Source organism: Budorcas taxicolor, chromosome 23 (assembly GCF_023091745.1).
Source record: "Budorcas taxicolor isolate Tak-1 chromosome 23, Takin1.1, whole genome shotgun sequence".
In the NCBI taxonomy this organism is placed as follows: Eukaryota; Metazoa; Chordata; class Mammalia; order Artiodactyla; family Bovidae; genus Budorcas; species Budorcas taxicolor.
The window spans coordinates 12,997,145-13,141,323 of record NC_068932.1 but is presented as its reverse complement, the minus strand read 5'-3'; the positions used below and the strand labels follow the sequence as shown (position 1 = coordinate 13,141,323).

Below are 144,179 nucleotides of genomic sequence, written 5' to 3'. Positions count from 1 at the left end.
CTAGGTGTTCAAGCTGGATTTAGAAGAGGTAGAGGAACAAGAGATCAAATTGCCAACATCTGTTGGATCATCAAAGAGCAAGAGAGTTCCAGAAAAACATCTGCTTCTGCTTTATTGACTACACCAAAGCCTTTGACTGTATATATCACAACAAACTGTGGAAAACTCTTCAAGAGATGAGAATACCAGACTACCTGACCTGCCTTCTGAGAAATCTGCATGCAGATCAAGAAGCAACAGTTAGAACTGGACATGGAACAACAAACTGGTTCCAAATTGAGAAAGGAGTACATCAAGGTTGTATATTGTTACCCTGCTTATTTAACTTATATGCAGGGTGCATTAAGAGAAATGCTGAGCTGAATGAAGCACAAGTTAGAATCAAGATTGCCAGGAAAAATATCAATAAACTCAGATACATAGATGTTACCATCCTTGTGGCAGAAAGTGAAGAGGAACTAAAAGGCCTCTTGATGAAAGTGAAAGAGGAGAGTGAAAAAGTTGGCTTAAAACTCAACATTCAGAAAACTAAGATCATGGCATCCAGTCCCCTGACTTCATGGCAAATAGATGGAGAAACAATGGAAACAATGACAGACTTTATTTTGGGGGGCTCCAAAATCACTGCAGATGGTGACTGCAGCCATGCAATTAAAAGATGCTTGCTCCAGAAGATGTGAGAGTTGGACTACACAGAAAGCTGAGTGCCACAGAATTGATGCTTTTGAACTTTGGTGTTGAAGAAGACTCTTGAGAGTCCCTTGGACTGCAAGAAGACCCAACCAGTCCATCCTACAGGATATCAGTCCTGAACATTCTTTGGAAGGACTGATGCTGAAGCTGAAACACCAATACTTTGGCCACCTGATGTGAAGAACTGACTCATTGGAAAAGACCCTGATGCTGGGAAAGATTGAAGGCAGGAGGAGAAGGGGACGACAGAGGTTGAGATGATTGGATGGCATCACCAACTCAATGGACATGAGTTTGAGCAAGCTCCAGGAGTTGGTGATGGACAGGGAAGCCTGGCGTGCTGCAGTCAATGGAGTTGCAAAGAACCGGACACGACTGAGAGACTGAACTGAGTAACATAGTGTTGAACGTAGGCTCACATGAACCTTCTTACAGGTTGTGCTGTGTTCTGCACAACTCCAGGCGTCGCTGTTCACAAGGATCATACATGGCAGCCCTAGCTTAGAAGGCAGTTGTGTTGGGATTGCATCGCCTTGTTTCAAATCTGTTTACCTCACCTCCAGCTGTGTGATCTTGACTAGACCCTTCACATCTCTTTGACTGAGCGACTTCATATGTAAAGTTAGGATACCATCTGCCTCAAGGGGTGTTGTGAGGATTAAATGCAAATATATCTTCAGTACTCTGAACAGTTTAGACAGGCTTGTAATGATCTGCTCCTAAAGGATTGGTAGAATTCTCTTGGGAAGCTGTCTGGGTCTGGAGTTTTTGGTGTGTCTATATGTGTTTTACAAGACACTTAAAAAGCAAATCCCAGACAACATGTTATTTCACAATAAAGATCGTATGTGCCTGTAACAGAAGACGATGAAAGCAAAAAGCAAATAACAATGACAACTCACTTATTTACAAGGCCATTATTGCATAAACATAGTTATTAATACTCCTAATATCCCATTCATATTGAAATTTCTCTGTCTCAATTTTTTTTTAAATTTTTATATTATCCAAAATGTGTTTAGCAGGCTGGTTTCCCCTTCATCCTGGGGCATTTAGCACTGCTTCCATCTGAAGGAGCACCCTTCAGTCAGCCTTGCCCTGCCTCCTGCAGCAGCCAACACACTTAACTGCCATTTGTGCTTGCTCACGTGCCGTGGCCGTGCAACAGCATCTGGGCATTTTGAATCCACGAAGTAGGGTTTGAGGCTCTGAACCAGCAATTCTTGTGTTTCCTCTCCTGTCTTTGAGAGTGATGAAGAGACAGAGATCCTTTGAGAGACATGGTCATGTAGGAAGCTTGTTCCTGCAGGAAAGCTCATACTTTTTACAGATGGTTTTCAAATCAGAATCCAGACACAGTTCACAAATAGTATTCATCTGATATTTTACCTGACTGGTGTGACTTGTGTGTAGAAATGCCTCAAACTCCTTCCCACTCTTTCCCTGGATGGGCACCCTTGTTCCGTCTCCCACATTGTGAAGGGTCTATATCCACAGTCCCAGGCTTCTTGCTCTTCTCCTTCCCGCACCCATGCTGACATGGATGGTGGCCCATTTTCCTTCCTTTTCTCAAAACACTGCTTGCATGGATTGCAGCTGTCAGGGGCCTCAGAGGGGACTGGAAGCAGAGGTGGTATGAGAGATGAACTGGCAAAATGGTAGCAACACACAGCACAAAACTCAGGTCCTGCTTCTTAAATGAACCCCTGCTCTCTCCGTCACCTGAGAATTCTCTCTCGTCTTTGCTTCTCTCCGGAATCCTGGCCTCTGGCCGTCTTGCTGGGCCCTCACTCAGTTCCCGTCAATGCACTATCTCTCCATCTCTGAGCTTCCTCATCCCTTCCTCTGAGATTGCCAATAGTGACCTCAGTTTCTTCTCACATTATTGGGCCAGGTACAGAGTCCCCTTGGTCTAACTCCCTCTCTTTCTCTCTTTTTAGTCGCTAAGTCATGTCTGACTCTTGCGACCCCATGGACTGTAGCCCACCAGGCTCCTCTGTCTGTGGGATTCTCTAGGCAAGAATACTGGAGTGGGCTACCATTTCTTTCTCCAGGGGATCTTCCCAACCCAGGAATCGAACTGAGATCTCTTGCATTGCCTCTGAGCAAACCCTCAAACCCCTTACTACAATGAGAAGCCCATCGGAGTGCTTTGTTAAACAAAAGCTGGAGTTTTCAGCTTCCCAACTCCCATCCCTAAATCCTCTACAGCCTCTGGCACTGTGTTCATCCAGACTAGCACAGTTGTTCACCAGGACCATCACAGTAGCTTTTTATCTGGCCTCTGTGATGTCATCCTTGGTTCTCCCCAATGCATGCTTTATACTAAAGCTAGAGTGATCTTCCAAAAACACTGATGTGCTCACATAGTTGTCCTGTTTAAAGTACATCAGCAGTTGCCATATTTAAGATGGATAATCAACAAGGGCCTACTGTATAGCACAGGGAACTCTGTTCAATGTTATGTGGCAGCTGGATGGGGGAGGAGTTTGGAGGAGAATGGATACACGTATATGTATGACTGGAGAATGGATACACGTATATGTATGACTGAGTGCCTTTGCTGTCTACCTGAAGCTATCACAACATTGTTAATTGACTTTACTCCAATATAAAATAAAAAGATTAAAACATAAATCATTGGTGTTCCATTTGCTTCAGACAACACTCCAAATCTCCCGCATGCTCAGTCCCTGCCTGAGTCCAATGCCCTCCCCACCCTCACCTCTCATTTTCTCCATCCACTGGCTTTCCTTCAGTTCTGCCCTTCAAATATCTGTGGTTATCTCTAGTGGCCAGACTGTGGTCATGCTTTTTTCTTCATCAGTTCTGCTCTCCTTCCTCCTTTCACCTGGTACCTCCCACTCCTCCTTTGAGTGTTTGCTTATAGAGAAATTTCCTGGCCTTCGGTTGCACCTTCCTCTGCTTTTGTTGTAGAGGACAAATGTCACAGGATTGTTTGTCTAAAGTCTGCTGTCCCTTCTACAGTGTGAGATATGAAAGGCAGGAGCCATGACTGTCTAATTCATACCCCATTGCCAACTCCTGACACAATATCAGGCACAGATATTCAATGAGTAATTGTACATTCAATTGAGCATCTAGAAGGATACCAGTGGTGGTGGCCTCTGGTGATAATGAAAAAGCTCCAGTAACTCTGAAGCAGACTCATCACTCTTTTAAGGAAATCAACAACACTGCATTAGGCTCGTACACAGGTGCCAAGATTCTGCCATTTCAAAAGGGAAAATGACAAAAAAAGTGCATCCAAAGCTGCCCAGCTGGTGCTTACAGAAACACTGCTCTGCAATGTTGCTTTCTTCACCCAGGAGAGAGTACTTTTTAAACCACATTTCCAGAATTACACAGTTGCATGAGAAATGCCTCAGCTCCTGCTGATGAAGTGATTTCTGCAGAAAACTGACTGCCTTCCAAGAGGAAGGAAGGGCCCCGGAGATGTCTCTGAAAAAGATGAAAGAATTTCTAAAATAGCAGCTTAATGTTGTATCACATATGGGATTTTCAAATTCACAGCTGGTTGGAAAACCATTTCCGGCTTCAAGTCACTGACTTACTGTCTCTGTGGCTGGAAGCACCCAGAGCTTTTATTTACCTCCTGGTTACCCAGGGGGTTTCTCTGCCTTTTTCCTCCCCTGGTCCCTCTTTCCTGTTGAGTATGTCCAGTTGTCTGACATTAGCATTTGACTAAGTGTTCACATAGAACAGAAACTCCGCGGAGGCTGTACCACTTTTGCGCCTTGTCCTTTTGATCCTGCATATGGCTGTATCTTAACATGTCGTTGTTGTTCAGTTCAGTCGTGTCTAACTCTTTGCAAGCCCGTGGACTGCAGCATGCCCAGCTTCCCTGTCCTTCACTTTCTCCCAGAGCTTGCTCAAACTCGTGCCCATTGAACTGGTGATGCCATCCAACCATCTCATTCTTAGTCGTCCCCTTCTCCTCCTGCCTTCAATCTTTCCCAGATCAGGGTCTTTTCTAATGAGTCAGCTCTTTGCACCTGGTGGGCAAAGTATTGGCGCTTCAGCTTCAGCATCAGTCCTTCCAGTCAAAAAAGCATCCTGAAGAGAATCCTTTATGGATATAAAACAGAATATTGATACCAAGCTAAACCCTCAACTTAAATGCACTCACTCATGCCTTATGCACACTTCAGTTCCTATTGCTACCTAACAAACTACTCCAAAACATACTGGCTCAAAACAACTACCATTTTTATTTTGCTCACAGACTCTTTGGGTCAAGAATTTGGACAGGGCCAAAGGGAATGGCTGGTTACTACTCTGTGATTTCTGGGACCTCAGCTGGAAAGACTCAAAAGTTGGGGGTGACTCACCAGGGGCGTCCCTGGTGGCTCAGACGGTAAAGCATCTGCCTGCAATGCGGGAGACCTGGGTTCGATTCCTGGGTCGGGAAGGTCGTCCCCTGGAGAAGGAAATTCACTCCAGCACTCGTACCTGGAAAATCCCATGGACGGAGGAGCCTGATAGGCTACACCCCATGGGGTCGAAAAGAGTCGGACACGACTGAGAGATTTCACTTCACTTCACTTCACTTCAACAGATGGGAACGGTTGATTGGAAAAAAAAAAAAAAAGCACAACCTAAAAGTTGAGAATTATGTTTTACTTAGTGGACATACTGAGGATGTAAGCCCAGGATACAGCCTCTCAGATAGCTCTGAGGGACTGTTCTGAAGAGGTAAGGGAGGAACCAGGATATATAGGAGTTTTTGCAAAAAAAAAAAAACAACACGTGTAGTTGAAACATTGTAAGATTACTGTTAATTAAAGAAAAACACATCTAAAGTTAATAATGGTGGCTCAGACGGTAAAGCGTCTGCCTACAATGCGGGAGACCTCAGTTCAATTCCTGGGTCGGAAAAATCTCCTGGAGAAGGAAATGGTAACCCACCCCAGTATTCTTGCCTGGAAAATCCCATGGACGGAGGAGCCTGGTGGGCTACAGTTCATGGGGTTGCAAAGAGTCGGACACGACTGAGCGACACTCACTCAAAGTTGAGAAATTTAGTGTTTTTCCACTATTTACAATATTCAGGACATGGAGGCAACCTAGATGTCTGTTGACAGATGAATGGATAAAGAAATTCTGGTATACATAGTCATAAAAAGAGTGAATTTGAGTCAGTTCTGGTGAGGTGGATGAACCTAGAGCCTGCTATACAGAGTGAAGTAAGTTAGAAAGAGAAAAACAAATATTGTATATTAATGCATATATTTGGAATCTAGAAAAATGGTACTGATGAATCTATTTGCAGGGCAGGAATAGAGACTCAGACATAGAAAACAGACTTATGGACATAGTGGGGGCAGGGGAATTGAAAGAGTAACATTGAAATATATACATTACCATATGTAAAATAGACAGCTAATGGGAAGTTGCTGTATAACATGGGGAGCTCAACCTGGTATCCTGTGACAACCTAGAGAGTGGGATATAGGAGGGAGGTTCAAGAGGGAGGGAACATATGTATACCTATGACTGATTCGTGTTGATATATAGCAGAAACCAATACAACATCGTAAAGCAATTATCCTCCAATTAAAAATGGGTAAATTTTGAAAAAATTTAGTGCTTTCCTATGTATGGGGAGATGCAATGGTTTCTAGGCTCACTGAAATCATTCCTTAGCTATCCAGGGCCAGTACCCTGCTGATCTCCATCCTGACTCCCCGCCAGGGTACACAGTCAGGGGTGGGTGTAGTGACTGATGACTTGATGACCACAGCATCGTTTGTTTACTGGAAAAGACATTCTTCATCCACTTGCTGTAATCACCTGCAGATCCCTCACTCACAGCTGGTGCCTGGGCTGATATGACTTCAAGGTCAGTACTGAAGACCAGAGCACCTACCTGTGGCCTCTCCATGGGGCCTGAGCTGCTTCACAGAGTGGCAACCTCAGGATAGTTGGACTTCTTACATGGCTGTGAATTTCCAGTGAGTGAGGTACAATCTGCATCACTTTTAATTAATTAATTTATTTATATTAAGTCTGCATTGTAGAAAGGAATGTGAGACAGGAGAGATTTTTGCAGTCACCTTTGAAAGATTCAGTCTGGCACATTCCTCCAGGCTTTCCCTGCTGATGGATGGGTAACCAAGTTCCAGGGTATTGGAAGGAAAGACCTGGAGACAATGTCATCTCATGTTCATACTGAATCTCTCTTGGGATTGTTTTTTCTTTTCAAGAAGAGATAAATGTCTTTTTTTATCCATATCTTTTTAAAACAAATTTTTTCAATGATAGTTGATTTACAATGCTGTGCCAATCTCTGCTGTACAGCAAAGTGACTCAGTTATACACATATAGACATTCTATTTTAAAATATTCTTTTCCACTATGATTTATCACGGGATATTGAATATAGTTCCTTGTTCTTTACAGTAGGACCTTGTTGTTTATCTGTCCTATATATCATAACTTACATCTGCTAATCCCAAACTCCCAGTCCTTCCCTCCCCATCCTTTTCCTCCTTGGCAAACAGGAGTCTGTTTGAAGGGATCTGTCTTTATCTTCTTAATCAGGATTGATTTTTGGCTTAGGAAATGATTATTTTTAGATACAAATAGATAGGCAAGATGAGACCAACCTCTGTTATTTATCAAGGCATTAATAAGTGTTTGTTGTGTAAGAAAGGACTTACAGTTTGAAAAAAGGTTAAAAATGATTTTGCTCTTAGAAATTAATGCACATGATATAAATACTGAGAAGCCCTGCCATAAAGAAACCTTTTACATTTCAGTGGTCAACAAAATGGTTAATTTTGGGGGACCAGAGTCTGGTCCACAGTGCTTCACTGACTATCTCATGAAGTTTATTCCCTTCTTTGAGTCTCAACTTACTCCATTTATAAAATGAAGAAGTTAAATTAGACGCTATGGAAGGTCTGGTGGTCTCGAGGGGCAGATATCAGTTCCCCAAACCACCTACAAGTCAACTCACAACAGTGTGTTTCCATGCACACCAAATTTCAAGATAATCCCCTGTCCAGGTCGCTGACCCAAAGAAATGACAATTCAGAACACCTAGCACACGTGTGTGCGTTCTAAGCCGCTTCAGTCACGTCCAACTCTTTGCAACCCTATGGGCTGCAGCCCGCCAGGCTCCTTTGTACATGGGATTCTCCAGGCAAGAATACTGGAGTGGGTTGCCATGCCCTCCTCCAGGGGATCTTCCCGACCGATGGACAGAACCCGCATCTCTTACATCTCCTGCATTGGCAGGTGGGTTCTTTACCACTAGTGCCACCTGGGGAAGCCCTGAGAAAACCTAGGGCAGATGCCAAAGGTCCACTGTGCTCTTAACCTGCTGGGCCAGCCTGGCCCTTCAGCCTCATGGGGTTGTGGTGAGCTTTGTGGGGTAGTGTGTAGCAAAGATGCTGCATATGCTATGTAATTCATCTTTGTAAATAACATTTATCATTTATCATTATAAGTATCATTGAAATTCATCATTGTAAATAACATCATAACCGCTCAGAGGTGAGATCAAAGTCCAACCTGACTGGGTCTTTAGAGTGACCAAAGTGAGGACTGGTAGATGATACACAGGGCTTCCCAGGGGGCCCTACTGGTAAACAACTCGCCTGCCAGTGCAGGAGGCATAAGAGATACAGGTTCAATCCCTGGGTCAGGAAGATCCCCTGGAGAAGGGCAGGCAACCCACTCCAGCATTCTTGCCTGGGAAATCCCATGGACAGAGGAGCCTAGTGGGCTACAGTCCATAGGGTTGCACAGAGTTGGACACAACTGAAGCAACTTGGCACACATGCATAGATGATACATACCACTGACTACTTGAATTTATAAACCATTTGTTAGGAGGAAAATTTTAGATTAGATTAGGTTAGGATTCACGGTTTAGTAGAAGGGCTAACAGACGGGGTGGTGAAATCAGTTGAGCAAACAGAAGTTTCCATAAAGTCTTTGCGAGATTGGGCGGAGTGGTCTCTAGGTGGAAGAACCAATCAGAAGCTTGTGGTTGTGGCTTCTCTCTCCGTGACCCCTGAGAGACCCTTACCCTATGTCCCCACTATAGGCCATTGAGGGATTTGTGTTGGGGAGTGATATGTACCAGTCAGCCTGGACTGCATGATCCATGAGCTGTAACAGCTGTAACAGTAGCCAACATTTATCAAGTGCTAAATAAATGCCAGGCCCTGAGCTAATGTTCTTACAAACTCATTGCATTTAGTTTTCCCAACAACCTTCTGAGCTGGGTCCTGTTACTATTCCCATTTTGTGGATGAGGAAACTGAAGTTCTAGAAGGCCACATCCTTTAGCAGGATTCAAACCCAGGTTTTCTAATTCCACAGACATGTCCTAAACACTGCTTTGACCCTTGGCATCAGAGTTTCCACTGTTTGCTCCTTGAAGAGGTGAAAATGCCTTTTGAGCATCCACAAAGAGGGTAGCACCAGGTACATAGTCTTCAGTAAGTCTTCAGTAGCCCTGCAAGGAGGGTGTTATTATTTCCACTTTACAGGTAAGACTGAGCATGGAGATTTAACATGGACAAAGTGACACAGCAGGAAGCGGAAGATTTACACCTGCCCTGCCCGGCTCTTCATCCTTCTCTGCTCCTGACCCTCCCTGAGCTGTCCCAGATCCACTCACAGAAATGATTGCTCCCTTTCAGGGATTCTGTGATGATTCTCTCTCACAGTACACCCCACCACACCAGTGTATGACACCAGTGTATAGAGATCCCATCTCTACCAGGTGGAGAGCTCTCATCTCTGCTATCTGTGCCCTGAGGCCAAAGGAAAACATGGTCCTGAGTGCGACTGCAGAGAAGCTTGGTGGTAGAGTCTTTGGGCAGAGCTTTGGGAGCTCAGACTAGCAGGAAGCATCCTGAGATCTTAAGGCAGGGGATGGTGAGTTGGGACAAAGTTCCCATTAATGGAGGGCAGAGGGGTAGAGCAGTGCTTTGGGGATTAAAGGCCTGGACAAGGATTTAGGGTGGAATGCGGAGGTCATCGAGGTGGTAAGAGAGATAAGAGGCTCTGAGAGCTGATGCCAACCAACAGGCCAGTCTCCAGGGCTTTATGTGCACACATTCCCCCAAGGTCCTTGTTGGGAATGCCCTTTAAAAATGCCACAGGGAGCATCGCATCGCCCCCACTGTCAGCCCTTGGTCCACACAGTGCTTCATCAGCGCCCCGCAGTCCCTTGTTTAGAGGCATCAGGCACAGCAAGCAGAGGCAGAAGGGGCCAGGGAGCTGGTGAGGGCTCCCTGTCACGTGCCTCAGCACTGGGCCAGCCATATCGAGGAGCCAGGGGTACCAAACACTCTTGCAAACCGTCTGGGGCCAGAACTGATGCAACCACAGGCCCTGCTGCAAGCTGATATGGCCATCAGACCTCCAGGAAATCTTGAAAAGAGGAAGAGCGGCTCCATAAAGGCTGAGTCACCAGGAGAGCCCAGGCAGGGCTCTGCCAGCACTGTGAAACGATGGGACGGTTCCCCCTCCCCGCCCCCTACCTCCGGGTCCTCCCGTAGCTACACCCCGAGGAGCTGGATTGGATGGGTGATGTTTTCTATTTAGGGTTTTGGGAGCCCTGGGGTTCTGCAAAGAAGCCTGGGGGAAACTACCAGATGGAAGCCAGGTGGTCTGAACCCTGAGTCCCTCACCCCCTGTTAAACAAGGCTGCTCCTCTGATTTCTGTTCGTGGTTACAAGCGTCTCTCCTCCTGCCTGTGTTGGCCAGTGCTCTGCCCCGCTCCCTGGCCTCTGCTGAAGAGCCAACGTGCACATACATGCCCACAAGCTACGATGAAAGTCCACTTAGTTCCGTATCGCACGTTCACAATGATGCCGTCATAATTCAGACTACAGGAGTGGGTGAGGAGGTGGCCTGAACTTAGCTGCTCCATCTGTGCGGGGCCTTTCTCCAGCCCTCGGAGGTGTCCCAAAGGAACTGCAGAGCACGGCTCCCTCGGCACTTCTCACCACCCTTCTCTGCTCCTACCCTGAACCCTGGCTCCTTCCACAGTCCACTCCCCTAGATGGGGAAGTCTGCAAGCCTTGAATATGGAAGGGGGCCCTGTGATGAGTCATTTTGCCTGGGAGTGGAAGAGGGAGGGAAGATTGCCGAGGTGGTTGGGGGCTGGGGTAGGGTGTCAAGGTATAACGGGACCCGCGTGCCTTTTCTTGCTTTCTGACACACCCTGGAGAGTGAAGCTGAAAATCTGATGTGAAAAGGTAGTTTACTCGTGAGATGATTCCCGGAGCTCTGGGGCCTTGCTGTTTACACCATTCATCTCCTTTGTGGTCTTGGGTACAAAGCCTGGGATGCTGTGACTATGTTCCCTCCTAGGTGGTCTCTGAGTTCCGACCCAGTGTGTGAAGTTTCTGGTTCTGTGGGTGCTGACGTCCCTTACAACCAGGTTGCTATACTGGCCACAGTAAGGAGGCAAGAAAGAAGCAGGCCTTCAACAAATCAACCCATAGTGATGCAGAAAGGACTTTAGCATGGGCCCCAGGCATTTGAACAGAGGAACTCAGAAGCAACAAAACCCTCCCCTGGGAGTCAGAGCTCCCTGCTGTCCGAGATCTTGTCTAACATCCACTCTACATGCCCATACCGGCTGTGCTGAGTAGGATCCCAGGTGCAAGACTTAGGGGTGGGGTGCTTTCTGCTTATCAACACAGGCTTACAAGCAGTGTATGTACGTGTGCTGGGGGTAAGGGTGGGAGGGATAATGGCTCCTTTTCCAGGGCCCTCTCTGGCTCTTGGGTGGGATAGAAGGACCACCTCCCTGGCATGGAGCACAGCTTGTTGCCTTTCCCCACTGGTGAGTCCTTAAAAACTGGGATTAATGAGAACAAAACCATAGGTGGTTCTGGAGGAGATTCTCAGTGGTAAAAGGATGCTGAGTCAGGGTGGACCCTTCAGCTCTTATCTATCTCACTCCCACAGAATAAAGCACATATTTCTAGCTTTCAAAGGATGGAGCCGGGCAGTGGTTGGACTCAGATAGTGTGGGATCCAAGTTCCTTAGAGACAAAGCTTGGTGACTTCCTGGGATCAGGCTTTGCTCATAGGTGGTGACACTATGGGGGTGTCACACAGAAGCTGCTCTACCCTCCTCACCAATGGTATGTGTCCCCAACATCTGCCATGGCATGGCCCGTCCTCGTTGCATGAGGGTATCGTGGCCACATCAATACTAGAAAAGAGTCTGGGAAGAAAACGCTAGGTAGCTTTTCTAAGCTGGTTGCCAGCTGGGCCTTTCTGTCTAGATTGCTGCCGACTTGAAAGCCCTGGGACAAGTGCTGCTGTGTCCTGAGACCTCCAGTCCTGACCCTCTGCGCGGATCTCAGGCCTTTCCGCATCAGGGAAGTCTTCCAGCTCTTTTGATGCTTGGTAGGTGATATAAACAGCCCCCAGTGACTCTTAGAAGCTGCTTCCTCTTGTCTGCATTGATAGCGTCACTAGCCAGAACCAGCCTGGGATCTGCGAGTCATGTCACGTTTAGTGCAGTCAAATGTGGTTGTAAACTGGGTGTAAAACTCCACACTTAAGGAGCCAAGAGCTCCCAAAGAGACCATCGAGATGGCAGTGTTAACTCAGATGGCGCTGGTTTGCGGGAGGAGCAGCCCAGCCATTTGTGATGTGTGCCTCTCTGACTGTTTGGGTGACACATGCTCCCAGTGTCACTCCCTATGGTCACCAGTGTCTAGGCCTAGGGTGAGTGGGGCATGAGGGGACCATGACTGCACAACTGGGCTCTGCCCGTCTATGGAGCCCCAGGGGGGAGCCCCAGGGAGGACCATGTTCTGTGGTTGACCAGGGGCAGTCAAGGGGAAGGAACATGGCTTCAGGGGTGCAGCACTGCTGCTTACTAGCTGGCGACCCAGCTCTGGGCCCCAGGGTACAAAGGGGGCCCTGGAGTTCTGTGACCTCAGCACCCCTCCCCTTGAGAAAGCTCTCGGATTCCGCCCTCAGGAATGGGAACTGGCCTATTTTGCCCGAATGTACTGTTTTCCAAACAAAATAAGCCCTAGTTACTAATTACCTGACCTACATTTCCTGTGATTGTAATGGTGGGGGGCAGAGCTAAGATTTCTAAGGGAAAGTTGGAAAGAAGGGAACAGATAGTACTCAGAGGTGAGGCTGAAGGCTCACAACAATTGGACAGAATCCTGAAATTCTGGTTGATGTCATTCTCCAGAAAAAACTCTGTTTTATTTTATTTTTTAATTATTATTATTTTTTAAAAGCTCTGTTTTAGAAGAGCCCCTTAGTCTTCAAACACAAATAAGAACTGTCCTATTGTTTATAGTTACAAAAATTAAGATGAGTTTATTATATTTATCACATTATATAATTATGTTATTTATGATATATTATGTTACTATTCTGTCAATATTACATATATTCTATATATATGTTGCTATATGATATTAATATATATACATAGTAAGTTATATAATGTATACAAAATAATTATTATGTATAATTCATATAATACACATATGTGTATGTTAGTTGCTCAGTGGTGTCCAACTCTTTGTGACCCACTGCCAGTCTCCTCTGTCCCTGGGATTCTCCAGGCAAGAATACTGGACTGGGTAGTCATTCCCTTCTCCAGGGGATCTTCCCAACCCAGGGAATGAACCCAGGTTGCCTGCATTGCAGGCAGAATAATACACATAACTAAAATCAAACACTATAGACACGATGATTTAGAAAGATAAAATCTCCTGGAATTCTATGGCTATTTCCTAGCTGTTCCCAACCAAGTTAACAGTTTGGTTTATATTCTCATGTGTATTTTCAACATAAAACCAAAAATAATTCTATGACTTTTATGGAAATTGGATGACGCTGAACATGCTGCTCTGAAGGTTGTTTTTCATACTTAACCCATTTGGATGTCTGTCCACGTTAGCATGTGTCGATTTGTTTCATTTAACAGGAAGAGGTCTTCCTAAAGCACTGGGGAATTAAAAAAAAGGGGGGGTTTGAATTATATAAAGTTTTTTTTCCAGTTTCAATATTGTTTCTGCTGTATTTAGGAAATGGAGACTATCCGAAATTAGTTTTTAAATGCTTTAGATATAGTTGAAAAAACCATCACAGGAATGATAGTTGGATTGGTGTAGGAAATCAGTGAATAAATGGAAGATGCACTTGCCAGGGGCTTCCCTATTCTGACCATTCCTTATCATTTTGTTTGTGTCCATTTTTGCCTTCAACTGGACTGTTGGACAATGGAAACCTGTCTGTGGTATGCAGAATAGTGGCTTCCAAAGATGTCCACCTCTGAACCCACGGACCTGTGCCTGTGTTACCTCACCTGGCCAGTGGGACTTTGCATATTAAATAGGGATGTTGAGATGAGGTAGATTACCCTGGGTTATCTAGGTGGGCCTGAGGTAACCACAGACGCTCTCATAGTGAAAGAGGAAGCAGGAGGGTCAGAGTGCTACTCTGGTGGCTCTGACGATGGAGAAGGAAGGAACCTTGAGCCAAAGGAACATGGGCAACCTCCAGGTGCTTAACAAGCCAAACAAATGGATTCTCCTCCAGAGCCTCTGGAAGGAAGGCAGCCCTGTTGATACCTCAGTTTCAGCTGAGTAAGACCCACTTCACACATTCAGTTCAGTTCAGTTCAGTTCAGTCACTCAGTTGTGTCCGACTCTTTGCAACCCCATGAATTGCAGCACTCCAGGGCTCCCTGTTCATCACCATCTCCCGGAGTTCACTCAGACTCATGTCCATCGAGTCCGTGATGCCATCCAGCCATCTCATCCTCGGTCGTCCCTTTCTCCTCCTGCCCCCAATCCCTCCCAGCATCAGAGTCTTTTCCAATGAGTCAACTCTTCTCATGAGGTGGCCAAAGTACTGGAGTTTCAGCTTTAGCATCATTCCTTCCAAAGAAATCCAAGGGTTGATCTTCAGAATGGACTGGTTGGATCTCCTTGCAGTCCAAGGGACTCTCAAGAGTCTTCTCCAACACCACAGTTCAAAAACATCAATTCTTCGGCACTCAGCCTTCTTCACAGTCCAACTCTCACATCCATACATGACCACAGGAAAAACCATAGTCTTGACTAGACGGACCTTAGTCGGCAAAGTAATGTCTCTGCTTTTGAATATGCTGTCTAGCTTGGTCATGACTTTTCTTCCAAGGAGTAAGCGTCTTTTAATTTCATGGCTGCAGTCACCATCTGCAGTGATTTTGGAGCCCCAAAAAATAAAGTCTGACACTGTTTCCACTGTTTCCCCATCTATTTCCCATGAAGTGATGGGACCGGATGCCATGATCTTCGTTTTCTGAATGTTGAGCTTTAAGCCAACTTTTTCGCTCTCCTCTTTCACTTTCATCAAGAGGCTTTTTAGCTCCTCTTCACTTTCTGCCATAAGGGTGGTGTCATCTGCAAATCTGAGGTTATTGAGATTTCTCCCGGCAATCTAGATTCCAGCTTATGCTTCTTCCAGTCCAGCATTTCTCATGATGTACTCTGCATGTAAGTTAAATAAGCAGGGTTACAATATACAGCCTTGACGTACTCCTTTTCCTATTTGGAAACATTCTGTTGTTCCATGTCCAGTTCTAACTGTTGCTTCCTGACCTGCATACAGATTTCTCAAGAGGCAGGTCAGGTGGTCTGGTATTCCCATCTCTTTCAGAATTTTCCACAGTTTATTGTGATCCACACAGTCAAAGGCTTTGGCATAGTCAATAAAGCAGAAATATATATTTTTCTGGAACTCTCTTGCTTTTTCCATGATCCAGCGGATGTTGGCAATTTGATCTCTGGTTCCTCTGCCTTTTCTAAAACCAGCTTGAACATCAGGGAGTTCACGGTTCACGTATTGCTGAAGCCTGGCTTGGAGAATTTTGAGCATGACTTTACTAGTATGTGAGATGAGTGCAACTGTGCAGTAGTTTGAGCACTCTTTGGCATTGCCTTTCTTTGGGATTGGAATGAAAACTGACCTGTTCTAGTCCTGTGGCCACTGCTGAGTTTTCCAAATTTGCTGGCATATTGAGTGCGCACTTTCATAGCATCATCTTTCAGGATTTGAAACAGCTCACCTGGAATTCCATCACCCCCACTAGCTTGGTTCATAGTGATGCTTTCTAAGGCCCACTTGACTTCACATTCCAAGAGGTCTGGCTCTAGATTAGTGATCACATCATCATGATTATCTGGGTCGTGAAGATCTTTTTTGTATAGTTCTTCTGTGTATTCTTGCCACCTCTTCTTAATATCTTCTGCTTCTGTTAGGTCCATACCATTTCTGTCCTTTATCGAGCCCATCTTTGCATGAAATGTTCCCTTGGTATCTCTAATTTTCTTGAAGAGATCTCTAGTCTTTCCCATTCTGTTGTTTTCCTCTATTTCTTTGCATTGATCACTGAAGAAGGCTTTCTTATCTCTTCTTGCTGTTCTTTGGAACTCTGCATTCAGATGCTTGTATCTTTCCTTTTCTTCTTTGCTTTTTGCCTCTCTCCTTTTCACAGCTATTTGTAAGGCCTCCCCACACAGCCATTTTGGTTTTTTGCATTTCTTTTCCATGGGGATGGTCTTGATCCCTGTCTCCTGTACAATGTCACGAACCTCATTCCATAGCTCATCAGGCACTCTATCTATCAGATCTAGGCCCTTAAATCTATTTCTCACTTCCACTGTATAATCATAAGGGGGTTGATTTAGGTCATACCTGAATGGTCTAGCGGTTTTCCCTACTTTCTTCAATTTGAGTCTGAATTTGGTAATAAGGAGTTCATGATCTGAGCCACAGTCAGCTCCTGGTCTTGTTTTTGTTGACTGTATACAACTTCTCCATCTTTGGCTGCAAAGAATATAATCAATCTGATTTCGGTGTTGACCATCTGGTGATGTCCATGTGTAGAGTCTTCTCTTGTGTTGTTGGAAGAGGGTGTTTGCTATGACCAGTGCATTTTCTTGGCAAAACTCTATTAGTCTTTGCCCTGCTTCATTCCGCATTCCAAGGCCAAATTTGCCTGTTACTCCAGGTGTTTCCTGACTTCCTACTTTTGCATTCCAGTCTCCTATAATGCAAAGGACATCTTTTGTGGGTGTTAGTTCTAAAAGATCTTGTAGGTCTTCATAAAACCATTCAACTACAGCTTCTTCAGCATTACTGGTTGGGGCATAGACTTGGATAACTGTGATATTGAATGGTTTGCCTTGGAGATGAACAGAGATCATTCTGTTATTTTTGAGATTGCATCCAAGTACTGCATTTCGGACTCTTTCGTTGACCATGATGGCTACTCCATTTCTTCTGAGTGATTCCTGCCCGCAGTAGTAGATATAATGGTCATCTGAGTTAAATTCACCCACTCCAGTCCATTTTAGTTCGCTGATTCCTAGAATGTCGACGTTCACCCTTGCCATCTCTTGTTTGACCACTTCCAATTTGCCTTGATTCATGGACCTGACATTCCAGGTTCCTATGCAATATTGCTCTTTACAGCATCGGATCTTACTTCTATCACCAGTCACATGCACAACTGGGCATTGTTTTTGTTTTGGCTCCATCCCTTCATTCTTTCTGGAGTTACTTCTCCACTGATCTCCAGTAGCATATTGGGCACCTAATGACCTGGGGAGTTCCTCTTTCAGTATCCTATCATTTTGCCTTTTCATACTGTTGATGGAGTTCTCAAGGCAAGAATACTGCAGTAGCTTGCCATTCCCTTCTCCAGTGGACCACATTCTGTCAGACCTCTCCACCATGACCCGCCTGTCTTGGGTTGCCCCGCAGGCATGGCTTGGTTTCATTGAGTTAGACGAGGCTGTGGTCCTAGTGTGATTAGATTGACTAGTTTTCTGTGAGTATGATTTCAGTGCGTCTGCCTTCTGATGCCCTCTTGCAACACCTACCATCTTACTTGGGTTTCTTTTACCTTGGGCGTGGGGTATCTCTTCACAGCTGCTCCAGCAAAGCACAGCCGCTGCTCCTTACCTTTGGACGAGGGGTATCTCCTTACCGCCCTGGTTCCTGACCTTCAACGTGGGATAGCGCCTCTAGGCCTTCCTGCGCCTGCGCAGCCACCGCTCCCCGGTTGGCCCTGGCCTCGGGCGTGGGTGGCTCCTCCCGGCCACCCCAGACCTCTGACGCGTGGCAGCTCCTCTTGGGCCGTTACTGCGCCGTCACAGCCTGGCACTCTAGGCCGCTGCCCCTGATCGGACGCAGGGTAGCTCCTCCCGGCCGCCCCGACCTCGGACGCGGCGTGCGTGTCTCCTCCCGGCCGCCACTGGCCTCGGACGCGGGGTGTCTCCTCCCTGCCGCCCCGACCTCGGGCGCGGGGTCGCTCCTCCTGGCCGCCACTGGCCTCGGGCGCGCGGGGTAGCTCCTCTTGGCCGTTACTGCGCCGTCGCAGCCTGGCGCTCTAGGCCGCTGCCCCTGACCTCGGACGTGGGGTAGCTCCTGTAAAGTAATGCTCAAAATTCTCCAAGCCAGGCTTCAGCAATATGTGGACCGTGAGCTTCCTGATGTTCAAGCTGTGTTGCTATTTTCAGGAGAAGTTTTAGATCTCTCCTCTATATTGAGAAATCAGTTGGCGAAAGTTGTTCATTTTGTCCCTGTCGTTCAGCTCATTCTCTTCAAGCAACAGAACGTAGTTGACTTTGGCTACACTGCCTACGCTGGCAGCTTTGTGTATTCTTCCAAGCCCCCTGTCTCGGATGTGGTACCAGGGCTGGAAGTCGGTTCTGTGATGACCTCTGTCTCTCGGCTGGCTGATGGAGGAGCCTAAGGGCCACTCGCCCTTCTTACAAATCTTCTTCAGAGCCTATGGGCTCCAAACACACCTCACCTCCCCCTAGGCTCTTCACAGTCCCCTAAACCCAACACAAACACTACAGGTAAGCCAGAGCCGTCCAGCCACAACCTCCCAACTGTGAAGCTCAACGGTTTGGCTTCACACATTGGAGCCCCAGAACTGTTAAGACGATAAGTCCATGTTGTTTTAAGCCTCTGGGCCTGTGGTAGTTTGTTAGAGCAGCAATAGGAACTGAGTACACCTCCATTCATCAGTTTGTCTGCATGCTGAGATGACATTTGGTCCTCTCTTGGATCCAACCATACAGCCTGTGTCCTAAATGATGACACTGAAGCTCCAATACTTTGGCCACCTGATGTGAGGAGCCAACTCATTGGAAAAGACCCTGATGCTGGGAAAGATCGAGGGAAAGAGGAGAAGGAGGTGGCAGAGGATGAGATGGTTAGATAGCATCACCAAGTCAATGGACATGAATTTCAGCAAACTCCAGGAGATAGTGAAGGACAGGGAAGCCTGGTGTGCTGCAGTCCATGTGGTCACAAAGAATTGGACACGACTTAGCAACTGAACACCACCACCAAAATCATGACCCATCTGTGATCCCAGGTGACCAGAAATCAACCAGAATTGGCCTGTGGGAAGCATTTTAGGTTATTAAAATGAAAAGAAGTATGACAGAGGAGAGCCCACTGGTCTCCAAGAGGATGCGCAGGATCTCCTGGTTTAAAGGCCATCAGAGAGACAGGGGGACTTCATATTCTGGCTCCATTTAGTGGCTGGATCATGAGGCTCTGTGAGGTTACTTCCAAAGGTCACAGAGTAGGCTAGGGCTTGAGCAGGTCTGAGATGATCTCCTCCCCCGGGTTCTGTGATGGTTCCCCAGCTCCCTAAAGGGAACCCCAGCTTTGGGCACCACTGAGGCGTGGCAGGGGGAGGGGTGGGCCTACATTTGCCTGTGCAGCCAGGCCCACCCCTCACTTACCCCAGCTGGCAGCCCAAAGGGAATCACCCAATTCTAGTTCCAGGTGATTAGGAACTCACCCAGGCAGCCTCCCTGGCTGGTCAGAACTTGTGTTTGGCTGGAATTTCCCAATGCTTTCATGCAAGAGGCCAAAGAGGAGGGCTGGGCAGTTGTGACCAACACAGAGACCTGCCCAACTCTTCCTCTGACCATGGGAACCTCAGACCTGACAGTCAAAAGGAAAAAGTGGGTCACTTGGTACAAAGTGGGGGACTTACTCTAGGTCTTGATTTCTCTCTTGGACCTGAAGGTGACTGAAGGCCCTCAGCACCGTGGAGGTCAGAGCTGACAGGCCAGTACATAAACAAGGGCAGTTGTGTAACCCATTTCCATCTCTCCCTTTTACTTAATACTTCACACTGAGTCGTGATGAGAGGGACTCCAGCGGGGCTGGGCACACTGTCAAAGAGGTCAGATCCAGCCATGAGGGCTGAGACAGAAGCCACACGGATTGGGCACCTCCTGTCCAGGCACTTTACAGACGCTATTGCTAGGGTTAGGTCCCTGTGTCTGCTCCCCTCAGGGTTCTGGCAGGTGTGGTAAACCCGAGGCCAAACACAGTTCAGACTGGCTGCCGAGTCAGTTCCCTCCCGAGTGCAGGCTCCTCTGTAAAGTTGGAGAGCGTGCTGAGGCCTTGTCTGACTGTCAGCTGCCACCACACCGGGCTCTCCCTCCTCTCAGGCAGCTGGTCCACATTTCTCTGACTCCCTGGCGGTTAGGTGTGGCTGCGAGTGGGACTGCAGGCCTCCGGAGCCCCCAGGGAATGGCTTGCTGCCCAGGGGCGGACAGTTGCCGGCTGTCAGCGGCTTCACGGGTAGCCTCAGCTGCAGAGAGCTGCCTGCCTGCCGTCACACCCTTCCCGGGGCCGCCTGACTGCCCGACGCCTGACAGATGGCCATTTTGGCCGACTAAGGACGACTCTGAGTGGCAGCATTGGCTCCATGACTCTGCCAGGACTGGGTTTTACCTCAGTGGACCTCTCTCTTTGCCCGATGGGGCTTCCTCTTCTTTTCCTTTCACAGGCATTGATTCCCAATAGCCTTTGCGAACCCCACGATTTCACGTCAGCATCTGCATCCCGTGAGCCCAGCCTGCGACTGTGTGTGCCTGCTCTCCAGGGCGCTGTGGGCAGAGCGGAGGTCAGAGGAGAGGTTGGGGTGAGGGATGGAGCAGCCCTGGAAGGGGGCCCTGAGTGTGCTGAATGCCTACTGAGCAGGATCAAGCGGCCCTGGGGCTCACCCCTGCTTATCTGCCACGGTTTCTTGTTTCTAATCTAGTGTGGTTTTCCTTTTTATCTGATTATAACTTGCCAGAAATTTATTGATTTTATAAAGTTCAAATCTCCTTTTGAGTTTATGCCTCGATTATGCTGCTTTTATATTTTCTAATTGAACTATTTATTGATACTTTTTTCTTTATTCCCTGTTGTCTCCTTCCCTGGAATTTTATTTATTGAATTCATTCCTTTTATCTTGTAGGGTTCCCTGATCGCTCAGCAGGTAAAACATTTGCCTGCCAGTGTGGGAGACTCAGGAGACGTGGGTTCAATCCCTGGGTCAGGAAGATTCCCCAGAGGAGGAATGGCAATCCACTCGTTTTCTTGCCTCGAGAATCCCACAGACCAAGGAGCTTGATGGGCTACAGTCCATAGGGTCACAAAGGGTCAGATACAATTGAGCAACTAAGCACGCACAATTTTATCTTTTAGTAAGTAAAATATTTAGGGCTATAGATTTCCTCACAAATACTCTTTGTCTATATCCCATGAGATCAAATATACAGTCTGTTGTTACTGTCATGGATTTCCAAGTAGTCCTTATTATAGACTTGATTTCTTCCTTGACCCAGAGCAAGCTGTAATCTGTACTATATTTTAAAAGTCTAAGGATATCTGTCACTTTTTTGGAAGACAAAAAGAGAAGCAAAAAAATCATTTAAGGTTATATAGCAATTGAGTGTCAGACTTAGGGCTAGAACTCAGATTGACTCTGACTCCTTGTCCAAACAGGGAGAGCAAGTTTCATCCATTTCTATCAGAACAGTTCAAGCTTGGGAGTTTCTGGGAAGCCTAACTAGTTGAGGAAGCATATGAAATGGGATATAGTGATATTTAGAGCCAGAGAGACATGAATTCAAATTCTTATTTGCCTGTGTGACCTTGGGCAAGCTTCCAGGCCTGAGTTCCCATTTCTTATCTTTAGCATGGGGACAATAACATCAATTTTATGCTGTTGTAAAGATTAAATGAAACGTGAAATGGCGCACCTCATGCATCTTAGATGATCAATAAACATCCATTTCTGCTCCTTCAATTTATATTCTATAGATACTTAGGATACTGGATGTTTTGTTTAGTCAGCGATTCGTGTCCAACTCTCTTGTGAACCTATGGACTGTAGTCTGCCAGGCTCCTCTATCCATGGGATTCCAGGCAAGGATACTGGAGTGGGTTGCCATTTCCTTCTCCAGGGGATCTTCGTGACCCAGGGATTGGACCCACGTCTTCTGCACTGGCAGGTGGAATCTTTACCACTGAGCCACCAGGGAAGACCTGGGGTACTGGATAACTGGCTTAAAAAGTTAAACGAAGGGTTTTTTCTCTTATTACCAAGTGTGCATTGCAAGGAAACTTTTTAAGAAGCATGACAAAGCAAAAAAAGGTAAAATCATGCATAATCCCACTGGTGATTACATTAACTGTGATAAAATTTTTCAGAACATAAACGCACATATACACACACATTCATATACACTCACAGTCACTCACATACACACCCTCAGAAGCTGGCTGATAACACAGAGCTGCTCTACAACCATCTTTTCCCCCCTTTCATAGCTGACCAGCGAAGGCACCACTGCTCACTGGTTTTGTGCCACTTGGTCACTGGCGGTGGGCAGGCTAACGGCTCTGTGTAGGAGTGAAAGGCTGCCTAGACTGACAGGAACGTGGCAGTACGTTTGGGGTGCCGGGTTTCCCTGAGGCTGCCTCTCCCAAGTCGTGACAGCCAGGCTAATGGCGGGTCTGTGAGTCAGGGCAAGAGGTAACAAATTATAGACGAGACTATTTACCCATGAGGGTTTTTGGTTCATTCCACTAATTTGATGAGTGTTTCACCTGCCCAGTCAAGTCAACAAGTCAGGTAGGATTTTATCTGAGTTGACTGACCCTGCTCTGGGCTGGATGAGGACACAGGAGACGCCTCTGTTCTCAAGTGGCTAATGTGCACACAATGAATCACAGCAAGTCTGAAAATATTAAGAGCCACCTGAGCAATGAAGACAGTGGGATGGGTGTGCAAAAGAGGGAGAGATGCCTTCCAGCCAGCTTTATTCTTTGTGGGGGGGGGAGGGGTGGTGATGGTGGTAGTTCAGCACAAGGTTTGGCAGGGGAGGAGAGAAAACCCTAGTCTGGGGAGGTTTAGAGGGCAGGAGGTCTGAGCTGGACTGGGGCTGAGGGAGGAGCTGATTAGAAAGCAGGAAGAGGACCTCAGAAGCACTGGGCTGAGCAGTGATGCCACTGCGCAGGGTGTCCACAGGACACAGGAAAGGAGCGATCTTTTTGGAAGATGGTCCTGGGGAATATGCAAAATAAAAGTGGAACACAGGCTAGGCTTTGGAGTTAGGAGGTGGTCAGATAAGCATGGTAAGAACAGAATTTGATAAAGATTAATAGTGGGGACCTTATGATAAATGGGGGAAGAGTAAGTCTATAGTCAGAGAAGCCAGTCAGCTATTGAGGGTCTAAACCAAGGAGGGGTCTGTGGGAATGGAGTAGAAAGAAGGGTCAAATCTGAGAAACAGCATAAAGATGAGGCTTGCAGACATGAGGTTAAAGAGAATGAAAAGTCAACATGAGACCAATGTTTATGAGCCAAGCTAATCAGGAGAATTAAGATTGCCAGCGACAGCAGTAAGGAAGGCATACTGAAGGTCTTGTAAGCAGAGGTGACCTACATGCAGGTGGAAACAGCACAAGATTATGCTCCTTGAGAAACACTGCTGAAATAATTCTATGCTTTTTCTATTGAAATTTGTGTGTGTGTGTGTTTGCACACACAGAAAAAGTCAAGTTGTGATGCTGAAAAAAATCTACCAATTTAACTCAGTGGTGACTAATGCTTCTATGGTGCATATATCTTGAGTTGTAAAATTTATATGGTGTGAAAACTTTGGGTTGTACAATTATCATGAAAGCCCTAGAGAAGTTTTCTTGCTATGATACACATTAATGCTTTGCAAGGTAAGTACTCAGAACCACATTTGCTTATGTTTGTAAAGAATAAGCAAATGATGTATGGAACTGAAGATCAGCCTCTAACTGAAATATAATAGGCATGCAATACACAAATGGTAAATTAACACATAAATAAATTTGTGTATACCATCTATAGGAAACAATGCATTTAAAAGTTTTATGCACTGAATGGGGTAAAAAAAACCAAGGGGCAGGGCATGTATAGGCTGAGCTGAAATGGAAGAGGCCAGTTATGACCATAAACTTATAATTTTGGGGCAAAATATAGCTACAAAAGTCTTAAAATATAAATGTCCAAGATTAAAAGGAAGGGGAGAAGAGAAATCATCAGTAATGGGAAATGAGGAAGAAATGCATAAATAAAAAGCAAGATTAGGTGACTCATGTGGGTCATGAACTCTCTAATGGATATTAATACCCATATGAATTCAACAGACATTCCTTAAACCCTATTCAAGGTGAGGAGCCAAAACTGATTCCACCTCATAAAGCCCAGAATTTAAAAGGGCTGCTATATCTATGAAAATGGGATAGAAAAACTTTGCTCATAAACCCCAACCTGTGCCACTATAGGGGAGGGGCCCAAACATACACAAGTGGGAAAGGAGCCCTAATCTGAGGAGGTCACATACAAATTGGTATAGAAACCTGTAGGGTCTTTGTTGACAACAATATGAAATTACTCTACTAGGACACTTGCATTTCTTAGGGCCCAAAATTAAATTAAAAGCAAAATTATAAGTGACACAAGGAAATAAATTACTATGAGAGCCAGGAGATGAACAAATACAAGAATCAGTATTTCAAGAACTGGGGACAGTAAAACCATAATATAAAATAGAATATCAAACAAGTACACTGAAAATTATTTTTTAAAAAACCACAGGAAAGAAACAACATTATGAAATAAGAGCGTGTGGATTTGAAAAGGAACTGAAAGAATTTCTAGAAATGAAAAATACAGCTATTGAAATACACCTTGGTTAAACAGCATATTAGGCATTGAGAGGGATTTAATGATTGAGATGGTCCTACATATGTTTAATAAGAGCCAGACATCTTGGAATGTGAAGTCAAGTGGGCCTTAGAAAGCATCACTACAAACAAAGGTAGTGGAGGTGATGGCATTCCAGTTGAGCTATTTCAAACCCTGGAAGATGAGGCTGTGAAAGTGCTGCACTCAGTATGCCAGCAAATTTGGAAAACTCAGCAGTGGCCACAGGACTGGAAAAGGTCAGTTTTCATTCCAATCCCAAAGAAAGGCAATGCCAAAGAATGCTCAAACTACTGAACAATTGCACTCATCTCACACGCTAGTAAAGTAATGCTCCAAATTCTCCAAGCCAGGCTTCAGCTATGTGAACCATGAACTTCCAGATGTTCAAGCTGGTTTTAGAAAAGGCAGAGGAACCAGAGATCAAATTGCCAACATCCGCTGGATCATCGAAAAGGCAAGAGAGTTCCAGAAAAACATCTATTTCTGCTTTATTGACTATGCCAAAGCCTTTGACTATGTGGATTACAATAAACTGTGGAAAACTCTTTGAAAGAGATGGGAATACCAGACCACCTGACTTGCCTCTTGAGAAACCTATATGCAGGTCAGGAAGCAACAGTTAGAACTGGACATGGAACAACAGACTGGTTGCAAATAGGAAAAGGAGTACGTCAAGGCTGTATATTGTCACCCAATTTAACTTATGTGCAGAGTACATCATGTGGAGAAAGCAATGGCACCCAACTCCAGTACTCTTGCCTGGAAAATCCCATGGATGGAGAAGCCTGGTAGGCTGCAGTCCATGCGGTTGCTGAGGGTCGGACACGACTGAGCGACTTCACTTTGACTTTTCACTTTTGTGCACTGTAGAAGGAAATGGCAACCCACTCAAGTGTTCTTTCCTGGAGAATCCCAGGGACGGGGGGAGCCTGGTGGGCTGCCATCCAGGGGGTCGCACAGTCGGACACGACTGAAGTGACTTAGCAGCAGCAGCAGAGTACATCATGAGAAACGCTGGGCTGGAAGAAGTATAGCTGGAATCAAGATTGCCGGGAGAAATATCAATAACCTCAGATATGCAGATGATACCACCTTTATGGCAGAAAGTGAAGAGGAACTAAAAAGCCTCTTGATGAAAGTGAAAGAGGAGAGTGAAAAAGTTGGCTTAAAGCTCAACATTCAGAAAACGAAGATCATGGCATCTGGTCCCATCACTTCATGGCAAATAGATGGGGAAAGGGTGGAAACAGTGTCAGACTTTATTTTTTTGGGCTCCAAAATCACTGCAGATGGTGACTGCAGCCATGAAATTAAAATATGCTTACTCCTTGGAAGGAAAGTTATGACCAACCTAGACAGCATATTCAAAAGTAGAGACATTACTTTGCCAACAAAGGTCCATCTAGTCAAGGCTATGGTTTTTCCAGTGGTCATGTATGGATGTGAAAGTTGAACTGTGAAGAAAGCTGAGCACCGAAGAATTGATGCTTTTGAACTGTGGTGTTGGAGAAGACTCTTGAGAGTCCCTTGGACTGCAAGGAGATCCAACCAGTCCATTCTAAAGGAGATCAGTCCTGGGTGTTCACTGGAAGGACTGATGCTAAAGCTGAAACTCCAATACTTTGGCCACCTGCTGCAAAGAGTTGACTCATTGGAAAAGACTGATGCTGGGAGGGATTGCGGGCAGGAGGAGAAGGGGACGACAGAGGATGCGATGGCTGGATAGCATCACCAACTCAATGGACACGAGTTTGGGTGAACTCCTGGAGTTGGTGATGGACAGAGAGGCCTGGCATGCTGCGATTCATGGGGCTGCAAAGAGTCAGACACGACTGAGTGACTGAACTGAACTGAACTGAAGAGAGATTAGAGAGAAGAGGGAAGAGCAGTGTTCAAAGAGGAAGTGGCTGAAGAATTTTCTAAAACTGAAAGACAGAAATTCCTCGTTTCAAGAACGACAACAAATCCTAAAAGAGATTAAAAAAATATACAATATACATATTGTCTGTGACGTTTGGCAGTTTCACAAGGAAAAAACAATATCTTAAAAGTGGCCAGAGTAAAAGACATTATCTACCAAGGAATGACAATTATACTGACAACTAACTTCCCATCAACACTACCAATACTTAAAATGGACAACCAAGAATGTCCTACTGAATAGCAAAGAGAACTCTGACCAATATTATGTATCAACCTAATTGGGGAAAGAATTTGAAGAACAATAGACACGTGTACAACTAAATCACTTTGTTGTACAACCAAAACTAATACAACATTGTTAATTAAAGGTGGGGCTATTGGTAAAGAACTGGCCTGCCAATGCAGAAAACATAAAAGATATGAGTTCAATCCCTGGGTCAGGAAGATCCCCTCGAGGAGGGCATGACAACCCACTCCAGTATTCTTGCCTGGAGAATCCCATAGACAGAGGAGCCTGGCAGGCTACAGGTCACAGGGTCACAAAGAGTTGGACATGACTGAAGTGACTTAGCACACATGCACACAGTATAAAAAGTTAAAAACAAACAACCACCCTCTTAAAAAAAACAATGAAATGCAAAGATAGTGGATTATACATTAAAAGTCCTAAGGGAACAGTCAAGTATCACAATAGAGATGCATGCTTGATGAATTTATCTTTCACGAATAGAGGTGAAAGAAAGTCATTTTCAGACAAATGGAAAAAGAACTTACTAATCTTAAACCCAGAACTGAGTGTGAAGAACATTAAAAGAAACTGTAACTATGTGGTTAAATTTAAACAAACTATATAAAATAATATGTTATGGGCTATATTTAAAATTTTTTAATTCATATTATAAAAGAAGTCAGGCTACAAATAGATCTCTGCAATACATGAGCTGTAACAATAAGGTAATGGTAATAATATCAAACATATAAGGCTTATTAAAGGTTAGGCATGACATAAGTACTTATTTATTTATATATACTAACTACATTTTATATGTGTGTGTGTATGTATATATATATATATATATATATATATATATATATATATATATATATATATAATGTGTAAGCATATATCTATATGAGTAACCCTAGTGGCTCAGCAGTAAAGAATCTGCCTGCCAATGCAGGAGACATGGGTTCGATCCCTGGATGAGGAAGGTGCCCTGAAGAAGCAAAGTGCAACCCACTCCAGTATTTCTGCCTGGGAAATCCCACTGGACAGAGAAGCCCAGCAGGCTGCAGTCCATGGGGTCACAAAGAGTCAGACACGCCTTAGTGACTAAACAACAATATACATCTAATACATATATTTACAATAAGATATACACACACATATAGAAGTATATAGGTGTGTGTATAGGTTTATTTAACAACTCTATGAATTATGTATTATCAGAAGCAGTGGTTATAAGAGGTAATCCAACTGGAACCACGATTCCTTTGGTGTCACTTTATATTGCTTACTATATGCCAGGGACTGTATAAGTGCTTTACACATACTAATTCATTTATTTTGCCCCGGAACTCTGTCATTGAGATAGGGTTATTTTCATGTCACAAATTATTATCGTTTGATAATTACGGCATAAACAGATTAACCTGCCCAAGGAAACACAAGTATTGAACAGTAAACTCAAACCCAGGCAGTTTCAAAGCTCAGTTCTTAACCACTCACCAGGCCCTCTGGGTGAACCGATCTTGTACCCTCCCCTGTGAAAACTCACCTCAGTCTTCCACTCAGCCACCTATTTTCTCCCATCTATCACCCATGACATTCTCTCCTACATTCTTAGAATCTCCACTCTTTGTTCATTAATGAAGGAAGATGTGGTAAGGGAAAACACGGCCAAACTAATGGTTTTGGTAGGGGATAACAGATCGGAAGTTGTTGATTGATGGCCAATGAAATGTCATACTTAGTTCATTTCCAGGTGACCTCCATGGTGATATAATGTTCATTTGGTGGGATATTTGTGTGATCATCCAGTTATTGCCTATACGTTGTTTCATACCGAAAAATGCTGCTAGAGGTTAGCTGCATTTGGTGTCAACACCACACATCTCTTGAAGGAGTATGTGTTAATTTTCCAAAGCACCAGTTTAAAAGACAGTGTAGCAAACAGAGTAGTTTGCCTTTGTATTTTAAACTTTTAATTCACTGCCTAATGTTCAAAAATATGAATTGAAGTGTAATTGATTATATAACTTTAATATTTGAAAAAATTTATCCAGAAATTAACAATATAATACAATACACATTTGTACAAAAAAGAGGGGCAGTTAAAAACTTCTGATCATACAGACAAAAATATGATTAATTAAACAAAGATTAAAAAAGGACAGAACATTTTGTAAATACTGATAAATACTGTGCAATGCTTTAATTTACTGTGGCAGATACAAAAATCAAGAATTCATGAACAGATTATATAAAAAGAAAGCAACTACATGAATTTTCTAGCTGTTTAAATTAACGAAATATAACAGCAGTGGTTCTTTTAAAAAATGAGGTATTAATTACACTGTAAACCAAAACCAGAGCATAAATAAATAAAGGCAATGTGCAATTTAGTGATAAATGATTATAAATTTCAACAACAGACAACAAAGATTTTCCAGTTATTTATGGACTCTGCCATTTAAAAATTTGGCTTGCTTGTATACTTCTTATTTAAAAATGACATAGCTATTGATATACAAGCACATCATAGACATGCAGACCAAGCCAACACAGTTTTCCATCTCTACCAAACAGAAGTTTTGTCTACATTTTATTTAGAACACTTAAATCTGGTTTCTTATACATGATTCTTTTGTGCTTATTAGTTAGCAGTGACCTACATTAAACACCTTACTTTCTAGTTCAAGCAGTGTGAGAGAGAAGCAGTTTTATTTGCACATGGATTACAAACAGAGCAAACAAAACAAAACCAACATGCCCTTAAATCTCTTAGGTGTTCCAAGAATTTTAAGAAGAAAAATCCTTTAAATAGTATGTCCAAGTGGAAAAGTGGAACCACTTCTGTCTCAAGCAGAATAGTAAATGAACTAACTCCTTTCCTCCAAGATTCACAAGTTGGCTCTGGAAATGCAGAACAAGCTGATTAGTTCCTCCACCCTAGAAGACTTCTGCTGGTGGGGGTGTAGGAATCATAGCAATAAGATAGTAGTGTAACTTGGAAATCGGGAAAGTGTTATTTGCATGTGAACCATGTGCTGGTACTAAATGCTGGCTTCGTTATTATTGCAAATACACCTTCAGAGTTTTCTGAAGGAAAGCTATCAAAGTATAATACAGAAGTCGATTTGGAAATACTGTAATGTGCTAATAAAACTGCTTCATTTGCTGTAAATTAAAACCATTTACTGTCTGACTTAAAATGCAGTTTCTTTTTACATGCTACTTTATTAAGAAACTCCAAAAAGGGTACTTTTAAATTTGCTATATTCAGAATCCAGTGAAAAACAAACATTTGGGCCAAAATGTTAAACCTTATCTTTACATCAAGCTATGTCACTGAGTGTCTTTTGCTTTGCTTCATGTCATTTTGACACAAATGTTATCGTATTCACTTTTGTCAAATATCTTACCCTACTTGTTTTCAAAAATTAGTGTTTCAGTACAACAGGTGATCAAAAAATACTATAAATAAGTCTTGTAAGTCAATCAAAGTATATATAAATCAGATCTCTCTTTTTGTGCTTGTAACTGACTTAATTTATCAGTGACTAGTCAGATCTAGTTCCTTTCTAATATTCTGACCCTTAAGAAGAAAGGATTATACAAACATTACAGAGTGTTCAAAGTAACTAGTTTACTGTGCACGTGCATGCAGACTGACGATACTTAAAAGAATATAACCTTGAGTCCAATTAGTCTGAAAATAGTTACACTCTTGTACAATCATCTTTATTGATTTGTAAAAGCTGTACACACGTCTAAAACCCTGAATTTACTTTGTAAAAATAAATCTTTAGCAATAAATGGCACTATCAAAATCCCATTATTCTCAGGCTATTATGTATTTACATGCTGATTTTCAGGAACGGTTGAAAAGACTCTTTAGAGGACCAAAGCCAGTATATCAAAAAAAACCCTGTAAATTGCATTTGCAATTATACTGTTGTTTAACCGCTATATGAAAATATGGCTACATGCCCCACATTAATGATAATGTAGCTATCCATGTTGCTACTGTGTGTGAGCAGCACACACTTTGCCACTGGGCTCCACTCACTCGGTCATCGCCGCGTTCTTTACTGCATGATGCTTCCCCAGTGGAACACCTGTGACACACTGCTTATGGAGGGTGATACAGTGCTATAAAAAGAGGGACTGGACCCACCTGTCTCTGCCATCTGGTCTTTTCCACACTCAAACTGTGCTGTGTTTTTAGAAAACCATGCCTCTACTGAACACACTTCATATTTGATTTTTTTTAAAAAATGTCAGTCTTTTAAAGTTGGTGAGCTTTTTCAAGGTATTTTGAGACAGAAAACATGAAAAGGTTAAAGGCACAATAAGAGGGAAGTGAATGCTACATATAAATGTATTTCAAGTCTTCTTGGTTACTCCAGTCCAAAACCTTCTGAATTTGAAATTCCAATGATCAATTTCTGTTTCAGGTCCTTTTTGCTCTTGTAGGGGGGAAGGCAAAGTTGATTGAAGCAGGTGTGGGCCACAGGCAACCTAGGGGAAACATTTTCTTCAAAGATACCAAGTCTTAAAACACAGAATGACTGCTAAGCAACTTTCAAAGTACCTGCACACACATACTCAAATCTATTTTACTAGACTGAGACGACTCATCCATTCCTTTACTGAACAAATACTTCTCGAGCACCTGCTGTGTATGAGGCACCATGCCACACCCTGTGGCTGGGTTTACCAAGACAATGGCCCTGCTCTCACAACCCTTACATTCTAGAAGCATTATTTTTAGTCAGACAAATCAACCTGAATACCATCTCCCTTACTTTCTGGCTGTGAGATCTTGTTCAAGTGGCTTCATGTCTCCAAATCTCAATTGCCTCATCACATAAGGCAAACTATCCGAATGGGTGGAAAAGGCCCAGTAGAAGAGTAGGGAAAATAACTTATTATTGTAGCCTTGACTGTCGAAAAATCATAAGAACATTTCTGAGACACTTGATACCCACACTTCTCCTGTTGCTGCCCTCAAGGTACATGCAAGCTTCATCCTCTGAATCTCTCTGATTAGATCTCCCAACCCTGTACCCGATGACACTTTTATCTAGATCCAAGATTCCAGCAGAATTCTTAGACCCTTTCCCTCAGTCTATAGGAACTGCACAGAATCAGAACAGCTGTTGGTGGCAGCAGTGATAAAGGAAAGGACAGATTTCATTCTAATTGATGAAAGAAGGAACTGACAGAACTCAGGGAATATTTAGGGCAGGAGAAAAAAATATTTATAATCAAAGTAGTATCTACTCAAATTAGCTTTAGAAATTACAATGAGATTGGGAAAAGAAATAAGTAGATCAACATTACCCCACCGACACTCTAGAAAATAATTTAAAGCCATCATCAGCATCACTTTCATATGCAAAGAGCACTAGATTAAGGAAAAAAGACAAAGACCAGCACTAGAGGTATGGGGTCGCTGAGAGTTGGACACGACTCAGTGACTTCACTTTCGCTTTTCACTTTCATGCATTGGAGAAGGAAATGGCAACCCACTCCAGTGTTCTTGCCTGGAGAATCCCAGGGATGAGGAGAGCCTGGTGGGCTGCCATCTATGGGGTCGCACAGAGTCGGACACGACTGGAGCGACTTAGCAGCAGCAGCAGAGGTGTTCCAGTACAACAGGACTTCTGTAACTAATTATAATAATAGCCAAAAAAACTCACCTGGCATCTTAAATAAAGACTTTCAAGCAAAAATGAAGGTCAGACAATCTAAATACCATGCAAAGCAAGCTAGATTCTGGAAGTGATGATAAAGTAATTGACTTAGCAAAGTAAAAAGTTGATGGAAAGGAATTATTATCAGTTAGTATTGGTATGTCTCAAAATTAATAAAGAACCTTAAGCCATAGTCTATCTTACTTCAAAGCCATGTTTACTTCGAGGATTTTTCTAAGAAAACAACTTCATATTGAAAGAATCTTCTAATTCCAAGCATACTATTATTAGCAAAACCTACAGATTGAAAAAAAAATGAATGACAATCTGGAAACTTACCAGTTCGTAGAAGTTTCATTCTTTGAGATTTTAAAGTTTAAATCAGCCATTCCTCCTACAGGAACTCTGTCACTTCCTGTAGTAAAATGTAACAACTTCTTTTGAAGATCAAGAGGAAATCCAAGCACAACATCCCAAAAGTATCTAGAGAACACCAAAGGAAATTTATATAAAATGTATATAAAATGACAGAAGTCCTGCAGATGAGAATAAAATAATATAAAGTAAGCTCTAGGGAAACAACTTCCCTTAAAGGTACATACTACTCTCAAACTGAAATGGAGGGACGACAGGCTTCTATATATAAATTAGATTTTTGACTAACATCATTATAAAAATAGTCCAACAATGGAGAGTACATAAGCCATTTTTCTTCTATATAATTTTCTGTATTTTTCAACACAGTGCTATTAAAAGGCTTTTTATAAGCATGGCATCCCTGCAATTCTAGGACCAAAGTTATTTTTTAAAAGAAGTCAACTCTCTGGACTTCTGTAGAAACTTACCTTTATCACTTTCTCCCAAGGGGACTGCTAAGTGACTTCATATTGAATATTCTCACATTACTTTCAAAGGATAAAAGAAGGCAGTGTGGGCTGTACAAGATTTCTGGTGACTTAACTTGATTCAAAGATTGTAAGCTACACAAATAAACCAACCACATTCTCTTTCATTCCCTCTTCAGCAGCCTCGCTCTCAGAAGCATTAAGAGCTCACCGGATAGTCAAGTCAGTTTTTGCGTAACCATCGTACTGTGTACTTCTCTGGAGGGCATGCATATCCAGTTCAGGACTTCCACAGACCAGAATTTCAACCTCTTCTGGGCGAAGCAGCTGCCAATAATTATTTATCAAAAATGATGAGAAGTGATGATCAAAAAAAGTGAAACTGGAACTGTTTTCACTGAATCAAGCAACAAAAATCATGACCTTCTTAGAGTAAATCAAACCATTTTTTAAGGAAAAATATTCTCCATTTATATTTTTCCTACTGAGATATGTTTGCTTCTGAAAGTTTATAAATTTTGTCCGACTCTTAGATCCCCCTTTTGCAAATAACAGCAACTAGCTAGAAAAACAAGCAGATGACTTAGCATAAATCCAAATTACAGCTCTTCCCCAAAACCCAGCTTGAAACTCTTTCAGCTACTCTAGCATCTACTGACATGCCTGGATCCAACATCCATGAAGCCTCCTGTGCACAATGTGGCGTCTGAGAAGCAGCTTAGTCTCCTACATAGCTTGTCTCCCACCCAAAGAGATTAGAATTTAAAAATGAAGACTTGCTACACTACTTATTTCCCCTCCTTCCACCTCTATAAATACAATGCATCGCAGACAAAACTTAATTAGAAATCAACAAGTGCTCCATATTCAAAGGTACTTTCAATAAACATGTGATAAAGACCATCACATACTGAGAGTTGGACTATAAACAAAGCTGAGTGCCGAAGAACTGATGCTTTTGAACTGTGGTGTTGAAGAAGACTCTTGAGAGTCTCTTGGACTGCAAGGAGATCCAACCAGTCCATTCTAAAGGAGATCAGTCCTGAATATGCATTGGAAGGACTGATATGGAAGCTGAAACTCCAAAACTCTGGCTACGTGATGCAAAGAACTGACTCATTTGAAAATACCCTCATGCTGGGAAAAGACTTGAAGCCGGGAGGAGAAGGGGACAACAGAGGATGAGATGTTTGGATGGCATCACTGACTCAATGGACATGAGTTTGAGGAAACTCTGGGAGTTGGTGATGGACAGGGAGGCCTGGTGTGCTGCAGTCCATGGGGTCACAAAGAGTTGGACACGACTGAGTGACTGAACTGAACTAAACTGAAAGACCGTCACTCTAAAGCAAGTTCTCTCCTACGCAAAATAATTCACATGGACACCTCACTCCAAACCCTCCTTATAAAACTGAGTGGTGATGGCTTGATGGAGTGTCCCCAGAGGAGCAGGGATGAAGAGACACTTTTATGACATTTCTGATACGGTGTTCTCAACAGCAGCTGACCCATACTCACATGGCTAAGAAAAAGTCAGACCGACCAGAGCCCACCATGACTCTGGAGACAAACTACTTCCTGTGGGTAAAAGGCCACTCAGAGTTGCTGGGGGACCCCTGAAGAGGAATGAAGCAGCTATAAAAACCTGTTCCTTAAACAGTGAGAAGTTGTAGCTTTTGCCTGGAGCTTATGTGTTAACCACTTCCCATGCTTTACGCCTCAGTTTTAAAGATCTGGAGCCCTTGGGGATCTCTTCATCCACTCTGCTTGGGGAAATTTTTTAAAGCTTAGAAGACATAGTTTAAGACATAGAATGATGGGTGGGGGGGAGGCAGGATGGAGTTGACTGGTCTTTTTTCCCTTTAGAGAATTAAGGCTGAAATGAGAGAACTATTTTTATTTCTAGCTCTGTTTTAAAAACTAGAAAACAAATTTTTTTTTTAATTTAAAAGCTAAAAAAAATTTTTTTTAATTTAAAATGTTTTAAAGAATTACTTGTCAATATCATAGTATTACAAACCCTAACTGAAAGCATGAAGCTTTAAACTCACCATTAGGGCATTTGAAGCACACACACTATGAAATCCGTAATAAAATGCAGCAAACTGCTTATAGATGGATTTGTTGAGAAGAAAGTCAATATAAAGCTGTACATATTCTGAAAAGCAATTTTACATCTGTTAAATAATAAAAGTAAACAGCAAACACTAATGCACTTTAATTAAGAAATGGTGTTTTAACTTACCTTTCCTATTTTGATTGGTAACTGGAATTTTATCACCACCTGGCTTTAAATTATAGGACTTAATTATTCCAAATTCTTCTTGAAACACCTGATGGGAGATACCGACACACCACATTTATTGGTATATGTTAACAAACTTCAGTGAACAGGTTTGTAACATTTAAAAAGAAAAGTTTTCCCCCCTTTTCTAAATTACAAAATACAGAAAGGTTAGGCTCTTGTGATATTTGTATTAAGAATGGTGTCAGAAAGCATTTTGGAATAAAAAAGTGAGGTCTTAACCCTCTTGAATACAGCTAAACACTTTACTGACGTTTAAAAAAATTTATGTGACCTTTTGGGTAGCACTCAGGCCTCTGGAACTATGTGGATTACTATCATTTCCACCTTCCGATTATTTTTAGGCGAGTGGAAATGAGAGAATTTTTGTCTGATCGATTAACTTCTGCTCCTTCTTGTACTGAACCAACAGAAGAGGCTTGTTTTTAGAAGGTGAAAAGCTCTGAGAAAGTAACTGCGTCCAGGATATAGGCCAGGTGCCTTGCAGAGTACCCTCACCCTTGCTGGCTTTCTTTGATTGCTTACTTATACATGTCTGCTTCAATGTCTTTGGGCTTCCCTGGTGGCTCAGACGGTGAGGAATCTGCCTGCAGTACAGGTGACTTGGGTCTGATCCCTGTGTCAGGAAGATCCCCTAGAGTAGGAATGGCAACCCACTCCAGTATTCTTGCCTGGAGAATTCCATGGACAGAGGAGCCATGGGGGTCAAAAAGAGCTGGATGCAACTGAGCAACTAACACTTACTTTTTCACTGTTTTTATCAGGTTAAGATCGTTTAAGACAGGGAGTGGTATGTACAGATCAATCCTTGTTCCTCTTTTCTAACGATGGGTATATGGTAACAAAAGGTATTTTTCATATATAAAATACCTGGTTAACAGAAAGCTATTTGCCCTTAATGGTACCTGAAATGTGGAATAGAAATCTTCTTCAACGTTGCCTTCATATGACAGGAGTTCACTTAATCCATGGGCCAACTCCTGTAAAGAGAAACCTGTTATTTGTGTTTTTAAATCAAATAGTACTACCCAAAACAGTAAACCAGATCTACTATAGCTCACTTACATGTGAGATAAACTCAGATTTTGAAATAAAGATAATATTGGGACATATTTTCCAGGGTAAAAAATACTGGTTAATGATTTCTACCATGTAAAAGGTTTGGAAAAATTTATTGGAAAGGTCACATGAAGGAAAATATCCAGTTATACCCATAAAGGCATAACTCTGGGGTCTATTCTTATGCAATAAGCTAAGAGTATAGTTTCTATCATAATTCACTGCTATCTGCAATATCACTGTTTATGAATTTGTAGTATTTCTCATTCTCAGTTTATAGTCTTAAAAAATCTGTTAATATTTTATAATTCCTCTTTTAAACATAAAAATACACAGTTTATATGTGTTAAGTGGTTTTTACATTTCAGTTAAGGGCTCTCTCCTCCCAATAAAAAGTTGAAAACACTGGAAGAAATGTATCCCTACATTGTAACTCATGTTTCCCCTCAACAGAGATTTATAAATAGAAAAAGTAAGCCAGTATTTTTTAAAATTTCTGGTTATTTTAAATTTCATTTAAAATAAAAATGTTTTATTTTAAATATTAGCAGAAAGATAAAGAACAGCATGTTTAGAATGATGTTATACACTTTACATATTAAGTTTTCCATTTCACTAAAATAAATTTAAAAACAAATCTAGGGTGACATAGGTTTTAGTATGATTCTTATCATTTGTTTCAATTACTAATAAAGTTATGGCTGCTAAAAATTATAATTAGGAGATCTGAATTTTTTAAAAGAATTCAAGGAACTAGTAGATGAATCCAATTGACAGAATTTACCATATTCTTTTAAAGATCAAATTTTTAGTGATAAAATACAAAGTGAATTAGGTAATGAAGTATATACTCAGATCTGCATTATTCGACTGTAGGGACTTTTATTCCCAGCCTTTGTATTTTCAAAACTCAATTTTTAATTTTTTTATCTATAGTTAAGATTCTTAAATGTAAAAATATTATTAGTTAGCCCATAGTTCAGCATTTTTATGATTTTTATAAATATAAAATTAAAAGTGCATGAAGATATAGGTTTTATACACTATTTGAATACCCTGGTATTATTTAACAGACCATATTGGAGAGTGACTCAAAACAGAAAAGAGAAAAGCTACTACAGTTGCTGATTCAAGGTTATACTTAGCCTCTCCATTCTCAACTGAAACCCTTAAGGGTAATTTTCACAAGGCTGCGTGGGGAAGATTTGTTGTTGCCATGGGACAGTTCTGATGCTTTGAGTCATGGATCCCTTCTCTACAAAAGCAATGGAATTTCCATTAACATGGTCACGGAGACGCACTGGCCTATTAACGCTATACTGAAGGCTCCGTCATTGAATATTTTGCTTATTTGCTGAGTTTTTCTTTTTTAAATTCTTATTCATAAATACTGTGTTTAAATTAAGAAATGTATCAAAAAAAGAGAAATGTATCACTATAGGTTTCTCTTTGCTTGCCTGCTTACTCTTCTTGAAATACATATTGTACAGATACAAATGGTAAACAAAGCACTGAATAAAAAAAGCACTTAAAACTTTTTTCTAGATATATTTTGCCATATATGAAATGGGAATTAGGTGCTAATTTTAATAGATGCCATTAAAAATTGATATTCCATTTTAAAAATTAAAAAAAAATTCCCTGCATTCTACTATCCTAACACAGTAGTTTTCTTGCTTCCTTTCTATCTTCATTCATGCCTGCACAGACACTCAGTTTTTTTCAGCTGATCTCATAGTTTATACACAATCTTGATTCATCATTAAAGAGGCAATATAGGAATACGAAATTAACTCAGTATCATCTTCAGCTCATAATATGAAAAAACATATTGGTATAGTCATTCATAAAATATCCATTATTATTAACTAAAAACTTGGATCCGAATGACTCAAGTTCAAATAGCTTTAATCCTAAAATCAGACAATTTATTGGTAAAAAGCAGTAATAACATTAGGAAATTGGTTGGTAAAAATTTGACAAAAACTGCATATATAAGACAAAAAGAAAATCACAGAAATCTAAATTGAGAAGTTAGTTCAGCCGTTAGTATATATAGTATTAATATGTTTTATACACCAGTATATATGAGTGTATAGTTGTGACAATAACTCCCATTGTTATACAAATAGGCAAATTCAGTAAATTGTCCAGGGTCATAGGTAGTATGTGGCCAAAATACAAGACTATACAGGGCAAATCTTTCTTAAGTAGAATTTACTCTATTACCTTTTCCAACTACTGAGTCTTGTAAAAATATGGATTTAGGCTCTTCAAAAGAATCCAAACTTACTTTCAAAAATGTGTTTGATATCACATGAAGAATGGTTTTCTAATTGGTCACATGTTCTGGAGAGGTTTTTCAACTTTGCTAGGAAGGTTCCAATCCTACACCAAAGTGATCTGACCATTAACTAAAACACAACAATATTGAAATAGGCCCTTAATGAACAAAGAGGATGTCCACATTTGGCTACTTACTAATAATAAGGGGAATTCTCTGCTGACCAATGGCTATCGAAATTCAGCTGGGAAAAGTATTATTATTGTAGGGGATTGTCAGGATGATGAGCATACTATCCATTCTTCTACTAAATTTTAACACTGGATTAAATCTGATGATTGGAAATCTAGTCTCTGAATAGCAGAATATCAGAGACAGGTCTGTGAAATTCATTAATTTTATTAAGGGTGTTGTTGCAGACATTGTTAACGATATTGCATAGTGACACACTGATAAGAATCCACAGAAGCAATCAAGTATTGAATATTGAGTACTTTATCATCTCATGTAATCTTCCCAATATGTAAGTTTTACTATTCCATTGTTCACATAAGGAAACTAGAGTTCAGAAACATAAACAGCTTATTCAAATTCACAGAGCTAGTAAGTTGTAGAGGCCAGATTCAAATCTCTGCCTCTCACTCAAAGCTTGTTCCACTGTGCTGGGAGAACTAAGTGCTGCAAAGTGGGTTATGTATCTCTACAAGGAAGGAGAAAATTAGACAAAAGAGGAGATGGGTTACAAATGTAGAGGGAAACCATATCTAAACATAAAAACAGTTATCAGGAGAGAGACTGTAGTAGAAGAAAGATGATTCAGCAGTTAAGGGATAAGATACTAAACAACTGTATACTTACAGGCATAATTTGACACAAGTCGTCAGTGGTAACACTGCAGATGCCTACTGGCGTATTTTGATCACTAGGAACGATGGGAGGGCTCAATAATTTCTTATAGCAGCAGGGGGGGAAACGAATATCCAGAGTAATGCTGTTATAAACAGCTAGTCCCATAAGCTATGCATACTAAATGTTAAGCATTAACATAAAATCCATGACAACAAATGAGTTTTGAATTATGTATCTATTTCTTGCATACTTCTTTCAGATCTAACACTGATTTTGTAATTAATCCCACATACTAACTCTTTCCTTTATTTTCCCTTTATTTTACATAATATAATTCCCTGATTACCAAAAATCATGTAAAAAGGAGAGGTTCAGGTAATAGTATTTAATGATTTCCCTAGAAAATTGCATATCTAAGATCACAATAGCAAGTTCACACATTTCTATAAAGTATTTAACATATAAGAAAACTTCTAAATTTAAACAAAGATGGTGGTGATTTTATTAGCAGCAACTTATTCAGAACTCGCTGCAGAACATGCCATTGATTTTGGTGACCATTCTGGCTAAATACAGTCTACGCAGAGAGAGCTGTATTGAACAGGCATATGGAAACACACACACAGATGTCTGCACACACACACACACACACACACTACTGATCAGACACAATCTCCCACAGTAATACCTGAAAGACTTATTACTTGGAGTTTACTCAAAGTGTTAAGTTAAAAAGCTACAGATGGTATACTTATAAACTTTGCCCAACTATACATTTTTTTTATCAGTTATACAGTAGAATGTAACTTCATCCATTTGATAAACGAGGGGTTTTAGAGCAAATTTTATGACATTTCAACTGTCAAAGATTATAACAACAAGTTCTTAAGGAAGTCATTACTTTTACTGACTTGAAATCTAAACATATGGTCTGGACAAATCATTAAAAACAATTTAAAAGATTAGAAAATAGCCAATATTTTAATTTGCTAGGGCAGAAAAAGGCTAATAATCATCTAAGGAACAGTTCTGTTATTTTATAGGTAACCATACCGACAGAGATGGAGCAGCGTGTTCTAGAGGAAAGAAATTGAAAATAAGCTCTAATATACTCCTATAACTATGATAATAGCAATAACAGAAGCAAGCACCATACTACTGTAGTTACCATTCATGACCATTTACTGTAGTGGTAAGTCCTAAGCATTTTTCTTTACAATTAAAAAGAATTATAATCCTGAAGGAAGGTTTTTAACAGGTAAGAAAGTAGGTTCACAGGCTCTGCTCTAGGGCACCTTCATGCAGGAGCAGCACACTGCCTCTCACACTAAAGCTGCTCTGGTTGAAGCAGGGGTAGGGGTGTGGGACTTCTGCTGGAGACGCCATGCGGTGCAAACGGGGCGGAGTTGGAAGCCCCCGCACTGCATTATATTGCCCCATCCTTAGTCCCAATGCCTTTCTGGTAATTCTGCTTCTAAAAAACCATTAGATTATGGCTCTTCGTGTGATCTTCAAAACATTTTATAGTTATTACTATAGGTTTCATTATAATATTGCTTGTAAACACCAAGGCCTTAATATTTAAAAATAACTGTATTAGAAATACAATACTGTGAGAACTGATAGCCCAATAAATCTTTGGTTCTGAAATTTTAGTGAATGCTTTTGTGTGTGTGTGCTCAGTTATGTCCACCTCTTTACAACCTCATGCACTGTAGCCCACCAGGCTTCCTCTGTCTATGGGACTTCCCAGGCAAGAATATTGGAGTGGGTTGCCATTTCCTTCTCCAGGGGATAGAACCAACCCAGGGATCAAACCCATGTCTCCTGCATTGGCAGGCAGATTCTTTTACCACTGAGCCACCTAAGAAGCCCCTCTGAAATTTTAAAACTGGAATTATGTATGGAGCCAATTATATTTTCTTAATCACCACACATGGCACCCCACTCCAGTACTCTTGCCTGGAAAGTCCCATGGACTGAAGAGCCTGGTGGGCTGCAGTCCATGGGGTCGCGAAGAGTCGGACACGACTGAGCGACTTCAATTTCATGCATTGGAGAAGGAAATGGCAACCCACTCCAGTGTTCTTGCCTGGAGAATCCCAGGGATGGGGGAGCCTGGTGGGCTGCTGTCTATGGGGTCGCATAGAGTCGGACATGACTGAAGCGACTTAGCAGCAGCAGCAATCACCACACCTATTACTTCTAAACGTTTTGTTCTCTTCACCTTTGGCAGATTTTTCACCCACTTATGTGACCACAGTCCACCGTCATCACACATTTTTCATATACAATATCCTGCTTTTCAGGGCAGCAACCTTTCTATAGTTTGTGTGTGAGATCAATACACATAATAATGAGATAGTGGTGGTTTTAAGTTAATTTTAGATATAACTATTCAACTTGTAATATACAACATCTAAATACATTTAATATGCTATTTTGGGCAATGACGGAATGGAAACTAATGCCTATTGCCAAAAAAAAAAAAAAAATCCAGTAAGCAAGTTCACGATATCACATATACCACTCTAAAAATGTAGTGTAAGAGCTAATACGTTATTACAAACACTAGAAAGTCAAAATAAGCCAAACCTAAGCCATGATAAGAATGTAAAGTATGACAAACATATTTATCAGGAAATTCAAAAGACTCCTAGTGTAGGGAGAAGCGTTAATAACGCAGGCCTTCAATGAAGTTAAAACATGCAACAAATGACTACTGTAAATAACAGAATGAAAATATGACTGTAGGAGTTGTTACACGTTCCTTGCTGTGGGCTTGGCACTTTGGACCTTTAGATACAACACACAATCAAATTTCAGATTAAGTTTACTATCACAGCCTGTGGTTTTCCCTACTCCTTTGTCTTCCATGCAGTCTCTTGATTTCCATGTACATTCTTCGGGATGTATTCCAACAAATACCACAAAGTCAGATGATACTCAAAGCCCTCCATCAGATGGCTCTCAATCTTTTTTGCCTGAATATTCATTGGAAGGATTGATGCTGAAGCTGAAACTCTAATACTTTGGCTAGCTGATGCAAAGAACTGACTCGTTGGAAAAGACCCTGATACTGGGAAAGACTGAAGGCAGGAGGAGAAGGGGACGACAGAGGATGAGGTGGCTGGATGGCACCACCGACTCAACGGACATGAGTTTGAGTAAACTCCGGGAGTTGGTGATGGACAGGGAGGCCTGGCGTGCTACAGTCCATGGGGTCGCAAAGGGTCGGACATGAGTGAGCGACTGAACTGAACTGAATCTTTTTCGCCAGCACCATCTATAGCTCTCAGAGAGCCCCCTGCTCCCATCAAGTGGACCTACACATAGCTCTGTGACAGCCAGCAGTGTGGACTCTTTCCCAGCCCTTCTCCTAGGCCGGGTCCCACTCTCTCCAGTCCTGGTTTAATAAAATATATTGGTTCCATTTAAAAACTCTACCTTCTCTGGGAGGACTACAATGAATTGTTTCCTTCTCAGAATTCTTCAGCACTTAATGCCAAACGGTCATTTGACTCTGAGAACAAACTACCTGCACGGGTGGTCATCTGTCCATCTAGATGATAAGCTTCTTAAAGTAGATATTTTTTCTTTTTTTAACCTATGTATCCCTAGGGTTTGCTCATTTATTTATTCTTCTCTTTCCTCCACAGATACTTATATTTTTCAGAATTTAAAAATGAATGCAGAAGGTATCCTGTCCAATCTCCCACCCAAAGCAGGAACACGCTCTCCAACAAACCTGAAAGAATCAGAGGATGGTGTAGGAATTTATATCATTTTAAAAAACACTATAAAATAATGCTGTATGCTTCAAATGTTCCCATTCCATTCAATTTTTAATTCTTATGACCGTCTCAGGATTTGAGGCCACATTAGATTTAATCTTCATAATTTCAATTTAGAAAACTGAGTGAAGTAAGCACAAAGTGAAAGAACTACCAGAATAGTTCATTATGAAAAGGAAAGGTACTGTGACTTTAAAAAATGTCTTAAATTTCTGATAATTTAGGTTGTAAATGAAATAGCAAATGCTACTTGAGATAAGGTTTTCAGAGAAATATGTTAACAGTTCAGTCACTCCTTCCAGTTAACTAAATCTGCTGATAACTACATAGCTGTGATATTACAAAATAATAAAGACTACTGAAAGATCTACTAGTAAATTTAATAAGAATCTTTAATCTGAATAAAATAATGAGAACAGTTTTCCAAAATGCAGATAAAATTCTTAAAAATCTCTAATCTACTAGCACCTCCTAGTGGAAAGTTCAAAGGATACAATTCCAACCAATCGGAATTCAGAATAGTTATCACATTTAAAGCTGCTAAACCAATGGCAGTATGAATCCTTATGATACGTAAACATGCCTGGAAAGTAGAAGCATAATTTCATCAATATGATTGATATAAAAAATCAGAATGGTAAACATGCACATGATATCTTATCTATTAGAAGCAAAACAGTTCAGCAATAGTTATGTTACAGAACAATTTTCATGTTAAAATATATCAAATATGGGTCCAGAGTGTGCAAGAGCCTTTTATTCTTCACTGGTATACTGAACCAAGGGTTGAAATGGTAAAAAGACAGAAACTAATCAGTTGATTTATAGAAACTATAGTTTTATACTTTTTAAGTTATCAAAATTAATTCTGAGGATTATCTGGAGACTTCATCACTGTCATCTCTATTTCCCATTACCAGAGAAATATTATATAAACATATATACAAAGTTAATAAAAAATAAAGAATAAAAAAACACTTAAAACTCTTTTGAAGAAAACGCTTAACAATACTCAGGATTATATAGGTGTTTTCTCTAAATCAAATGAAACCAAATTAAAGTTCAAAGGTTTATTTAATGCTTCCTATTTATTAAAATGGCTCATTATTTTATGAAAGAGACTTTGAATATTAGTGAAGAGCAAACTATAGCTCTGATCTTAAAAATTTTAATGTTCTTTTTATTTCAATGACAAATGTTTACATATTTGGCTTAGTCAGAAAACATGTGAATGCTTCTATGCTAATACATTTCGTGTAGGATTCCCAGTAAGATAATAAGTATTATAATCATCAATTTGGTCAATTTAAAAAATGCAACTAACAGTCTTTAAAAAATTATTCAACATTTATGATTGACAAAAAAATCTGTAAAATCATAGATTAAAATTGAGTGACTACTTACATCTAATGATCAGGAAGAAAACACTTTCATTGAAATTAACTACTCACCATAATCTGGATGAAAAATCTGGCGAATGAGGAGGAGGAACCATTCTTTAGTCAAGCCACCCATATCCAAACCAGCTTCCCCTACAAATGTAACTTTCAACTTCTTTTTCAGATCTGCTCTTTTCCGAGTTAACTGTTTGAGGAAATTATAAGATAGAGGAGAACAAAAGGCAGTAAAAAGGAAATTAGCCTTTTAAATTCTGGGAAATGTATTATCATATTTACAATGTCACGAAACTTCATCCATCCATCCATCGAATAAATCTGCCCAACCCTATTGTACTGTTTGTTGTATGGATCAAGCAACAGAATTAGGAAAGTCAGGTACTTTGCTCAAGGTTACTGCCTACTGGCATCATACTGACTCCAAGATTTTAATTTATACAATACAAAGTAATTCATTTAAACTTGGCTTCAACACTAAAGTTTAAAAAAATCACATAACTAAATCAAATATTGTAATAGTCACATGAAAATCTGGCTGAAGAACTGTACATGCTTGAAGCTTAATAATACATGTATATACAATCAAAGTATCAATATGTTTGACCCTAAATATACCCAATATATCCTTGTAGATAAGACTTCTAATTTTACAGATGAGTAATCTGAGGCCTGGAGGAATTAAAATGACTTGTTAGGCACCCAACCAGTCAACAAAGGTGGTCTAGAATCTACATTATATATTCAGAAATATGAATTACTCACATAAGTGTTCTATATGAAATCTTTTCCTGAATATCTAACAACAAACCACTAAAAAACATTAAAAAAAAATGAACATAAGGCTTAACTGTGAATACAGAACTGTTTTTAACCATTGTATCAAAATAAAAGGAAGCACACCACTGGCATACAGAAATAAAGAAGGCTTACTAAGACTTTAGTAATAAGCCATATTATCAAATTATTTAAAGCTTTAATCAATTAATACTATTCTGGAATAAATAATCTATACCTCATCAAGAGAGTCGCTCACCAGATGTGTCCGCCTTACTTTCATATTTAGAAATAACATATTCATATCAGGTCTCTGTCTTCGAGATACTTTATCCACCAGACTTTGCTGATTGAAAAAGAAAGCAAACATTTTCATTTTTACTTGAACTATAATCTCATTTAACACATTTAAACACAGGTAAAAATAACTTATATTGTTCTCTTTACCATCTCTCACATAAACAATTTCATAAACTCAATTATGCAATTTTTTTATGAAAATGCCTTATTATTTCATTTTGGGACATTGATAACAGAAGGGGATATAAAATGGAGGACCCCAAAATAATTCAACTTCTACAGTAAAAGAATATTGCATTACTGCTTCTATATGTCTCACCTCTTACATAGCAAAGTTTTCTGTTTAATAGACACAAACAAGGTGGGAACATTGGGAACAAGGTACATACTTCTGATGATTAGCTTGGCTTATGCTTTTTAAGATACTGGATTTACTCTAAAATCTACTTTTAGAAAGTAATTTTCAACATATTTCAGAAACCATCAACAATGTTCACATCCTTTGTCCCAATATTAAACAGAGGAAATATTTTATACGGTGACATTCATCACAGCACCATCTATGAGAGCAAAACTTTAGAAATATACAAAGTATGAATCTCTAGTGGAATTATAACACAGTTATCAAAAATGATGGTCATAAAATTATGTAAATAACATGGAAAATGTTTCAGGAATGTACAACTAAAAAAAGCGAGGAAACAAAATTGTATACACAATATTGTTTCAACTCTGATGCCTTTTAAAGATAATATAGGTAAAGACTATCAAAAGCAAATTCCCTACAATGTTAACAATATTTATGCCTGAGTGTTGGAAATCAGGGGATGTTTTACAAAAATATAAGAAATAGATGAATGTCATTTATCATATAAAGTCTACATGCTTTTATATGTATAATATATTTATCTAAACTCTTTTTCAGACTACCTCATCCTCTTTGGTAGTAAAGAAAATGAATTATTGCACAGCTTAAAGATAAACATTCCAACGTTTTAAATACATGCAGCAATTTGCTTTAGTAGGTAAAATTTTAATATCCCAAATCTATATAGTAAGGCTACTCTCATGATTTTGTAGACTACTATAATAATACACTAATTCAGAGCCCTTATTCATCTCTCCAAGTATTCAATTCTAAAGGCTTGCAGTAGTTTTTTTTTTTTTTCTTTCCTCTTCTCTGGGTCCTGTCTTTTGTGCTCAAACAGATCTATATTCCTAGTGTAGTATGCAGTGTCACGGACCTGTTTTTCCAACCCTTTCTTATCTTCTGTTCCCAGTCGAGCTCCTGGGAAGCCGTCACACTAGAAGTATCCAACACACAAATTTAAACTAGGATGCTAACGGAAGACAAAGCTTAGTGGCTGCTCCTCCCATCAGAAATTCATACTGCATCGAAAGTGCTTCAGATGAAAGAAATAACCCAACAGTGGTAGAATTTTAGACACAGACTGATGAGGAAGTTATTTTTAATCTGGGAAATCACTTTGACAACTTTAAATTATACTATATAAGTTCTTGCTTATATTAACCATCTATAATGTTATCCTGTGTCAAAATAGTCACCAGTCATTAATTCCAAATGGTATGGCAGTTTACAAGCTAAAATGCTGGGAAATACCCATAACTGAGAACACCACTGGACTCTTCAATTGCTACTCATTTGCGCCCATGCTCTGAGGAAGACAGCCCAGGATACACTCTACAGCTGCCACTCTCCTTTTAATTGGAAGGAAATTTAAAAGAAGATATTTAAAATCTTAAGTGTGAGCGGCACAGCAGAAAACTGCTCAGAGGAACTTAAACTTCTAGCTCTTTAGATTTTTTTCTTATAAATAGAAAAAAATCATAGCCCAAGGCTTAAAAAAAAAAACAAACTAAAAAGGCACATGAAGTGGCATAAATGCTAATCATCAAAATGACTAGCTATATAGACTAATCTTTGAGCCAATATCTAACCAGGATTAATAATTCTGGTGCTAAATATGCCTGTTGAAACCTACTTTTCAGCAGGGTAATATGGCTATGTCACTCCTTTGGTTCCCAGAAGCGATATCATTTCTTCTAATACTCCAATAGTCAGGGTAAACTGACTCTGGGATGTCACTAGTCACTCAAATCTTTTGTCCTGCTCTGTGATAGCAAGCAATACTCACCTTCTGGTAAACTACTGAAGAATCAACAATTCTTACTTCTACAGTATTTGAAGTATTATAATTTATGCCTTAGAATTCTTTTTATATCCTCGAACGAGATACAGAAATCATTCCTTTTACTCTACAGGTCTCTCTCGGAGTCTATTTTAAGAAGACTATAGCCAACCTCTCTAAGCTTTAAAGCTGGAAGTAATCGTGTCGCAAAAGCAGAAACTCAGAAACTTTTGAGAATAAAAACGTGTGGTCTAGAGCTCTAACTGGGTTTTAAAAAAGCACAATCAAAGCAATTATGTACTTCATCTAGAACTTTGCTGTGCTAGGCAGAAATCATAGTAGGCAGTGGGCAGGACAGGCCCAGAGGTGAACTTCATCCTACCTAAAGCTGGCCTGACTGCTACCCATTTCAATGGGCCTGCAGGCATTTTGGTCCCCTAAGAATCAATAAAACACCTCTCACCATCTATGGACATATTTCCCAGTTTTCTAAGGCTACACTTTTGGTTACATTTTCTAATTTTTCAGCTGTTTCTATTTGACTTCCATAAAATTTAGAAAACGTGTTGGTGGTTTGAGTGGTTTGCTCTTAAGGACACCCCTTCTCTTGTCCTCCCTGTAGTTCTTTCTCACCAATGCCCTGCCAGTGACCCTGGAGGATGGTGTCTACAAAATGATGTCCAAGTTCCCACTACTTTGGATCTGGGAGAGGCATTTAACCTTCCTACTATATTTATAAAACAATGAGAAGTTGATGAGGAGCATTTTTTTCCCTGTATCATGAATAGGTTTAAGTATTTTTTGAGGGAGTATGATATGAATTTTACTTTTGACATTTCCTGATTATGCTAGAACAATTCACATGACATTTGACTTATTTGTTAAATTATTTACTATATATTGATTATAGTCAGCATAAATGTTTTCATAGCTGGCTTACCCTTGCGATGCTTATCATCTGTTGTTCTGAGTCTCTTTGAATAATGATTTTTTTTGCGGCTATAGAAATAACGAATGGGTACTGACAGAAGGAAAACCTGCTCAACAAGTGAAAACAGAAAAAGCAAAATGGTGTATTTTTAGCAAAATTATACTAAGGGAATCTAAGGTACCGCTTCCAACAATATTAAACCATTACTTTCGTACTGTGTTTTACCATTCACAAAATGATTTTATGTGCATAATTTCTTTGAATCCCACAGCCTTGTGACCTATACATCATTATCTGATGTGCAGTGGCTTTATTCCCTACAGGAAGCTACATCCAATGTTCTGAAATATGTGCTGACAGCTTACACTGTTTATACAAATAATCTCAGTTTATGCAGCCACTTGTACATCATTACCTGGGCAAAATATGGCCAACATCAGAAACAGGAGGCAGGAGTGCTGATGAAGGATTAGGACAGAAAATCATGTGCAGAAATTAATATAAGAATGCATTACTCTGTGAGTATGCATATGCATCAGAAATGCTTATACATCAGAAATGAGGAAATCTAGCAAGAACTATGGTAGGAAAAGTAACACATTTAAGAGTAATAAAAGAAAAGAAAAAGTGTTGCTTTAGCACTGTTATTTAATGATGCAGTAATATGAAATGGTATGTATTTGTAAACACACATGATCGAAAGTTATGATAACTTCTTTCCTGGGTCAGAGCTCACTGTTATATAAAAGAGCCATAAAGCACACAGATAAAGTGCATTCAGAGAGAACTAGTAAGGCAGCAACGACCCTTAGGGAGCTAGACGCCCACACAAGTGGCGGTAATGAATCCATCAGCCGTAGTTGGAACACATCAAAGGACAGTTGATCAGCACGTGTGTGACCACTGGTCACACTGTGATGCAGGCATTAGGAGGAAAAAGGAGATAGCCCTGGAATGACCTGAAAATGAAATGGTTTTCCTCTTGGAATGAAACTGTTAGAAAGCAGTAAGAAAATTGTTCAGTATTAATGTGTAATAATTTCGAATCACAAAGTGCTAACTAAAAATTTGGAAACAAAAAGAAGTGCAATGAACTTAGTAGGATAATGCTGGTCTAATCGTGTACTTTAAAATAGTGTTCTTAGCCCTTCTCTAGTCACAGCACATAGACAAATGATACCATGTGTATGACACACTGAGATAAACACAAGAGGCTAGCCTTGGCCAGACAGTGACTTGCCCTGGGGCTCTGATCCCCTTCTAGGTCCCAAGGGCTGAAGGGATCATAGGATCAAACCTCTATAACTCATTCTTGGTATACCAATGTTACCGTACAGTGTTTAGAGGAGCTTTGCATTAAAAGATGTCACTGAAATATGCACAGTAACTCTTGGCATTGTATTGTAGATTTGTCTAAAACATTACAAATACATTACAGTGGGACAAAAAATATCTTTGTAGAATAAGCTCTGTCAAGAAAAAAATCCATCAGACTGGCCACGGTCCCCCAGAAATGGAATTCTTACCCAGTTCAGGTGTGGAATGAAATATATCCAGGATTCTAGTCTATACTACTACTACTACTAAGTCACTTCAGTTGTGTCCGACTCTGTGCGACCCCAGAGACAGCAGCCCACTAGGCTCCCCCGTCCCTGGGATTCTCCAGGCAAGAACACTGGAGTGGGTTGCCATCTCCTTCTCCAATGCATGAAAGTGAAAAGTGAAAGTGAAGTCGCTCAGTCGTATCCGACCCTCAGCGACCCCACGGACTGCAGCCTTCTAGGCTCCTCCATCCATGGGATTTTCCAGGCAAGAGTTCTGGAGTGGGGTGCCATTGCCTTCTCCAATTCTAGTCTATGTTTTAGGTCAATTCTGGTGGAAAGGGTCCCTGGAAGCTTGAACCCATTCTGGGGTTTTGGGTTACTTATATCCATATCATCTCTCTCAGTCTCTCTTAGAATAATGCATTCTGTAGGACATCTCAGAGTCTAGGAATAAATTATGTCTGGGATAGTCTTGCTGGTTTAATCCAAACTGTGACTATAAGGTGCAGGGTCATGAAGAATTTGGCCAAGTGTTTTGAAAATCTATTACACTAATGTAACAAACCGTTTCTGGTGATGCCCTCTCTCTGTCCCAACCATTCTTTTAATGCTAGGTATAAAGAACAAACACTTCATCTACAGGAAAAGGGAGAAAAGGAGTGAATTCACGTGTGTATGTGCACACATGTGTGATCACTGTGTGAGATCAGACACCAGCATACCATGGTCCATGGGACCAACATGGCCTACAACCCAGGCTTGTGAGTAAAGCTCTGGAACACAGACACACCCTTTCAGTTACATGTTTTCTAAGGCTGTTCTGTGCTATAATGGTAGACCAGAGACTGCATAGCCCGAAGAGCCAGACACATTTATAATCCTGTACTTTCCAGAAAACGTTTGTTGACCTCCGTGTTGGGTGATGGCACACAGAATAAGAAAATTTATAAGAAACTGTATACTAAGAACTTTTCCCTTCTTAAAAAGATGTTACTAACCAAACAAAAATCAATATATTAACATAAAACATAAATTCAGATGAAATAGGAAAAGATGATGCTTTAGGAAATATAATGATATAATGATTTCAAGGCTGGATATCTAAAATACACTTAAAAGTGTATATGTTAAGGTATGTGTACATGTAAACTTACTTACACAAACTTAAAAGCCAGTCATTATTTTGAATAGTATTTTATTCAGGTGAATGCTCAAATGAACTTTTGATCATACCTGTGAGAGTTTCCAAAGCTCTGCCAGGTGTGGTATTCTTCCATGAGGTCAATGTGATCCAATGTAGAATTATAGAAATCAGTATAAGGAATAAGGGGAGGGTGAACCAAATTGTTTGCAGTATCTGTAAAGATAAATTCTAACATAATGATCTTTCCCAATACATACATGATTCACTCTAGTAGGAAGAATATTTTAATGCCCACCGGAAAGCCTCTATCTAGAAATTCCTATTTTCAGCAATTGTAGTGCTGAATGAAGAAGGTAGCTTTAAAATTAAGGTCAAAATGCAGCCGATAATTACTTGCTTTAAAAGAGAACCTGAATGGTGAGGATTATAACGGCATAGTAAAGGGAGTAAGCGACTGGCACACTCAGGAGTGGATACAAGTTCGTGTATTCTTAGGAACCGCTACTTAGGAGGCCATATGCGGTTGGCAGCCATAAAACAGAATTCTGCTCCATAAAATGGATAAAGCTTTCTCACGCTTACACATTAATTGTGAAATCCATTAGCAAAACAGAAAATACTTTACTACAACTCTCCTCCTCAAAGGAATGATTGAAGATGTATGTCATGCCTCTATAGTATTTTGAGATCCTTATGGAAATATCCTTATATTTAATAAAAGAAAAGTAAAGATGATTGAATAATAGAACCTACTAAGTAAAGCCAATACTTTAGATGCTGATGGGATCCACCACGAACACTTTGATATAGGTGGAAATTCTTCAGGTTTTGCAGGAAACAGGCGTAAAGAAATAAACTGCAGCAATCTCTCTACCAATGGTTTGAACCTCTTCTGGGATAATCTGGTAAAGATTTTGAAATAATTCCAATCAAAATTCACATTTTCTATTTTGGCAATATATTTGTTAGAGATCAAAGTTCATCCTTTATGCATAAAACTTTATAGACTATTCCCCCAAATTCTATTTCTTTAATTGCCCCAAATTTGAAAAGATGCAAAATTTTACCTCAAATATCATTTCTTAATTAAATAAGAAATAAACACCAAGATTACTATAAAGTTAGCATTAAGCATTTCACTTTTAAGGCTTTTAGTATTCAGTCACTCCTCATTCATAGACTGTATTTGCAAATTCACCCATTTCCTACTATTTAATTCGAAACCCCAAGTAAATGATTGTGGCGCTTTTGTGGTCATTTCATAGCAGTGCAAAGAGTGACCAAAAACGGGAGTTGCTTATGCTGAGGATGAATAAGGTGATGCTCTGCCTCCTTGTTTTAGCTCTCATACTGCAAATAAGTATTCTTTATGCAATCTACTCGGGTCATGGTTTTCAAATTCTTATGCTTTTCATTTGTGATTTTGCCCCTAACTCTAGTGCTAGTTCTAAAGTTCTGACTCGTGTTCCTAAGAAGGATGTGATGTGCCTTACGGAGAAGGTACTTGTGTCCAATAACCTTTGCTTAGACATGAGTTATGATGCTGTTGGTGGTGTGTTAGCTGCTCAGTTGTGTCTGACTCTTTTTGTGACCCCATGGACTGTAGCCTGCCAGGCTCCTTGGTCCACGGAATTTTCCAGGCAAGAATACTGGAGTGGGTTGCCATTCTCTTCTAGAGGGGATCTTCCCAACCCAGGGATTGAATCTGGGTCTCCTGCATTGCAGGCAGATTCTTCACCTTTTGTTGGCTGTGAGTTGAATGTTAATAAAATAATGATTTTATCAAATAAGGTGTCTTTAAAATGAAACACAGATAAAGTAAGGCTATGTACTGATATGCTGATAGAAATGTTGTGAGCAAAGGCTTGTAGGAATCTAACCCTTCTGAGTGGGAATAATAGTTCACTATTCACCAATTCAGTACTCACAGTAGCTTTATAGAATGTAACTGTTGCTAATAATGAGAAATGATTGTATTTAACATTAATTTTGGGACGATTTAGCTTTTTTAGCTTGTATTAGTCATAGGGAAAAGTAATTGTTAATGTAAGTACAGTACTGTGAAAAAAATACTGTACTTTTATAAATTGATGGCTAATATGCTCAACGATAGGAATGTGCTGTACAAAATACAAAAGCGGTGGACAGAAATCTCAACAACATCTGGTACAAGCAAAATGGTTGCTTACACACAAAACAGATCTTAAATGTATCCTCTATGTAGTACTAAATGAAACACTTGTAATTGGCTTCTGAAGCACTGTGTCATTTCTAAAGACCTGAAAACATTTAACGTCATTATAAAATTAAAAGTTCTTAATATCATAGAGTAATTTACTTTTTAAACCAGTGAGCTAGGAAATGATGGTCAGCTTCCACTAAGCTGGCTGTCTGTCGTAGCAAGTGGGCATAGATGACATACGTAGATGTGTTATTAAACTGAGGATTCTGAAAAAGATATTGAAGATAATTGTGTTAAAATTGTGTTAACATGTAAAAGGAAAGACACTAAGCTTAATGAGCTAAGTGGCAAATTCAGAAAACTAAATTTGAGACTATGAAATACTAGGTGAAATCCTTTAAAATAAGAATCTATTTGTTGCATTATTTAATTAGCAGAGACTTGGATTTCCACAATGGTCCAGGGGCTTTGAATTAAGAAAGATTTAGGTCTGAGGGCTAATTCTACCACTTACTACTATACGCCCTTAAGAATGTTCCTTAAACTTTGATGCTCAACTTCTTCATCTAGAAAATGGGAATGATAATATCTTTTGGAGACTGTTTTGGGTATTAAAAAAAACTATAACACAAAGCACCTAGCTCACTGCCTAGTATAAATGGAGGGAATCACTCCTTTCCAATTAAGCAAAAACCTGGTTCTCTCTTGATTTAAAAAAAAGGGGAGGGACAGAGAATGCTAGAAAAATAAAAGCTGGTAATGAAACTTTTGCAATGTGAAAGGAATCACCTAACAGCTCCTGAGAACTTTTAAATGTTACAGGAGAGCTTGTAAACCAAGCACAAACTCTAGTTACATTTCCAAAATCTAAAACTCACAACGTACATTTCAGAACTTGATGGTAAAAATAAGTATTACTGAACAATAAACTGAAATTGTAAAAAAGAAAAAAGCACCATGTTTTTCAAAACCATCCTGACTTATGGTCAGGATGGTTCAAAATGAGGGAGTGACCCCAAGCCGATAATCTCATTTAAGTGATAGCTCTTATGCGTAGAGTTTACTGAGGATCAAATACACTCTCCTAAAAATCTGAGCTTCATGTTGTCACTTTCTAGCTTTTACTATCTTCACATGTATTTCCTTTATTGTTTTTTTTCCAGTTTTGTCTTTCTCTTCTTACCTTTTTACCTCCCCTTCCTCTCCTTACATCTCTCAACTGCCTTTTATCTGTTTCCCCCTATTTCCCCCTACTTTTTCTTCTTTTTCTTTTTTCCTCTCTCCTCCTCCTTCTACCCATATCTTCCATATTTTTTATTGGACATAATATTAAATTAAACATTATATCTTATTTAACATAATTTTTCTTATCTTTAAATGAGATAATAATCTATACAACCACCTTTGGTAAACTGTGAAGAATAATACAAATAAAGTATGCTAGCTATGGGAATACCATACTTCTCAAAAAATTATAAAAGTTAAAATTACTTTTCATTTGTTTGGACCTTATTTATTTATTTATATCAATGAATCTGTATCTCTTGAGAGGAAAAAGTTCATCATCTTTGCTTTAGCAAACATAAACAACCACTTTGATTTTTCCATTAGAATTCTAGCTTAAATATTTATTGAAAAGTTAGAAACCTACTAATTGGGAAACAAAAAAGAGTTTTGAAGCCCCCTTAAAAAACTAGTTACAAGAAAGGAAGTTGACTCGAGGGGGAAGAAGTGCTTCTATTCTCTTTGTTCCAGAATTCAACAGCAGGAAGGCAAGAGCAAAATTAAAATATTAATTCTGGAGATCATTTAGCTTCCCACTGTTTGTTATAGCTTCAATTCTCTGATTAAAAGTAATTATAATCTAAAAAGTATCAGAAACGCTGCTCAAAATAATACTTAGTAGTGGATGTCTTTTTACTTACATGTGTACAGATTGAAATATGAATTATACAATTTCAACTAAGTTCTTGCTTTCTTACCTGTAAAAGTATAAAATATGCTCTTAGATCATCTTTTGTTCGTGGACTGAAAAAGAAAGAAGTGTAACTGATGAGAGATGCTTAATCTTACACCATCTAATAAAAATTATCAATGTTTCTGTGGGAATTAACTTGATAAAAGCTAAAACCTAGACTTAAATCTGAAAACATAAAAGTAAATCATTGCCTAAAGTGTACTAGATGCCCTTTATAAATGTAAAGCCACATCATCTGACATATAAATAAATGTGTATTAAATTTTGAAATTTATATGTATGTATATTATATATATAATTTTAAAATTAGTAGTAATATTCCTCTATAGAAGAATTATCTGACTGAATAATGATTTAAATTATTTGGGTTTAAATAAAATCTAAACTATTTCTTTCTATAGTAGTCTATATAATTTTCAGATTATTTTCTCAATGGGACTATTGTTTTATTTTAGAAATTATATTTGAAAATATTTTAATAAGATCAAAGCAATTCATAAACATTAAAATTCCTGGTGATAAGAGTCCTGTTTTTTTTTTTTCCATTTTATAGCTGTACCATTAAAATGTCCATCTTCCTGTCCTATGCACCAGTATTTTAGTACAGTGTACAACTTTGGGCACAGAAATGGTGGTTAAGATCATAGGCTCTTCTGCCAGACAGCCTGGGTTCTAACTATGACTAAAGCACTTATTGTGTTAACCTAGGCAGTTTACTTCTCTGTAAATTAATTTCCTCAAGTGTGAAGTGAAAATAATCCTATTACCTATTTCACAGGATTGCAGTGAAGATTCAATATGAGAAATACATGCAAAATCATTTGAAAGGTGATTAGCCCATAGTAAATAGTCAATAAGATCTTGTTGTTGTTACTATAAGTCCAAAATAAAACACAATTTTGGGGGTAGAGACCACATGATCCTTTCATAAGTTAGTTGCATTAAATTATTTTAATCTGTCTCAGGTACACATTTGAGGAGCAGGGGTTAGAAAGCTGTGGGAGGGTGCTCAGAGGGGACTAAGGTCCTGCAGTTTCAAACCACTGGACTTCCTCACTCTCCTAAGCATTCTTTGGACATTCTAATTTTTCCTCTTCATCTCCAATGAGGCATTATATATTCAACCAGAAACATAAAATTCAAGGAAAATGCAAAAGTATTACTAGAACAATAAACTAGGAAAATATTAAGATAAAAATCACATGCAAAATATAATGTGATTTCAATTATTTTAAAAAGACAACTAGAAAAAAACTGCACAGTTACATTTTTACTTTTTTAATACTATTCTGCCTTTTCTCAATGTTCTATAAAAACCATAAATTTCTTTGAAAATTGGAACAATGTTAAAATATATACAGTATATTTAACATATTTAAGAACTGTGGTTTGGTATTTTCAAACCAGGCTTAATATAAACATTTAAATTATAAGCTAATGGCATTGCTCGGCTTTAACAGCACCTATTATTTAAATTGTTATTTAAGTAATATCAATTTAAATATGTACTTTTAAAACTGTATTTTTGTGTTCTGCATATTCCAAACACTATTAATTACATTGTCCATTCTTTATATAACAATTCAATATTTAGTTCCAGAAAAAAATATTTTAGTGGCTAAATTTATGTTTGCTTATATTAGAAATAAGGAAATGTCTACTCTGCTACCTGGAAGCCCAAGTATATATTTAATGTTCATATTATTTCATTCTAGGTTACTGATTTAACCACTCATCCTATTTTTGTAAAGCACATATATCTCTACACAACAAATTTTATATAGTTTTAAAGAATTCACAGATCCTCTGAGGCTTACATGTGGATCCTCCTAATAAGTCATAAGTCTCGAGTTAAAAAGCTTTGTTATAAATGGTTTACAATTTCATTCTATGTTTTTACTGTATCAACTAAAATCTTTTCTGAGTAAAACACACACATATATATTAAAGTTGGATGAGGTGAACAGATTAACCATCTATACTGATGAGCTACAACTACAATATTGGTCGCAATTACCCTTTCCATTCTTGTAACAGGCTGTTAATGATTCCCTTTAATACTGTCTTCTGAATGTCTTGAGGCTGTAGGCAAAAGAAAATCATGAAATAATTACAATTAGATATTTAGGTGACTTTTATATGTTACTTATATTTTCAGATGTCTCAGTGGTTAAAATTGGACTTGATGACCGATTACTGCCATTTATGGTGGTCTCAATTGCACTTCTGAAAGATTACAATGAAAATGTTCCCTGGGATGTGCACTGTACAACCTGCACAAACATACGTGGTGGCTGTTTGATGATTACCATCAGTTTTATGTAACAGTGAAAAACAGAAAAAGAAAAATAATTTCACCGTCTCTGGATCAACAAGATTAAATCATCAACACAAACTGAAGAATAGCATGTTTAACAATATAAAATGATGGCATACATTTTATACATATTTATATATTATAATTAGCAGTTAAGTCCACAGTTCATTATAAAGTACAACCAAATTATGTTAAAAAAAAGATAAAAAAATTTTCTTACAGAATTCGAAAAACTTTTTAATTAAAAAAATATAAGAATTAAAAAATAACCTAACTTTCTGAGAATTTCAACCAAATTTACCAAAAAAGTTTCTTATGTAATTATGTTAAAAGGTGAGTTTTACAACATTTGTGTGGCTGATTTCAAAGTACAGTATAGACTCAAACAATTGTATGATTTGCATGTGTTCATAAATGATACTTACAGTATTAAGTAAGGCATCATATACAGCATTCACAAATTTAGCATTAATCCCAGAGTCTTCAATAGTATTAAACGAGGCAGAGGCATCTTTCTGAAAATTCAATTAAAGAACTAAGTGTATACAACATTTTAAGAACTATTCTAAGTAATATCTGAATCATAACTATTCCTTCATAATTTGTAATATTCTTAATATGATGATAAAAAAGAAATGTTACGGCTAAATTGCTAAAAAGGAAAATAAATACACAAGGATTATTTTAATAATTTCTTTTTCAAAAACTTAAAGAATGGAGTCAAACGTTGTTGTTATTTGCTAAGTCATGTTTGACTCTTTGTGATTTCATGGACTGCAGCACGCCAGGCTTCCCTGTTCTCTGCTATCTCCTGGGGTTTGCTCAAATTCATGTCCATAGCATCAATGAGGTTATCTAACCATCTCAAGCATTACATTAGTACAAATAAAAACAATTTTTAAGATATCACTTAAGTAATTATTGTGATACCTATAATTTCAGAATTAATACATATTTATATTTGCTTAAGTAGCTGCTTAAGCCAATACTGGGTAGAAAAAGAGGTAAATTCAGTGTCTTTTTTGGGAGAAAATTTAAAAAGTGAAAAATGTGCTTTACGTGTTATTACCTTAAATGCAGCACTTAGTTCTGGAAAAGAATCAAATGTTGTAAGATAAAAATCATATACTGTTTTCCAATCTCCTGATGACTTAGCTTTTTCTACATCTTCCCTAAAATAAAAGCATTTATTAGCCACAACAGATAAAAACATTATTCAGGTAATACAGCACTGATTCTTTACAGATAAATGTTACCCAACATGCAACTTGAAATAATGAAGCTGAATATAGGAATGTGTTCCAGTTAATGTAAATACGTGGTTTCTGAATTTATAATTCTTAATTGGATTAAGATATTAATCCAGCTTCAACTTTCCCATTTATTTGCTTTTTTAAAAGTTCACTTTTGGGCTTCCCTGGTGGTCCACGGGTTGTGAATCCACCTTGCAATGCAGGGGACGCCAGTTAGACTCCTGGCCTGGGAGGATCCCACGTGCCACGGAACAACTAAGCCCAAGCACCACAACCACTGAGCCCGTGTGCCTAGAGCCTGGGCTCTGCAACAAGGGGCGCCACTGCAATAAGGAGCCCATGCACCACAACCAGGAGGCAGCCCCCACTTGCCGCACTAGAGAAAGTCCATGCACAACAGCAAAGACCCAGCGCAGGCAAAATAAAGACACAAATAGTTTTTAAAAGTTCATTTTTACATGCTCCTTATCATTATTTCTCTTTCCTTTCCAGCCAAATTTCTTGACAGATTTTGTTTACATTCTATCCCTACTTTCTCTTTCTCACTTAGTCCTTTGAGTATCCATTTGGTTTTTATTATTAGGTTGGTGCAAAAAGTAAATGTGGTTTTGCATTGTTGAACTTTGCCCTTTGACATGGGAATACACTCTTAAATAAATGTGGTTATGTTATGATACATCATTTTAATGCACATTTCTTGCTTTATGTTTTTTTGCTAATGACTTATTACTAGCTGTTTATTTTATACTTTAGACTACAGAAATGATGTTAGACAAAAAGCTAATTTGAGCAATTTTTGTATTTGAGTTCAAAATGGGTCATAAAGCAGTGGAGACAATTAACAACATCAACAACACATTTGGCCCAGGAACTGCTAACCAATGTACAGTGCAGTGGTGATTCAAGAAGTTTTGCAAAGGAAATGAGAGCCTTCAAGATGAGGAGCATAGTGGCTGGCTATTGGAAGTTAACTATGACCAACTGAGAGCCATTATTGAAGCTGTTCTTCTTATAACTACATGAGAAGTTGCCAAAAAACTCAACGTTGACCATTCTAAGGTCATTCGGCATTTGAAGCAAACTGGAAAGGTGAAAAAGCTCGATAAATGGATGCCTCATGAGCTGACTGCAAATCAAAAAAGCCATCGTTTTGAAATGTCATCTTCTCTTATTCTATGCAACCAACCATCTCTTGATTGAACTGTGACCTGTGACGAAAGGTGGACGTTATACGACAACCAGTTCTATGGCTGGACAGAGAAGACGCTCCAAAGTACATCCGAAAGCCAAACTTGCACCAAAAAAGGATCATAGTCACTGTTTGGTGGCCTCCTGCCTGTCTGATCCACTACAGCTTTTGGAATCCCAGCGAAATCATGACATCTGAGAAGTCTGCTGAGCAAATCAATGAGATGCACAGAAAACTGCCACATTTGCAGCTGGTACTGGTCAACAGAAGGGATCCAATTCTCCATGACAACCCCCGACCACACAGCACACAGCAAATGTTTCAGAACTTGAACCAATTAGGCCATGAAGTTTTGCCTCGTCTGCCATATTCACCTGACCTCTTACCAACTGACTGCCATTTGTTCAAGCATCTTGACAACTTTTTGCAGGGAAAACACCTCCACAACCACCAGGAGGGAGAAAATGCTTTCCAAGAGTTCATTGAGTTCTCAAGCATGGACTTTTATGCTACAGGAATGAAAGAAGTTATTTCTTATTGGGAAAAATGTATCAACTGTAATAGTTCCTATTTTGATTATTAACGATGTGTTTGAGCCTAGTTATGATTTAAAATTCATGGCCGAAAACCAGTATTACTTTTGTACCAACTTAATAGCAGCAAGGTAGCTTCCATGGTCTGTGTGTCACTTAGTAAGTGAAATCTTCTTTTTTAAAAAGGACACATTGCTTCATCTCTGCTTGCTTGTTTGGACTCATTTTCTCTTATTTAGTGTTTCTTTTGTTGCAACATTATATATTTGTTCTCACCTTCAACTTAAGACATCCAGTCTTTGGTGCCTTCACTCTTATAATACCTTATGAGCCATAAGTTCAATTAATATCCCACACAAAAATATTAAATTATGTGAAATGCTGACATGCAGTTGATTATATGTCTACATGTAACAATGAGCCAAAACTTACAGAAAGTCTTTCATAGTTTTGGGCTGAACTGGAAGGATGGGTTCTGGAAGAACTGGGGCTTTTATTTCAGACGATAATGGATCTGTGGAGATGCGCTGTTTTTGTCTAACATCAAGGGAAATTGGTGGTAGGTCTCTCACTGTGAAGGATAAAGTAGTAAATGCAATTAATCATAAACTTTTCCAAATTATAAAAATGCCATGCTAAGTCAACATGAACAGAAAACGAATGGATTATTTTCTATTGCATTCACTTTGGGACAATATAATAGAAAAACCTACCACATTGAAGGGCACTTACTGGGAGAGTCTGTTGTCACCCTACCCAATTTCACCCATGATAGAAAAATTATATGACATTAAAAGTTATCTACAGATATAATATGGGGCTTCCCAGGTGGTTCAGTGGTAAAGAATCTGCCTGCTAAGCAGGAGATGCAGGTTCAATCCCTGCACCTCCAGAGGGCTGGGAAGATCCCTTGGAGAAGGAAATGACAACCCACTCCAGTATTCTTGTCTGGAAAATCCCATGGACAGAGGAGCCTGGTGGGCTACAGTCCATGGGGTCACAAAGAGTCAGACACAACGTAGGGAATGAACAACAAAAACAGATATAATGTAGAATTTTTCTTTCACCACCTCCCTTCCTATAAATTGTCTTTTAGAGATTATTTCAGTGGATATTTTTAGTGATTATTAGCTTTCTGAATATAGTTTCTCCTTGAATGGTGCAGAACTTGGGCACCAACCCCTCACATAATTTTACAGTTGGCCTTCTGCACCCTCGGTTCAGCATCTGCAGATTCAACCAAACACAGATTCTGTAGTAGTACAGTACTTCTATACTGAAATTTATTGGAAAAAAAAATCAGCCTGTAAGTGGACTCACACAGTTCAAAACCATGTTGTTCAAGGGTCAATCGTATAGGTAGGTCACTTATTTATATTCTCTGCAATTTCTGTTGGAGTTTCAGCACTTTGTTATCAATTTTCATGAACAGTTTATGTACTTTTCTTTTCCCCCAAATACCTACTGGTTCAATGACTGGCCTTTTTGTTGCATTTCATAACCTTATAATGGTCAAATAAACCAAGTACAGAAATAGCTCATAAAACAAATGTATGGCTTAAAGAATTACTGCAAGGCAAACACCTGTGAAACGCTAACCAGTCAAGAAATAGAGTGCTACCAGCCCCTCCCTGCTCTGTCTATTCCAATGTTAGTTAATTTCTCTCAATTTCTTTATAACTCTTTTCTCATTTCTTTTTTTTAAAATTAATTTATTTTTTTAATTAGTTTTTTATTTTTTTAATTTTGAAATCTTTAATTCTTACACGCGTTCCCAAACATGATCTCATTTTTTAGGTCTCATAAGGTGCTTTTACATTTGTTTGCTTTTATGCTCCTTCCAGTTTATTTCTAAGATTAAATTCTAATTATTTCCTTCACTGTCACTTCAGCTTTCCTTTTTTGCGATTCTAATTTATGGCATTCTTTCAGGTGTCATGTCATTTTCTTAATGAATTTTAGCTCATTTTGAAATAGAATTTTATCTTTTTTTGTGGGCATGTGTTTCTGATGTGCTCTCATTGATCAAGTGGCTATTATTTTATTACAAAAAAATTTTGTAACAAAAAATTATAAATTTTGTAGCCAATTTGACTTGAAATTATTTTCCCCAAATTTTCAGAAGGAGGTGTAGCTCTCCTTTTTTTTGTTTTTATGTAGAACTCAAATATATGGTAACTTGCTTTCTGGGATTCCAGGCCCTGCCTCCCTGCTCCACTTTTATTCTGGTTTTCTCTGTCCTTAATCACTATTGTCCCAGAGCTGCTCAAATTTGATTCTAATCTCAGGATGCCCTCCACACCTACCCCCAGCCTGGAAGGAAGCACTAGTTGGGAGAATCACAAGGGTTACCTGCTCCCTTCAGACCTCTCGTGGGCCACCTGCATGCACCTGCTCTTGGCAAAACCCTCCCAATTTCAGTTTCTGTTCTCCAATTGGCCTCCTGAGCTTTCCAATGAATAGCCAGTCCCTTCTTCAGAGGATCTTCCTGACCCAGGGATCAAACCCCTGTCTCCCGCATTGCAGACAGATCCTCTACCATCTCAGCCACCAGGAAAGCCCTTATCCAGTGAATACCTGCTGCTTATTTGGAAGCTCTCTTGGTCTCAAGTCCGTCAAACAGCCCAGATGCTTCCTTCTGCTTACATCTGATTCTGGTGGTTTGTCCTGGTATCTTTTGGGGTTTACAGGGACATTTTATGAGCTAATTCTGTAGTAAATGATGTCCAAGGTGTTTAATTTTGCTATAGAGGTGGTGTGTGTGTTTTACTAGGGACTCAGATTAAAAAACAATGCTGCTTCTGCTGTTTCCTTCTTTAAAATCTGTTTGCCTTTTAATTTTATTTCTGAAAACAGAAGAGTAATTTTTCTTATTTTATTCATTTTTAATTGGAGGATAATTGCTTTACAATATTGTGCTGGTTTCTGCCATACATCAACATGAAACAGTCACAGGTATACATATGTCCCCTCACTCTTAAACCTCCCTCCCGCCTCCCACCTCATCCCACCTCTCTAGGTTGTCACAGAGCACCAGGTTTGAGCTCCCTGCGTCATATAGCAAATTCCCACTGGCTATCTGTTTTACATATGGCAGAGTCTGTTTTTCAAAGCTACTCTCTCAATTCATCACACCTTCTCCTTCCCCAACTGTGTCCACAAGTCTTGGAAACAGGAAAAGTATTTAAATAATACTTCTATTACTTAATCAACGTATTCCTTTAGTAATTTTTAATGATTAGTAATCCAAGCCTTCCCTCCCAAGAGACCTAGAGAGCAGATGACCATGTATCTCTTCCAATCGGTGCTTCTTTTTCCACTGCAGTACCTGTGAAGGATATACTTACCACATTGCCTAGCAAATAGTAAATGCTCAATAAATTTTATCATTTCTAGAACTTATGAGGCAATGCAATATAAAATGTATTTTTTTCCTAAATGGCCCATTTCAGAATACCATGTATAAAAGTATGTCACTGCACAGTTTTTTGATACTTTTATCATATATTAAGTTCTTGTATATTCTGGAGCCTATTATTGGGCTAATGCATATGACTCTACTGACCTGTTAATTTTTGTACGAAATAATTTCAGTTACTATAGCTTAATATCTATCAATACCTGGTAGGGCAATAGGCTTGGTGAGAGATAGCTGGTGGCTTGGGCCTGAGTGGCACTAGTAAACTGATGAGAGATGGTAGCATTTGTGACATATTCTGAATATAGAATGATAGGAAGATGTGTCGGCAGACAGGTAGAAATGCCAGGATTTGTTAAAAGAAAGATGAGCCAAAGATGACTTTGATAATTTAGCTTGACCATTAACTGGGACCATTTACTGAAATGGAGAACACTAGACCACTCAGTTCAGTTCAGTCGCTCAGTTGTGTCCAACTCTTTGTGACCCCATGAACCGCAGCAAGCCAGGCCTCCCTGTCCATCACCAATGCCTGGAGTTCACCCAAACCCATGCCCATTGAGTCAGTGATGCCATCCAACCATCTCATCCTCTGTTGTCCCCTTCTTCTCCTGCCCTCAGTCTTTCCCAGCATCAGGGTCTTTTCCAATGAGTCACCTCTCCGTATCAGGTGGCCCAAGGATTGGAGTTTCAGCTTCAACATCAGTCCTTCCAATAAACACCCAGGACTGATCTCCTTTAGGATGGACTGGTTGGATCTCCTTGCAGTCCAAGGGACTCTCAAGAGTCTTCTCCAACACCACAGTTCAAAAGCATCAATTCTTCAGCACTCAGCTTTTTTTCTAGTCCAACTCTCACATCCATACATGACCACAGGAAAAACCATAGCCTTGACTAGAGGGACCTTTGTTGGCAAAGTAGTGTCTCTGCTTTTTAATATGCTGTCTAGGTTGGTCATAACTTCCCTTCCAAAGAGTAAGCATCTTTTAATTTCATGGCTGCAATCACCATCTGCAGTGATTTTGGAGCCCAGGAAAATAAAGTCAGCCACTATTTCCACTGTTTCCCCATCTATTTGCCATGAAGTGATGGGACCGGATGCCAGACCACGAGAGGAAGTTTTGTTTTTTTTCAGGGGTTGGGGTGGGTGGGAGTCAGAAAGTTTTCTTTTGGCCATATTAAAGGTAAGATGTTTATGAGACATCCAAATGCAGATGTTGAATAGATATGACTCTTGAGTGCAGGGGAGCTGTGAAGGTTTATAGCTCATAGTAAAAATGCTCGATTAACGAGATCCCTAAGGAGAGGGTAAACAGAGAAGAAGCCTGAGAATTGAGCTCTGGGGACTGTGTCCTGGAGCAGTCCAACACTGGAAGCCGATTAACTCTCTCTCTTCTATTTCACAGTGAAAATACTGAAGGACTGACTTTTATTTTGAATGTAACTCTAGTCTTCTCTTATAATTTATGATGCAGTACTTTCATTTTCAAATGATTTAATTATAAACATGGACAAATCCAAATATCACCAATAATCCAAAATAGAAAAACTAAGAGTTTAGCAAGGTGCATGGATTTTTAAAAAACCAATATATAACAGTCAACTTCATTTATAAAGACCAGCAATAAACTACAAAATACAGTTTTTAGAATTTGTAAAACTATTAAAAAATAATGATAAATTGTAAAATCTCCGTAGAGAAAGTACTGAAAGTTTGTTTACAGATTGAAAAAAAGATCTAAATAAATAGAAAGCAATACCATATTTGTGGGTGATGATCCTAAAGAAGACAATTTTCCCTAACTGGTCATCAGATTCAAAACAGTTCAATAACATCCCAGGCTTCCCTGGGGATTCAGACACAAAGAATCCACCTGCCAGGGAGGAAGACGCAGGTTCAGTCCCGGGTCCGGGAAGATCCCATTTGCCACGGAGCAACAGACTGGGCACCACAACTACTGAGCCTGTGCTTTAGAGCCAGGGAACCACAACTACTGAAGGCCTCGAGCTCTAGAGCCCGTGCTCCGAAACAAGGGAGGCCACCACAATGAGAAGCAGCTCATGAACCAGGGCTAGAGAGCAGCCCCCGCTCGCTGTACCTAGGGAAAGCCTGCACAGCAACGAAGACCTGGCACAGCCATAAATGAATAAATGAAATTATTATTTTTTAAATCCCAGCAATATTTTGGACTTTATTTATTCTAAAAGTCATATGGGAGACCAAATGCACAAGAATAGCTACAGCATTTCCAAAGAAACAGGAGTAAGAAGAGGGGACCTTGCTCCACCCTCAAACGTTTTTTGAAGTTATAGTAACCAAAACAGTGTTTTACTAACATAGGATTAGATAAGTTAACCAATGGAATAGAGAACCCAGAATCATATCCATCCATACATAAAAGTTCAATATATGAAATATATGGTAGATCGTTGGAAGAAACAAAGACTTTGAAAATATGATTGACCACATGGGGAAAACAGGAAGTTGAATTCCTATCACACGCTGTATAAATTAGGGATAGGAGAATCCTTCTGCTTTTGGGACAAAGAAGTTTCTTTTTTTTATAGGTGTAACCAAAAAGTACAACTGTAAGCAAATTGATACTTTTGACTATGTTAAAATTAAAAACTTCTGATCACCAAAGATACCGTGCATTTAAAAAATGTAAGTTAGAAGTTGGAGGGAAAATCTGAAATACATACAACAAAAGATGAGCACCTAGAGATATTTCCCAAAAATCACTGAGAAAAAGAAAAATAATCCAAACAGAAAGCCTGTTGTGATTTTGCTTATCATGTTCCTTCTTGAGTTCAACACTGCTTCTTTCATTGTGTTCCTTCTGTTCAGGGAACCTTGTCATACATTCTTTTAGACCATCTACTGGCAACAAATTCTGTTTTTTTTTTTTCCTTCATCTGGGAATGTCCTAATATCCTCTCCATTCCTGACCATAGGATTCTGGGTATAGGATGTATGATTCTGGGTTGGCAGTTCTCTCAGCCACTTCCTTCTGGCCTCTATGGTTACTGATAAGTTGTTATTTGAAAGATTTCCCCCGATCAGTATAGGTATCATGTTTCTATGGCCACTTTCTAATATTTTGTTGCTGTTGTCTTTAGTTCTTAGAAGTCTAATTATGCTATGACTTGATGAGGAGCTCTTTGGGCTTATCCTGTATGAGATTTGCTCAGCTTCCTGAACCTAGAGGTTCATGTCTCTTGCCAAGTGTGGGAAGTTCTCAACTATTTTTTGAGTACTTTTTCAGCCTACCCTCTTCTTTCTCTCCTAAGACTCCAATGACAAGAATGTACTATCTTTTGTTACAGTCCCACAGGTCTCTGAGACGATTCATTTTTTTCTATCCAATCTATTTTCTCTTTATTGTTCAGACTGGGTGATTTCCGCTGTTCTATATTGGGCTCCCCTGGTGGCTCAGACGGTAAAGCGTCTGCCTGCAATGCCGGAGACCCGGGTTCGATTCCCGGGTTGGGAAGATCCCCTGGAGATGGAAACGGCAATCCACTCCAGCACTCTTGCCTGGAAAATCCCATGGATGGAGGAGCCTGACAGGCTACAGTCCATGGGGTCACAAAGAGTCGGACACAACTGAGCGACTTCATTATAGTCCAGCTCATTAATTCCTGTCCCTTCCATTCTGCTGCTGAATCCACCTACTAAGCATTTTACTTTGGTTACTATATTTTGTCAAGCATTAATACTTACAAACCAATAGATCAATATTCTGTAGATTCTAAATTCTACAATAATGAAATGTAATTCCATTACTGTAACGTAATCAGAATATATTTCAACTAAGAGAACACAATCATCACAACAGTAACATAGCTATAAGGTTCTTCCTTCCTTCCTTCCTTCCTTAGTCACTCTCCCAACCAAGCATTATCTTTGGATATCTCACTGACTTCAAATTTAGAATATCTTTTAAAATAAACTTTTCACATTAGAAGACAGCACAGAACTGCTTATTTCTTATACTCAAGAGGAATAATTTTTGAACTTTACTGTACATCAGAATCACCTGAAGACCCCGTTGAACTAAAACAAAAATTACTGGGCCCCCTCACAGTTTGTGATTCAGTAGGTCTGGGTTAGGGCCCAAGAATCTGCATTTCTAACACGCAAGTCTGAGGATCACATTGAGGAACACAGTTCAGTGATTTAGAGAGAACAAAGACAGTGATAATATAGTGAATAAAACAGATGATTAACCTTCTTTAATTCAATTCTACAATTTAGTTTTATACCCTTTATTAAATATGGAAATATCTAATTTCTAACAATTTGTACTTTAAGCACAAATCAGACAGCAGTTCATCAGTTAGTAAAATCAGATAGCTCTGTAAATGATTTGTTAGGTGTTATGTTTGGCAATCATTATTACGGGGAAAGAAAGCTGCAGAAAAGAACCTCTCTCCAACACCAGTCTTGTTTTATTATTACTTTTTGAGGCTCCTCTCCAGTTTCTCTTCCTCTTCACCAGGCTTACCCTTTCCTATCCCTTCCCACATACCTTTCTCAACCTGGCTATAAACACCCACTATTAGATACAAACAGGCTCATTCACATATAAATTAACTTATTCACTCACAGAGCATATATACACATTTTTATACCCACTCATTTTTATTAATATCACGCTGAGGTGGAAGAGAGAAATTTTAGTTAGTAAGAGAACTCGATTTTGGCAAAGATTGAGAGTGGGGAGATTCTTACATAAGAGAAATCGTAATGCCAAAGCCGAGAGGATTAGAGGATGAGGTTAGAACCAGAGGCCCAGATGGAATTTATTTTTAGTTTGGAAGGTAACTTGGGCTGAAGAGTAGTGCAGAATGCTAACGTACTATGTTAATGGGACTTGAGTCACAAAGAAAGGCAGAGTCCTTTGCTCACATTAGTGAATGAAAGCCAAACTACAGGATGTGACATTCAGCTATTAGGAAAGGGAGGATAACAGCTCACAGCTGCTCTCATGTCCCTGAATATCAAGGCATTGTTTCCAGAGACAGGCTTCCAGCCTGCTCTCGCAGATGGTTATTAAAACCTAACTCAAAAGAGAAAATCAATAACGGTGGTGAAGAAGGATTAATTAAACCTCAAACTGATATTATAAATAGAACAGCAAATCTTGTTCTATCATCTACAGCTTTCTCTGCAATATAGGATATCATAATACACAGAAAAAAGTCACAATATACACTTATCAGTGAACCTGTCCTTTAGGTTTCATTCAGCCAATACATGGGAACACTCTGTGCTAAACTGATAGGCAGTAATCATTTTCCCTTTCTTTTAATACACTGTTGCCAATTTTAGTTGGTTGCTTAGAAACATTAAGTAAAATACTTGATGCCATGTGAGAAGAGTAAGGGTTATGGTGGGGGTTGGTAGTGTATTTTTAAAAATGTGAGGATCATAATATAACCACATATAAGGGCATGAGATTATTAGCCAAAATTTACTAGCTCACTGTTTTGAAGAAGCTATCATGGGCTGACTCTGGCTGGAGACCAGCAATATGTAGCTTTCCACGGCCCCATCACCGAGGTGATGACTGACACTGTAAACTGGCCACATGGTTAGGAGACTGAAGGTAGCTTCTAGTCAGGCAGCACAGGTAACAAGAACAGCATCGAAAGCAACAGGAGTCTCTATGCAGGTTAGGCATTCAACAAGAGAACCGGGTCTCCGATCCTTATCCCCCAGTTGCAGGAAAGCAAACGATGATGTACCGGTGTGCTGCTGGTGACACACTGATGCACAACACTATACCCTAAATTATCCGAAATAATTTGCAATTAAGTAAGTAATAAGTAATGGAAAAAGCACCAGTCTTGGAAACAAGAGCCTAGGTCCTGTTGCTGGCTGGGTTACTAGCTTTCATAACCTTAGACAAATCATTTAAACTCCTTGGGCCTTGGGTGTGACCTTATAAAATGAAAGAGATGGCCTAAGCTGATCATTCCCAAGGCTCCTAAGAAGAACTTTAAGGGCCACCTCAGGGGAATGGTGCTGTGTCCACTCAGGGAAACTAAGCTTTTCTCAGCTTAATACACTGATGCTCTAAGAAAGATTGTTTTTCAAAAGGTGTTTACTCTGAAAATTAAAAACAAAAAAGGTCTGAAAAGCACTGGTTCAATAATTTCTAATTCCCATCTCTAAAACTTTTAAGAACAAAATGGACAGGACTTATAAACCAACTGAAAAAATTCTCTATTATAGAACATAATGTAATGACCTATAAAAGAAAAATTGAAGGAGCCTGGAAATTTAACATTCATATGTCATCTAAACACCTGATTTTAGTTATAAGTTTCTGTCTTACAACAGGGTAAAGGAGAAAGTTCTGAAATAAGCCTCGAAAGACCTGTCCCTGCCCCCCAGATACACACCTTATGTTCACATGATGTGGTAGTTCTAAAATAGGTCCATAAATTCTTTGATATTCCTCCCATCAAAGGATGGAGTCTAATTCTCCCTTTGAATACAGCCCAGACTTAGGGGCTCCCTGCTGATGAAAAATGACATTACAGAATAAAGCCAATCTTTCTATCATGTATAAAGACAAGTGGCAAAAATGAAGCCTAAATTTACATGGAAGTATGGAGAAGGCAATGGCACCCCACTCCAGTACTCTTGCCTGGAAAATCTCATGGACAGAGGAGCCTGGAAAGCTGCAGTCCATGGGTTTGCTGAGGGTCGGACACGACTGAGTGACTTCACTTTCACTTTTCACTTTCATGCATTGGAGAAGGAAATGGCAACCCACTCCAGTGTTCTTGCCTGGAGAATCCCAGGGACGGGGGAGCCTGGTGGGTTGCCGTCTATGGGGTCGCACAGAGTCAGACACGACTGAAGCGACTTAGCAGCAGCAGCAGCAGCAGCAGCAGCAGGAGCTAGTAAACCATGAAATGTCAAAAACAAAACTCAACAAGGATCAAACAAGATCAGTATCTTGGAAAACTAACCCTTTAAATAAAAAACCTCAGGTGTAGCAGATATTCTGCCACTCATAATGCCCCATTTCCTCAGCCTATAGACGAGCCAATGAAGGGCCATCAGGTCGAGGTTTAATGTCTAAGGTCCCAAATGACAAGTCATTCCCTGGTAGCTCATCTGGTAAAGCATCCACCTGCAATGCACGAAACCCTGGTTCGATTCCTGGGTCGGGAAGATCCCCTGGAGAAGAGCATGGCAATCCACTCCAGTATTCTTGCTTGGAGAATCCTCATGCACAGAGGAGTCTGGCAGGCTACGGTCCATGGTGTTGCAAAGAGTTGGACACAACTGAACGGCCAACCACAGCAATAGCAAACTCAAAGACTCAGTTCATACTTAATATCCTAATTGACCACGTGCGAGTGCTGGGCAGGTAACAAGTGAGTTACATCCTGAAGGCTCCCTCTACTGGTTCAGTACTCTGCACTGCTTCAGACTACTTCAGTAGTGGCAAGCCGTGGAAACAGGGAGAGACCAGAGTGAATTAGTCATAACAGGTGGTGTTTACATCTTTGTCTATAGGATGACTTTTCTGAACATTTGGCAGAAAATAAAACTGAAGGCAGGAGAGAGAAAAGAAGAAAGACGGGGAAAAGAACCCACTCTGACTCAGAGAGTCATCAGAGCCAAATAAAAGTGACATATTCATTGGTGTTCAGAGATGTACTTTCTTACTAAGTTCAATAGTGTGTGTGTTTGTAAAGCTTCAGCAGAAGCATACATAAAACATTCTTTTTTGGGTCTAGGCATAAATTATTCAAAAGTGAAGTTGCTCAGTTGTGTCCAACTCTTTGCGACCCCATCGACTATAGCCTACCACGCTCCTCCATCCATGGGATTTTCCAGGCAAGAGTATTGGAGTGGGTTGCCATTTCCTTCTCCAGAGGATCTTCCCAACCCAGGGATTGAATCCGGGTCTCCTTCATTGTGGGCAGACGCTTTACCATTTGAGCCACCCAGGCTGCTTGTAAAATATTCAAAAGCTCTTTTTATACAAGGTTACCTCTAATAGAATAAATGTCTTACCCTGGACATACATTAGAGAACTGTAGCTGAGACAGATTTCAGGATGAACTGGCCAGAAACCTAGAAAAAGTTCTTCCCACATATTTCCTCAAATTATTTGTTGAGTAAAGACTCTGAGTACCATGGACACTGGATCCTGGGGATATACAGAAACTGTAAATGAGTTTACTCCTGAACCCAACAATTTCACTTCTAAGAATATCCTACAGATAAGCCACATGGGAACAAATGACACATGTTCAGAGCCATTCACACAAGAGACAAAATAAATAATTTACTGATTTTAATAGCATCTCGGTAAGTTCAATATAAAGGAATATAAAAAAAGAGTAAGGAAGCTCTTTATGCACTGATACAGAAAGATATCCAGGATACATTAACAACAACAAAAATAACAAGTGCTAGGTAATATGTAGGCAGTTACTTTTTGAGATAAAGTGGAAAATCGGCATGTATATTTATATTTGCTTTCATTTGCATAAAAACACAGGCAAGAATACAAAGGTGAAAGTGAGACATCTAAAACACACCTATTTTTATAATTTTGATTTTTGAAACACATAAGTGTGCTGGCCATTCAAAAAATTAACTATAATTTTAAAAATTAGATGAGCCCTTTCCCTCTCCCCACAAAAAAAGCTTAAAGAGTTTATAGACTGGTCAAGAGACAGATGAATCAATAATTCAATGCAGCAAGGTACTCTAAGTTCTTGACAGATAAATTGCTCCCACAGGCGTGGTTAAGAATAAGTAGGTCCAAGGTGAGTCACTCTGACCTAGAAAAGGATCTTGGAGATTTAGCCCCAAATCAATTCATTCTCCCAGGAATCCTGGACATGCGGTCACCTGAGCCCCTGAAAGTGAAAGTGAAGTCGCTCAGTCATGTCCGACTCTTTGCGACCCCATGGACTGTACCCTACCAGGATCCTCCGTCCACCAGGATCCTCCATCCAAGGGATTTTCCAGGCAAGAGTACTGGAGTGGGTTGCCATTTCCTTCTCCAGGGGATCCTCCCGACCCAGGAATTGATCCTGGGTTTCCTGCATTGGAGGCAGACGCTTTGCCGTCTGAGCCACCAGGGAAGTACTTGGAGATACTTTTTTCAAGGCAGAAATCTTACAGCAGCTATTGTGAGCCCTTTTCTCTCCCCAGATGCCAAGTCCTGTGCTGGGTTTCTTCTCACAGTGTGTTTCCCTGTCTGCCTCTAAAGCTGCTCCGGGAGAGGCTGTGAAAACTCTGTGGCACCCACCTGCACACAGCTCACAGCACCCCACCACTCACAGACCCAGCACCCTCTGAGCTGAGACCACTCTGCCCTTCCCTGGGCTCCTGGAGCAGCATGGACCATGGGACACACTTCTCCAGGTAAAGACCACACAGTTCACTGTGGCACCTCATGGCTCATCTAGAGCCAACTCAGAAAGCGGACTGAGCGGGGAAAGGCCCAGCGCCCCTGGGCGCCGTCAGGGTTCATATCAACTTTTCCTGAAATAACCGAGAGTGCAAAGGCATTTGAAAAGGCATGGAGAGGAATTACTTCCCTTCTTTCAGAGATGGCCTGTGCTGTTTAAAGATGTCTTAAAATAATCTGACAGGAGCATAATCACGGTAGAAAAGAAGGTATGAAAGAGTAAGAGAGGACGTAGTGCTCACCCTGTCCCCCGTTACTTGCCATTTATATTGTTTCTCTGAAGATGTATCATCCCCGGCAGCTGTTATAGTAGGTAAAACTCCCACACTGCTCTGATCTTTAAAAGGACAGCCAACTCGAAAGGCATACCTGGTCACGTGACCCGCAGGGAAGCGAGGCATCCCTGGGCTGTTAGGTAAACCCACGCTGGGCTTTTGCAGCTTCTCTAATACCACTCGAAGATCAGACGGGGAGACAAGCTGTTAAGAGAATACCCAGCATGGGTCCCGCGAGAGAGAGGAAACCTGGAATAACTGCCAAGAATGAGGCATCTTTGAGGAAACAATCTTATTGGCAAGAGAGGCTTTGCAAAAGATCAAGGAATTATAAACATGCTTACATTTGGAAGACTCGGTCTAACTTCCCACTCAATAAAAGAGTTCTTCTGCAGCAGCCCTGACATATGAACTTCACGTCACGCCTGAATTCAAGCGGCACCCAGACAGAACAGTTACGAGAAGTCAGCGCTAGCAGTTCCAACACAGAAGAGGAAGTCCGCTAAGAGGTCTATTCCCGCAGGGTGATATATACATAAAGATATATATACACTTCAAGATCAGGGTGGGGCTGAGTGCAGATTCCACGAGAATGGAACAGACGAGAGGGCCAAGTGGTGGGAGCCCAGATATGTGGACCACATTCTGAATCAATACATGCACCCAGGGAGGAGGCAGGCAGGTGTGGGCACCACGTTGGCAAGCGGGGTTCAGAGGTCAGGATAGTAGTGGTATAGAAAGAATGGAATAGAGGAATCAGTGGGAATCAAAAGCAAAGGAATTTGAACAAACAGTCCAAAGAAAGTCATGGCTATGCGTTGCTTCTTTTTGACTCCGTCATTCTCCTTAGCAGGTAATTCAGTGTTTATAAGGTTCCTAACCCTCTGTTGTGGGCTGAACTGTGTCTGCCAAATAGATATGGTGAGGTCCTAACCCCCCGGGAGCTGTTAATGTGACTTTGTTTGGAAATAAGGTCTTTGCAGATATAATCCAATTAAGATGAGGTCGTATTGGATTGGGGTGGGCCCTAATCCAGTGACTGATGCCTTTGCAAGAAGAGAGAAACCCGGGCACAGAAAGATACACAGGGGAGAAGGCCACGTGAAGACAGAGGCAGAGGTCAGCGCGAAGACACGTGCAAGTCAAGGCGTATCAAGAATTGCTGACAAGCGGCAGAAGGTACGAGAGAGGCGCGGGACAGTTTCTTCCTCAGAACCTTCAAAATGAACCAGTGCAGCCAACACGTGGGTTTTAGACCCCTAGCCCCCAGAACCAGGAGAGAATGAATTTCTGTTGCTGTAAGCCACCATGTATGTGGTGCTTTGTTACAGCAGCCTTAGAAGACTAACACGTTTTCCAAGAAGATGACTGAATTCAGGGCAAGAGCGAGCGAGTTTCCTGCTTGCTCCTCCTACCTCCTCCCTTCCTTCAAGTCCACAGTCTGAGCAGGAAGTGCCCTTCTCTCCTTGCTGGAGCCAACCCCTGAAACCTTCTGCCTGCCTCTTCCTCGAGCCTGTCCTTTTACCACTGCTCTGTTCTCTGTGCATTTTATTAGCTTGTGTTTCTACTGAAACTTCACCCTCTCCCTGCATCACATCTTTTTGTTTGATCACACTATCCTGCAAGATTCCACTGTTCTTTCTTCGTTTCGGTTCAAGCTACTCTAAAGGCTGTCTACACTGCCCCTAGATCCTTACTGTTAGAGGTGAAGTGAAGTTGCTCAGTCGCGTCCGACTCTTTGCGACCCCACAGATTGTAGCCTACCAGGCTCCTCCGTCCATGGGATTTTCCAGGCAAGAGTACTGGAGTGGGTTGCCATTTCCTTTTCCAGAGGATCTTCCCAACCGAGGGATCGAACCCGGGTCTCCCACATTGTAGGCAGACGCTTTACCGTCTGAGCCACCAGGGAAGCCTCCTTAGTGTTAACCTATACCTTACTGTTAACCTATACCTTAATTTTTTACAACCTGAATTCTCCGGCTAACTATCCAACTGAAATGGTTCTCAGAGTCACCAAAAAGCACACTGACCAACAAATCCTTAGCTCTGCCTCAGCACTCACTCATCTTGTGCTCTCTCAACAGTGGCACCACTGACTAAATCCTCTCCTTTAAATTCTCTTTTCCCTTGAATTTTCAAGTCAGGGCACAACCTGGTTCTTTGACTTCCTTCAGGGCTTATTTCCTTTTACCAACTCTCCTTTTAAACTCACTTCTCCTTTTCTGTCTCTTTCATTAGTTATAAAAAGTCACACAGGGCAAGGCACTTACAACTCCCTGTGGCTGAAATTTCCCTACCCTTGGCCTGGGAAAATAATTCCAATCTCAGGCTGGAGACTCGGATGGTAAAAAACCTGCTGACAGTGCAGGAGACCTGGGTTCGATCCCTGGGTCGGGAAGATCCCCTGGAGAAGGGAATGTCTACCCATTCCAGTATTCTTGCCTAGAGAATTCCAAGAACAGAAGAGCCTGGTGGGCTACAGTCCATGGGGTGGCAAACAGTCAGACGTGACTGACTGACTGATACATAAGAGGCTGCTGCAGGAACTACATGTGTCTGTGTATGTTCAGTGCTGAGAACTGCGTCCAACATGCAAGAGGCACTCAGTAAAGCTGCTGGCGTGGCTCCTGTTGTTACTGCTTGAGTGCACCCACTTTCCCATCCCAAGCTGTCTCTTGTTTCACTCCATGCAATAAATACTTGCTAAGACCCCCTGATGGACAAGGGAACTGCCCTTAGGCTCTGCAGGGGTTACAAAGGTATTTATTCCCTCATGAAACATACAGTCTAGGAGATTAAAGTACACAAATGATTACTACACAAGATTGAGACTAAAATAGGGAAGAAAAAAGAAACACCTATATTGTAAGAAGGGAAGAATGACAACGGTTAGGGAGAATCAGCAAGGGTTCAGTAAAAAGGTAGCACTGAAGAACAGACAGGATCTGCCAGCTGGAGAGGAGGGAAGAGTGCATTCCAAGGCAGCAGGAACAAACTGCAAAAACTCTGCAGTGAGCAGGTATGAGGCATCCAGGAGAACAGATGAAATGTAAGTTGTATGGAGGAGAAAGGAGGGAGATCACGTTGAAAAGCTGTCATATTATGAATATCCTTGCGTGTCAAGGTAAAAAACTTGTATTTAATTTTGGAAGCTTTAGGGAGTATTAGAGATGATGTAATTAGAGTTGTGTGATTAATGTCATATGATTAATCAGACAAGAGAAACAAGTCAATCAGGAGTTTCCTCTATCTGTCAGAACAAGAGTTTTGTTGTCAGAAAATGTGGGATCGAACTGCAGTTCTGTCACTTAGCAGCCTGACCATGGCCAAGTCACTTACCCTGTCTGAGCTCCTGTTTTTACTTATTAAATGTATGTTATAAGCAGAGATTTAAGAGGGCCTCAGGATTCTCAGCCACCTGGTGGATCACATTTCATGACCAAAGGGAGTGTGCAGACCTAATTAAGACTACTAACTGTGTTGTTGTTCAGTTACTAAGTCATGTTTGACCCTGTGACCCCAAGAAGTACAGCACACCAGGCTTTCCTGTCCTTCACTATCTCCTGGAGTTTGCTCAAACTTACGTCCATCGAGTCAGTGATGTCATCCAACCGTCTGATGCTCTGTTGCCCCTCAGGTGGCCAAAGACTTGGAGCTTCAGGTTCAGCAGAAGTCCTTCAGTGAATATTCAGAGTTGATTTCCTGTAGGATGGACTGGTTCGACCTCCCTGCTGTCCAAGAGATGCTCAAGAGTCTTTTCCAGCACCACAGTTCAAAAGCATCAATTCTTCAGTGCTCAGCCTTCTTTAGGGTCCAACTCTCACATCCATAGATGACTACTGGAAAAACCACAGCTTTGACAATACAGACCTTTGTTGGCAAAGTGATGTCTCTGCCTTTTAATACACTGTCTAGGTTTGTCATAGCATTTCTTCCACAGAGCAAGTGTCTTTTAATTTCACGGCTGCAACCACCAACTGCAGTGATTTTGGGAGCCCAAGAAAATAAAATCTGTCACTGTTTCCACTTTTTCCCCTTCTATTTGCCATGAGGTGATGAGACCAGATGCCGTGATCTTAGTGTTTTGAATGTTGAGTTTTAAACCAGATTTTTCACTCTCCTCATTCACTTTCATCAAGAGGCTCTTTAATTTTTCTTCACTCTCTACCATTAAAATGGTATCATCTACATATGTGATGTTGTTGATATTTCTCCCGACAATCTTGATTCCAGCTTGTGATTAATCCAGCCCAGCATTTCACATGATGCACTCTGCATATAAGTTAAATTATCAGGGTGACAATATATGGCCTTGATGTACTCCTTTCCCCATTTAGAACCAGTCCACTGCTTCATGTCTGGTTCTAACCGTTGCATCTTGTCCTGCATACAGGCTTCTCAGGAAACAGGTAAGGTGGTTTGGTATTCCTATCTCTTTGAGACTTTTCCAGTTTGTTGTGATCCACACAGTCAAAGGCTTTAGTGTAATCAATGAAGCAGGACTAGATGATTTTTTTGAATTCCCTTGCTTTTTTCCTATGATCCAACAGATGCTGGCAATTTGATCTCTGGTTCCTCTGTCTTTTCCTAATCCAGGGAGATTCATCCAGGAAGGCAAAACCTTATAACATGAGACCTTTACAAGCAGAGGGTTTTCTCCCACTGGTTGCAGAAGACAAAGTCAGAGACACTGAAAACATGAATGGGATTTGACACAAGGGATCCTCCTGCCAGCCCTGAAAAAGAAGGCTGGGAGACAGCCAGGGAGCCCATGAGCAGCCTCTGGGAGCTGAGAGCAGCCCTGGGTGACAGTCAGTGAGGAGATGGGACCTCAGTCTTATAACTGCAAATAAGTTCTGCCAGCAACCTGAGGATTCTTGCCCAGAATCCAGCCCAGCCTCCACGCTGAGACCGTGAGTAGAAAACTCAGCCACACTCACCAAGATCTGACTTAAAAGAGCTGTGAGCTAATACATGGTGGTGTTTTTAAGTCATTGTTATTGTTGTTTAATCGCTAAGTCATGTCCAACTCTTTTGCAACCCCATGGACTGGACTGTAGCCCACCAGGCTCCTCTGGCCATGGGATTTCCCAGGCAAGAATCCTGGAGTGGGTTGCCACTTTCTTCTCCAGGGCATCTTTCTGACCCAGGGGTTGAATCTGGGTCTCCTGCATTGGCAGGCAGACTCTTTACCGTTGAGTCGTGAAGGAAGTACCCTTTTGAGTCTTTAGGTTTGTGATAATTTGTTAAGCATCAACAGAAAACTACATCGTAGCAATTCTAGTATATATCTTACGTGATTGCTGTGATGCTCAAAAAAAAATCACATGAAAGTTTTCCCTAAATCATAAATATTACTCAAATAAGTTACAGTTACTATCTAGCTAAGGTCTAAAATAGAAATCATCTCTCTCAATGTCTCTCCCCCATCGAATAGGCTCATTTTCTTTATTTCTATAATTTTATCTATAATGGAATCACAATTATAAATTTGTTTTGTTGTGGGACTGTGACATATGAGCACTGGTGCCTCCTTAGAGTAAGACTGAGGTGGTGAAATGTTTGTGTGTATATATATATATAAATAAAAGAAGAGCGCAGTTATCAGGGACAAAGGTTGATAAATGAGATAATATAAATACTAACTGGTAAGAGTGCAGAAGAGGTCTAGCAATCCCTTGGAGTGTCAACAGAAAATATGTCCAAGAATAATTTCTGCCATGTGCAGCTTATCAGTTCAGTTTAGTTCAGTCGCTCAGTTGTGTCTGACTCTTTGTGACCCCATGGACTGCAGCTTACGGGCACAGGCAATTTACCAGGAACAAGGTCCTAAAACATTTTGAGGTTTGTTTTGTTTTGTTCAGGTGTGAGGGACATTTAAACCTTTGCCGATTTGTTTCGTTAAGGGGCGCTTAAAATTGTGCAAGTAATGTATGATTCCTGGGATAAAAAAATATATAGAGTTATATAAAGAAACAGAACATATTAGTAATATCCAGCCAATCCTACTTTTCTGAGGAAACCACAGACAGGTTGGTGGTCATCCTTCCATACCTCTGTATCTGCTCAAAGAAGCCTAAAAGGATTACCCACACTTAAAAAAACTGGAGTCATATTCTACCAACTAAGGTGTAACTTGCATTTTTCATTTGACAATGTATTGTATCTCTCCTAGAAAATTTATACACATGTCATATTTCTCTTAATAGATGCATGGTATTTATAATATGGATTATCACAATTTAGTCAACCAGTTTATTCAGATAGCTTTCAAATATATCTATTGTAAACATTCTTTCCATGTATCTTTCAACACATATTATTTCCTTAGAATAAATTCCTAGAAATGGAATACTGGGTCAGTAAGTATATGAATATTTTAAAATTTGAATATATGTCAAATAATTTGCTCTCCAGAAAAGCTGTATCAATTTCTAAGCCTTCTACTCAATAAAAGTGCCAATTTTCACACTCCACAGACAAGACCACAGATACATATGCCTTTTTTCTCTGCCACTAGGTAGGGACATGTTAACTCCTTGTTTTAATCTGTACTTCTTTAATACTAGTGAGACTGAGCCTCCTTTCACACGTGTATTAATTGTTCATATTTCCTTTTTGGATTGGTCTGTTCATACCCTTTACCTTTTTTTTTTTCCCCCCTCCTGGAATGTTCATTTTTCTGATCTATTAATGATCTCAATGACACAAGAATTTATTTTTCACTGACTATGACATCTTAGTTCATGATCTTACAAAATTTCTACAGAAGTTTTAAATTTTCTTATCCTGCAAACATTGATTTTGTTTGTTTGTTTTATGGCTGTTGGCGTTGTCATCGTGCCAAAAATTTACTATAAAAACAACTTCCTGTGCTTTCTTCTAGTACGTTTGTAGTTTTAAAAAATCTAAAGTTACTATTTTCCAAAAGTTGGAAAGTTTCCATAAATCTATTTTTTAAAGTAATTTAGCATCCTGTATATACGATATGTTTTACTGATCCATTTCCACCTATTTGACTATCTCGGTAGTATCACTGGTGCAGCTTTATAATATATGTTACGACAAAGGAATGGGCTCCTTGGTTACTTTTTCTTATATCCTCCTCTTTATTCATAGAGATCAAATAGAGCATGCATCATTTTCTTAAGTTTTCCCCCCAAAAAACTGTTGAAAAATTCATCAAATGTTAGAGAACAAATTGGTGTAGCTGATATCTCTACGATATTTCAGATTTCCCATCAAAATCCTCTTTTAGTCTTTTGATCAAACTTTACAGGTTTACTTCGTATAGGTTTTGCGCACTTTCCCTTTGGTTTATTTCTAAATATTTCATATATTTTCCATCAAGTCTTCTAATTGGTTAGTGCTCAAATAAAGGAAATCTACTTAATTTTTATATATTTTTATTGTGTCAGGCTCCCTAACCAAACTTTCTTATTCATGAATTTTGTGTGTCATTCTCTTACTCTAGGTAAGTGAAAGTGAAAGTGAAGTCGCTCAGTCATGCCTTAGCGTCGTGTCTTAGCCACCCCATGGGCTGCAGCCTACCCGGCTCCTCCATCCATGGGATTTTCCAGGCAAGAGTACTGGAGTGGGTTGCCATCGCCTTCTCTGTAAATATAATGATTTTGCTCCTTTCTGTAAATATTTATAGAGCTTTTTCTAAAATTGTATTGACTAACCAGACCTAGCAGAACAATGCTGAATAATTAAAATCTACTTAAAAAATTTTTTTTAAATGTTGGAGCATAGCCAGTTAACAATATTGTGATAGTTTCAGGTGTACATGAAAGGGACTCAGCCATACAGACACATGTATCCATTCTCCCCTCAAATCCCCTCCCATCCAGGCTGCCACATAACACTGAGCAGAGTTCTCTGTGCTATAAGTAGGTCCATATTGGTTACCAAGGAGCCGTGTGTACATGTTCATTCCAAACCACCTATCTCTCTCCTCCATTCTTCCCCCCGGCAACCGTAAGTTAAAATCTACTTGTTTAATATTTCATTAATATGCTTTCAGCCAAGATATATAGACTGTGTACACTTTTGATAATTGTGATTACATTTATTTTAAAATTTTTAATCTTTACCATTCTTGATGTTAGGGAAAACAAGATGTGTAGGTGAACTTCTGTTTTCAGTCGCTTCTTTCTTTTGGTTAACAGTTGAAATAACACTGCTGAAAGCAGAAATCTGGCCTTTGAATCCTCTGTCCAAACCCTAAAAACAGAAAAGTTAACACTGCAGCATAATTCCTACTAGGTGTATTTAATCTTACTATAAAAATCATAAACGTTTATAATAGAGATTTTAGTTTGATAACAGATGCATGATAGATAAAACATGTATATAATATTGACTTACCTTTTCTAGGACCAATTGTTTTAAGTATAAAATGAAAATAGTCATACCATCTAATGGCTTGTAAGTTGACAGAGTTTGCAAGTAGGGATAATAACAGCACCTTTCTCACAGGGTTATTGTGAGGTTTACCTGAGATAATGTGTGTAAAGCAATGCGTTTTCTTGTCTTCTGATGCACCTTTAAAAGCTCAAGTAAAAAGATAAACCCTTTAGAGTTCATTTCTCTCTAAATATGTGATTAGACTTTCAGTATAAGGGGATTAAAAAAAACAGGGCTAAGCAACTTAAGTGCAAATAACAGAGCAATCTGCCTATAGCATAGAATCTATCCATTAACATACTTTCCACAAAATAATACCTATAAAATTCATAATATATAATCAATGTGCACTTTAATTATAAATAAAATCACATTACCAGGTCAATACTCAGTTATAAAGCTAGCTCAGGGCTTATTCTCAGTTCTCAGCTCTTTACAACTTACACTATATTCCAGTTTCCAGATGCTTAATCAAACACAGTAGTTAAATTCTTCCCTAACATTCACCTTTTTACACTGAAGATATGTTCATTTATTTGCCTTCAGAGGAGAGTTTCTTTTTCATTTTCTTCTACATTTACCAGACTGATTTTCACTTACCTTTTCAGAACTAGCTCAGGTACCATGTAGCAAAAATATACACTCACCAAATATTTACTCTCCCACATCACCCACTCTCTTACAGCTAAATGAAACTATCTAATTCTAACAGGCTGCACGTGGAGGTGATGTTGGCCATCGGTGGACCAGAAAGTACTAAGGCATTTAAGGCTGGTGGTAAATCACCAGCTCCCTTTTCTCCTTTCACTGTGACAATCACAGAGGCTCCGAGCCGAGATGTAAGAGCATCCATGGGCTCAGGTCCCCCAATCGCTATGTGGAGCAGAGGCACTGATAGCCAACAGCGGCTTATACAACTAACAGTAAATGCACCTTTAGAATTGCCAAACACTGAAATTTGGGACAACTTTGTAAGTGCAGTCTAACCCATTCTGTCATAACTTCTCTGCAAAGCATTTTCTGGTGGCCACCATTTCCACAAAAACCCATCACTCTTATTTATGCTTGAGATTTACTTATTCCACTGAAATTATAATTTTTTTAAAAAATATATACTGGTCCTTCATGTTGGACTTGAAATTTCTTATTCATCACAGAGCTTGACATTCAGTGAATCCTGTGCACAGAGCTTATACTTCAGAGTAAATTTATTTTTCTTTTAAAGAGATTAGTATAGAAAATAACCCAGAAAAAAGTCAGATACACAGAATTTAAAAGTTTCTAGACTTGAGACTTTTAAAAAATTAGCTATCTAACCCCTTTATTTCACAGATGAGGAAAACAGTATTGAGATTCACCTAAAGTCATTCAGCTAACAGGCAACAGAAATGTGATGGGCACTAACTGAGAACTTGAAGAATGCTTCCCTAAGGAAAGTACATGTATGCAACTCTGTGTATGCATCACCTTTGGCTGCTCAGAGAATATAGTTATTTTTTTGGTTGTTGTTTGTTAGCTTGTTTGCTTTGGGGCTAGATTTAGGCTCAATGAAGTCTGAATCAGTATTTCTGTTAGGATTAGCCTACATGATCCAGCCTACAGAAGTTAAACAAGTGAAATAAAGTCTTCTTCTAACAGATGCCTGAAGTTTCAGAATCACACACAGTATCAACAAGGGTCTTGTACAGAGCCTATGACACACTGGATTTTCCATAAATGATTACTCTTCTGACAACAACACTTAAAACAAGTCATGTATTGAGTGCTTGGTAGAAGGAAATGGCAACCCACTCCAGTATTCTTGCCTGGAGAATCCCCAGGACAGAGAAGCCTGGTGGGCTGCCGTCTGTGGGGTCGCGCAGAGTCGGATGCGACTTAGCAGCAGCAGCAGATGCATACTACTAATTATAATAGGTGCTTTAATACAACATTTCTATGAGTTATATATTTATACCCCATTTTACAAATGAGGAAACTGAAGTACCATACTAAGGTTCACAGAGCTGGAAAGTGGGAATTCAAACCAGTCTGAATGACCTTGCTTACTACAGTAGCTATCACTTATTAAGAGCTGAGCATGAGACAGTAAGTGTGTTCCATATATCAGCCTGTTTTCACAACCCTTGTGGCTGATAGTCTCTTCTCTACTTTTATAGATATATGCTGAATGAAATATAACAGCTTTGGGAGCAACTCACCTAATCAGAGGAAATCAACATAAGTGGAAAAGCTAACTGTACTTTAAGGAACCCTCTGATATCCTAGCAATCTGGGAAAGGCTCAATATTTTATTTTCCTCCTCTTTCCTCTACCCCTTCTTAACAATAAGAGATTCCAGAGAACATTGCTTGACTCACTTGTGGAATCTTCAAATAATAATTTAAAACCCACAAGTAACTGACTGAATCAACAAAAGCATTTAACAACTATCAGTTCTAATTTCTAACAGATTTATAACATAGATTCCCAAGGAGGAGAGACAAAATTGGAGAAAAAGATTAATAAAAGAGTGATATGCAATCATTTTCTATAAAAGTCTCAGTAAATTACATACTTTGCATAACTTTGGTAAATTAAAACATTGTGCTCAAGTTCACAGAACTGATTAGAAAAATAAAATAACCCATACAGTTGAAAAAGTATTATTATCATTCCTTGCTATAAATATTATGATACTTACGTAAGAACTGTATTAACTTCTGGGGCCAAGTTTGTTTATTTGTATGTTTTGTCCTATCAAACATCTTAAATAATAATGGGGATGAATGTCAAATTTGATATACATATATTTCATTTATGCATGAGAGTTGATAAAAGTAGCCAGCCTATAAAATGAGGTCAGTGAATGGCCCCTTGGAACTTTGCCATGTTGCTGTTGTTTAGTCACTAAGTCGTGTCCAACTCTTTGCAACCCCATGGACTGCAGCCCACCAGGCTCCTCTGTCCATGGGATTTTTCAGGCAAGAATACTGAGCGTGTTGCCATTTTCTTCTCCAGAGGATCTTCCCGACTCAGGGATCAAACTTACATCTCCTGAATTGGCAGGTGGGTTCTTTACCACTGACCTACGAGGGAAGCCCAGAACTTTGTTAACTTAGCTGTAAATATTTACAATAAATTAATATACCAAAGGTTTTTTCATTGATAACTGTCACTGATGTTATCTAAGATTGAGAAACTTAGAGGATTTAAAGAGCAGTTTAGTTGCAGTACAGAATCAGAAAGGGAGAATGGTCCAGTGAGGTGAGATTGGAAAGATGGGCAGGGACAATACTATGAATCCTTCCAATCCTGGAAGGGGATAGGGAACAGTCGTGGAGGACTTGTAAAAAGGGCGTGACATAATTATATCTGTATCTTAGGAAAATCACTGTCAGTAGGTAGGGAATAGACTGCAGGGGAGCAATACCAGAAAGACACATCACGTCTACTTACTGGGAGAAATAAGTCTGAACTGAGAAAGGAGTTAAAGGAAATGAAGAATGACAGCCAAAGGTACGGCAAAATAGCAAGAGTTATTTCAGGTCATAATGAGAATCAGAGAACCCTTCAATAAATCATAAAATAAATGAAATGAACAATGTAAACTGCTTTATTTCAAATTTCAGGAAAAATACTTTGCCACCTCACCATCAAGAAGAGGGCATATGATTAAAGACTATTGACTATACCAAAGCCTTTGACTGTGTGGATCACAACAACTGTGGAAAATTCTTAAAGAGATGGCAATACCAGACCACCTTACCTGCCTCCTGAGAAATCTGTATGCAGGTCAAGAAGCAACTGTTAGAACTGGACATGGAACAACAACAGACTGGCTCCAAATCGGGAATGGAGTATGTCAAGGCCATATATTGTCACCCTGCTTATTTAACTTCTATGCAGAGTACATCATGAGAAACGCTAGGCTGGATGAAGCATACGCTGGAATCAAGATTGCTGGGAGAAATATCAATAACCTCAGTTATGCAGATGACACCACACCTATGGCAGAAAGCGAAGAACTAAAGAGCCTCTTGATGATAGTTAAAGAGGAGAGTGAAAAATTTGGCTTAAAACTCAACATTCAGAAAACGAAGATCATGGCATCTGGTCCCATCACTTCATGGCAAATAGATGTGGAAACAATGGAAACAGTGGCAGACTTTATTTTGGGGGCTTCAAAATCACTGCAGATGGTGATTGCAGCCATGAAATTAAAAGACGCTTACTCCTAGGAAGAAAAGTTGTGACCAACCTAGACAGCATATTAAAAAGCAGAGACATTACTTCACCAACAAAGGTCCATCTAGTAAAAGCTATGGTTTTTCCAGTAGTCATGTATGCATGTGAGAGTTGGACCAGAAAGAAAGCTGAGCACCAAAGAATTGATGCTTTTGAACTGTGGTGCTGGAGAAGACTCTTGAGAGTCCCTTGGACTGCAAGAAGATCCAACCAGTCAATCCTAAAGGAAATCAGTCCTGAATATTCATTGGAAGGACTGATGCTAAAGCTGAAACTTCAATACTTAGGCCACCTGATGGGAAGAACTGACTCACTGGCAAAGACCCTGATGCTGGGAAAGATTGAAAGCGGGAGGAGAAGAGGATGACAGAGGATGAGATGGTTAGATGGCATCACCGACTCAATGGACATGAGTTTGAGTAAACTCTGGGAGTTGTTGATGGACAGGGAGGCCTGGCGTGCTGCAGTCCATGGGGTTGCAAAGAGTTGGACACGACTGAGCAACTGAACTGAAGAACTGAAGAAAATTCTAGACTGGGTTATATAAATGTATTTGTGGAATGACTAGAAAAGGAACCAATGGTCACTAGGCAAAAATATGTGTCTCATGCCAAAATAATGTAATTTTTCTAGCTGTCAGGGCTATCATCATGCTACTGTCATGAAGCAACTGCTCTGCAAAACTAGAATAAGGGCAAAACCATGGAAACACCGGCAAATATGACATGAGCTTACAAAGAACATGAAGAATGAATGACCAAAAAAGATAAGAAATCTAAGAGAAGATCGTGTGTTAAAAATGAAGGAAGGATCATCAAGAAAAAAAGTGGTCAGCAATGCTGAGTAACGAACAGTGGCTAGGTCTAAAGTGTGCCTACGAGCATGTGCAGCTGTGAAATCTTAGGGACAAAGGAGACAACAGATTCTGGGGAGAAACTGCCACTGCTCGTGGCAGAAACTGTATGAAATAGTTTGGCAAACGCATGGGAAGTCAGGAGGTGAAAGCACTGAGTAGGATTTGCTCTGTCCAGAAGCTTTATGGAAGGGTACAAAGATGTGAGGGAAGATACACTGAGCATGTTATCATGGCTGCCAAATCCAGGGGTCGTGTCTATCGACCCCAGGGCATTACTGCTATTCTTTGTGCAGCAAAGGCCTCAGATTGGAGCAGAGACAGGCACTCAACCAAAAGGCAGCCATCTGTCGATCGGGTGGCCACACATTAGGTGGCCTGGCATACAGGACACTGATGCTTCCTAATATGTCAATCAGAGAAGGTCTTTCCAGATTTCAGATGGAGGAATACGGAAAAGAGCCAGCAGCCAAGAATGAGAGAATAGCAGGCGCACAGAGAGCAGCTGGTCTCTGTTCCTGCCTGCTTTCTGGTTCTATCTATGTATGTTATTTCCATAAATCCCCCCTTTCCAAAAGGAGGCATATATGGCCTGATTTTCTGTTCCTTGCGATCAAAAAAGCTTAACATGAGAAAAAAAAAAATCCCTGGTCTAATAAGTCTCTTGCTTATAAGATGACTGTGCCCTTGATACTTCACACTTGAGATGACAAGAAATAAATCATGGACAATTTCACAGGTTGACAGTGTACTACAGATAAATAAGAACAAATTCTCAAAATAGCAGTTGCCCCCACACTAGCTTGCACAAGAGAAACCTTCCCATAGCCTAATACTTCCATGAGAACGCAGGGTCGCATGTTGTTTGATGGTAAACTGATTAAAAACTAGAGAATCAAGATGCTATTGAGTGCTGATAGGACGTGAGTAAATTTAAGGTTAGGGAACATTACAAGTCTTCTAAGAATTGGATCTACCACTGTTATTACATCTGGTTCCCCGAGGAGTTTTGCCTATGAGCAACTGTTGTCTATGAGTCCTAAGTAAGTCCCACACTAGAGATGGCATCCTGGAATGTGGCCAGCCTACAAACAGTGGGCTGCATGTGTTGAAGGATAGATAGCAGCAGGATACCCAACCAGCTGTTACAGAGGAAGAAGTACAAACAGGGAACACAGGGGGAAAGAGACGCTGAGAATTCACTGACGAGAAAAACTCAAAACACACCTAGTGTAATAAATAAGACTTGACTCTCTAGGTAGAGGCTGACCATGAGTTTAACAAACAGCTGAAAAATTTTATGTGGTAACTGCAAAACTAATCAAAGAACATACTTCTTTCAAGCAGCTAACATAGACCTCAATGGTCTTTTTGACTATATGATCACACAGATTATATGTAAGATTATAATAGTTTCAAGAAATTAAATATAATTTCAAAAAATTAAATAGAATTAAATTAAATGGAATACCTGTTTTTCCCTGTTAATCTATAATTAAATCCTGTTGACCTTATTTTAAATTTTAATACATGAGCTCCTACTTCCAACATTTACTGAGGAACAGACTACATCTGCTTGGAGAAGGCAATGGCATCCCGCTCCAGTACTCTTGCCTGGAGAATCCCGTGGACGGAGGAGCCTGGTGGGCTGCAGTCCATGGGGTCGCGAAGAGTCGGACACAACTGAGCCACTTCACTTTCACTTTTCATTTCCATGCATTAGAGAAGGAAATGGCAACCCACTCCAGTGTTCTTCCCTGGAGAATCCCAGGGACGGGGGAGCCTGGTGGGCTGCTGTCTATGGGGTCGCACAGAGTCGGACACGACTGACGTGACTTAGCAGCAGCAGACTAATTTAATTTGAGTTAAATTTCTGATTTATCATATTTTTCTATTAGAGGTCAATAAGAAGGATACTCATGGCTTTCCACCATAGCTTTTATATTTTACATTGAATACCAAGTTCTTTTTATATTCAAAATTCCGATAAAATTTACTTTGGTCATCTACTATTCCACCAAAAGCTGCCTTAGAATATAAAACATTTTCATTCACGTTCTAAACCAATCTTTTTTTTTGGTCACACTGCACAGCGTGTGGGGTCACAGTTTCCTGACAATGGATTGGACCTGTGCCTCCTGTAGTGGAAGTGGCTGAGCCCTAACCACGGGGCATTTCCTAAACCAATCTTTGGTAAAAGAATAACTGCTGGAATAACAGCAGTTAAAAGAATAACACTGCCCCACTCCAGTGTTCTTGCCTGGAGAATCCCAGGGACGGCGGAGCCTGGTGGGCTGCCGTCTATGGGGTTGCACGGAGTTGGACACAACTGAAGCGACTTAGCAGCAGCAGCAGCTGTTCCATCATGAAACACTTTTTAAAACCAAAATATCTCACTATATTTCTCACTATATATATCTCTCACTATATATCTTTGAGGTGAAATATTTTAAATTGTATACACAATTCATTATTTTGTACTGTTTACAAAATTCATTATTCCTAACATCCATTGACCATTTATGCTAAAGCCTTTGACTGTGTGGATCACAACGGTGGAAAATTCTTAGAGATGGGAATACCAGACCACCGTACCTTTCTCCTGAGAAACATATATACAGATCAAGACGCAACAGTTAGAACCAGACATGGAACAACTAACTGGCTCAAAACTGGGAAAGGAGTACGCCAAGGCTGCATATTGTCTCCCTGCTTATTTAACTTCAATGCAGAGTACATCATGCGAAATGTGGGGTTGGATGAATCACAAACTGGAATCAAGATTGCCGGGAGAAATATCAGCAACATCACATATGCAGATGATACCACTCTAATGGCAGAAAGTGAAGAGGAACTAAAGAGCCTCTTGATGAGGGTGAAAGAGGACAGTGAAAACCCTGCCTTGAAACTCAACATTAAAAAGCTAAGATCATGGCATCCAGTGCCATCACTTCACAGCAAATAGATGGAGAAAAAGCGGAAGTAGCAACAGATTTTATTTTCTTGGGTTCCAAAATCACTGCAGACAGTGATTGCAGCTATGAAATTAAAAGATGCTTGCTCCTTGGAAGAAAAGCTATGACAAACCTAGACAGCATATTCAAAGGGACATCCCTTTACCGACAAAGGTCCATATAGTCAAAGCTAAGGTTTTTCCAGTAGTCATATAAGGATGTGAGACCTGGACCATAAAGAAGGCTGAGCGCTAAAGAAGTGATCCTTTTGAATTGTGCTGCTGGAGGAAACTCTTGAGAGTCACTTGGACAGAAAGGAGATCAAACCAGTCAATCCTAAAGGAAATCAACCCTGAATATTCATTGGAAGGGCTGATGCTGAAGCTCCAATTCTTCAGCCACCTGAGGTGAAGAGCTGACTCACTGGAAAAGACCCCAAAGCTGGGAAAGATTGACGGCAGGAGGAGAAGAGGGGGACAGAAGATGAGATGGTTAGACAGTATCACCAACTCAATGGACATGAACTTGAGCAAACTCTTGGAGATGGTGGAGCACAGAGGAGCCTGCATGCTGCAGTCTATGTGGTCACAAAGAGTTGGACATGACTTAGCGACTGAAAGGCAAACATATTTTAAACTACCAGCTTCGCAAACAGCTGGAAATGTTAGCATTTTGTATCATATCAAGTGAAAATTAATGCTGCATTCTAGCTATTATATAGGTCAGATTGGCAGAAGTTTTATTTACTATAGAGATAACACACACAAATGCACAGGTAGATGGATTCTACATAGAGCCGTCTCGTTTGGCTGGTGATACAAAGCTGTCATGCAGGATCCAGTCACCAGCATATGGTAAATCATGTTCAGGAGCTTTTATTTGAGAAGGGATGTACATATTTCAGAAAAATGCTTCATGCAGTAAATAAACGGGTATTCTCAAATGTCCAAGAACACCTGGCTAGCTGGGAAATTCACTTATGTGGAATACCTGTCATCGGTAATACAGAACAAAAAGCATGAATGGTAGTAACACAAAGGAAATTCTAGATACATTAGCATAGTGGTTTTCAAACTTTCTGGTTTCAGGACCTCTTTCCATTCTTAAAAATTATTATATGTATGTACTCATTCCTGTTTAAACACCAATAAATCCACTTACGGACAACAACTATTTTCCCAACAAACAAAAATCAGTGAGAAGAGTGACATGGTTTACCTTTTGCAAAACGATTTTTCTATTTGTTTCTGCATTCAATTTGTTGCAGTATCATCTGTCACACAGAAAACTACACTGTACACTAGAGAGGAGGAGTGAGAACAAGACCACACAAATAACATTCTACCATCATTACAAAGGCAGTGCTGACCTCATGGACATCGTAAAGGACACTGAGGACCACATGTTGAGGACTGCTATGGTGGAAGTAAACAGTAATCAGCACGCAGAATGAATCTAAGAAATCTTGGGAGAACAAGAAGGCAACATTTACATCTGCTCTGATACAAGCATTTGCCCCATGTGGCTGTTGAGAACTTGAAGTGTGCCAGTAAGTGTAAAATACACAGTTTTCAAAGACTTAGTATGAAAGAGAGGTAAAATATCTCATTAAGTGTCCTTACTGATTAAATGTTGAAATGGTTAAGTTTCTGGATATACTGGATTAAAAAATATGCTATTAAATTTTATTTTACCTCTTTTTATTATCTTTAATTAGCTATTAGAAAAATTAAAATTACATATGTGGTTCACATTTTATTTCTACTGGACAGAGCTGATATAAATGAAAACATATTTTCCTAAACTAGATCCAATCCAACATACAATCTCAGGAAACAGGACAGAATTATTATTTTGATTCGTCATTTCTCTGCATCATTCTGGAGAAAAAGAGCTGATGCAGCAAATGTAAACATGGTATAATATGTAGAAGAAGAATCAAAGATATCTGAAGGAATAAAATCTGAGTTTCTTGCTTTGGTCATTTCAGATATGTATACGGAGACAATGGCAATTTCTACACTTTCGGCCACACCTCAATGAAATTTATTTTTCAAACCCCAAAGTAAATAGTTTGGCAACATATTGTGTGTGCCAAGTCGGTTCAGTAGTGTGTGACTCTTTGAGACCCTATGGCCTATAGCCTGCCCAGCTCCTCTTTCCATGGGATTCTCTAGCCAAGAATACTCGAGTGGGTTGCCATGCCCTCCTCCAGGGGATCTTTCTGACCCAGGGATTGAACCCTCATCTCTTATGTCTCCTGCATTGGCAGGGGGGTTCTTTACCATTAGTGCCACCTGGGAAGCCTGGCAATACATTCAGTGCTCCTAATATAAAGCAGGGATCCTTCAGTCTTGTGAGTACACGGAATACCTATGATACACAGAAAAAACCTACAAAAGACTGAACGGCTTCCTGAGATACTGAGCAAAGGTTTCTGCATCAGGAGACTGGTGAACAAAGTACATTTATATGTTTTAAGTTAAAACAGCGTCAGCAGGGAAGCCCTTAGATTGACTATGCTTTGCTTTACTAACTTTTAAATAAACTGACCTAAACTACCTGTTCGGGCCACACCAGATGAGAGGCCTCAGCTGTATTTAGGGTCTAACAAAGGAGACTATTTCAGGCCCTGTTCCCAGGTAAAAAGATGTTGCTTTTCTTTTTTGTGCGTTTTTTCACAGTTCCCTATTAGGATGCTGGGTTAGAAAATCAGTGCTCTACCTCCTTCTATTAAGAAGTGAAAAGTTGGCTCCTTTCAAGGTGTGAACCTTCCTCCCCCCAACTAAAAGGCACCAACCCAAGTTGAACTGTTTTCTTTAAGTGATATAAACCACAACTTTCAAGGGAGACTAAGAAGGACGGGGTTTCTGAAACAAAAGTTTAACACCAAAAAAATTACAATGCATTTGATCTTATAGATAACTGAAAATTAACCCTACTTGATATAAAGAAATGTTAGTCCTGAAGCTCAGAAATTTCAGTGTTTGCTTATCAGGATGGCAATGTGTCTTGGGAGATTTTATTATTTTACAACATAGGGGAAAAAAGCAATACCAACAGATTACCCTTATACAGCAAAATGCTACTTTTAAACTGTGTGATTTGATGAACTCACAATTCTGAATTTACTGTTCTTTTAAAAAAAGAAAGGATTGAAACCAAGTTAATTTGAAACAAAGTTTTCTTTAATGACTAGGTTCAAACTTCAGACTGATTTTTCAATTAAGCTGAATTAGTAAAATTTCAATAATTTCTATTTTTAAAAGGCACATTCATCTATTATAATTATTCCCCTCAAAACGTTTCTTGACTGCTTACTAGACTGTTAGCAAGTTATAAATATCAACTTAGCAACAACTAGTTATTCATATAAGGTTCAACAGTCTAACATTTTTAAAGTGCAAGAAGGTATCCTCATAATAAATGTAGAAAACACAAAATTTCCCGAGGTTTCTCAGCTCCACCCACTTCCTTATTCATATTCTGTTGATCTTTTTCTACTCTCTCTTCCTCAATTCAAGTAAATATAAGCAAATTTATTTCCAAACAATATGCCAAAATAAGCTGCTACCCTGGGACATCAGCAGTACCCTTAAAGCCATTACTTTTCCCTTTCAAAAAAATTCTTCTGAACCCAGGAATTTCCCAGCCCTGAAGACTTCAGAGAGCGCAGGATACCTTTTCATTCAGAGGGCATGTATGTGAGCATGTGTGTGGAGTGCAGGAAGAGGAGAGAGGTGCATCAGTAATACAGGTGATATCTACAGAAGAGGTTGTAAACGGAAGTAGCATAGCCACCGGATAGATTAGAAAGGGAGCTACAAAGAGCAAGGCAGTATCATATTGGACCGGCTTCCCTTGGGGCTCAGTGGTAAAGAATTTGCCTGCCAATGCAGAAGACTTAGGTTCAATCCCTGGGTCAGGAAGATCCCCTGGAGAAGGCAATGGCAACCCACTCCAGTATTCTCACCTGGGAAATCCCATGGACAGGTGAGCCTGGAGGGCTACAGTCCATAGCCTTGCAGAAGGGCTGGACACACCCTAACTAAATAACAACATACTGGACACTTTGGGAAGTTCTCTGGTTCATAACTTACAATGACCATTTTTCTTCAGTTGTTAAATACAGTCAAATTATTTGTGTCCTAACACCCTGAACTAATTATGCAAGGGATAAGCAGGCAACTATAATATGGCTTCAAAGTTAAAAAAAAAAAACAAAAAAAGTGGACAAACGACTTTTTTTAAAAGTCACTCAAAATTAAACACACTCTGGCTAAGTATTTATATAGCTACAGCCCTCCCTTTCTGTGTCTTAAGACTCTCTGATCACTTCTTTAATGAGACTGCTTTATTTTACAAGGAATTTAATGATACATTAATACCATAATGAAAACTGATATTATCAGATACATATTTCTCTCCTAAATAGTTCTATCTCTAGTAACAAAGCTTTGAACAAATTTGTCACTGGACCACATCCTCTTTTCTAATCTAAGAAATACTGCTATAGGTGGGGGTTCTATGAACCACACGGACCCTGACCACAGACAGTACACGGAGTAAGGGAAAGAGCATGGGTGTTTTTGTTTGTTTGTTTTGAGTCAGAAAAGTCTCAGCTGAGACCGAGTTCTGCCCCCTTACCAGCCATTTCACCCTCTGGCAAGGTACACTATATGTAGCCTGACTCTGAGATCCCTGTCCGTGTGAACTGGGAACAGAATCTTCCTCATGATTAGAATGATCAGGTGGTTGGTGATGAATTTTGGTTGAACTAACTGACTAGATGAGAGACGTGTGGACAATGCTTAGCACAGAGAAGGTACTAAATAAATAGTAGCAATCGGAGAAGGCAATGGCGACCCACCCCAGTACTCTTGCCTGGAAAATCCCATGGACGGAGGAGCCTGGTAGGCTGCAGTCCATGGGGTCGCTAAGAGTCGGATACGACTGAGCGTCTTCCCTTTCACTTTTCACTTTCATGCATTGGAGAAGGAAATGGCAACCCACTCCAGTGTTCTTGCCTGGAGAATCCCAGGGACGGGGGAGCCTGGTGGGCTGCCGTCTATGGGGTCGCACAGAGTCGGACACAACTGAAGCAACTTAGCAGCAGCAGCAGCAATCATTTGTATTATTTATATGTATTTCACATATGGATAGATGATATACCTGTGGTTTATTAAATGGCTTAAGACATCTTCACTACAACAACCTCTACTCTTCCCTATCTCAACTCTTGAGAAAGGTACAAGATTTTCCAAAAATAAGACTCTTCCAAACACCTAGATGGGCAAGTTTTATCAAAGTTCACACATACATATGTTTATTTGGAATGCTGTTGGCTGGGCTGCCTTTTTATGCCTTTTCCTCTGAGAGAATTCATCTGCAAACTTTAGAATTCTTTTCCTTTATTATTCTTCTCTTTCATTCCACTAGATTCCACTTTGTAGGGATTCTTCCATCCCTTACACCTTATCACATGGCCATGACCCTAGTGGATGCTCCATCATCTCTTGTATGAACTGCAAAGCTCCTTCTTTGCCCTCTTTCTCCTCCCTCCTCCAGTCTAACTACCTCTAATCACTTCCACTAATTTCATTCTGTTGTTCCTTTATTTAAGAAACTCCAATGGTTTCCTGTGAAGCACAGAAAAAAAAAAAAAAAGTCCCAACGTCCCTGCCTGCTGATCTGGCCCAGCCCCCATGCAATCTCATTTACCTCCCACAAGTTGCCAGCATGCTTCCATTGGGTTGACTTTATTACTCCCTAATTCTTCCCTTTAAGCCTTGTTCACGTTCTTTTCCCACTTGCTTTTGCCCATCCAAATCCTATCACCCTTCAATGGCCAGCCAGCTTAAATAATTACCGCTGCTTGAAGGCCTTTCTTCACAGTTCTGCACGCACTGATTTCCTTTCTCTGACCTCCTAGAGCGCAAATTGTTTTTATGGCACATGGTGGCTTTTACACATTGCTTTGCTTTGTTGGGTTTTCCTGTGTTAGCTCTGCCTACCCTGGGGCAGGAATCTATTTTTCTTTTTTAAACTTTGCGTTTTCTGCAGCATCTAGCCCAAAGCTAAACATAATAGAGGTTCAATAACTGGTAGTTACATTGTGGCCCAGGGGATCCACCAAGCCGGGTGACACACCCCTGACAGAACCTGTACAAACTTCTCATTTTTATTACTGGACTTCCTACCAAATCCTCTCCACATACCTCAAGACTTGCTCTCACCTTCCCCCTACTTGACAAATCTGACCTTCACTGTGGGCAAACTTTCCGTTTCCATCCTAAACTGATTTCATCCATTTCCTTTCACTGCCCTGACCTAAGTAAAGTCTAGTTCTTTCTTTCAGAGAAGGCAATGGCACCCCACTCCAGTACTCTTGCCTGGAAAATCCCATGGGCGGAGGAGCCTGGTAGGCTGCAGTCCATGGGGTCACTAAGAGTCAGACATGACTAAGCGACTTCCCTTTCACTTTCACGCATTGGAGAAGGAAATGGCACCCCACTCCAGTGTTCTTGCCTGGAGAATCCCAGGGATGGCAGAGCCTGGTGGGCCGCTGTCTATGGGGTCGCACAGAGTCAGATATGACTGAAGTGACTTAGCAGCAGCAGCAGCAGCAGCAGCAGCAGCAGCAGCAACAGCAGCTCTTCCTTGAACCCACTTCATTTTCCATAAACCTATGCCATGAAGAATCTCCCCTTCTCTTCTCACGTGATTTAAATGATGAAGTAGACAGACTCATCTTCACTTATCACTATTATCTGCTCCTCTTTTGACCCTTTTCTCCTCCCCTATTCACCAATTTTTTCTAACTTCCATATTACATCAGCAACTAATTTATAATACTCTTCTCCAGTCCAATCTGTCAACTTCAGTAAATCCTCACAGGATCAGTCCTTCACATTTCCTGCTCCCGCTAGCTCTCTGGGCCTGCAGCACTTCTCCACAGCAGCAAGGCCAAACCCCAGACACTGACAGGCTTCTGAGGGCTCTATCTTGGGCCCTGGAGCCACTCTAACTAGGAACCACCTTAACTACCATTTCTCTCAATTCCCCACTACACCTGATTTCTGTTGGGCCTCATTCACTTAACCTGTACCTTTGACTATGCCATTTCAAATGCTGCTCCATAAACTAAGCAGACTTGGGGCAGTGTAGTTAAAACACAGACTCCAGGGAACTTTTTATTCAGTACACAGAGCATCAATTTTCAATCTTAGCTACCCCTGAGAATTAAAAAAAAAAAAAAATAGGTGCCTGAGCCCCACTCCCAGAATTGATCTAACTGGCCTGCATCTGGGCCTGAGCAATGATGGCTTCAAAAGTTCCCATTCCCCCATGCAGCAGAAGTTGAGAACTGGTGAGCAAAGGTGAGATCTAGGAACCTGGACTTCACCAAGCTACCAAGGGATCCTGTTGGTCAGTCGGGTTTGTGTGTTAGGCACCTCCTGGCTGGAATGGACTTCCTGCATGCTTAGGAAGTTGTAGGATCAATCACGTTAGGGTTGTTTTTCCAGGACCCTCAATCCCACTCCTGCACCTTTTAAAAAAAATTCTGGGATACAGTCCCAACTCTTCAAGTGTAATCAGGGTCATCATAACCTGGCCTTCTACTTATTTTAGGGAGCTGTCACTCCAAATTATTTCCAAACTCTCATAAAAATGTAATACGGTGATTTTTGGAAAATGTCAGTACTGTAAGGTTACAGTAATTGAGTCATAAACTCAAGTAACAGAGACAGAGCTGTTAACCTGGGGCAAAAAGTAAGCATCACTAAAATAGCTCAAAAAGATAAGTTATTGATAGTACTCAGCTTCCTAAGCAAACCTCCAGAAGCTCTATTTGATCCACATGGAGGCTGAAAAAGAACCAAGCAGGCCACAAGCTGTCTTTCCCTGTCCCCCACACCAAGGCTTTCCCATCTATACTGGTGAGCTTGGACGTCATCCAGGCTGCCTGGCTTTCTCGCCCTCAGGAGGCTTAAGTGCACATTTTCTTGACTAAGGCTTTTCACTGCTATCACTCAGAATTCCAGCTCTAGAAATCTCTCTTTAACAAATACACACCAAGTATCTTCATTACTGGCTAAGTTTCTCATCCTCCCCCTTGCTCTCCTAACTCTCGCTGCAAAACCTGAGAACTCCTTTTCTCGCCTGACATGACTCAAAACCTCAGTGCTAATGATAAACTCTATCATTTCAAAGAGTCTGAAATTCTGAATGTCATTAAAAAAACAAAAACCTGTCATTAAAACGCACAAAAAAAAAACAATGTTACCCACTCTGCTTGCAAGGCGCCAGAAATTGCCTTCAAAAATCTCAAGTCTTCATTCTTATCCTCTTCTAATTTAACCTGTTTTTTCAAGGTTTTATTCAAGACCTTAAAAAACTTTCTGAACTCTGTTCTTCGACTGTCTGTCCAGCAGTACAAGCCCATATTCCTTTGTTCACACTTACGAAATCCTCTAAGCTCTTAATACTGAAAGAGCTTATTTGGTAACTAAACATGTACCTGAACTGAACTTTTTGACAATCCAACCTGAGCTGAACTGATAGGAAGCTACTGATAGACCTTATCTCATTTAGCGTGAACAACCCACACTTTTCACTGCAGAGTTATTAGTATGCTTAATTATGAGGAACTGGCCAGGACCCCACTGTGGATAGTATACATGATGTATATAAATTAACTTTCTAAAATCCAAAGAACTCTCAATTTCAAAGCCCCTGAAGATAACAGTCTGTAGACCTATGTCCACACTGTATCAATTTCTCCAAGTTTTTATTCCAAGCCTTCGATTTTTCAATTACACAGAAATAAGTAAGTTTTGGGGAGCGTCCTTACTTGAGGACCTAAACCGATAAACACAACTGTTCGTATAAGCGTGCATGCATTCATTGTTTTAAACTGACTTAGAAATAAACTGCTGAAATACTATTTGCCAGTTAAGAACATCCCAGATAAGCTCCAAAAGCCCAGGAAATCAACAGCAAGAACTGGGTCTATAAGCGGCTGAGTGACAAATTTCTTCAAAGCATTTCCCAAAGTAATTTCTACCTGCAACTCCAATTTACCAACCAACTGTAGTAATTTTTTTTAAGTGTCTGTCTACACTTGGCTGTGATTTAAGGTATGGTGCGCGTTCTAACAATTTTCAGTTATCACAATCCTTAGACATTTTCCAAAAAACCTACTGAATCAAACGTTATTTCTGTAACATTTTAAATTAGAGTTAGCTATTTTAGTAAGTTCTTAGTCATTTAAGAGGGAGGTTTTAGGAAATGAATTGCAACCAGGAACAAGGAAAATGTATCATGTTCTCTAAACTTTTACTATTTTGTCACACAGGCTGAATAAGTCATGCTCTTTAAATGTACTGAAGTTTCAAGAAGTATATAAATATGGGATCAAATGAAAAAATCTAAAAAATTAGAGGTTAATTTTGTGTGTGTGTGTGCGCTCCAAAGTAAACAGTCATAACCACCAGTAAAAGTAGGGAAGAGGGGCTGTCCCATTACATCATCTGGCAATCTGTAGTTTGAAGCCTGAAAGCGCTCTCCAAATAATCCTTAAGAAAATCCAGCTGGGAAATCATCCCCGAGAAGCTTACATCCCTTGAGTTTAAATATAAGGTTAAAAAAGCTTCCCCACCTTACGTCACATGTCTGTACCATATGAAAAAGAAAACCCATCACCGAGACATCTACCTCCCACTATCCTGACAGCAAACGAAAGGTCACAATTAAGTGGAAACTCGCCTCAGAGCCTGTTCAATCTGAAGGAGGAACGGAAAGAAAAAGCGAAGAAAAGGGGAGAAATCTTCGCTCTCCCACGGCAGGCGGCTCAGCGGAAAACCCACTCCCGCCTGCCTGACACCTTATCCTCATCCAAGAGACGATGGACTCCAAAAAGCTGGTCATTTCCTTAGAGAAAGAGGGAAGCCCCCAAACCAGAAAATGACCGAAAACAGCCAGCTGACTCGGCCACCCGGGCATTCCCCGAGGGTGGAAGGTGCAGCTCGAGAAATGATCACGGCTGTCCCCGAGACACAACTCCTCGATTTCAGCCCGAGGAAGGGCAGCCTGAGCGCTTCTCCCCGGGCGGGTCCGGGGCTCCCTGAGGAGAAGCGGGTCCCCGGGCGCCCCTCGCCCCCCTCGCGACCGGCCGTCGGGGCGCCCCGCGGCCCCCGCCCCGCACCTACCGCAGGGGCACCGGCGCCCGCCGACACGATGGGCGGCAGCTTCTCACGCTCGGGTTCCTTCCCTTTCTTCTCCTCGGGCGCAGTCGCCGCCACCGCCGGCGGCGCGGCGGGCGAGGGCACCCGATCCGCTTCACTCATGTCGGGCCGGGCGGCTGGAGCGCGAGGCGGCGGCGGCGGCGGCGGCGGCGGCGGCCAGGCTGCGGCTGGGGTTGGCGCTGCTGCCGCCGCGGCCGCGAGAGGGCTCTGGGCCACCGCGTCCAGCCTCCGCCGCCGCTCCGCCCCCGCCCGCGCCCGCGCCCGCGCCCGCGCCCGCGCCCGCGCCCGCGCCCGCGCCCGCGCCCGCGCCCGCGCCCGCGCCCGCGCCCGCGCCCGCGCCCGCGCCCGCGCCCGCGCCCGCGCCCGCGCCCGCGCCCGCGCCCGCGCCCGCGCCCGCGCCCGCGCCCGCGCCCGCGCCCGCGCCCGCGCCCGCGCCCGCGCCGCGGCCCCGCGCGCGCGCCCGGATGCCCGCCCCGCCCCCGCCCCCGCCCCCGCTCGCGGGGCCAGCCGGCCCGCGGCTCCCGCCAGCGCCTCGCCTCTGCCGCCCCCTCCTCGCCCCCGGCTCGGCTCGCGGGGAGCGGGTCCCGGACGCTGGCCGCTGCCACCCTCGCCAACCCCGGGGGCCGGGAGAGGAGGCGCCGCAGCCGGGCCGCCATGTTGTTTGCCGACCGTCGCCCGAACCGGCGAGGAGGGGGTCGGGACTAGCGAGTCGGTACGCTGGGGGACACGGCGAAGCCAGCAAAGGTCGCGCGGGGATAGAGCGTTCCCGAATGGCTTCCGTGGGGCGGGGCGCGCGCGGCAGCCTCCTCTGCACGGACGGCCCTGACTTGGGGCGCCTAGACCCGCGGGGGATTTTTCCTCTCCAGCGCCTGCAAAACCGTCGCCTTCGGGCCGCTGCTCGTCCCTGCCACCCCTGCCCGGCCGCCCGCTTGCCCCAAGAGCGAGGTCTCGAGCCTGGGCGTCCTCAGCAGGCAACCTTGCTTTTACAGTCGACCGACCCTTTGTAGATGCCCCAGGAGCCCCCATCTACGAAAGAAAAGGCTGAGGTGGGGAGAGGGGAAATGAGACGCCGTGGGCTCCACCTTCCCCACCGCAGGGCGGGACGGCCAGGCCACACTTTCCATTCCTGTTCTTCCCGTCCCTACTTGGACTGCCAAATCCGCCTCTCCCTTCCCGTCCCCACGCGCCTACATCTCGCTCTCTCCCCGCATCTCTTTGCTGCCTCCTATCCCTTCCTTGTTCGTTTCCTTTTATAAGTTGCAGATGGACAGACCCAAACTCCGCCGCATAATCCTTAATGTCAGATCGTTAATATGGGTGCGAACTTTAAAAGTGAGGAGGAAAGCTTTTAATCATGATATTAAAACATCCCCCATCCCCACCCCCACGACCAAGCCACACAGACATTTCCTTTCCTTTCCGCCCCCTCCTTTTCCTTCTCTGTCTACTGGAGCTGCGGAGACACCTGCTGATCTAAGGGAAAGGAGAGAGTAAGAATGTGCTGCATCGTCTATTAAAAACAGGGGATTCTTGACGGTCATATACACAGCTCTCGGCAGCGGCTTTGTTATTTTACTTGAGGATGAGTGAATTTTCAAATCATGGGTACCCAGATCCAAATAACTAAAAATATCTCTGAAACTTGTTTGGGAGGATGTTTGGGTTATCTGTTATTTTACATAATTCAGAATTATTAGCATAACTGAGTACTAGTTATAGTGCACCATGAAACGAGGTTGCATGTTTTTTTCTTCAAACCCAGAATTTGTAACAAACAGATCTGAAGTAAATCATGTAATGACTATAATAATTAGTATTCAGGATTGCCTTCTATATTATAAATTCCGACTTTCATTTATAGAAGGGCTTTCTAGTTTTAATATAGTTGCTGTCATCACCTATTTAAATGTTAATTAGCAAAAAGGTTTGGAGTGCCGTATAGTTGGCAAAAAGTATTTCAGTGCTAATTAGTCTTGGAGGGAAAATGACTGGGACACACATTACTTTGCCACATTCTCCTATTTTTCTTGAATTCTTTTTTAGGATTTTCATTTCTTCTCAAACCTATGAAATATTCACCCTATAGGAGGAATATATAATTATTTCCTACTTTTAGCAGGTCATTGTTCTGATCTTTTGATATAGCAGCAACTGAAATATTATAAATGGAAGGCTTTAACTGCAGTTTAAGATAGTCTATGCTGCCAAGCTATATTGATAGAACAAATTATTGTTGTTCAGTTGCTAAGTCTGACTCTTTGCAACCTCATGGACTGAGGCAGGCCAGACTCCTTGTCCTTCACTATCTCCCAGAGTTTGCTCTAATTCATGTACATTGAGTCAGTGATGCTACCTAACCATCTCATCCTCTGTTGTCCCCTTCTGCCCTCAATCTTTCCCAGCATCAGGATCTTTTGATGGTTAGCCAGTGAGTCCGCTCTTCGCATCTGGTGGCCAAAGTATTGGAGTTTCAGCTTCAGCATCAGTCCTTCCAGTGAATATTCGGGATTGATTTCCTTTAGGACACGACTGGTTTGATCTCCTTGCAGTCCAAGGGACTCTCAAGAGTCTTCTCCAGCACAATTCAAAAGCATCAGTTCTTCTTGGGCACTCAGCTTTCTTTATGATCCAACTCTCACATCCATACACGACTACTGGAAAAACCATAGCTTTAACTATATGGGCCTTAGTTGGCAAAGTGATGTTTCTGCTTTTAAATACACTGTCTAGGTTTGTCATAGCTTTCCTTCCAAGGAGCAAGCGTCTTTTAATTTCATGGCTGCTAATAGAAAAAATACTAGGGGAAAATAACAAAATCTGCCCTCCATATCCACAAGCTCAGCCTCTGTGTATCGAAAATACTCAAATTTTTTTAGGAAGTTCCATAAAGCAAAACTTGAATTTGCCACCAAATGTTTATATAGCATTTACATTGTATTAGGTATTATAAGTAATCTAGAGATAATTTAAAGTACATGGGACCATATGTGTAGGTTAAATGCAAATACTATGCCATTTTACAAGGGACTTGAGGATCCTTGGACTTTGGTATCCATGGGGACCTGGAAACAATCCCTCTTGGATAGAATGAACAACTGTATCTTTTGCTACCCTTTAAAACTAGATTTAGTAATTTGTGATTAAAATGCTTGGAAGAGAAACCAGTTGAATTACAGGCCTTATGCTTTCTCTTTTCATGTGTGAGACTAAATAGAAGTTTGTCTGTACATGTACTCACATTCAATAGAACAAATGCTTCAATATTGGCAAAACAAGGCAAATCAGAAATTTTAATTTCTGCTACTGTGCCAGAATAGATTATCCACTTCTAAACAAGTATGCTGATTAATTCACCTGGAAGTTACATTCTCCCCGGCCCCCCAGCCCCTGCAAAAAAAAGAGATAATTCATTGATGTTTTCTTTTACTTCCTGTTAAATACATTGCTCTCAATACACCACCCCATCCTTTCATCATCTGCATGTGCTCGAGAATGGAGAGTGGGAGAGGGGCTTCTGGAATGCTGCAGAGTGATGACTCCAGTGGGCTGAGGAAACAGAGTCCTAACCGCCACCAAGACACTTCTGAAGGCCCGGGTAGGGCTGAGAGGTTGTGGTACAGGACACAGCGTTCTGGTTGCTCTGTACAGAAGTGTGGAAAAGATGCTTTTCAACTCTGCCAAGTGTTAACAAAAAGTGCAACAGTGATGCCATCCAAGTTCAAACTCGTTAGCCCTGGAAAACTTGGGAGTGAAGCAGAAGAAACATTTCACCTTCCGAAGTCCAGATGGAAAACGTGAACTGATTCATCATACCTGTGGGGTATAAGAGTTTGGGGGTGGGGTGGGGAACTTAGAGAACGGGTTATTTCTGTGGAAGCAAAGACAAAACTACAAGGTAATTAAAAGACCTACATTATAGGTAACATTCTACTGTAATTGTATACAGTGGTACTAATCTAGTGAACAGTAGCAAAGTAAGTTCTGAAAGTTTGGTCCAGTTCAGTCACACAGTCGTGTCTGACTCTTTGCGACCCCATGGACTGCAGCAAGCCAGGGTTCCCTGTTCATCACTCACTCCTGGAGCTTGCTCAAACTCATGTCCACTGATTCAGTGATGCAATCCAACCATCTCATTGTCTATCGCCCCCTCCTCCTGCATTCAGTCTTTCCTAGAATCAGGGTTTTTTCCAATGAGTCAGTTCTTTGCATCAGGTGGCCAAAATATTGGAGTTTCAGCTTCAACATCAGTCCTTTCAATGAATATTCAGGGTTGATTACCTTTAGGATTGACTGGTTTGATCTCTTTGCAGCCCAAGGGACTCTCAAGAGTCTTCTCCAACACCACAGTTCAAAAGCATCAATTCTTCAGCACTCAGCTTTCTTTATAGTCCAACTCTCACATCCGTACATAACCACTGGAAAAACCACAACCTTGACTAGATGGACCTTTGTTGACAAAGTAATGTCTCTGCTTTTTAATATGCTGTCTAGGTCTGTCATAACTTTCCTTCCAAGGAGTAAGCGTCTTTTAATATCATGGCTGCAATCACCATCTGCAGTAATTTTGGAGCCCCCCAAAATAAAGTCTGCCACTGTTCCCACTGTTTCTCCATCTATTTGCCATGAAGTGAAGGGAGTGGATGCCATGATCTTAGTTTTCTGAATGTTTAGCTTTAAGCCAACTTTTTCACTCTCCTCTTTCACTTTCATCAAGAGGCTCTTTAGTTCTTCTTCACTTTCTGCCATAAGGGTGGTGTCATCTGCATATCTGTGGTTATTGATATTTCTCCCAGCAATCTTGATTCCAGCTTGTGCTTCATCCAGCCCAGTGTTTCTCATGATGTACTCTGCAAATATGTTAAATAAACACAGTGATAATACACAGCCTTGATGTACTCCTTTTCCTATTTGGAACCAGTCTGTGGTTCCATGTCCAGAGAGGAGAAGGGTCATGTTTAATTGCAACTTGAGTCTCCACATGTAGCACACTATGTGGCATGTGCTGTTAAGGCACTCAATAAACTCAGAATAGAGGGAAATAAGATGCTTTTCTTAATGTGGCTTGTAAGGTATTATAAAAACAGTTTCCAAAGGGGAATAATAAAAATGCTTCAAGTGAAGAGACACACTCATTTTTTCTTTTTCTTTTTTAAATTGAGGTAGAGTTGATTTGGACCCCACATCCAAGGTAAAAGAAACCCAAGTAAGACGGTACGTGTTGCAAGAGGGCATCAGAGCGCAGACACACTGAAACCATAATCACAGAAAACTAGCCAGTCTGATCACACAGACCACCGCCTTGTCTAACTCAATGAAACTAAGCCATGCCTGTGGGGCCACCCAAGGGTGGGTCATGGTGGAGAGGTCTGACAGAATGTGGGCCACTGGAGAAGGGAATGGCAAACCACTTCAGTATTCTTGCCTTGAGAACCCCATGAACAGTATGAAAAGGAAAAATGACAGGATACTGAAAGGGGAACTCCCCAGGTCAGTAGGTGCCCAATATGCTACTGGAGATCAGTGGAGAAATAACTCCAGAAAGAATGAAGGGATGGAGCCAAAGCAAAAACAATACCCAGTTGTGGATGTGACTGGTGATAGAAGCAAGGTCCGATGCTGTAAAGAGCAATATTGCATAGGAACCTGGAAGGTTAGGTCCATGAATCAAGGCAAATTGGAAGTGGTCAAACAAGAGATGGCAAGAGTGAATGTCTACATTCTAGGAATCAGCGAACCAAAATGGACTGGAATGGGTGAATTTAACTCAGATGACCATTGTATCTACTACTGTGGGCAGGAATCCCTCAGAAGAAATGGAGTAGCCATCATGGTCAATGAAAGAGTTTGAAATGCAGTCCTTGGATGCAATCTCAAAAACGACAGAATGATCTCTCTTCATTTCCAGGGCAAACCATTCAATATCACAGTGATCCAAGCATATGCCCCAACCAGTAACAGTGAAGAAGCCAAAGTTGAATAGTTCTATGAAGACCTACAAGACCTTTTAGAACTAACACTCAAAAAAGATGTCCTTCTCATTATAGGGGACTGGAATTCAAAAGTAGGAAATCAAGAAATACCTGGAGTAACAGGCAAATTTGGCCTTGGAGTATGGAATGAAGTAGGGCAAAGGCTAGTAGAGTTTTGCCAAGAGAATGTACTGGTCATAGCAAACACCCTCTACCAACAACACAAGAGAAGACTCTACATATGGACATCACCAGATGGTCAACAACAAAGTCAGATTGATTATATTTTTTGGAGCCAAAGACAGAGAAGCTCTATACAGTCAGCAAAAACAAGACCGGGAGCTGACTGTGGCTCAGATCATGAACTCCTTATTGCCAAATTCAGACTTAAATTGAAGAAAGTAGGGAAAACCACTAGACCATTCAGGTATCACCTCAATCAAATCCCTTATGATTATACAGTGGAAGTGAGAAATAGATTTAAGGGACTAGATCTGATAGACAGAGTGATGAACTATGGACAGAGGTTCATGACATTGTACAGGAGACAGGGATCAAGACCATCCCCATGGAAAAGAAATGCAACAAAGCAAAATGGCTGTCTGGGGAGGCCTTACAGATAGCTGTGAAAAGAAGAGAGGCGAAAAGCAAAGCAGAGAAGGACAGATATTCCCATTTGAATGCAGAGTTCCAAAGGATAGCAAGGAGAGATAAGAAAGCCTTCCTCAGTGATCAATGCAAAGAAATAGAGGAAAACAACAGAATAGGAAAGACTAGAGATCTCTTCAAGAAAATTAGAGAATCCAAGGGAAAATTTCATGCAAAGATGGGCTCGATAAAGGACAGAAATGGTATGGACCTAACAGAAGCAGAAGATATTAAGAAGAGGTGGCAAGAATACACAGAAGAACTACACAAAAAAGAGCTACACGACCCAGATAATCACAATGGTGTGATCACTCACCTAGAGCCAGACATCCTAGAATGTGAAGTCAAGTGGGCCTTGGAAAGCATCACTACGAACAAAGCTAGTGGAGGTGATGGCATTCCAGTTGAGCTGTTTCAAATCCTGAAAGATGATAGTGAAAGTGCTGCACTCAATATGCCAGCAAATTTGGAAAACTCAGCAGTGGCCACAGGACTGGAAAAGGTCAGTTTTCATCCCAATCCCAAAGAAAGGTAATGTCAAAGAATGCTCAAACTACTGCACAATTGCACTCATCTCACATGCTAGTAAAGTAATGCTCAAAATTCTCCAAGCCAGGCTTCAGCAGTACGTGAACTGTGAACTTCCAGATGTTCAAGCTGGTTTTAGAAAAGGCAGAGGAACCAGAGATCAAATTGCCAACATGCGCTGGATCATGGAAAAAGCAAGAGAGTTCCAGAAAAACATCTATTTCTGTTTTAATGACTGTGTCAAAGCCTTTGACTGTGCGGATCACAATCAACTGTGGAAAATTCTGAAAGAGATGGGCATACCAGACCACCTGACCTGCCTCTTGAGAAATCTGTATGCAGGTCAGGAAGCAACAGTTAGAACTGGACATGGAACAACAGACTGGTTCCAAATAGGAAAAGGCGTACATCAAGGCTGTATATTGTCTCCCTGCTTATTTAACTTCTATGCAGAGTACATCATGAGAAACGCTGGGCTGGAGGAAGCACAAGCTGGAATCAAGATTTCCGGGAGAAATATCAATAACCTCAGATATGCAGATGACACCACCCTTATGGCAGAAAGTGAAGAGGAACTAAAAAGCCTCTTGATGAAAGTGAAAGTGGAGAGTGAAAAAGTTGGCTTAAAACTCAACATTCAGAAAACTAAGATCATGGCATCCACTCCCTTCACTTCATGGCAAATAGATGGAGAAACAGTGTCAGACTTTATTTTGGGGGGCTCCAAAATTACTGCAGATGGTGATTGCAGCCATGATATTAAAAGACTCTTACTCCTTGGGAGGAAAGTTATGACCAAGCTAGATAGCATATTGAAAAGCAGAGACATTACTTTGCCAAAAAAGATCCATATCGTCAAGGCTGTGGTTTTCCCAGTGGTCATGTATGGATTTGAGAGTTGGACTATGAAGAAAGCTGAGCACCGAAGAATTGATGCTTTTGAACTGTGGTGTTGGAGAAGACTCTTGAGAGTCCCTTGGACTGCAAGGAGATCCAACCAGTCCATCCTAAAGGAGACCAGTCCTGGGTGTTCATTGGAAGGACTGATGCTAAAGCTGAAACTCCAGTACTTTAGCCATCTCATGCGAAGAGTTGACTCACTGGAAAAGACTCTGATGCTGGGAGGGATTGGGGGCAGGAGGTGAAGGGGATGACAGAGGATGAGATGGCTGGATGGCATCACCAACTCGATGCACATGAGTTTGGGTGAACTCTGGGAGTTCGTGATGGACAGAGTGGCCTGGCCTGCTGCAGTTCATGGTGTCACAAAGAGTCGGACATGACTGAGCGACTGAACTGAGCTGATAGTTGATTTACAATATTTCAGGTGTACAGCAAAATGATAAGTTTTCAGATTATTTTCTATTTTAAGTTATTACAAAATAGTGAATATAGTTCTTTGTACTATACAGTAGCACTTGACTATATATTTTATACATAGTAGTGTGTATCCGTTAATCACGAATTCCTAATTTATCCTTCCCATCCCCTTTTCCTTTGGGTGAATTTAATTCAGATGACCATTACATCTAGTTCTGTGGGCAAGAATCCCTTAAAAGAAATAGAGTAGCCCTCGTAGTCAACAAAAGGGCCTGAAATGCAGTGCTTGGGTGCAGTCTCAAAAAGGAGAGAATGATCTCTGTTCATTTTGAAGGCAAACCATTCAGTATCAAGGTAATCCAAGTCTATGCCCAAACTACTCATGCCGAAGAAGCTGAAGTTGAATGGTTCTAGGAAGACCTACAAGACCTTCTGGAACTAACACCAAAAAAAGATGTCGTTTTCATCATGGGGACTGGAATGCAAAAGTAGGAGGTCAAGAGATACCTGGAGTAACAGGGAGGTTTGGCCTTGAAGTACAAAATGAAGCAGGGCAAAGGCTAATAGAGTTTTGCTAAGAGAACGCACTGTTCATAGCAAACACCGTCTTCCAACAACACAAGAGACTACACACAAATGTCATCAGATGCTCAATACTGAAATCAGATTGATTATATTCTTTGCACTCGAAGATGGAGAATCTCTATAGAGTCAGCAAAAACAAGACCAGGAGCTGACTGTCGCTCAGATCATGAACTTCTTATTGCCAAATTCAGACTTAAATTGAAGAAAGTAGGGGAAACCACTAGTTCACTGAAGTATGATCTAAATCAAATCCCCTACAATTATACAGTGGAAGTGACAAATAGATTCAAGGGATTAGATCTAATAGAGTTCCTGAAGAATTATCAACAGAGGTTCATGACACTGTACAGGAGGCTATGATCAAAACCATTCCGGAAAAAAAAGAAATGCAAAAAGGTAAAATGGTTGTCTGAGGAGGCCTTACAAATAGCTGAGAAAAGAAGAGAAGTGAAAAGCAAATGAGAAAAGGAAAGATGTACCTATTGGAATGCAGAGTTCCAAAGATAAATAGGGAGAGACAAGAAAGCCTTCCCAAGTGAACAGTGCAAAGAAATAGAGAAAACAATAGAATGGGAAAGACCAGAGACCTCGTCAAGAAAATTAGAGATACGAAGGGAATATTTCATGCAAAGATGGGCACAATAAAGGACAGAAACAGTATGGACCTAACAGAAGCAGAAGATATTAAGAAGAGGTGGCAAGAATACACAGAAGAACTACACAAAAAAAGAACGTGATGACCCAGATAACCACGATGGTGTGATCCCTCACCTAGAGCCAGACATCTTGGAGTGCAAAATCAAGTGGACCTTAGGAAGCATCACTGCGAACAAAGCTAGCAGAGCTGATGGAATTCCAGCTGAGCTATTTCAAATCCTAAAAGATGATGCTGTGAAAGTGCTGCACTCATTATGCCAGCAAATATGGAAAACTCAGCAGTGGCCACAGGACTGGAAAAGGTCAGTTTTCATTCCAATCCCAAAGGAAGGCAATGCCAAAGAATGTTCAAACTACTTCACAGTTGCACTTATTTCACATGCTAGCAAAGTAATGCTCAAAATTCTCCAAGTGAGGCTTCAACAGTACGTGAATTGAGAATTTCCTAGATGTTCAAGGTGGATTTAGAAAAGGCAGAGGAACCAAAGATTGAATTGCCAACATCCCTTGGATCATAGAAAAAGGAAGAGAATTTCAGAAAAACATCTGCTTTATTGACTACATCAAAGACTTTGACTGTGTGGATCACAACAAACTGTGGAGAATTTTTTAAGAGATGGGAATACCAGGCCACCTTACCTTCCTCCTGAAGAATCTGTATGCAGGTCAAGAAGCAGCAGTTAGAACCAGACATGGAATAACAGATGGTTCCAAATTGAGAAAGGAGTACATCAAGGCTGTATATTGTCCATCTGCTTATTTAACTTATATTCCGAGTACATCATGAGAAATGCTGGGCTGGATGAAACACAAGCTGGAATCAAGATTGCAAGGAGAAATATCAACCACCTCAGATAATGCAGATGACACCACCCTTATGGCAGAAAGAAAAAAGAAACTAAAGAGCCTCTTGATGATAGTGAAAGAGGAGAGTGAAAAGGCTGGTTTAAAGCTCAACATTCAAAAAACGAAAACCATGGCATCCAGTCCCATCACTTCATGGCAAATAGATGGGGAAATAATGCAAACAGTGGCAGACTTTATTTTCTTGGACTCCCAAATCACTGCAGATGGTGACTGCAGCCATGAAATTAAAAGACACTTGCTCCTTGGAAGAAAAGCTATGACAATCCTAGAGAGCATATTAAAAAGCAGAATCATTACTTTGCCAACAAAGGTCTGTCCAGTCAAAGCTATGTTTTTTCCAGTAATCATGTATGGATGTAAGAGTTGGACCATAAAGAAGGCTAGCACTGAACAATTGATGCTTTTGAGCTGTAATGGAGAAGTCTCTTGAGAGTCCCTTGATCTCCAGAGAGATCAAACCAGCCAATCCCAAAGGAAATCAGTCCTGAATATTCTTTAGAAAGACTGATGCTGAAGCTGAAGCTGCAATACTTTGGCCACCTGATGCGAAGAGATGACTCATTAGAAAAGACCGTGATGCTGGGAAAGATTGAAGGTGGGAGGAGAAGGGGACAGCAGAGGATGAGATGGTTGGATGGCATCACCTACTTCATGGACACGAGTTTGAGCAAGCTCCGGGAGTTGGTGATGGACCCGGAGGCCTGGTGTGCTGCAGTCCATGGTGTCGAAAAGAGTTGGACATAACTGAGTGAATGAACAACAAAGTTTGTTTCCTATGTCTATGGGTCTATTTTTGTTTTGTAAATAAGTTCATTTGAATAACTTTTTAATATTCCACATATAAGTGGTATCATATATTTGTCTTTCTGACTTACTTCACTTAATATGATAATCTCTAGGTTGATCACTGTTGCTGCAGATGGCCTTATTTCTTTTTTTCCTTTTTTTTTTTAGTTCTACCAGTTTATTGCTACCAGCCCATCTCCCTCTGCCCTCATGCACGTGTGATCAGTCATGTAACCCCATGGACTACTGTCTGCCACGCTACTCTGTCCATGGACTTTTCCAGGCAAGAATACTGGAGTGGGTTGCCATTTCCTTCTCCAGGTTTATTTCATTCTTTTTTATGGTTGAGTAAAATTCCATTCTTGGAAAAGACCCTGATGCTGGGAAAGATTGAGGGCAGGAGGAGAAGGGGATGACAGAGGATGAGATGGCTGGATGGCATCATCGAGTCGATGGACATGGGTTTGGGTGGACTCCAGGAGTTGGTGATGGACAGGGAGGCCTGGCATGCTGCAGTTCATGGGGTCACAAAGAATCAGACACGACTGAGCGACTGAACTGAACTGAACTGAACTGAAAAGAACATTCACATCTTCTTTATTGAGCTGAACTCATTTAGATTGTTTTGTCTGGTATTGCTTCTTAAACGTCTAGATTTTCTAGCACAGTCCAATAGAACTTCCTGCTGTGGTGGAAATGTTCTCTATCTGTATTGTTCTGTATGTAGCCATTGGCCACATGTGGCTACTGAGTACTTGAAATGGGATTATTGTGACCGAGGAACTGAATTTTAAATTGTGGTCATTTAGTTAACTTATATTTGAGTAACCAAATGGGACTAGTGGCCACCATATTGGACAGCACAGCTCTAGGGTCACATATGAACTTTAAAAGAATAGCCAGCTCCCAAATTCATGGCACCTTTATTAATTAACTTTATTATATCTTAGGGTTTCCCTGGTGGCTCAGGGGTGAAGAATCTGCAATGCATAAGACCTGGGTTCCATCCCTGGGTTAGGAAGACCCCCTGAAGGAGGAAATGGCAACCCACTCCAGTATTTTTGCCTGGGAAATCCCATGGACAGAGGAGCCTGGTGGGCTACAGTCCATGGGTTTGCAAGTGTCAGACATGAATTAACGACTAAACCCCCACCACCATTCATTTCCTTCTTCAGAATATATGCAAGCAAACATCTCCAAACTAATGAGCTCTGAAAGGCTAAACCTAAAAGACTAAATAGTTTCTTTTGGAGGTGGTTGTTGGGTTCTTTACTATTTTCACAGAAATTTGCATTTTCACAGAAGTAGATGAGACAAACTACATTTGACTGCATCTTGTTTTAGCCCAGTGCTGTGTGGAAATGGCCTTAGTCTGTTGGTGTGGAGGAAAAAATGTTAATGGAGTAATTGAAATCCGTGTATGTTTTCAAATTGGTTTTGGATGCCCTCCTTAGATGTTTCCAAAGACATAACGACACCTAGGTACCTGTATTTATACCCCTTTTAAATCTTAATCCCGATTTTATATTTGTTTTCCACCCACAGCAGACAAAACACAAATCCCAATAAACAATAAATGGCACAGTAAAAGCATTCCACGGGTGATTCACCTATTTGAAATTTTCATGGATCTAAGTTAACAGAAACTCTGTATGTCCTTTGGTTGTTGAAGGCATGAAAACAAGTCAGAGTGGCAGACACTGCTGTTCATTCTTCCCTTTTATCTTGCTAGCAGAACCTGGTTTTAATGTGGTTGGGAATCTGCACAGTTAAGAGGGGTTTCTTTTTTGGACTTCCTTGCAGCTAAAGGTGGGCAACTGACATAATTCTGACCAATGAGGTGTCAGCTGGATGGTTTAGGGGAAGTTTTTGCTACCTTTGTCCCACTTGAAATGAGGGTACGATGTGTGGATGTGGTGCTATAATCTTATGACCATGAGTCTGCAATCATGAGGATGAATGTTAAAGGCCTCTGGGGAGTGTAATGGACAGACAGACGGAATTTGGAATGTTTCTGAAACTGAGGAGCTGATACACCAGCTTGAATTATCTGTATGTGGGTTTTCTCTCATTTTAGCTAAACACATTTCTTGTATATTCAGCTTGCACACATATGAACCCACAATTTTTTTCTTAGTTGATCCTCAAACTAGTTAATTGGTTGAATCCCTACTGGTTAAACATGCTGTTTCAGTTATGAAGACACAATCCCAATCAAGTAAAATATCTTGTCTTAATTCTAAGATTTTTGGAAATTGTAGTAACCTTTATAAAAGCATGGACTTTATTGTTTGGAATTAGAAAAGATGCCTCTATATTTCAACTCAAAATACTGGAAAGAGTTAGGACTTGTGAAAGTTGGCTCTTAGTTCTGGTTTTTCCTATTTTTACCTATTCTGTGGTCATGGCAAAATCCCTCTGTCCTTTAGTTTGTTTCCTGGTCCTTGCCTTGGTGTTGTGAAGCAAAATGAGGAAACGTACAAAAGTGCCTTTTGAATTATGAAGCATTTTAACAAATCCAATTAATGAGCTCTCACTGGATACCAAAGAATCTGCTAAACACTTTTCAAGGACTGGTTCATATATTCTTCTTAGGAACCCACTTTTAATATTGCCACAGAATAGCAGCTTGTCCCCATTTTACACCTGGGGAAATGAAGGAGTCACCCAGTAAACTGTGCAGATTCATCTGTTTATTCCCCACAAAGCACAAAGAATAGTTGCTCAGAAAATATTTCTGGCAGGGACAGAGGTGCATTTTATTCCCTTTGATGTCCTGTTACTATGTACCACTTATGGACAGAGGAGCCTGGCAGGCTACAGTCCATGGGGTTGCAAAGAAGTCAGACACGATTCAGCAACTAACACACACACACACACACACACACACACACACTGCTGCAGCTGCTAAGTCGCTTCAGTCGTGTCCGACTCTGTGCGACCCCATAGACAGCAGCCCACCAGGCTCCCCCATCCCTTGGATTCTCCAGGCAAGAACACTGGAGTGGGTTGCCATTTCCTTCCCCAGTGCATGAAAGTGAAAAGTGAAAGTGAAGTCGCTCAGTTGTGTCCAACCCTCAGCGACTCCATGGACTGCAGCCTTCCAGGCTCCTCCGTCCATGGGATTTTCCAGGCATGAGTACTGGAGTGGGGTGCCATTGCCTTCTCCGCACACACACACTAGGATTTTGTAAATGCATAGGTTTAGCCATGATAAAGGATGGCTACCGAGGGCTTACCTACCACCTCCCTCTTGCTTGACATCCTAACAGGCCATTTCCTACTGCAGATACTGAATTAATCATCCTTCATTAAGATGGCAATCCAGGTTCAGCATCGTTGGCTAACAGTTTCTCTTGCCTCTAGTTGTTTTTGAGGACAGTTACAGAGGATCCCAGCCTTTTGAAAACTGCTGGCCCACAGGTTCAACAAACAATTTTTAATGGATGAATGTTTAATGTTTCACTGAGACCCTGCTTTTTGAGGCTCTGCAAATGTTATTATGTTACAGTTATGTTTTGATCAGGAGAGAAACAGAGGATATTCTCGAAAGATTTGAGCAAATCTTACATTATTTAAATACATCAGGTATTACAGTTTATTTCTGAAGGGCAGGTGAATATGTAATTGGGATTCCAGTGGCTCAGGTGGTAAAGAATCTGCCTGCGATGCAAGAGACCTGGGTTTGATCCCTGGTTTGGGAAGATCCCTGGAGAAGGAAATAGCAACTCATTCCAGTATTCTTGACTAGGAAATTCCATGGACAGAGGAACCTAGTAGGCTACAGTCCATGGGGTCACAAAGAGTCAGACACAACTGAGCCACTACTGCTAACACGAATGCTAAGCCACTGTCAGTTTGGTGAAGGTGTTAGCTTTCGGGGGATGCATTCACATGGTAAATTTCCTCCAAAATCAAAGGCGAGGCATTAAACCTTCCTGGGAATGACCCTATTTCTGTCACGTTTTCTTCACAGAAAGCTGAAGTCGAGTCACTTTATTGGCAACGGGATAGTGGGGCCCGTGATGGGATTGCTAGCATGAGGACACCTTCCAGAATGTCAAGGAGCTCCTGGCTTGAGGGTCTGTGCTAATCTATTCTGATGATCATGAACCATTGTTTCTTAGATCTGACCCTTCTTTTCACCATGCAAGAGCTTTGCTTTGTGACAGAATGCTAAATGGCACTAAAGCCTCTACTTGGGGAAAAAAAAAGCAACATGTTGGTGAAAAATTCAAGATGAAAGAGGTTCCTTGACTACGTTAATACTCATATGCTTTTATGTTTATGCTGATTACAAACCTCTTTTGGAAACCCATTTTTAAGGATGATATTGGATGTTTTGCGGTGGTTCTATTAGAAGGTTGTATTCTCTTGTCTGTCACTGCAGATGGGACACCAGGCTATAAGCCCAGAAAAGGCAGGATGAATGTCAATGCCCTCAGCTATCTCCCACTGTAGAAACTGTGCCATGGAAAGGTTTAATTTTAGAAGGCCTTCCTGACTGTTGCTGGAACTCGGCCTCTGTATACCAGTGCTGGATTAAATCTCAGAGAATTTTGGGTGAAGTAGAGAAGAATAGCTTTCTTGCTGTGCACCAAGCAAGGAATCCAGGCAGCTAGTGCTTAAAAGGCCCATACTCCCTGAAAGCTTTCAGGAAAAGGTTCATAAAGACAGGGTGAGGGAGAGGGGTTTTGGGTGTGTGATCAGTTCATGGACATTTGTCTGATTGGTGGATGGTGATGTAATTGGGAGTCAGCATCATCAACCTTCTGGTTTCAACTGGTCTGGGGTCTACGTGCTTATGGTAGCGTACAGTGAACTTCTTCCACCTGGTAGGGGTTTCAGTATCTGCAAAACAGTTCAAAGGATATGGCTCAGAGTATTATCTGTGGTCCTTCACAAAGAACTAAAGGTCCTTGGCTTTGTTTAATGGCTAAAGAATTATTATTTTTTCTTGCTTGATTGTTTTCCTTTCTTTCTGCATCTTCTCACTTCTCTGACTCAATTTATTCTTTGACTAAGATTTTTCTGCAGACAAAGGTAGCCCAAGGACTTGGCGGGGGCTTATTCTGGGAAGGCCTCATCAGGTCCTGCTCAGTTACTTGACTACCTCTATCTGGTTGATAAAATTGATAATTCAGTCACCAATTAGCCAGTGTTACTGATCACTTACTATTCAGCAGGTAACATATCGGACTTGGGTGCTTAGGATACAAAAGTATGAAACTATCCCCGGAAGTTTACCATGTAGTGCCATGGTCCTCAAACTTTGGTGTGCAGCCAACTCTTTTGGTAGGTTTTTAAAATGCAGGCTTTCAGACTTCACCCAGAGATTAAGACTGTCAAACTGCAAAATCCTCAGGTGGGAACAAGGGAAAGGTAGGCCTTCATGCTGTAGTCAACAGGTAGTCAATTTCTGTAAAAAATTCTGAGTTTTTGTAAATGTACTCTAAACTCTCTAGAATTTTTGTAAGTGTACCACCTGTGTGCCTGCTCAATCTTGGAAGTAGAGTAGGTGTTGTGGAGTCTCCCCAATATCTATTTTCCCATCTTTTGGTAAATGCACACTTCCCATCCCCACCCAGCGTGCTTGAGGAGACCGTGTCTCAGTGTCTGGTCGTGCGGGTGGACGCATTGCTCAGAGCTCATCAGCACAGCTCCACTTCTCCATCACGGTATTTGGCTTGGGAACGGGCCCATGACCTAATGAGAGGTGAAGAGGTGTGTTCTGAGAACTTTTAGGGGAGGACATGTCCTTACACAGACAACTTGCAGGAACAACCTCCTCTCTTCCAAGATGTGGTATAGGAAGCAAGTTCCCAGGAAGTTAGGGATACCACTCTGCAGAATGAAGCTGACACCATGGAGGGCGGAGAGGAAGGAGAAAATGGAACCAAGTGTTTAATGACATTGATGAGCCACTTAATTCCTTTGGCTCATTAACTTTTGTTTCTCTTAAGAAACAGCTGTGTGTGTGTGGTGCTTTGTTTGTCTGTTGTTAAGTTGCTGTCGTTACTTGCAGTGATAGAAGTCCTAGCTATTGTAACTGTGAGATGGCCGCAGGAATCCTCATTTTAAACAAGTTACTCCAAGTGATTTTAAAGTAGGTGGTGATGGACCTAGTATAATACATTTGGATAGGTATCATTTTCAGAGTAGAGGTGTTTGCATTATTAGCTTAGTTTTGAAAACCCCTAAGGAAAATAAGTAATGTAATGTAACGAAAGTTGCTCAGCTGCGTCTCTTTGCAACCCCATGGACTATACAGTCCATGGAATTCTCCAGGCCAAAGTTCTGGAGTGGGTAGCCTTTCCCTTCTCCAGGGGATCTTCCTAAACCAGGGATCAAACCCAGGTCTCCTGCATTGCAGGCGGATTCTTAACCAGCTGAGCCACAATATGTAGGTTAATACAAAAATGTTTAACTAAATTACATTTAATGAGTTGTATTTTGAAGGTTTGACTTATTTGTCCATAATGCATCTGTCAAGGATAAATGTTTCTGAAACCTAAAATCATACATTTTCCTGCTCTGCTAGCATAAGAAATGATTTTACTGCAACCACAACAACCATTGTTATTCCTCTTATGTGGTGAAGTGGAGAAAAAGAGTTTTAAGTGATCATTACTTAGTGAAAATTGAACTGTCACCATAAATAGTCAACAGATCAGAACATTTAAACAAAGCTAAAAGTTCCTTTACACTTCAACTCCATTGAAGTAAAAAATGCTGCATAAAATTTATATGAACTATTATCATCATCTTGCCCTTTCAGATATTGTTACTGAGTCCAAGTTCATACTGCTCATCAAATGACAGGCCAGTAAATTAAAAGATGAGATGTTGGGTGAAGGAACAGTGACTTTATTTGGAAAGCCAGCAGACCGAGAAGATAGTGGATTCGTGTCCCAAAGAACCATCTTGCCTGAGTTAGAACTCAGGCTCCTTTATTACTAAAAGAGGAGAGCGTAAACTCAAACATTTCCTGGGTCCCATCAGCTTCAGGCGGGGAAGTGTTCATTTCTCCCTCCCTGCAGTCATTCCCAGGTGAGCCTGGTCCGGAGCTTTCTTGTGAGCTAAACAAGAGTATTTTAACTTAATGTTCATTACCTGGGAAGCATGGTTCCCAGAGACAGGCCATTATGCATAATATAAGCTTAAAGGCAACATCCCTTTAGTGACTAATTTCTATTAGAATACAAAGTTTTTTTCCCTATTACAACACCAGCTCACCATATTTCTATTCTGTTGATGAAATACTGAGATACTAAAATTTAATGAATGGTAGATCCAAAATGGACAAAAGAAAATTGTATTATTTATTAATATACTTTGGAGGACTAGGCATAAAAAGATTTCTATAAATGACAATGCATTAATATATCTTTGACTTGAAGGTACTCATTGAATCTGTGATTAACCTGTCAGTTTCCTAAATAGATATTTTCTAAGGAAAGGACATGAAGAAAAAGGGACCAAAAAAATCTTTAAAGGGTTTCTATAAAATTTCAACATGCACTTCTAAAAGACTTTCCTTTGATTAAATAAAATAATCCTATATGATTCTAAAAACCTTATCTGTGGCACAGGTCTGAAATCTTCCTGTCTGGCAACAAAGGTCTCTGAAAGACTGATTACTTGAAGCAGAAATTCCCGCTGGTCAGTAGAATAGGTAGGCTTTCTGAAATGCTCCCCCTAAATGTCCCACCCTAATCCCAGCCCCTGTGAATATGAGGCTGTCTCTCTCCTAAGACTGTGTTAATGTAGCACAGCTGACCTTAAGACAGTGGTTCTCCAGGTGGACCTCATCTAATCACACTGGCCCCAAAAAGCCGAGGGCTTTCTCTGAGCAGCAGCAGAAGTTGGAGAGATTCAAAGCGTGAGCAGGATGCGGCGCGCCTTTGCTGGCTGTGACTAAGGAGACCATGAGGAGGAATGTAAGCGTCCTTAAGCAGCTATGAGAGAGGTCACAGTGACTGCCAGCCAGGAAACAGTGACCTCAGACCTACAACTGCGAAGAACTGAATTCTGCCAATAGCTTGAATTAGTTTAAAAGTGGGATCTCTCCAGAGCCTCCACACAAGGCTGACACCTGACCTCAGCCTTGCCAGACCCTAAGAAGACAGCCCAGCCAACCAGGAAATGCAGCCAAGCCAGCCTGGACCTCTGCCCTACAGAACTGTGAGTTTGTAGGTGGGTGTTGTCTTACACCTCTAAGTTTGTGATATTTTTTTTACATTGCGATAGGAAACTGATAGAGTCAGGAAAATGTGACCAGACTACTTAAGGTAGAAGGAAACTCAGTGTATTTGGTGCACCAGTTCCCTGGGCAAAGGTCTCTAGACACAAGAAACAGTGAAACCACAAGCTATTTTAAATTTTTAAAAGTCTACATCATCATACATTTATTATCAAATACTGCTGCCCAGATTTACTTGATCTTGATAACCATCAACTTTCTGTTTCTAGCCCCGCTAGAATATAAGCACCATTTGGGCAGGGGTGTTTTCTCTCTTTTTCACCATTATCCCCAAGAAGAGAAGCTGATACCCAGTGGGCACTTAATAAGTGTTTTTCATAAAAACAAACAAATGACTTGGGCCAGGATTCTATCAAGTCGGTATTATAACATCAACTATTCAACTGTTACCAATTACTTGTGTTTTGAACTCATTAGAGAGATAATAATGAGAAACTTGTATGTAGATGAAGTTAGATAGACAGATCATTCAAATCCTAGGCTTCACGGACAGGGAAAAGCAATAAAAAGGACATTAGTTATTCTGTTTTCAAGAAAACATGTTTGTTCACACCCCACCTCTAAACATATAGATGAGGGTAATTAGTTGGATTAAATAAGTCTGTATCTGTTAGCTAAACTGTGGTATTGGCTCTAAATGTTTATGCTAAGAAGTTTTTTAATCAACCAAAAATCTTTCCAAATTTAAAACTGATAAGTGCTACTGCTAAATCAGCTGTGTGAAGAGAAAGTGGGAACAGCCTGAAAAAAGGCTGCAGATTCACAGTTATTGGAACACGAATTCAATTCCATTCAGTTTAATTAAACTTTACCGAACACCAACTATATGTACAATATTTTTTATTTTTTATTTTATTTTTTTTAATGCAACTATATGTACAATATTAATAGATGCTCTTTGGCTTATGAGGATGAACAAACCTACTATGATCCTGGAGGAATTCTGGTGTAGGAGGGGAGCAAAGGCTTGTACTCACATAAATACAGCACGAGGTAGATGTGAGGGGAGGTATCAGGGGAGCGCAGGGAGCCACTGAGGGAAATAGGTGGAGAGCTTACCTGAAGCCGGGAGGGGGGCAGCACTGCTTCCTGCAGAAAGCATCATCTGGCCTTGTAGCAGCAACCACCGAGTGGACTTTGCTCTGAAGTTTATTCACATTCCACAGAAGAGGTGTTTCACGAGAAACTTGCCCCATCTATGGTTTGATATCTAAACAGAAGCAAAACCAGCTATAGAGCTGCTGTGCCTCAGAAATAAACAGGCAGGAAATATTTATTAGACTGAAGGTTGCCCTCCATTTGTCCCTCAGTTTCCTCTTGAATGCAATGATGCTGAACTTTACACTGAGGTTAATGTGGAGGATCAAGCATTTTAAAATGCGAAGAGATCCAGCTCTAATATTAAATAACGGCTTCATATCTGAGAGGAAGGAAGAGCATCTCCAGTCACACTGGTAGTTGTTAGCATCTTCTCTCCCAGGTCAGGGAACTATAACCCCCGGTCTCTGCACTCTGGCACTTAGCCTCTGTTTCCAGCGTTCTTTCTAAATTTGTGGAATGTTTCCTCCAACCTAAATACAGGATTGACTAAAAGACATGGCAAAAAATACGAAGAACATCTGGGAAATAATATACGTTTTTTAAAAAGCTGCTTTTCTTATCCATCGCGGCACTGCGTTCGTGGTGCATAGTTCTCTTGGTTACATTGCCCTCTAGTGGTATCATGAGGGTGTACGTGCAATAAACATTTCTGTTTGGTCTTAGTCAATGTTTATGGAGCATCTGTTGTCCGCTTAGCATTGAGGTAGGTTCTGAGAAGACTGAGACATTCAAGACACAGTTTCTACTCTTGCTTATTTCTTGGCCTGTCAGTAGAGGCATTTAACCATAGCATAGTGTGAAAAGGAACCACCAGAGAAGGCCGTGCCAAGATCTATGAGTACACAGACGAGAAAGCAAGTAATTCCCCGTTAAGGGTGTCTGGAAGGGCTTTTCAAACAAATTAACAGTTAAGCAACACCTTAAAAAATTCATAGGAGTTTCCCAGGGGTGTGTGTGTGTGTGTGTGTGTGTTGCTTCATGACTGATGGAGCAACCTGAGTAAAGGAAGTTAGTCCTTTATTAACTATTAAAATGCATAATGTGTTCAGGTGACAGCCAGGTGCCTTTCATGTGAGATTCAAACTTGCTTCATCCTGTTGTTATAATCCTGAATCCCAGCAAAACACTTCACAAACTTACTGCAGGTTGTATATTAGAAAGATTGGGACAAACTAATCAAATAGGTATTTATATTAGAGTCAAGATTTAGCTCTAGCATGATTCGAACAATAAATTACATACGATACAAAATACAGTTTTATAATAGATATAAATTTCTAATTTTCTAGTTTGTGAAGTATTTTCTAAATACACAGTGATAATACAGATCACTGTTTTGACACACACACTAGTTCCCATCTTCCCCTTCCTGGATATACAATACTGACTTTCTTTAACCATCCCTTTAAAAATTCCTGTGTTCCTTAATTTGCTGGAAAAAAAAATCAAGAGTTTGAAAGATACAATTAACTGTCAGACTCCAATTCCAGTGCATTTACTGACTGATGTTGTGGGAATATCTTTCCCTTTTGCTGTGCAGAAGATGTAGCACCTGTCTGGCTTCTGGACTTCTAGTCAACAATTGTGCAGAGTCCTGGACCATCCCCAGCTCTGCCACTGCTGAGATGCATGCCTTAGGCAATTCTCCTGATGCCCATTCCACACCCCCCCTTCCCAGGTCTGTGGAGGGATGGAGGTGTGATTGTAATCTATGACCCAAGATTCTTTCCTCTGCAAAAGCAGCATCCTGTAGGGGGCAACCTTGGGTTCTGAAGACAAGACAGACTGGGACAAAATCTTGGCTCTACCACACACTAGCTGTGTGAATTGTCAAATATCTTGGTCTTCCTGAGCTTCAGTTTCCTCATCTGTAAAATGGAGGTATTAACATCTACCTACAGGATTGCTGGAGGAATTAATAAGAATACATGAAAAGTTTACTTGGCTAACAGAAAGTGACCAGTAAAGATTCAGTCCTTTCCCAACACCCTTCATTCGTTGTAACAAACATGCTGCCCCAAACTTCTACTTAAACCTGAGCACAGTGCAATAACTTACATTATTCCATTTTGCCGGAACTACCTAACATCCAGAAAGCACCTTGCCATTTGACACTCAATCTCATAAGCCTCATCTCATTGAATCCTTGCCCAACCCTGTGAGGAAGTTCATCTTAACATCTCTCACCCACAGTTGACTGAGAATCTGCCCTGTGCCAAATGAAATGCTGGCAGTAAAGCACTTAATCCCTGCCCTCCAGAAGCCGCTTCAGCCAGGTAGGGTGAGGCTGATATGAAAACCAGTTTAAAAGGTTTGTTGACTCTGTGCGACCCCATAGACGGCAGCCTACCAGGCTCCCCTGTCCCTGGGATTCTCCAGGCAAGAACACGGGAGTGGGTTGCCATTTCCTTGTCCAATGCATGAAAGTGAAAAGTGAAAGTGAAGGCTCTCAGTCGTGTCCGACTCTTTGTGGACCCCATAAATGGCAGCCCACCAGGCTCCCCCATCCATGGGATTTTTCAGGCAAGAGTACTGGAGTGGGGTGCCACTGCCTTCTCCAGTAAGAGGGACAGGTAAAGCCAGTTGGAAAGAATACAGAGTTTCTCTTGTGAATAATGAGAGGAAATATGCACGGGGGATGAGGGGTTGAGAAAGAATGAGAGTGGTAGAGAAGGGTGCTGGAGCGGGGCTTTTCCAGAAAGAGGGAACACAAATTATTGAGGTCAGATGATGAGGTCCACATTTGCAATCAAATCTTCTAGGCTGTCAAATGTGTTCATATTTATGTGTGTGGTCGATGTGGTGCTGTGAGATGAACAGGCTTTGTAGCCCAGGTAACTGAAGTTTCTTAGACAAACCATTACCGCTTTCCAAAATAACTTAGCTGTCTTCCAGTTAAAAATGAAAGAAAATTAAGTCACCAATTTCTCTAACCCTAATCAGAGTAATGATAATTGTCTATGGAGTTATGGTGCCAGTACTGTTTTATATACATAGATGGTCCTGTGATGTATCAACATTTTTTCCTTAAATGTGTGCATTTCTAGATGACAAAAACTACCTTAAAAAGTAGCAAAAGATGCTTCGCTAACAATAGGGCTCATTTATTCACTCTGCGTTTGCCCATCCTATCCATGCAACCCAGCCCTTCAGTGGATGTGGACATCATAGATTCACTTCTTCCTTTGCTTATTCTCAAAGGGAGCTTGGGCTTCCCAGGTGGCTCAGTGGTAAAGAATCAGCCTGCCAAGGCAGGAGACATGGGTCAATCCCTGGGTCGGGAAGATCCCCCAGAGATGGAAATGGCAACCCACTCCAATATTCTTGCCTGGAACATCCTGAGCCTGGTGGGCTACAGTCCATGGGGTTTCCAAAGAGTCAGACATGACTGCCCTTGCAAAAATCAGAATGCCAGAAGTGAGGTAAGGGAGCACCACAGCAGCGTGATGAACATGCGTCCAAGCCACAGTGGTGATGGAGTGCTGTGAGATAACAGCAGATTTTTTTGCCTCCCTAACTTGGGCAAGGAAAGATGCAATCTCTTCTCTAACCTTGATTCCTGGCAGGAACAACCAGACATTTGCATTTTAGAGTCCTTTTTTGGGGTGAACGTTTGGTGTGTAGAACTTTTTCTCCAAGGATAATTTTAGCACCAAATTATTTCAAATCCTGGCAAGTTTCAAAATATGAGTGGGCGACTTAGGAGAAATCTATTCTCAAGAAATAACAATGGTGTCAATACAATCCAAGAGACTTGGAAAGGGGTTTATACACACTCACACACACACACATACATACTCCTTCACTTCCCAGAAATTGAAATTGATTTAACACATTGAGATTAAGTTACTTGGGTATTTCTCTTAAATGCCAAAGAATAAATTTATTTTGGCATTAAAGACAAACATTTCTAACCCACAGAAAAGAGGGCAGAGAGTTTGCGCTTAACAAGAATTTTTGGAGAATTGCTGTTACAAAGGCAACCCTCATTCCCAATATACCACTCCCCTCTCTCTCCTGGGTCTTTTCTTTGAGGAACACCAAAATCAATGAGTCAGTTAAGGTATAGATCTAGGGTATATGCCAATCATCCTGTGTGATTCCAGAACATAATTTGCAAGGGCAAAAATGAAATACCCTCAAAGAATGAGTAACTACATGTTTGCACATATAATTACTCCTATTTGCTTGCATTCCACATTCCTTTTAATTTCTCCTACCTCCCAACTTTTGAGAAAGAAATAAGTTATATTTTTCTATGTACAATATCCTCCCAGGTGGGTGGTCATTGTCCTTGGTAGCAGGTAAATAGCAAACATGACGTGACTGCTCCACTTCTGTGTATTTCATGGAGTCCAAAACAACATAAGAGCTCAACTCAGCCTTTCTGTGCCGAGGGAAATTAACCTACTGGCATATACAAGTTTTACCTGGGGAATTTTCTATTTCTAAAAGACAAGGCAGATTATCTTTGAAAATTTGAGAATTCATAACTCTCTTCTGTGGCCTCAATTCCTGACATAGATGTAATAATAAGAATTACCGATAATCCCAAGTAGAGATGAACATTGCTAACATACTCACATCACATGGATGTCATTTACTTATGTCTAACACAGTGTATGTGGGTGGGTGGGTGGTTGTGTCTGTGTAAATTACATGCTGAGTTATATCAGGAGGGCCATAGTGAGGTGGTCACCGGGCCAGGGCTGCAAGTTTGCAAGGGACTACATTCCTGGGCACTTAGCTGACGCGGAGCACCAGTAATGTTCAGCGCCTCACAGCCTCTACGGCTTTGTATTATGGCTATAGTATAAACACTGACACACATACACACAGACACACACAGACAGACACACACACACAGACACACACAGACAGACAGACACACACACACACACACACAGACACACACACGCATGCACGCACGCGAAAGGAAAGCCTCTTCCTCCAAGTCTCCCCGGTGTACCATGCTGACAAAGCTTAACACCGTCCTTTGGGCAAAGGGTCCATCTGCATTATCAGAAAGCAGCTAACAAAGAGTGTATTTGTAATTGAGAGGCGGTGAATTGATAATGGGCTCCCTGTTGGCTCACTCGGTAAAGAATCCACCTGCAGTGCGGGAGACCCAGGGTCAGTCCCTGGGTTGAGAAGATCTCCTGGAGAAGGAAATGACAACCCACTCCAGTATTCTTGCCTGGAAAATTCCATGGACAGAGGAGCCTGGCAGGCTACAGAACACGGGTCTGCAGAAGTTGGACAAGACTTAGTGACTAAATCACCACCACCAAATTGATAACTGACACCTGCCCCCAAGCAAAGGGAAGCATTTTTGCAAGCTCTTCTCAGAGTGCCCACTCATGGCAGGTGACCTGGCCATCTGTTTATCAAGATTTCAGGTCACATGCTTTGATCTCCTTACATTTTTCTTCCCTCTGCCTGAATTTTGTTTTTATTTTTCCTCTTCTTGCATTGCCTGCCATGGTTCTGCTGAGTGGATGGTGGATAGGATCTTTCCCTCTGGCCATAGCTGATTGTAGTCTGACTCAAAGCTAGACCTTCCATTGGCCAGGACTGGCCATTCTAGGTTTCCCTTTGAAAAATTAAAAGGCACAAAGATTTCAGCTCATATCTGTATACAGACTTGAATCACAAACTGCATGCTGGGGAAGCAGAAAGTGGAAGGAGGGGGTCAGGCAGTGAGCAGAATGCCAGGGTCTGTATAGAGATTTTGACATTACTTGCTTTGTTCTACATAAGATGGATATTCAAAGGGGCTTCTCCTGAGGCCTGCAAATCTCGGTACAATGGATGATAACTTACATTTAAAAAAATCGTGTAAGTTGGTTTACATTATCATCTTAGTTTCAGGTATACAGCATAGCAGTTCAGCACTTCTGCAGATTATACTCCATCATGCAAGGTATACAGGGTTGGTCAAAAAATTGGTTTGAGTTTCCTCATAAGACGTTACAGAAAACCCAAATGAATTTTCTGGCCAAAGCAGTGTATATTGTGTATAAGATAATGAGTATACTTCCATATGCTATAAAGTAAATCCTTGGTGCTTATCTATTTTATATATAGCAGTCTGTATCTGTTAATCCTGTCTCCCTAATTTGTCCCCCCACCCACCCTCTCCCCTGTGTTAACCACAAATTTATTTTTGAATAGGCTTCTGTTTTGAATATACATTCATGTCATTGTTTAGATTCCACATATATCATATAGTGTTTTGTCTTTCTCTGACTTCTTCCACTAAAAGTACTATATTCTCTGGGTCCATTTACATTGCTGCAAATGGCAGTGTTTCATTCTTTATTATTAGTCCCACATTTTAAACTGGAGTTGTTAGACACATCCCTGCAAGACCAGCTGAGAGGCTGCCAAACTGGTCTTTCATCCCTCACAGCCATTACCCATCCATGGTCTTTGTAAAGAGAAGGCTGGAAGAGAGAGAGGGCTGAAAGTGTCATAACAGAAGAAGAGTTATTGCCTTGCTGACCTAGAGCTAAGTTCTGTGCTCCACCCCCTCCTAAGCTCCATGAGATGTGAGCCGAGAATGATTGGGGTGCTGCAACAAGAGGAGACGGGGTCTCCTATCCCAGCTGGCTCTGACTGAGCTGCATTTTGCTTGGAGAGTCTGAAGGTGGGGGCCAGGTTGCAGTCACCCATGAGGGCAGGGGTACAGGAGAAGACATGGAGGTGCCAGTGTGTGTGCTTGGTACAGGTAGGGCAGAGAAACACAAGGTTTTTCAGGGCCAACTAGATCCTGGGGAAGAAAAGTGGGCTCCTTCCATCCTAATGGAACCCTTGAAAGGAAAAGACATCCACATAAAAAGATGAGGGGGTATGTGATGCTGAAGCCAGTGGCAGGTAATGTATCCCCTGCCATAGAGGCCTGTGAATTTCAGGGGCCCTTGAGGAATCTTGAAAGAATCCACACATTGGCACCCCACACAAGAGCCAGGCTTTAGTCTTCTGTCATGACAGAGGGCACGGATATCTTAAGAGAGAGCCAGGTAAGTGAAAGACTTTGCCACTTTCCTTCTGTTTCTCTTTCCTCCTGTCCTGACTTGAGAAGACCTAGAAGCAGGCAAAAGAGGAGAGGAAGAGAAATAGGGAGTGAAAAGGTTCCTGAGCCATGAGTCAAGCTGAGCTGGTGGGAAGAGGTGGGTGGGGCAGAAGCTTTTAGATCCGTATTTGGATTGTTGTTGTTTAGTCACTCACTCGTCTCCAACTCTGCAACTCCTTCGACTGTAGCCTGCCAGGTTCCTCTCTCCGTGGGATTTCCCAGGCAAGAATACTGGAGTGGGTTGCCATTTCCTTTTCCAGAGGATCTTTCTGACCCAGGGGTCGAACCTGCGTCTCCTGCATTGCAGGCAGATTCTTTACCACTGTACCACCAGGGAAGTGTATTTGAATTGGATGGGATTTTTTAAAATGTGAAAGTGAGACTTGTCCTTGTAAGTTAATTTGAACCTGATGTTTAACAGCCAGGAATGGAGAGGTGATATAACATGGTGGAGGGTAGGAGCTGGAGAAAATAAAACCATTTCCTGTTTGTTCCTCATCAAATTCAGGTTAACAAACTGCTTGAAAGCACAAAAACCCTGTTAAGTATGATTATTATCTATTAACACTGCAGTTCAGAAAATATCAATTCCCTGCCTAAGGTCACATGGCCAGGAAGTGGTCTCAAAGCTGGAAAGCTGGGACCTGTGACACCATGCCCAGTGCTTTCTCACTGCATCCCAGCTGCCCGCTTGAAACAGCGAGGGTTGAGTTTTGCATTTTAAAAAGAGGTAGAATTTGCAAAGAGTACAAGTGAGGGCATGGCAGGCAGGTATGAGGGTGACGTCTTGGGACACTGGACCAAGCTGGGGCCAGCATGCCGAGAGGAGGGTATGCTGGGAAGGGAGAGTCTCTGGTGGAGCTAGGTTGTTGAGACCTGCGGAGGGATGCCTGGATCTAATTGTCCTCATAGGTTCTGAGCCAGCAAGTGAGGTGAAGAAAGCCAGGAAGAAGCGCTCTAGTGGGGCTGAGGGAAGACAACACAGAAATCAGACCCTCTCAGGGGCCAGGATATGAGATAATGAGGATGAGAGCAATTAGAACAGTCAGGGTAGCAACCGAAATTGGCAGGACATGATGACCAGTTTGATAGAGGGAATAAAGGAGAGGCTTAAATAACAGGTTAGTAAAGAAAAGAAGCTGCTCAGGGCCTGCCCCAATCTATTGAGGTAAATAGCTCAAAGGGCAACCTGTCAGTCACTGGCGCTATTAAGAGCCCGGGACTGCCAGTGAAGGCAGATTGGTCTAACCTAGTTTAGCCTGCCTTCTGCTCTTTGCCTTGACTGGCGATGCGGTGTGAATGCTAATGCATGTGGTTCAGAGGATTCACAATGCTACATCACCCAGGAAAGCCAGCTGGCTGCCAAGACACAGCACAGGGTGACACTCCCTGGAGTGAACGGAGCGTCTGGCTTTAACCTTGTGGGCGGCTGTTTTCCCCCCTCCCCTTCCCCCTGCGGTCTGGCATGCAGCCGGCTCCTCTGGGTCAGGCATGCGCTAAGCAGGATGACAGAGAGGGGTCTTTTGTCAACCAGATTCTGCCACCAGCAGACACTGGAAACTCAGTAGCTCCATCCTGCCAGGTGGGAAAAAAACAGAAAAGCAGATAGATTTGAATGACTGACAATGGAGACCCAAAGCCAGGAGGGGAAGGGAGATCAGAGAGGAGGAGGAGAGGGATTTGAAAGACAAGAGGTGGTGGGGAGTCAAAGCACTGTAAAGGGAGGGACTCCCCAGGGCCCTGGGAGAGAGTGAAGTCGTGGGTGGCCCTGGGAGATGAGAACAAAGGCCGGGTGGGGGCGGAGCTCTGAGCAGGGTAGACGCTGTTGGGATTAGAGCAGATGGTTGGAGCAGGAAGCTGCTGTTCTGAACATTCTTCGGGACCTGTTGGTGCGCGAGGAGAGTGATCAGCTGACAGGAAGCCTCTGTTTCTGTAACGCCAAGAACAGTTTCCATCAGAGCCGCAAGTGGAGAAGCTCTGCTTTCAGGAGTGACCCATAGTGAGCAAAATCATACACACAAAAATAAAAGAGAATGCCAATATATTGGTTTATGATGAGAAAGACAGCTGTGATAGAGCAGAGTCCTCACGTCAGATCTGTAGGTTGGCTCCCTGCAGGCAAGTGACAAGGGGAGTACGAATGTGGGCTGAAGGTTGTAGATGAGCCCACAGTCAGAACAAGGGTGTGTTGCTACATCATTCTCAGCAGGGATGCAGCCAACACAGAATGACTGTACACCTGGCAGTGCTTAGATGACCCCAGCAACTTTAGGTGCTTTAAATCTCCCCTTTTTATCTTCTAGGTCACAGTTTCAAAAGTCTGGTCTCAAAATACCTGCATCTAAATTCACTGGGAAACTTAAATATTCAAATGCCCAGATTTTCCACAATCAAAATCTAAAAGTCCTATAACCTCAACAATTTCTCCACAGGATTTACGAAGTCTACATGTGGTTTTAGGCTGACCATTCACTTTCTTTTCAGTCTTTCTTCTAGTTAAGTACATTTGATTTGCCCAACTAAACTTATTATCTGTGACATCTAGGAAGCCAATAGCTCATCCTCCCTTCTGGGTTCTGCTCCAGTGAAATATAAGAAGTGCAATCCATGCCAATATGAGAAGTCAAATGGCCACTAAATGTTGGTTTTATTTAGTTGGCATTCTCTAGTCAGGCTTAGATTGACGTATAATCTGAGGCCTCCCAGCTGCCTATTAGAACTTAGATTTGGGGCATTTCTAGGCCTGAGGCTGGAGAACCCTGACAAGGAGGGCTTTCTGCATGGAGAGCAGGGGTGAGGTCAGATACAATTGGGTGAGTCCAGAGACAAGAGGCTGAAGCGTGGTGAAACAATGTCCACTCTACCTGGTGGACGTTCCAAGGGGATGACTTGCTGACAGAAGAGTTTCCCTCCGGAATCACATTGAAATGCTGCTGCTCTGGGCTTCTCTAAGTTGAAATCCACCGGACTTTACAAAGTGAACACGTGGCTTGACATAGTCTTGCAAAGAAACCGTAGATTACCAGGAGCTTTTTGCAAAACAGACCAGGATACAGACAGCTCACAGCAAATGGTTTCTAACCATACGAAAAGATGATCAGTCTTACTCACAGTGATAAACGCAAATTAAAACTAACATTCTTTCAAGATACCACTTCCCACCTATCAGATTTGCAAAAATTCAAGTTTGACTCAATACTCTTCTTGATGAGACTGTGGAGAAACCAGCACTCATATACTGTTAGGAAGTGGTGTAGGGTGATGCAAAATGGTACCATCGCTATGAAGAGGGTTTGGTTCTATTTAGCAAAATCACATAAGCCTGAAATCTCTTGTCAAACCAGATAACACGGAAGCTATCAAGGACTGCTGGAGAGGTACCAAACAGTTATAAGAATCGGCTTGATTGCCTCCCACTGTTCAGAGATGGGACAAATTGAGCATTAATAAGAATAAGTGCAATTTAACTGAAACATCAAATATGTTTAAATACATGAGATCATAATGATACAAAAAATTGGGAGTTACTTTTGGAGAATGGTAGGGAGAAATCATTATTTTGAGACCTGATAAATAAAGGGAAAGCATTAAACATTTGGGACAATTCCCTGGAGGAGGGCATGGCAACCCATTCCAGTATTCACGCCTGGAGAATCCCACGGACAGAAGAGGCTGGCAGGCTATGGTCCATAGGGTTGTAAAGAGTTGGATACAACTGAAGGTACTTAGCATGTATTAAACATTTATCTCCTTTTTTCCTACACAATTTCTACCCCGTGGGGAAAACGAGTTGAAGTTAAAGTATTAACTTTATAGAAATACCCAGTTTACTACATAGAGAAGACATGAGAGAATTAGAATATAACCATGAAGAAAAGATTGCCCTTATGCATGTATTCTAGCTAATATTAATAAATGAAAGAATGATAGAATTAGACTAATACCATATCCCTAGTGAATTAATGAAATAATTCATGCAGTGATTATCCAGGGCTATTAGCATCGCAAAATGTGCCTCCCGTTAGAATTAGACACTATCCATGAAGCAGTTTCTGCAAGACTATTGAACTTGAATTTGTTCAGATCTCTACATATAGTTCCCAATTTATGGGAAATGTAGGGAACTGAGGAATGTATTAAATGATACCTGACCGCTAAGCAAAATCTAGGGGCTTCCCTGGTGTCTCAGATGGTAAAGAATCCACCTGCAATGCAGGAGACCTGGGTGTGATCCCTGGATTGGGAAGATCCCTTTGAGGAGGGCATGGCAACCCAGGCAATATTCTTGCCTGGAGAATCCACATGGACGAGGAGCCTGGAAGACTGAAGTCCATGGGGTCACAAACAGCTGGACATGCCTGAGCGACTAAGCACAAGGAAAATCCAGGTGTAGCAAACACTACAAGGCAAACATATGTTTCTTTAACATGTAAATTGCAGAGAGAGTAAGAGGAGGAAAAAAAAGATGGCGCAGGGAACCTGTAAATTAAGAGACTTAAAAGACATATAGCCATTTACAATATATGAACAGTATCTGGATGCTGACTCAAATAAACAATTGCACATAAAAAAGTTTGAAATAATCAGGAAAGTTTTAAGCTAGATGTATATGTTATGACAGTACTGTTACTTTTTTAGGTGAGGTAATGGAACTGTGGGGTTCTGTTTTCAGAGATGTTGTCGTTCAGTCACCCAGTTGTGTCCGACTCTTTGTGATCCCATGGACTGCAGCACGCCAGGCCTCTCTGTCCCTCACCACCTCCCAAAGTTTTCCAAATTCATGTCCATTGCATCAGTGATGACATCCATCCATCTCATCCTCTGATGCCCTCTTCTCCTTCTGCCCTCAATCTTTCCCAGCATCGGGAACTTTCTTCCAGTGAATCAGCTATTCACATCAGGTGACCAAAATACTGGAGCTTCAGTTTCAACATCAGTCCTTCCAATGAGTATTCAGGGTTGATTTCCTTTAAGATGGAGTGGTTGGATCTCCTTGCAGTCCAAGGGACTCTCAGGAGTCTTCTCCAGCACCACAGTTCAAGGGCATCTGTTCTTTGGTGCTCCGCCTTTACTGTCCAGCTCTCAAACTCTGTGATCACTGGGAAGACCATGGCCTTGACTATATGGACCTTTGTCTGCAGAGTGATGTCTGTCCTTTCCAACACACTGTCTAGGTTTGTCATCTCTTTTTAGTGATACACAACTGGAATAATTATAGATGAAATGATATGATACTTGGGATTCATTTCAGAACCCAGGGCCTGGAAGGGTACATGGAGAAGTGGGTGGGAACAGAGATGAGATGGCTTTGAGTTGACTGCTGAAGTTGAGTGAAGGGCAGGTCAAGGTTCATTCTGCTATCCTCCCTTTGTTTGTGATTGCACTTTTCTATAATAAAAACAAAATAGTTTTTTACAAATAAGACAAATTGAAAATAATACTAATAAGGCAAATACCAACCACAAGAAAATGGCAGAGCTGACACATTCCTCCTACTGTGAGCCTCTTGTCAGCTATCCAGTGAAATAAAAACAATGATAGTCTAACTAGTGCTAACACAAAGTTGGGGAAGATCTTTCAAGTTACCAAAACTATTTGAAATATGTTTAATGATGAACCCTGATTTAATTGCACATTGTATCTTAAGACATTAGCCACTGCTCAAAGATCAAAACCTCTGTTTCCTTTTTTTTTGCCTAGTTTAAAAATCACTTGACTGAAAAAAAAGACAAAATATATGAAAGAGTGGTTTTCAGCCATTGGACAATAAGCAGTGCAGAACAGCAATCCCTAAAAGAAGGGAAGCGGATATAAAGTGAGCCCTACAGGTACCCCAGCTTACTGCTCAGAGAGAGTTTACAGGCCAGAGCATAGGGAAGGAAATCCCAAACAGAGCCTGACAGACATCCTGTGTTCAGAAAATGGAGTTGAGAACCCAGAGAAGCCAAATAGTTGGAATGCACAGGGCAAAGTGCTGACAAGCAGGAGCATCACAGAGACAGAGTTCTGGAGACTGACAGAAGGGTCCATTTGCATTTCAGCTGTAAACTGATTGGCACATGTGTGTAAAGAAACTCCTTGAGGCCACCAGAAAGGAGTAAAGAAAAGAATTCTTGGATATCCCCAGGATTTGAAATAGTTTGCCATCCCCATGGCCAGAGCAGAGAAATCTCTTAATATACAGGGACATCTGAGTGCCAGGTAGATCGCTCAGAAGGGTGTTTCAGTAATGGAACCACAGTAGCCCTAGACTATGGCTTCTCAATCTTGGCACTGGCACTATTGACATTTGGAGTGAAATAATCCTTTGTGGGGGGTTGTCCTATGCATTATAGAATGTCTAGCAGGATTCCTAGTTTCTACTTGTTAGATGCCAGGAGTACTCCCACTCCTGCAGTTGTGATAACTGAAAGTGTTTCCATACATAACCAAATGTTCCCTTCTCATAGGGTCAAAATTATCCCTGGCAGAGATTAGTTGCTGAGACTAAAGTCTGTTAGTGGCTCTTAAAACCAAGCTGCAAAAGGGGTAAACCATTTCTAAGGCACTCCACTGCATTCCAGAGCAAAGTTTAGGAGTATTGAAAAGAACAAACAACCCAGCATGCCAAAATACAAAATTCACTATATCTAGTATCCAACCAAAAAATTTCAGACATGCAAAGAAACAGGAAACATAATCCAGTATAAGGAGGAAAATCAATAACAGATTCAGAAATAATACAGATGATGGATTAAGACAGAAGGATGTTAAAATAGTTACAATGAATATATTCCATATATGGAATATGTTAAGTATGTTCCATATGTTAAGTATCTACAGAGAAACATGAGCACTTTTAGGAGAGATGTAGGTGATAGAAAAAAGACCCTTATTGAAATTTCAAGATGAAAAAGACAATGCCTGAAATGAAAAACAGTGAATGGGATAAACAGTAGATTAGATATTTGAGAAGAAAAAAATAGTGAAAACAGCGTGGAAATTATTCCATTACAACACTAAAGAGCATGAGAACCTTGAAACAGCTTCAAGTGGCTTTAATACAGGTGGAGTTTCAAAAGGAGCGGAAAGACTGGAAACAAAATCTCTTCAAGAAATAATGGCTGAAACTATTCCACATTTGATGAAAACCGTATATCTACAGATTCGAGAATCTCAAAGACAAGCCGATGAAAGATGAAGAAACACCAAGGCATATCCTAATCAAATTGATTAAAATAAGTGATAAAAAATCTTTAAAAAGAGAATAAAAACACAAATGATATATAGAACAGAGATAAGAATGACTTATTGTTGGAAACAATGCAAGTAAAAAAGAGACAGCAGAGCTGCATCTTTGTAGTACCAAAAGAAAAAAGAATTGGTTAACTTAGATTTCTATACCCAGCAAATATCTTCCAAAAATGAAAGCAACAAAGATTTTTTTAAAGGCATATGAAAGTTAAAAATTCAACATCAGCAGGCCAGAACTATAAGAAATGTCAAAGGACATATTTAAGGACAAAGGAAAAAAAACCAGATAGAAATGTGAATCTATGCGCAGAAATGAAAGCACCTGAAATGATAAATATATGGGCTAATACAAAGACTTTTCTCCCTTCTTATTTTGAAACTTCTTTTAAAAGGGCCTGGATATCGTTTTAGTAAGAGAGAGATTTTTTTTTCTGAAATTCGTAAATAACAAGATTTTATTTCACTCTTCAAACATTTGTTTTTATATTTTATTATATATCACAAATTAATGCAGTGTTCATCCATAGTATTTATCAGCCAAAAATATTACTTTTATTATTTATAGAAGTTGCATGTTCATTTTTTTTTCAAATAAGAGTGAATAACACCTTGGAGATGACTGCTGTGATTTATAAAGATGAACTGGAGTGTTTTGAATAGTGATATAATATTATTATCTGATTTGACTTTTAGAAAAATCACTAGAGTTAATAATATGGTCAATTACTTGAATTCATGGGGAACCTGGAATGAGATTAAACTGCTGAAGGTAAACTCTCAAAATTTGAGGTCATAGGACCTTAAGCTAGTTTTACAATATGTGATTTTGGTGGCTAAAAAAATGAAAAAGTATGTTTCTCGTTCTGGATAGTTGTTTTGGCCTGTTTCTAAACAAATAAAATAGCAACAATAGCAAGTCATTGAAGTATTATGCATTTTTAGTGCCTTAAAAATAAACTAACACAAGGCTTATGTTTTATACATTTGGAAACTGAGACCTATTGAGATAAAGTTAATTGCTACACTCCCACTCCTAGTAATTAGATTTTATCTGATGGACATCCAGCGTTTTTACTGGAATGTGAGGGTAACAACACAGGAATTTCAAGGCTAGGACCGCTCTCAGTTACAGCATTCTCAGGCTGCTTGTCTGTGATGCAGAATTGTATTCACGGGCTGGCAACCCAGATAGCAGCATCACCTGGTCCTATGATTTCTCCAGTTTTGATTACCCGTTTAAGGCAAGTTAATGCTCATCACTCTTTGTTATCAGAGAATAAAGATACTTCCTTAAAAGTTACCTGGCTGTGACTGAGAGTTAAGTAAACATGATATTCAGGGATACTGATAACTAAGAGGAAAAAAATATAAATACATGTAGGAAAGTTTGCCACATTAGCATTCCTCCCCCAGTAAATTAAACAGCTCAGCATTACAGTGTACTTCTTGGAAGCCACATAGAAGCTTCCACTTTCTCCATTTTGCACAATTAAAGTTGTTTACCTTGAACTAACCTGCTTACCACAGAGGGACTCACTCAGGTCAATGCTACCTCATAAACCTCTCATGAATCTCTAGCTTCCTCAACCATCTTCACTGCTTCCCTGGTCCAGGGCTTGCCAAGGTGCTCTTGGACTCTTACTATATCCTTCTAATTTGACTTCCTGCTTTCTCACGCTCAACTCATTTCAAATTCATTTCCGACACTCCTGTATGAGTAGCCTTTTGAATTCTGAAAAAATATGAATCTGGTCATGTTGCTCCCCTGCTTGAAAAGCTGAATGGGAGTTTCTGGATTATTCATTGCTGTTTTGAAAATTACAAAAAAGTGATTAAAATAAATTAATAGCACCATTAATTTATCGATTAACATTCACAATGAAGCTCGGAGTCAGTAGCACTGGGCTACTCCATCTGCCTCATAAGAGAGAGAGACCCCAAGAGCTCCTCCCTAGCATTGCCAGACTCATGGCCACTCGCCCTTCTGCCTACCTCAGAGCTACTGTTTCTGATAGTGTAAGATGGCTGGGACACTAATTTGGAGATGTGAATTTGGTTGCAGCAAGGGACAGCTGAGTCTGAAACTGTTTCTGAATACAAAGGTTTCAGAGAATTCTGGAATAAACTCCACTCTTCATGGAGAGATAATCAAGTGAAAAGATCAAAAGACATACCCTAAGGACTGCAGTTTATTCCAGAAAAAGTCACAGCACCCAGAGAATTATCTGCTGCTGCTAAATTGCTTCAGCAGTGTCCGACTCTGTGCGACCCCATAGACGGCAGCCCACCAGGCTCCTTGCCCCTGGGATTCTCAAGGCAAGAACACTGGAGTGGGTTGTCATTTTCTTCTCCAATGCATGAAAGTGAAAAGTGAAAGTTACGTCGCTCAGTCATGTCTGACTGTTAGCAATCCATAGCCTGCAGCCTACCAGGCTCTTCTGTCCATGGGATTTTCCAGGAGAGACTACTGGAGTGGGATGCCATTGCCTTCTCCAAGAAAACTATCTAGGAGGTAGCTTTTTAGCTTGTGAGTGAAGACAAGAATTTTGATGGTAGCTAGAGAAATAATAAAAGGGAACACAGAGAAATTATACACTCTGTTTATAGACAGAAGCTGGGACTCAATACAACTTTCTCTTTGAGTAAACTTAAATAGAAATACAGATTGAAAGTTATAAGTTCAGTTCAGTCACTAAGTCATGTCTGACTCTTTGCAACCCCATGAACCGCAGCACGCCAGGCCTCCCTGTCCATCACCAACTCCTGGAGTCCATGTAAACCCATGTCCATTGAGTCGGTGATGCCATCCAACCATCTCATCCTCTGTCCTCCCCTTCTCCTGCTGCCCTCAATCTTTCCCAGCATCAAGGTCTTTTCAAATGAGTCAGCTCTTCACATCAGATGGCCAAAGTATTGGAGTTTCAGCTTCAACATAAGTCCTTCCAATGAACACCCAGGACTGATCTCCTTTAGGATGGACTGATTGGATCTCCTTGCAGTCCAAGGGACTCTCAAGAGTCTTCTCCAACACCACAGTTCAAACGCATCAATTCTTTGGCACTCAGCTTTCTTTCTAGTCCAATTCTCACATCCATACATGACCATTGGAAAAATCATAGCCTTGACTAGACGGACCTTTGTTGGCAAAGTAATGTCTCTGCTTTTTAATATGCTGTCTAGGTTGGTCATAACTTGCCTTCCAAGAAGTAAGTGTGTTTAATTTCATGGCTGCAATCACCATCTGCAATGATTTTGGAGCCCAGAAAAATAAAGTCTGACACTGTTTCCACCCTTTCCCCATCTATTTGACATGAAATGATGGGACCAGATGCCATGATCTTACTTTTCTGAATGTTGAGCTTTAAGCCAGCTTTTTCACTCTCCTCTTTCACTTTCATCAAGAGGCTCTTTAGCTCTTCTTCACTTTCTGCCATAAGAGTGGTGTCATCTACGTATCTGAGGTTATTGATATTTCTCCCGGAAATCTTGATTCCAGCTTGTGTTTCTTCCAGTCTAGCGTTTCTCATGATGTACTCTGCATAGAAGTTAAATATGCAGGGTGACAATATACAGCCTTGACGTACTCCTTTTCCTATTTGGAACCAGTCTATTGTTCCATGTCCAGTTCTAACTGTTGCTTCCTGACCTGCATACAGATTTCTCAAGAGGCAGGTCGGGTGGTCTGGTATGCCCATCTCTTTCAGAATTTTCCACAGTTGATTGTGATTCACAGTTAAAGGCTTTAACTGTCAATAAAGGAGAAATAGATGTTTTTCTGGAACTCTCTTGGTTTTTCCATGATCCAGCAGATGTTGGCAATTTGATCTCTGCTTCCTCTGCCTTTTCTAAAACCAGCTTGAACATCTGGAATTTCACGGTTCACATATTGCTAAAGCCTGGCTTGGAGAATTTTGAGTATTACTTTACTAGCGTGTGAGATGAGTGCAATTGTGCGATAGTTTGAGCATTCTTTGGCATTGCCTTTCTTTGGAATTGGAATGAAAACTGACCTTTTCCAGTCCTGTGGCCACTGTTGAGTTTTCCAAATTTGCTGGCATATTGAGTGCAGCACTGTCACAGCATCATCTTTCAGGATTTGAAATAGCTCCTCTGAAATTCCATCACCTCCACTAGCTTAGTTCATAGTAATGCTTCCTAAGGCCCACTTGACTTCACATTCCTGACTGTCTGGCTCTAGGTGAGTGATCACACTATCGTGATTATCTGGGTCATGAAGATCTTTTTTGTAGAGTTCTTCTGTGTATTCTTGCCACCTCTTCTTAATATCCTCTGCTTCTGTTAGGTCCCTACCATTTCTGTCCTTTATTGAGTGCATTTTTCATGAAATGTTCCCTTGGTATCTCTCATTTTCTTGAAGAGATCTCTAGTCTTTCCCATTCAGTTGTTTTCCTCTATTTCTTTGCATTGACCACTGAGGAAGGCTTTCTTATCTCTCCTTGCTCTTCTTTGGAACTCTGCATTCAAATGGGTATATCTTTCCTTTTCTCTTTTTCTTTTTGCTTTTCACAGCTATTTGTAAGACCTCCTCAAACAGTCATTTTGCTTTTTTGTATTTCTTTTTCTTGGGGATGGTCTTGATCCCTGTCTCCTGTACAGTGTCACAAACCTCTGTCCATAGTTCATCAGGCACTCTGTCCATCAGGTCTAGTCCCTTAAATCTATTTTTCACTTCCACTGTATAGTCATAAGGGATTTGATTTAGGTCGTACCTGAATGGTCTAGTGGTTTTCCCCACTTTCTTCAATTATGTCTGAATTTGGCAATAAGGAGTTCATGATCTGAGCTACCGGAGAAGGCAATGACATCCCACTCCAGTACTTTTGCCTGGAAAATCCCATGGATGGAGGAGCCTGGTCGGCTGTAGTCCATGGGGTCGCTAGAGTCGGACACGACTGAGTGACTTCACTTTCACTTTTCACTTTCATGCATTGGAAAAGGACATGGCAACCCACTCCAGTGCTCTTGCCTGGAGAATCCCAGGGACGGGGAAGCCTGGTGGGCTGCTGTCTATGCGGTCACACTGAGTCGAACACGACTGAAGTGACTTAGCAGCAGCAGCAGCAGATCTGAGCTACAGTCAGCTTCCGGTCTTGTTTTAAGTTACAAGTTATACATTTAAAGTTTAAGCTTTAAATATCAGTTTTAAGTTATAAGGCCATGTTGAAATATTGGAAAGAGTCTGTTCAGTTTAGCTCTTATCAGTTATGTGTATAATAAAGTTCTTCCATGTTGATACTCCTAATGAGTCAACATACCTCAGTCAAAATGGGTAAAGAAGAGTCATTATAAAATTCATGTCGAATTCAAGAGAAAATGCAATACATGATAAAAATACTTTTATTGTGATAAAGTATAGTTTCCTCAGTGAAGAGAGTCATGGGTCCTTATGAGCCAAATCTTCATTCAGTGAAGGTTTATAATAAAAAAAAATTGAAGTAATACAAGGAGAAACATAAAAAATCAGTGTAGAAATAAAGCCTTTAAAATATGATGAGACAACTAACACTTGGCAAGGTGAATTTACTTGCCCAGAATCAGGCAGGGAGAGAATGGCAGAATGAAGCCTAGAACCCAGTTCTGCTGACCACTGGTCTGTGTTCTTCATCTCCATAAGCTGACTTCCTTCCTTAATGCATGCATGAGTATGCATAAACCTACAAATGAAAACATGTCCCATGCCGAAAGCTGACACTTAGGGAATTTTTGTTGTTTTTATTTGTATTGTTGTTAATTGTATATGCAGGACTCAAAAGGTGTGAGAGAAAAAGTTCTGTTGGCTCTGTTTAGAAGCACTAATGTTTCCAAAGGCAAAATAACTTTGGAAGCCTGGAATAACTTAATAAAATTTGACTTTCATAAATCAGTTTTCATTCCTCAAAGCAAGAGCAAATAAATAGCCAAGCAGCAAACACAAAATCATTACAGATGACAGGGATTGGCATATGGCAACTGCGTTCTCCCTCCCCTTACTCCTTTTAAACAATTGAGATGATAAAGGAAACTAGGAAGGGAAAACCCTTTAGTTTACTCTCCAAACCCTTGAAATAACACTGTAGTCTGGCAGTCTGTTACAGACCAGATGCAGAGAGACACACTGTCTCTTCAGCTGTATTCAGAAGGTGCCAAAAGAACAAATAGCTCCTAGTGTAAAACAAAAAAAAAATGTTCATGTCTGAACAAAGTTTTCTCTTCATAGCTGTCTTTGCCCATATAGAATTAACAACTGGAAATCATATAGGTTTCAGTAAAAGAAGGGAGAAAGGGAAGGAGGCAGAGGAAGGAGAGGAAAAGAAGAAAAAAGGAAAAGAATCTGGAAAATATTAGAAATGGTCATTGAAAACTTGTAAATGGCATGAAGTAGAATGAAATAGGAATCACTCAATCCCATTATAACTTTGTGGATAACACACAATCATTGAATAAATCTTGGTTCACTGGCATTTCTTTTGAATTTTACTTCCTGGGGAAGAACAAGAAAGAAATGATGATGCTTGTGTTTTAACAGAAAGTAAGAAATCCCAGTCGTGATGCTCTTTATCCTAGCATTCACCTTTCTAACCTGTGAGTCCAAGTTTCTCATTATTCCATCAGGATAGGGGTAGAGTAGGGGAATTCCCAGGTGGGCCCTAGTGGTAAAGACCTGCCTGCTAATGCAGGAGACCTAAGAGATGTGAGTTCGATCCCTGGGTTGGGAAGATTCCCTGGAGGACGGCATGGCAACCCACGCTGGTATTCTTGCCTGAAGAATCCCTTGGACAGAGGGGCCTGGCGGGCTTCAGTCCATAGGATTGCAAAGAGTCACACATGACTGAAGCGACTTAGGCGCAGGGGCAGAGGGTAGAGTAGCGACTGGATTTGCCTAGAGTGGGGAGATCTCAGTGCTACAATCTATCAGATTATGTCAATACATGGTTCTTGTAACTGTTCATGATTTAGGTTGGTAGTTAGAAGTGAATAACCTCATAGACCAAGAGTACATCCTTGTCACTCATAGACCTGAAAATTCCTTGCCTATAGACCTGTTTCAATTCAATTCAATCACTTTAACTGAACAGTTCTTATAAGTAGTCTACTTTTCTTGTTACACTCAGTTCAGTTCAGTTCAGACGCTCAGTCGTGTCCGACTCTTTGCGACCCCATAAATCGCAGCACACCAGGCCTCCCTGTCCATCACCAACTCCTGGAGTTCACTCAGACTCACGTCCATCGAGTCAGTGATCCTATCCAGCCATCTCATCCTCTGTCGTCCCCTTTTCCTCCTGCCCTCAATCCCTCCCAGCATCAGATTCTCTTCCAATGAGTCAACTCTTCGCATGAGGTGGCCAAAGTACTGGAGTTTCAGCTTTAGCATCATTCCTTCCAAAGAAATCCCAGGGGTGATCTCCTTCAGAATGGACTGGTTGGACCTCCTTGCAGTCCAAGGGACTCTCAAGAGTCTTCTCCAACACCACAGTTCAAAAGCATCAATTCTTCGGTGCTCAGCCTTCTTCACAGTCCAACTCTCACATCCATACATGACCACAGGAAAAACCATAGCCTTGACTAGATGGACCTTAGTCGGTAAAGTAATGTCTCTGCTTTTGAATATGCTATCTAGGTTGGTCATAACTTTCCTTCCAAGGAGTAAGCGTCTTTTAATTTCATGGCTGCAATCACCATCTGCAGTGATTTTGGAGCCCAGAAAAATAAAGTCTGACACTGTTTCCACCCTTTCCCCATCTATTTCCCATGAAGTGATGGGACCAGATGCCATGATCTTCGTTTTCTAAATGTTAAGCTTTAAGCCAACTTTTTCACTCTCCTCTTTTAGTTTCATCAAGAGGCTTTTTAGTTCCTCTTC

General features: G+C 41.0%; 1 protein-coding gene across 1 annotated transcript; it reads right to left on the bottom strand.

The window, feature by feature from the left end:
• Window positions 1-31,324: 31,324 nt before the first annotated feature.
• On the bottom strand, window positions 31,325-101,388 carry HECTD2 (HECT domain E3 ubiquitin protein ligase 2). The gene is made up of 21 exons (XM_052660939.1): window positions 101,251-101,388; window positions 82,696-82,825; window positions 61,884-62,022; window positions 59,546-59,648; window positions 58,902-58,991; window positions 58,177-58,241; window positions 56,164-56,209; window positions 54,338-54,447; window positions 52,753-52,901; window positions 52,089-52,212; window positions 49,321-49,417; window positions 46,169-46,276; window positions 45,211-45,343; window positions 44,254-44,342; window positions 39,975-40,133; window positions 36,679-36,753; window positions 35,714-35,801; window positions 35,520-35,626; window positions 33,680-33,795; window positions 32,963-33,106; window positions 31,325-31,445 (listed from the first exon to the last, which is right to left on the bottom strand). The coding sequence occupies exons 1-21, from the start codon at window positions 101,386-101,388 to the stop codon at window positions 31,325-31,327; spliced, it is 2,331 nt and encodes a 776-aa protein (XP_052516899.1).
• Window positions 101,389-144,179: the final 42,791 nt, after the last annotated feature.

Coding starts and splice junctions, on each gene's coding strand:
- HECTD2 (XM_052660939.1), bottom strand. CDS start 101,388: ATGAGTGAAGCGGATCGGGTGCCCTCGCCCGCCGCGCCGCCGGCGGTG. Junction 82,826..101,250: donor CGGGCGCCGGTGCCCCTGCG/GTAGGTGCGGGG, acceptor TTCTGTTTTTAG/GGTTTGGACAGAGGATTCAA. Junction 44,343..45,210: donor GATTTTTCATCCAGATTATG/GTGAGTAGTTAA, acceptor TCTACTTTCCAG/GCATGTTTACGTATCATAAG.